Raw genomic sequence first — 113,803 nt, 5'->3', positions numbered from 1 at the left:
ACAGGCAACAGCCTCTTCTTACTGAGCCTCCAGTTCCATAACAAAAGGCAGCCAGGGCAGTCCCTTCCTCAGAGAAGCCCCCAGCTCATGATCTAGGGAACCTGGAAACCACCACTCCAAGCCTCTGTAAAACTAGTGGAGAAGGTAAAAAAAAAAAAAAAAAAAAAAAAAAAAAAAAGGTATTCTTCCCATGCTGCTTAGAACCTTCTTCTTTTACACTCATGGAATGCAGGGTCATGGTTAAGACTCAGCAGCTTTTCTCCTTCAGCTTGGCCTAGGGGATCACCAGTGGAAAATTAAGGGAGAGAAGAAAGCAGGCTGAGTGGAGAGGCAGAGCTAATGCTTAAGCACTCACCACGTACCAGGTACCATTCTAAACATTCCATCCATTGACTCTGAAACCTTCACAACAACCTTATAAGGCAGGTACTGCTATTAGCCTCATGTCACAGATGAGGGAATGGGAGCACAGAGAGGTTAGGCAACTTGCCTAAGATCAGACAGCTAGTAAGTGACAGAGCTGGGATTTAAACACCAGCAGTCTGGCTCCAGTCAGTGTTCTTAATTATTGTACTGGACTGCCTCTATTTTTTCTATATTTCACTTAAAGACAGCTGATTGCTCCCAGCAAAGACAGCAGTTTCACCTTCTATATATAATCCTACTCAGACACAAGACTCAGGAGTGGGCCCAGGAGGAAAAGGAAAATGGAAGGCTCTCGACCAAGAAAATTCACTCTCCAAAGAAGAGGGATGGGACATAAATCACAAGCCCAGAACATATGGGGGTAGTAGTGAATCAGAGAGAGGCTGTTTCCACTGTAGGCTTAGTGGAAATCTCACTTATAAAATGCAAAATAAAATGTTAGCCAGTTGCTGAGTGGAACAGGGCATGGAGTGAATGATCAAACGTGAAGAAAAAAAAAAAAAGTCCCTTCTCCCTCTTCCTTGCATGGAAATACAGGAGCTTGAAAGTCAAAAGACAAGTTATGGGCAGAAGACAAAATACAATGAGCTAATATGGGATATCTCTGGTCAGACAAGGTCTGTGGTTCCAAAGGCAAAGACTGCATATGAGTCAAAATAAATGCCCTTCCTTGTCTTTATCACTTAGACCTCAAGTGGCAAGCCAGGGCATGCTAGCAGGTCAAGGCCCAAATGGTAACATGTCGAGGCCCACTGCCTCTCGAACAAAGTTTCTACCTGGACCTGACTCTCGCATAGAAATGCTCCGGTAGCTTAGAAAAATTGGGAAGCTTTTGTTCTGTTTCATTTTACTGAGTAGTCAGACAGGCAAGTCAATCTTGCTTTCTTTAGGTAAAGTTTTACCGTAACCTCTTTTGCATGATGCTTCAGGAAATTCTAGCTACTAACTAGGAGGGGGAGGCAGCAGCAGAATCAGGCTTACAGCCAGACAAGGGGCTAGTCTCACCCCAACCCTCTACATGTGTTTGTTTTTCTCTCTTTGCCTACCACCTATCCCCATCCCCATCTCCCTGTCTCTCTGTCTCATACACACACACATACACACACACACACACACACACACACATACATACATACGTACAAACTATCAAGTCAGCAGCTGGTTAGGTAACATCCAAAGCATTCTGATTATCCTCCTTTGTAAACTAAATTTATTTCTTTGAGATATTTTAGAAGAAACAAATCATCCCTTTGCTAACAACACATATAACACCCTTACAGGAAGTAGCATGGCACAGTAGAAACAGACGTTGATTCAAATTCAAATCCCAACTCCGTTGTGTAATAGTGGACTCTACTTTCCTCATCTGTAAAAATGGGACTTTTCCTACTTCACAAGGTACTTGGAGAAATTAAGGAAATAATAATAATATATAATGTGCCTAGCACAAAGCTCCATATTCAAAAGACATGCAACATATATTAATGCCTTTTGCACAAGAGGTCAAGAATCACTTGTGCTCTACCTAGAAACCCAGGTTTCTTAACCCTAGGGCCTTATTTCTGAGATGGCTTGCTTAGCATCTGTATTCTTTCTTTCCTAAAACTAAATAATGGTAGTAGGCGTGAAGGAAAAAGGCCCTACCTCCTAGAGATATTGAAGGATCCAGAAAGAAACACAGCAGAGAACACCTTCCTTCCCCTGTGAATCCCCCTCTCCTTCTTAGTGGTAGGGGGCTACAAAATGAGAGGAGGAGTTCCCTTGGTACTTGAGAGAGAAATTGAGAAATGGTGCTGCTTCTAAGATGGATTCTCAGGTCTCTCCCTAGAGACCAAACACCAAAGTCAATAGATTGTAGCTCAGCAGAGGTATCAGGCAACAATGTGGGGAAAGGAAAATTTTCTTTGAATTAGTACACTGCATGGTTAGGGAAGGGCATTTGTCACTTTGGTTTTTCTCCTTCAAGCCACTGAACAGCAACAACAGTAAGTGAGGACATCAGAGAGAAAAGCATCTATAGAACTAACAAACGCAAACACTTGACAAGTGAGAAAGCTTTATTGGAGCACACATACATTTCAGGGGATGGAGAACAAAGCAGCAAGTTACAGCCCAGGATCCCAAATCATGCTTTCCGTTACAATATCAATCCATACCAAACAAACCTTTTAAAAACACCCTCCATTCAGTTCATCTCTACAGTAGAAACCACTGAAGCTGCCCTCCAGCTAGTGGCCTTATAGGACAATCAGCACATTCTACCAACAGGGATTTCTTCTCTGGTAGATCCCTTTCACAAACAACTTTGTGTAGATACACTTGCAAGGAAAAAAAGGTCAGTTTGGTACAGTGAGTTTCAGAAAATGAACCTCAGATCACCAGACCCTATTAAGAAAGGTCTCATCACATCACACCCATGTTACATCTAAGTCAAGTTTAGGAAACAATAGAAAAAAATAGAAACTGAAATCACTTCAAGAAGGAAGTCAGAATAACTGGGGGATTCTCTGAACACATTCTCTTAGAGCACTAACAGTGGCCAGGCTGGAGAAACACTGGGCCCGTTTGGACAGTACTTGGCTCTTCTGGTAATGTAGGCCATATTCTTTGTGGTACCACACCATGGACACAAATGCTAAGAAAGATGTAGTATATGAGAGTGAAAACGTTTTTTTTTTTTTTTTTTTTTTTTTTTTTTTTTTTTTTTTTTTTTTTAGAGAAAGGAGATGCTCTCCAACAGCTGTATCTATATAAAATGCAAAGATCCAGTATGAGCTGGGAAACATTTCACTCTCAACCACTCTGGTCCTCTGAGACCACCAAAAAGCCATCTAATTATTTTTCTAAATCAGCTCCATTATAAGGGTTCCCTAAAAGTCTAGTGAAGGTGTCTGGAGCTGGAAGAAACTTAGGAATTTTCTTAGCATTTCCAAGAAGACCATTAGACCCAAGCAATATGGAAATGGCTTAAGAACAAGAAGAGTTAAAAGCCAAGTTCCAGAAATTTATCAAGGTAAAAATGGAGTTAAAAATATAAACTGGAAAGGAAGGGGGCAGACCTACTCACCTCTCTCCCATCTTTTAGTAACCCAACCCTGCTTCCCAGAGCCTCAGCCTCAGACCAGGCATACCTGGAAACACAGACCTGTATGAATGCCAAAGGTAGCCAAGGCTTCCTGGAGAAGGAGGGAAAGGATGGCAAGACAGTAGAAAAAAACTTGTTTTAAAAGATTTTTAAGTTAATTAAACATCATAAAGATATAAGAATGGACTCTGGAAATATACTAGATTATGCACAAATAAAAACATTTTGAACAGACCCTTATTGTTGAGCCTGCTTTAAAAAGGGGAACAAGTCTGCATCACTCTAGCATAATGAGATTTGTAGAAATATGTTTACACACACACATACACACACACACACATATATATATGTATACATATATCTACACACACACACATACACATAATTATATATCTTTGCTCTTGGTTTCTTCACTTTCTCTCACTTGCCCTGGACAGGGCTGGACCTGCAGAGAAGATCAGGGGCTCATAAGCCCAGCTTCTGCTTGGCCATCGAGGAACGAAGCTGCAGAGTCCCTTCTGCCCAAGACCCTGGGTACTGTCGCATCTTCTGCCACAGGCTCACTTCTTCCCCAGTCGAGTCCATCCAGTCCACCACTTCCCCATTACTGATCCCTGAGGAGAAACACCAGAGGAGGTTGAACAGGGAACCCACTCCTTCAGCCCACCAGGAAAGATGGGTTATAGGGCAAGGGTAGCCATCCCATAAGAGACAGTATGTTACAAAGACAGGTTGATGGGTATGGTAGTCTGGGAACTGCTCCCTGTGGTCTCTGCAAAGCTATCTCTGTGCTCCTGAGTGCCTATCAGGAGAATTCAGGTTGATGAAATGAAGACTCCAAATAGCACACAGTAGCTTCAGACCTCTTATTCTGAGGCCATTACAGAGCTCTTGTGTCTGACACCTCATGCCAGAGGTATTTGCCCTTCTGTTATTGCCAACTTGACTGAAACTTTATTTTTAAAAAGGTGGAGGGTGGGAGGAAGAAGCAGCAGCTAAACACCATTTGTCTCTAGCTGTAGGCTACAGGCCAAAAGTTTGGATTGTGACCTCATTCTTATTGTCTTGTACATTCATTTTTTTCAACAAACATTTTTTGAGTGCCGACTGTGTACCAGGTACTCTTCTAGGCTTGGGAGATACAGTGGTGAACAAAGGGAAAACAAAAACAAAAACAAAAACGAAAACGTCCTGCCTTGCAGGCAGCTTACATTTGAAAAGAAAACAGAAAATAGGTAAGTCAAGAGTACCTCAGATAGTGAGATAAATGTCTTGAAGTAAATAAACAGGGTGATCTGTAGTGCCTAGATCAGGGCCTCCTTTAGATGGAGTGGTCTGAGGGACTCTCCAAGGAGACATTTGAGTCAGGCTCTGAAGGATGGGAAGGAGCCAGACAGAGGTTAACAATAATTGCAAAAGTTATGAAGTTGGAATGAGGTAGGTATATTTGGAGAGCAGAAAGAGTCATTGTGTTCGGAGCACAGTAAGCAAGCAGGAGAGTGATATAGGATGGATCATAAAGAACAAAGGGTCCAGAATCTATAGGGGCCTGTCAGAATGGCAAGAACTTTGGATTGTCTTCCAAGTACAGTAGTAAGCCACTGAAGGGTTTTAAGTGGGGGACTGATGTGAACTGGCTTACATTTGTAAAAACATCATTTTAGACACCATGTGTTAAGTGCTTTGTGTGACTTATTAATATACAAGTAGTATAAAGGCCGTAGGCATGCCGAGACTGCAGAGAGGAAAAAGAGGACTCAAGGAGTGCCTGGGTGATTCAGTTGGTTAACTGTCTGCCTTTGGCTCAGGTCATGATCCCGGGCATCTTGGGACCAAGTCCCTGCTTCTCCCTCTGCCTGTCTCTGCCTCTCTCTCTGTGTCTCTCATGAATAAATAAATAAAACCTTTTTTTTTAAAAAAAAAAAAAGAAAGCACCAAGATTTAGAGTTTGGGTAGAGACTGAGAAACCCGTAAAACAAGTATAGTATTAGTAGAAGCTATATGTATTTCAGGAAAAAGGGAGTAATTATACTAAATAGCATGAAAATTCTAGTAAAATGAAAATAAAACTTTGTCATGAGCAACTGCTCAGCAGAGTGGTGAGACAGAAGCCAGATCACAGTGGATTAAGATGTGAGGCAATAGAGACAATTCCTTTTAAGAAATTAGATTTTTTTGGTGGTAAGATGACGGCATTCTTGGTGATCAGGGTCACATTTATCTGTACGCATAACAGTGCATGAGCACAGCCTTCCCCTAGGTCTGCACATAGTAGGCACCCAGTAAATATTGACCAAATGTTAACTGAAAGAAAAGAAGACAACTCTTGCTATAGAGCAGCTTTGAAGGAAGGGGTATGGGCATATTAGGAGGAAATTGCACGAGACGTCTTTAAAATAGGACAGGAGAGAGGTTCTCACCAGTGCCAACACCCAGCCTGACCCCTCCCAGGAAGTCATTGCTGGCCAGGGGCTCCCGGTCCCACACAGTCAGTTCCAGGCACATGTGCTGTAGATCTTCCAGCCTCACACCATTGTAGACAAATGTATGGTTGTAGTGGGGATTCAGGGTCTTCTTCATCACAGGAGTTTTACGCTTACTGGCCTTGTTCCTCATGGGAAGGAGGTATCTGGCAGAGGGTGGGAAGTAATCAACAACCTACTCAAAGCTGGCAAATATCTATCTAAATTCCCCTTTCCCTGACCACAGGCCTAGCCCAGGAAGGTAAGTCATTATTCAGATCCTAGCACATACACTCCCTCCTTTGAATATGCTGAAGCAGAGTTCCCACTACCCCCACTGGATCATTCAGCTGATTCAATTCAATCCTTTAACCTGGAGAGAAAATTGATAGAGTGTTATCAGTAAGTTGTTATCTATACCCTCCCCCAAACGGGCTTTAAATATTTGATTCCCTTGATACTGGACAAGGTCATCTTTTGATGAAAACAATAGTAATAACTAGAAGCCTAGCCAAACATGATTTGCTAGAGAACTTAAGTTAGTAAGGTGATCTATAATTTGGGTGGCATTACTTAAATATTGGGAGAAACAAAGTCCTGAGTTCCTAAATCTGAACAGTCAGGGGACATGGATTTTTATTTAGGATTGACTAAAAGCGTAAGTCTATTTAACAAAGGAAAAGTCCAGCCTATCTGTCTACCACCCTCCTCTTTGGAAATCCACACTACAGCACAGTCCAGACTGAGCTCAAGACTGGTACAAAGGTGGTTGTGGAGATTTTGCTATTACCTATTTTCAGGAACAAAGTTGATTGCTGGAGGTGGTAGGATATACAAGGATAACATCCACAGAGAAAGGTTAATTTGGGTTCCTCGCTTAGCTTTCTTGTCCTGGAGCTGGTTAGTTTGTTGCTGATCCAGGGACTCACCCCTTGACAAAGCTGTCGGAAGTCCCTCCTGATTTGGCAGCCATCAGGTTCTTGGCTTCTTTGATCCACACCTGGAGCTCTCCCCCTTCCCCACCTTTACCTGTGAGGGATGTCAGGCATAGCAAGTGAGCCCCTACCCCTTCAGATTTCTCTTTTTGCTCTTTATCTACATGGCCTCTTCCATCCCTTGCTCCTGAAGGCAGCAAGCTCCATGAAAATCAGACCACACCTGGCTTCCACTCTCAGGACCTAACACAGTGACTGACTCAATAAGAACAACAAAAGCAATAAATGCTTTTAGAAAACTGGCTATATGTGCCAGATTCTACATTAAGCATTTAATTGTCAAAGCAACCATATAAGATATATACTATTATTCCTATTTTATAGATGAGAAAATGGAAGCTTAGAGAAGTAAAGTTGCCAGATATTTGTTGAATGATTTCTAAAAAGGGAACTCCCCTACTTGTGTTCTTGATCCCATGCCCACTTCACAGGACTCATCAGGCATCATCAATTTCAACTCCCACCTTCCATTTTTAATATTTCTTTCTCTCCTAGTCCTATCCCCTCAGTCTAAATATACACTAATCTCACCTCTTCTTTTTAAAATCCTTTAAAAAGGGGTTATCTGGGTGGATCAGTCCATTAAGCATCTGCCTTTGGCTCAGGTCCTAATCCCAGGGTCCTGGGATCCAGCAGCTTCAGGCTCCCTGCTCAGTGGGAAGTCTGCTTCCCCTTCTCCCTCTGCTCCTCACCCTCGCTTGTGCTCTCTTGCTCTCTCTCAAATAAATAAAATCTTTTTTTAAAAAAGAAAAAAATCCTTTAAAAAGAAAATCTCCCTTTACCCTTATCTCTTTCACCATCAGTTATTCTAAAAAAAAAAAAAAAAAAAAAGCCCACACTCACTACCTCTAATTCTTTGCTTCATTCACTCAGCCCAGTTTCTCCTGAAACCTGGCTTCTGCTTCCACTAATCCACTGAAAATACTACCTAACGCCAATGAGCCATGCCTTCTCAGTCCTCACCGGCCTGACATTCCAATAGGATTTCAGCACTACTGACTATCTCTGCTCTTTTATTCTTTGAGCTCTTTCCTAATAACCCTCTCGCTCACAAGCTTTTCATCCAGTCTTCATCCTTTAAAATATTGCTCTTCCCTACAGTGCACTATCACTACCTGTCTTCTCTAATCATCCTGCACACCCTTCCTGGGGGTCTTGTTCATCCCCGTAGCCAATAGATTAGACCTTATTACAGGTGTCTTTCTAAGAACTTTGGCTTCTCGTTGCACTAATGCCCTACCATTATGCTCAAAGCCCTTTACTGTCAGGAACCAGCCTTATCAACAATTCCAGCTCCATTCTCGTATACACAAACCATGACTCCAGCACCACTGAAATAAGGAGTTCGCTACCTCACACTTTACATACGACCCCACATTTACCATGCCTTTTTAATAAAGACCTTTGCTCATGCTACCTCTTCTAGAATGGCTCTTCTCACCCCATCCACTTCCTTTTCTAATAGGTAAAATATGCAGTCCGGTTTCATCCTTACTTCCTCTTTAAAACTCTCCCAAATGTAACCAGAGAGAATGTATCACTCCTGTGTCTGTGCTCTTTTAGCAGGTGACTGTCTTCCTTGCTAAACGAAGCTTCTCAAGGGAGGGCAAATGTGTCTTATTCATCTACACATCCATAGTCACTAGCGCCGTGCCTCCCGTGTTGGTTTACTCTTCCGCCACCTTCAAATCCCTATCCCTTATACTTCACGACCCCTTGCAACCACTTTTCTCATCCCCAATGTTTCTGCTCTATTCTGCCCTCTTAATAGATTGCCATTGCTGGACCAAGACTAAGCCAGTTTCATGGCCAAAAAAAGAGTGCCAACCCTAAGATATTCCTTTCTGGTTGAAAATAACGTGGAAAAGGGCTTCCTTAGCAAAGGAATCTTCCCTAGAAGATGATCCAGGGAGTATCTCAATCTGGCCTCTCCAATAGTGTTGGCCACCAGCTGCCCTATCTCACAGACACGCTTGAACGCTAAGGGCTACAACAGGCCCCTCCCCCCAAAACTCACTCTTTTTCTGGTCACCCCCAACAGGGAGTTTGGAGGCTGGGATGTATTTCAGTGAAACCACCAACTCGCCTTTGTGTGATGTCAAGCCAGTCGGGGACTCAGCACTGATCTGAAACACAGGGAAACCCGACAGGTCATGCTGGGCTTCTCAGGAGTTGTTGGGACCTCTCATAGAGGAGATCTGAAAATTAACCCCAAGAACAGCTTCATGATGTAAGAGAATCCTCCTTATGAATACAATCCTGGGACCTTTGGCCATGGCAGCCACCGGTTTCCAAGGCAGTTCCTTCAGAAGGAGCTACAGAAGAACCAGCTAAGTCTTCTGCTATGCCCACTATTTTGCTACTTTTGGGGATACAGTTACTAGATTCTAAATACCCACAAAGGTCTTCCAGCAAAGTTGCCACAGACTCACTGATACCATGACGAAGAATCTTACTACCAAAAAAAAGAATCTTACTACCAACATCGTTAGTAAAAGCCCAAAAGTATAAACAGCCTAAATGGTAGTGATCAATATAGAAAAGGTTAAATGAGTGATTTTAATGCCCGCATATGGTGATTGTATTATGGCATGCAATCATCAAAAAGAATGCATGCAGGGAATCCATACATGCTGACTCCAAAAGCTATCCAAGATGTACAGTTAAGTCAACAAAGCAAAATGAAGAAAAAGCATCCCATTTATATTGAAATATGTTAATTTGTACATGTGAATATGTATGTATATAAATACTGGTTATTATCATTATCACTTATATTGTATCTACTACATGCCAGGCACTGTTATAAGTACTTTATGTATGTCATTTTGTGTCATCCTCAAGATAATCCCTATAGGTACTATTATCTCTATTTTACAGATTATGGAACAGGGAGATTAAGTAACTTGCCCAGGGTCACACAGCAATTGGCAGAGGCAGGACTCAAATTCAGACAGATTGGTTCCAGAGTCCATGCTTTTAACCACTATACTACATGGCATAGAAAAACCCAGAAGGATACATATAACACTTGTTTATTCTACAGAGAGGACTAGATTGGGGAAAGGAAAAGGGGCTTTTACTTTTTCCTGTGTATATGTGTACAGTCTTTTTAAAGAGAATGGTATGTATTGCTTGTAGGATTTTTGAAGGTGAAGAGTATTTTTTTAAAGAGAGCTTGCAAAGATTTGAGGCCTAAGTGGAACTCTGTTACAAGGATTTGAACATGCCACAATTTCTAACTTTATATTTATTTGTGCTACTTTTGATTAATTGGCTGTCTCTACCACTAGAACCTACATGCCAGGAGGATAGGAATCACCCTAGTCTTGCTCAGCCTAGTATGCCTGATACTTAGCAAAGTACCTGACACATAGTAGGTACTCCACAAATATTTAAGGAATGAATGTAAGAGTGAATGCATGAATGTGCGGAATGAGCAGCAACTGGCCTATTATCTTTGGCTGTTGGGACCAGAATTGCTTCACTCTATTGGCTCTCTCGGCATGGTTCTGTTCTTTACACTTTTGTGTCCAGAACATGAGCTGGTGCAGATCAGACATATCCTATCACCTGCCTGTGGTCACTGGGGCTCCTCTCACCTAGGTCTTAGCATAGAGTATACTAATGCCAGGAAGGTATAATCCCCTTTGGTTTGGAAAAATGTACACATACCCAGAATGTGTACATACAGTTTACTGTGTGGGAATGATACAAAAAAAATAGGGAGGTGGATGCCAAGAAGAGAAAACTGGATGGGAGCAAATGGATGGCTAAGGGGGAAAAAAGGATAGATCAGAGGCAATAAATGTAGAATTTTTAAGTTAAAATAGATATGTGATGCCGGAGTGGACTTTTGGTTGTTTATGAATGTCTACAAACTTACTAATTTCCAGATTGTGAACTTCAGTAGACTCTTAAAATTGGAGTTTAGCCTTAGCTAGAAATTGGTGTATTTTTTCAGTGGCATATTTCCATTCTAGCTCAAAATAATTTTGAAGAGCAAATGTCTCCATTGTAATGCAGTTTTTTTTCTTCTGATGTAAGACACTTTTATTGGCAGTAGGACGTAATGGTTTATGGTGACATTTCCAATATAATTATATCAACTGTAGGCCCCTCAATGATTCCTGTGTCAAATGCTTAAGAAATTCTACATTTCTGGCTCAGTTGGTTAAACATCTACCTTCAGCTCAGGTCATGATCCCAGGGTCCTAGGATGGAGGCCTGCATCGGGGGGCAGGGGGTCCCTGCTCAGCAGGGAGTCTGCTTCTCCCTCTTCCTCTGCCCCTCCCCTAGCTCATGCTCAAACACACACTCTCTCTCTCAAAAAAAATAAATAAAATCTTTTTTAAAAAAGAAATTCTACATTTCTAATAATATGCTATAGTTTGGTGATAATTGCCTTCCTGTTTTTATTAGTATTTAAAGGGGCAGATTTAACATTCTTAATATTTTTTATGAAAGGCTGTAGCTATCAAAATATTGCATGACTGACTCAGCAATTCTACCACTAGAAATTTCTCCTACATTACCTCCACATAAGAAGGCCAAGATAAGTTACAGCATAGTTTTAACAGCAAAAAAAGCAAACAATTTATATATAGGCAAATGAGAGAATACTATACAGCAATAAAAATGAGATAGATATGTAAGTGATGGCAGAGAAAGATGCCCATGATAAACAATAAATTGTTAAATGAGAAAAATCAAGATACATGTACACTATGAGGTTCATATAAGCCTATTTGTATAAAATGGAAAAAATATAAATCCCTGCATGTATGCTGGGATTATCCATGCTGCTTAATATAAAATCTCTGCAAAGATATCCAAGTAGCCGATAACAGTGGTTATTTCTAGGGAATTGAATGTACTTTTCTCCTAATGTACTTATTTCTACATCATTGTAATTTTGAAACACATGCAAACAAATCCTCTTACTCTTAATTTTTTTAAAATAAGCAATACACATAGACATGGTAAAAAGTTCAAACGTTCTAAAAGGGCATATAGAAAAAAAACTAATTTGTTCTCTCACCTCGGTCTCTCTTCCCAGAGGCAGCCACTGCTACTGGTTTCTTGTCTATCTTTCCAAAGAGTCTATGCACCACGTACTATTTTTAGCATCAAAAATGCCAATGTAAAAAAAAATTTACCAAGGAACCTTGCCATTGAACAGTTCATATCATGATTCAATCCTAACTCTGTTTTAGCAATTTCATCTTAACTGGAATGACAGTAACCTACTGAATGTCCATTGGCACTTTGTGGACAATCCTGTGAAACAGGAATATTATTGTTACCTCCACTTTGTAGATGAATAAACTAAGACTCACAGAGGTTAAGTGATTCACCTAAGTTATTTTATAAAAGGGGTGACTTACCTAGCTGGCAATTAACAGAACAAGGATTCAAATCCAGATCTGCACTCAGATCCCAGGCACTATTATGCACACTGCTACAATCTCACCTGAGATGCCATCTCCAAAGTAAAATTTTCCCTGGCTTGTGTGACAAAAAGCACAACAATTAGAACACTGTGAATTATTTTACTTCCTACTTCTTTAGTGAAAAGATTAGCTTGGAAAAGGAGTGCATGTTAGGATACACCCAAAAAGTCAGCTCTAGAAGAGGAGCAAGTGACGATGTTAGGATAGGCCCAGACTCTGAAAGGATATGAGGCAAAGCTTGGCACATATATGAAAGACTTTTCAAAGGAAAACCATGGCTTCATCCTTTGCCTGGCCCTCAGAGAGATAACACACTTGACATGCTAGTGCATCTAAAGTTACTGTCAAACTCAGAAACCCCAGCAGAGTGCGCTAGAACTCTACAGATTACATTTAAAGATGTTCCAGCAAAAAAAAAAAAAAAAAAAAAAAAAAAGATGTTCCTGCAGACAGAGATCCAAACTGTGTATGTTGTCAAAGCAGACTACCTTTCCATGTAAAGGGAGGCAATGATCCAGTTTCTCATCAAGCTTCCAGGAATCCATCTGGACCTCTGCCTCTCCAAGGAAAGTGTTTCTGCCAAAACGACCATGATGCCAAACTGAGAACTGCAAAGTCCTCTGGGCCAGAAGAGATTCTGGGATCTCATACTGCGAAAAGAAACGCAGAAGCCCAAGATGATTAGTTTATGGTAATTCCTCAGAAAAGATTATTCCAAAATCTGAGCAACCATACCCAAAGTCCTGAATACCAAATCACTTTTGTCCCTAAGCACTTTGAGTTTCCTTAATCAAAGTCTTCACTTACCCCATTTCACAAAAACCTACCATATTCCATGGTAGGACCTGGAAAATTAATTTTTCCTTGACTAGGTGAAAGAACAATGGAGTATTCAGAAAGGACTGCCACAGAAACTCCTGATCCCAAAAGACTTTTCAAAATGAGATTTGTGGGGGCGGCTGGGTGGCTGAGTTGGTTAAGGGTCTGCCTTTGGCTCAGATCATGATGGAGCCCTGTCTTGGGCTTCCTGCTCCCTGCTTTTCCTTCTGTATCTCCTCTCTCTCTCTCTCTCTCTCTCTCTCAAATAAATAGAATATTTTAAAAAATAAAATAAAATGAGATTTTGTGGTTCCATGCATCTCCAATTTCACAACAATCCAAGAATGCCAGATCACTTTTGTTTTCTTCTCCAGGAGGTTAGTATATGAACAGATGCTCATGGTATATCTCATTGAAAACCATGTCAACCAGTCATGTGGCAGAGGAATAGCTGCAGCTTAGTGCACAAGACAGAACATGTTCTACTCTCAGGATCTAGATACTTACTCTGAGGGTCTCATCATACAGTGGATTGATGGTGTCCCGCTTGATGCTGGTTTTTCTTTTTCCTTGGCGGGACTTGTCAGGCAGAAGATAAGTCTTCACATATCTAGAACCCAAGGAAAGTACTGAGTCATTTGTTGTCTTTTCTCAAGTCCATTCTTCAGCTCTCTGCTCTCCATGTACATATGCCATGATGAAATGAAAATGCCACATCAAACCCTCTTAAACATGTCCTTATTGCATTTTCCCAGTCCTGGTCCCTTCCTTTCTTGTATCTCCCCTAACCACTCTCAATCACACCTCCCTGTCTGCCCAGGAGGTGATAACCTCGGCTCAAGAGCACCCACATAGACGTGAGGGTCTAAGCTCTCATCTCAGCATCAGTCAGGTTCCAGAAGAACTCACGGGTTAGAGCGCTTCTTGGCTTCATCAGCATAGGCCAGCTGGTGGCACTCCTTCACGTGGATGACCAAAGCCTGTGTTTGCTGCTCATACTTCAGGGTAAAGACAATCTTGCCAGTCACGAAGATGTTTCCAAAATCACCAGCTTCACTATAGATGCTCATCATGCTGCCAATTGTACTCTGAAGATAAAGCACCCATAAACATCTGGTAAAGGCATAGCTCCCCCTCTCATGTTGCTTAATCTTCCTCATAATAAAGCCACAGTCACCGAACAAAACAAAAGCTTCAGAAGCTCCTGCAATAAGCCAGCACTGCCAATAGTCTTGTACAAGACAGCCAGGAGCACACTCAGAATGTTTGAGCTTAATAATCAGTTCATGGCTCACCTATGCTCTTAGCTTCTCTTTCTCCCCTCTTTTTAGAGATTTCATTTTTAGTTTTTACCTGCCCCAGAAGGTAGACAAGGAGTACAGGTAAAATGAAACTATGTTTTTGGTATATGTTATATTTGCTAAAATGTGGGCTCGAGGGGTCAGTTACTAATTAAAACAAAGTGCCTTAATTATCTGTGGGTTTCTTTCTTTATTCAAATTTTAGTTAACATACATACAGTGCAATATTGGTTTCTGGAGTAGAAATCAATGATTCATCACTTACAGACAACACTCAGTTCTCATCACAAAAGGGCCCTCTTTAACACCCATCACCCATCTAGCCCATTCCCCACCCACCTCCATCAGCCCTCAGTTTGTTCTCTATCATTGAGTTTCTTACAGCTTGCTTCTCTCTCTCTCCTTTTTTTTTCTTTTTTCCCTTCCCATATGTTCATCTGTTAGTTTCTTAAATTCCACATATGAGTGAGATCATATGGTATTTGTCTTTCTCTGATTGATTTATTTCACTTAGCATAATACACTCTAGCTCCATCCACATCGTTGCAAATGGTGATATTTCATTTTCTGATGGCTGAGTAATATTACATGGTGTGTGTGTGTGTGTGTGTGTGTGTGTGTGTATACATGTGTGGGTTTCTTTTATCTGCCTTATCCCTATCAAGACCTACAGAAAAAAGTGATTATGTCAGAATTGGTGGGGGGGAATCCCACCAGAGGTAAAAAGACCTCTTTCTCTCAGGTAGTAATCAGTTCTGTATGCCTGCCACCCTATTTCCATGTGTGAGTGGGAACAAACTCCAATCACCCCAGTTCCTGACTCTCTGTCCCCTAAACACCAATCTTCATACTTCTGACAGAACTAGGCCCTGATTCTTAAATGCCCTTTTACCTTCATGATTCTGATTGACATTGCTGCTTTTCAATCATACCCTGATGCCAATTAACCCTGCCAGGGCCCCTTCTCATGACAATGCTCTTGAATGTGAGATCTGGAATGGACTCTGATGAAGAAATATTATCTTTCTCACTTCATGGCCTGTTAACTTTTTGGGGGAGAAGTTATGGTTTACTGTTCACAAAGCTGTAATAAGAACATCTGTAGCCCTAATATAAACAAAACAGGAAACAATAAATGTTGGCACGGATGCGGAGAAAGAGGACCCCTCGTCCACTATTGGTGGTAGTGCAAGCTGGTACAACCACTCTGGAAAACAGTATGGAGATTCCTCAAGAGGTTAAAAATAGAGCTACCCTCCAACCCAGCAATTGTACCTCAAGGTATTTACCCCAAAGATAAAAATGTAGTGATCCGAGGGTCACCTGTACCCCAATGTTTATAGCAGCAATGTCTATAATAGCCAAACTGAGGAAAGATCCAGGATGTCCATCACCAGATGAATGGATAAAGATGTAGTGTGTGTGTGTGTGTGTGTGTGTGTGTGTATGTATATGTGTATATATATATATATATATATATATACACATATACATACAATGGAAGTATCAGCCATCAGAAACAATGAATATCTGCCATTTACATTGATGTGGATGGAACTGGAGGGTATTATGTTGAGTGAAATAAGTCAATCAGAAAGACAATTACATGATTTCACTCATATGAGGAATATAAGTAACAGTGCAGTGGCTCATAGGAGAAGGGAAGGAAAACTGAATGGGAAGTCATCAGAGAGGGAGAAAAATGAGAGACTCTTAACCATAGAAAACTGAGGGTTGCTAGAGGGGTAGTGGGTGGGGTAATGTGGTAATTGGGTGATGGGCATGAAGGAGGGCATGTGATGTGATGAGCACTGGGTGTTATACGCAAGTGATGAATTAGTGAACTCTACATCTGAAACTAATGATGTACTATATGTTGGCTACTTGAATTTAATTTTTTAAAAAAGAATGTCTTTAGCCCTAGCTGTCTAATTATCTTACTACTTCCAGGGGAGAGGCTAAGGAAAGTCACCTAGCTGTCCACTAAGCAATCACTATCTAAATTGAGGATATGAACAGACAGATGTATCTCACTTACTTGGAAAGAGTGACTAGGATGCTTTCCCCAGGTCCTGACTCTGTTCTAGAGAGATATTCCTTCATTCCTGGTACCCCAACATGTCTACAGAACTAATAGAACTTACCATGGAGGAACCACTTCGCATGCTGCTTCTAGCTAGCTTCTGGCGATGCAGCTTCACCAGATGGTCAATGTCCTCTTCTTCCTCTTCCTCTTCCTAGAACAATAAATATAGATTGAGAGTTAATAAAGTAAGGAAAAGTTCAAAAACGGATAAGCTTGGGCAGCCTGGGTGGCTCGGCGGTTTGGCGCCGCCTTCAGCCCAGGATGTGATCCAGGAGACCCGGGATCGAGTCCCACGTCGGGCTCCCTACATGGAGCCTGCTTCTCCTTCTGCCTGTCGGTCTGTCTCTCTCTCTCTCTGCATGTGTGTGTCTCTAATAAATAAATAAAATCTTTTTAAAAAAATGATAAGCTTCCTTTAGCCGGGGGCATCACAATGCCGGATTTTAAGTGGGAGCCATAATTATCGCTAAACTCTGAGATGTCTTGTGCACATGCACACATGAATCCTTATTCTGTGTCTCCAATTTCAGGTTTCCAAACTATATTCCAACCATTTTTCTCCAATCTCAAAAGAATAAGATAAGAATATCTCTTTCCCATTCAACTGCCCCAACCCAACCATCCCTTTATATTTTAATCAAAATAAATATTCATTTAAGCTCTCCCAACTAGATATCAAGCATCATGTTAGAAGATAAAAGAGACAGCGAAGACACTCTTTTTCTTTAGGCAATTCAGCAACCAGATTTACTTTAGAAATTTGAAGGAATCAAGATTCATGTTGTCTTTTCCTAAAGAATTAAACAGGTTGATTAAGAGTATCAAGTACTAAGGTCAACCCTAGATTTATCGAATTTCATATAGTGACCAATACATTGGTACTTACCATATCTACACTGAGGCCTGGGACAGATTTGCTTCTGTCTCCCAAGGAGCTACTTTCATGTCCCACATCTTCTGGGCGAAGATCAATCACGGATTTAGTATATTCTAAATGGAAGACCAAAAACCCAAATCATAAGAGACCCATTCTTTTCCACACCAAAAACACATCCAGGGTATGCAGGACTTCAATCTCTAAGGCCATGACAGGAAACCTACCTGAAGGTCTGAGAATTTTTCTGGTGTTCTTCTTAAATATCATTTCACCCTCATCAACAGATACCACATTTTGACCCCCAGGTTGAGTTTCCTAGGAAGGAATAAGGGCAAGGAAATGGAAAAGGACTGTAGGGAAGGTGGAAGGATAGAGTAAGGAAAAATAGCCTTAAGAAGAATAAAGGTCAGATTTTTGCTAAACTATACAAAGTTAAAGGAAAGATTAATTTATTTTGTAAAGATTTTATTTACTTATTCGTGAGACACACACACACACAGAAGCAGAGACATAGGCAGAGGGAGAAGCAGGCTCCTTGCAGGGACTCGATCCCAGGACCCTGGGATCATGACATAAGCTGAAGGCAGATGCTCAACCACTGAAACATCCAGGCGTCCCAGCTGAGCAGTTTTAAAAGTATACTCAGATATTTATTGTAGGGGAGCCCGATGTGGGACTCAATCCCAGGACTCTGGGATCATGCCCTGAGCCAGAGGCAGACGTTCAACCACTGAGCCACCCAGGCATCCCAGGAAAGATTACTTTAATCTTAGGAATTTAATTTAATCCTAGGAAGTGGTACAAAACCTATTTTTTCAGGTGGTTCAAACAAAACCTTAAATGCTCCCAAGTGAATCTGCACTGAAATTTGTTTAGTTGAATTCTTTTTTTTTAAGATTTTATTTATTTATGGGCAGCCCGGGTGGCTCAGTGGTTTAGCACCGCCTTCAGCCCAGGGTATGATCCTGGAGACCTGGGATCGAGTCCCATGTCGGGCTCCCTGCATGGAGCCTGCTTCTCCCTCTGCCTGTGTTGTGTCTCTGCCTTTCTCTCTCTGTGTCTCTCATGAATAAATAAGGAAATAAATAAGGAAATATTTTTTTAAAGATTTTATTTATTTACTTGACAGAGATAGAGTGCAAGGGAGCACAAGCAGGGGAGTGAGTGGCAGAGGGAGAGGGAGAAGCAGGCTCCCCGCTGAGCAGGGAGCCCGATGTGGGACTCGATCCCAGGACCCTGGGATCACAACCTGAGCTCAAGGCAGATGATTAACAGACTGAGCCACCCAGATACCCTATTTAGATGAATTCTCAATGTAAACTGTTCCTGAGAAGGAAGAAAGAGAGAGAAGAGAAGAAAAATGAGAGAGAGAGAGAGAGAGAGAGAGAGAGATCCCAACTGACCAATAACTAAAGCTTACCTTTTCCAGTTGAGATGTGGGGGCAGACATCTTCTTCCATTCTGGAAAGAGCCCAGATTTATCCAGAGAGTCTCTCCTGGGGGTAGATATAGAAGTTATAACAAAATCACCTGCTCAACTTCCCCATCTATGGAAGCTCTATGGAATGAGATCCACTGGCTTGGGGTCACTGCAGTAACCAAATCCAGAAAGTAAACGTCACATCTGATTTACCTTTGAAGGAATGTAGACAATCATATAAGCAACTTTGCACAAACACACTTACTCCCCCACTCCTAAGGGACAGCAGGGGCAGTTGCTACTGGTCCAGGGAGACTCCTCTAAGATACAGCAGCCCATGGAAGTTAGCACACTCCAGAAGGCTGTGCTCGGAGCCAACAGCAGATGTACTACTGACAAACTTGTGGCAAGGTCAGAGAAAATACTTCATTTGACTTGCTGAGGACAGAAGGAAGACACACTGAAGGTATAGGAGCCCTGCATCTTGAACTTGACAACAAAATGTAGTCGGAGGTGCAGGCACTCGCAGGGATTTCACCTGGACAGGCTATCCGAGTCAGCTGTATAGCTGTCCAGACTCTCACTCTCGGCCTCCAGTGCACTCTTTCCACTTTTCAGCTTAGGCACATCAAATGGCACACTAGAATAAAAACCAAAGGCCAATATGTAAAGGAAGTAGGCTTTCCTGCTGGGAATCAGGCTTCCTCCCAACCCATTCACAATGGGAGCCTGAGTGGTCTTTCTACGATAAATATCTGAGTATACTTTTAAAACTGCTCGGCTGGGACACCTGGATGTCTCAGTGGTTGAGCGTCTGCCTTCAGCTTAGGTCATGATCCCAGGGTTCTTGGATCGAGTCCCTGCAAGGAGCCTGCTTCTCCCTCTGCCTATGTCTCTGCCTCTGTGTGTGTGTGTGTGTGTGTGTGTGTGTGTGTATTTCTCATGAATAAATAAATAAAATCTTTTTTTTAAAAAAAAAGGATCTCAATTAATTTCACTTGGCTGCCAGGACGACTCTCTCCTGGTCCTCTGACCTCACTGGGGTCCCCTTCTCAGGGTCTTCTGCTGGTCTTTCATCTCCTAAAGCTCTAATCTTTGGATTGTTTCCAGGCGTGTTCCTTAGACTGCTTCTCTTCACTATCTAGAATTATTCCTAAATGATCTCATCTTGTCTCATGGCTTTAAATATCCTCTATAAACCAATAACTCCTAAATTTATCTCTCACTCGAATGCCAGGCTTGTATTTCCAACAGCCTACTTGACATTTCTGCTTGGATGTCTCAAACACAGCAAGGGCAAAACTAAAGCCCTAATCCTCCCCCAAATCTGCTTTTCCCTCAATTTCATCAAATAGCTACTTCCTCCTTTCATTTCTCTGGTCAAAAATCTTAACAGTTTCCCTTGACTCCCCTTATTCTCTCACAATAGAAACCAAATCTGTTATCAAATACTCTTGGCTCTGTCTTCAATTATATCTAGAAACTGACTGGTTCTCACCCCCTCAACTGACGTTGCTTTGGTCCAAACCACCATCACCTAGCTACTGGTAACATTATGGTCACAATAGCCTCCTGAATGAACTACCTACTTCTACCCTATTCCCTACACAATCTAACCTCAATAGACAGTCAAAATGAGCTTTTAAAATATAAATCCAATATAGAATTACCAAATGACCCAGCAATTCCACTTTTAGATATATACCCAAGAGAACTGAAAACCTGTGTCCACACAAAAACTTGTACATGAATGTTCATACCAGCATTATTCACAATAGCCAACAGGTGGAAATAGTCTGTCCACCAATGGATGAATGGATAAACAAAATGTAGTATATCCATACAATGAAATATTACTGTCAAAAAATACAGTTCTGATACATACTACAACATGGGTGAACCTTGAAAACATTATGCTAAATGAAAGAAGCAAGACATATTTTATATGATTCCACTTATGTGAAGTATCCAGAGCAGGCAAATCTACAGAGACAGGAGGCAGATTAGGGACTAGAGGAAACAGAGAGAGAATGCTGAATGGGTGTGGGGTTTCTTTTTGAAGTCATGAAAATATTCTGATGTTAGACAGTGGCAATCGATGGTTACAGAACATTCTCAAAGTGCTAAAAGCCTCCGAATGTCATACCTTAAAATTGTTAAAACAATTAATTGTATGTCATGTGAGTTTCACCTCAATTTCAAAATAGAAAAAACATCATGTCACTTGGAGTGAGATTCCTTACAAGCGCCAACAAAGTCTTTTGTGATCTGCTTCTCATCCCTTCTCTGTCTTCATCTCCTACCACTCCCCCCTTGCTCGCTCAGTTCCAGATTACTCAAATGCACCAAATACAAACTCATCTTCCGCTTTCTTTGCCCATTATGCTTTTCCCCCAGATCCTCTCAAAAGTTTGCTCCCCTGTCTGCTTCATGTCTTTGCTCAGATATCACTGTATCATTGAGACTTTTCCCTGGCAATCCTAAGTAAAACAGCATGTGTACACACATGTCTTCCTGCCACTTCCTATCCCTTTAGACAGCTTTGTCTTCTCTATAGCACTTGTCAACATCTGATTTGATATGTTTACTTGATTATTGTCTGTGTCTCCCTGTCCCCAAATCTAAGCTCCACAGGCAAGGAACTTTATTGTATTTACCAGTGTATCCCAAGGCCTAAAACAGTGCCTGGCAAATAGTAGGCATTTGTAGACATTTGTTTTAAAATATGTCAATTAACATATGAACAAAGAACAAAGTAACCAGGAAAAAAAAAAGAACAAAGTAACCAGAATCTATAATGTCTTAGGCAGTAAAGAATAAACATTCCAAGTTATGACATCATGTTTGCAATAGTTTTATGAAAAAAGGCAGCAGGGGTTGAAATCCTAGGGCATGCAAGAGGTGAAACAGTGGTCATTTCCTGAGAGATAGCTCTATAGTTCAAAGCGCAGCAGGTAAGTTGATTTCATTTTTACTTTAGAATCATTCTTTTTCTCCCTTTGCTCCAAAGAATAAAGAATCCAAAGCAGAACCATTCCTCTAGAGAAGTAGTTTAACAATAACCCACGGAGTGTGTTTTCTGCTTGTATTTTTTCCTAATGATTAATACGTACTAATCCAAAGCTGATACAAATAACCCTAGGGCAAAAAGGCAATTATTGGCATCTGTGCAGTAAAAAATAGACTAAGAGATGAGAATCCTGGGCTCTAACTATCTGTATGATCTCAGGTAAATTATCTTGCTTTCTTTTCTGTAAAAATAAGAGGAATGAATTTGATTACCTCTGAGACTCCATAATTTTATGGCAAAGATAATTTATGGCCACTTAATCTGCTTCCATGTTTAGGATAAATAAGTCTTCTGGATCCAATGAGAAAAGAGGTCATAGACAGCCAGAAGCAGTAGGTCTCAGAAATTACATTCTGACCGATGATGTCAGATGTGTTAATCAGATTCAGAAAATAAAAGTTGTTTTTATCCTTATCCACCAAGGAAAAAGGGGGCCTAATCGCCTAGAACAGATGAGTCACCCACCCAATGCTGTGTGGATTAAATCATAGTACATACATACCATGAAACACCATACATATGGCAAAAAGAATGATAGACCCTTAGTGCAGACATGGAGAGGTGCCGATGTTTTATTTTTCTACAATTGTTCCTTTTATACCTTGAGTTATAACTGACATAAGTAACACATGGTTAAGTGTGTGATTTGATGAATTTTAACATGTACATACACTTGTGAAACCATCACCGCAATTAAGTTAGTGAATACTCCTATCACTCTCAACAGCTTCCACTCACTCCTTCATAATCCATTCATCCCTGCTTACCTCTGTTCCCAGACAGAAAGTGCTGATCTGCATCTGCCACTACTCTTTGGTTTGCATTTTCTAGAACTTTATATAAACAGAATCATACAGTATGCCCTCTCTTTTGTTTGGCTTCTTTCACTCAGCATGATTATTTTGAGATTCACCCATATTATTGCTCGTATCAATAATTCATTCCTTTCCATCACTGAGTAGTATTCCACTGTATAAACAAACCACAATTTATCCCTTTACCTGTTTATAGACATTTGAGCTGTTTCCAGGTTTTGGCTATTGCAAACAAAGCTGCTATGAACATCCATGTACAAGTCTTTGCACGGACACATGCTTTTGCTTCTCTTGAGTAAATACTGAGGAATGGAATGGGTGAAACACAAGGTAAAGGATATTTAACTAAACTCCTATTAGACTGGTTTTCAAAGAGGCTGCACTGCTGCACATTCCCACCATCAGTGTAGGAGAATTCCAGTTGCTCTACATCCTCACCAATAATTGGTATGGTTAGTTCTTAAATTTTAGCCATTCTAATGGTTATACAGTAGCATTTTATTATGATTTTTTCATATTTCCCTAATAACTAAAGGTGTTGAGAGCATCTTTTTATGTGCTTATTCAATACCTATATCTTGCCTTTGGCAAAGTGTCTGTTCAAATATTTTGCCAAGTTTCTACTGGATTATCTATACTATTGAGTTTTTAAAATTCTCTCTCTTTCAGTTTTTACCATTTACTATGTATGTAGTATGACAGTTTTTTTTAAAAGAAATTAAAAATGTAAGAATCCAATCCGTATTTGTACATTTAGATAGTCTGGTAGTCCATCACCAAAACTAGTAATGCCCATTAACAATAATAGTCTGGGGCAGAAGCAGTGAGGTTACTGGGGACTCATTTTACATATTTCTAATAGTGCTTTTCAACAATCATACAAAACGTGATTAAGTCATTTCCCTTTGGCTCAGGGAAATTTAGGGGAAAAACACAAGTAAAAAGCCAAAAAAAAAAAAGCACCAGCAGCTACCAAATAAGGAGTAAAGGCTCCTGTCATAAAGTTCAAAAAGTCATGGCTAAGAAGACAGAAGAATGATTTAGCTCAGCAAAATTCCATCCAATACAGAGATGTACAGATGAAGTGAGTGAGTAGGCAGTCCTGGAATAAGACAAGGAAAACAAAAGTTCTCAAGATTTGTAGTCCCAGGTATCAACAGATGCAGACAAGACTGCTGGGGTATGTCATCTCTCAGTGCACTGCTAGGAGTTAGATGATGTATCCAAAGCTGGACCATGTGAGCCTGGACATTTAAGAGAATTTCAGCAGGCCAAACCCCAAGACCCCCAAGTTGCCTTTTGCTTTCCCCTTAGGTTCCAATAAAAGAAGTATATAGAAAGCAATATTTTATGCTTGAAGTACAGTTGGGGGTATGGAAGAGATAAATTGTTTCAGGTTGAGGTGAGAAGGAGGTGTCAAGGAGAATTCACACACTATATCAGAGCAAATAAAAGATATAGGCAGAAGAACTTCCTAGCTTCAACATGAGTAAAATGAGAAGAAATGGTCTGGCAGATAAATCTATAAATTGCCATGGGGTGGAGAAATAGAAACAACTTGCAAGATGGTCAAAGAACTATTCTGGAGAAGAGTATAACCCTCAGAAAATAGATTGCTTGTGAGTGCTTTATACTATATAGAAACTCAATAAGAATATATATTTGATAAAGCATAAGAGTGCAAACAGGAAAGATGGAAAAACAACAAAATTGGGGTAAAAGGAAGATTGAGAACAAAGAATAAATTAAAACCTAATCAAGATAATTCACTTTTTTAGGTATTTATTTGAGAGATAGAGAGAAAAAAAGAGAGACAGAGAGAAAGAGAGAGAGAGAGAGAGAGAGAGAGAGAGAGAGGCACATGAGGTAGGGAAGAGCAGAGGGGGAAGAGCACTGAGCACAGAGCCCAATGCAGGGCTTGACCTCAGGACCCTGAGATCATGAGCCTGAGATCATGATCTGAGCTGAAATCGAGAGTCTGACATTTAACCGACTGAGCCACCCAGGTATCCCAAGATAATTCATTCTAAAAGTACATTAGATATAGCAAGAGGAAAGGGGAAAAGGGGAGGAAAGAAAATGGCTGAAAATCAAAGCATAGAGGAAAAGTTTGGGTTAATCACAGTTAATTGCTTTTACCTTTCTTTTCTCTTGCATTTGATACTAAAAGAAAAGGAGGATAAATAAATAAGAAATCCAACGTGCCTAGGGTGGGAAACTTAACTAATAAAACAGAAAAAAATCTCAGAGGATATGACATAGAAAAATTTTCCAGGGGCACCTGGGTGGTTCAGTGGTTGAGCGTCTGCCTTTGGCTCAAGTCATGATCCTGGAATCCTGGGATCGAGTCCCACCTCAGGCTCCTGCAGGGAGCCTGCTTCTCCATCTGCCTATGTCTCTGCCTCTCTCTCTGTGTGTGTCTCTCATGAATAAATAAATAAGATCCTTAAACAAAAGAAAAAGGCAATTTTAAAAAATGTCCTGATTTTATTGTCCTGCCCCTACATTGTTCAGAATCAGTAAAATTCTTGCTCTCATTTGATAGAAGCTGTCTTTGGTAAAAGGGATTCTTTAGACAGGTCACTAGGAGCATCTTGCCCTTCCTCTCAATAAGCATATTTTCTACTTAATAAAAAAAGCTTGTAGTTTAAAAGCATCTCCAGTTATAGCCAGGCAAAAACATGAAAGGAAGAGCTACTTACATGAATATATGAGATTTCATATCTCTTAATTGCTACACAAGTTTTACAGACTTGAAAAGGGCTAGTTTGACAGCCTCGGAGCAAAAGCCCTAGCTTATTAATAGTTGTAACCTTAACCTATTGAAAAACAATATGAGGCCAGAAAAGAGAGCAACTCAGGGGTTTCTCAGGAATGAGAGTAAGAGGTCGAGAGTGAAAAACATTGTGTAGCAGGTAAGGCAATTACCTCTGTCAAGGGGAGAGCAAAGTATCCCTTTTTTTCTTCTTATTCCCTCCCCCAAAGCTGGTAGAAATTGTCCTTACATCATCAATAAGAGAGGCTTGGTGATTAGAGCAGAAATATTCTCATCCAGCCCAACCACCACTTCCTCTTTCCAGAATTTCTTGGGGAAAATTATAATGATTGATTTGTATGCATAGGAGGTGGCCACTCTCAGATGACAATTAAGGAAGGTTTGAGAATGTACTAGAGAATGTCTGAACAGTAACAGGGACATTTCTAGCAGTAGCAGAAACAGAGAAGGCTGGCTGGTGTATGGATGAATGCCAGCCAGCAGAAGCCAAGGGGCCCAGCGCAAGGTTGAGCATCTATCTGCCATCAGCTCAGGGTGTGATCCCGGGATCAAGTCCCATAACGGGCTCCCTGCAGAAAGCCTGATTCTCCCTCTATCTATATTTCTGCCTCTCTCTGTGTCTCTCATGAATAAACAAAACCTTAAAAAAAAAGAAAAATATTCCAGCAATGAACAAAGAACTCATCAAGGGTACATATTAGGAGGATACAGAATGATCACCATTGAGACATGTGTGTACATACACACATACACACAGTAAGTTACCTACAAGGGAGAAAAACAGAAGGCTTGCTGACCTCAGACTTTATCACAGTCACACTCAATAGTAGAAGACAATGGAATAATGTCTACAAATTATAAGGGAAAAAAAGTGTGACTCAAGAATACAATATCCAGCCAAGATACCATTCAAGTATTAAGTCAGTAGGTAGGCATTCTTAACATGAAAGAGTAAAATAAATATTGCTTCTGCAAGCCCTTCTTGAAGGAACTTCTCAGTGATAAAATCCAAACAACCAAAAAAAAATGAAAGGAAAAATTCAGAAATACAGAGAAGCCATGGTACAAGGTTATAAGTATACTCCTCCCATCCAAGTACTAACCATTTGCTTCAACGTGGATGGAACTGGAGGGTATTATGCTGAGTGAAGTAAGTCAGTTGGAGAAGGACAAACATTATATGTTCTCATTCATTTGGGGAATATAAATAATAGTGAAAGGGAATATAAGGGAAGGGAGAAGAAATGTGTGGGAAATATCAGAAAGGGAGACAGAACGTAAAGACTGCTAACTCTGGGAAACGAACTAGGGGTGGTAGAAGGGGAGGAGGGCGGGGGGTGGGAGTGAATGGGTGACGGGCACTGGGGGTTATTCTGTATGTTAGTAAATTGAACACCAATAAAAATTTTTTTAAAAAAGTATACTCCTGTTAAATATGAACAAAAACTAAACAGATAAAACAGGCAGATGGTTTATGGTTGCAGAACAGAATGTAAATGTTAGAAGTGCTGTCAAAGTAAAAGTAATTTGAGTATAAAAAATGAGAGTAGGGTAAAGTATTTGGAGAAAGTATAAGAAAGCTAATCTCTTTTTAAAATTTTATTTATTTATTTGAGAGAGAGAGAGCATAAGCACGAGCAGGGGAGAGGAGGCAGAGAGAGAGGAGAAGCAGACTCCCTGCTGAGCAGGAGGCCCAATGGGGGCTTGATCCCAGGACCCTGAGATCATGATCTGGGCCGAAGGCAGCCACTTAACCGACTGAGCCACCCAGGTGCCCCTAATTTCCTTCTCTTTCATAGCAGAGAGTACAGTGATAATATTGAAACAGGTAGATTTTTTTAAAATGACTAAGTGACTGACCCAGCACTCCACTCTTAGGTATCTACCTAAAAGGAATGAAAATGTATGTCCATACAAAAACTCATAATGAAAGTTCATAGCTGCATTACTTATAATAACCAAATAGTAAAAACAATCCAAATGTCCATCAACAGATGAACGTATAAATTAAATGCGGTATATACATACAATAGAACATTCGAATATATAATCAAATATTGTTTGGCAATAAATAGAAATTAGGTCCTGATACATGCTATAACATGGATGAATCTTGAATACATTACATTAAGTGAGAAAAGACAGTCACAAAGGATCACATATTCTTTTATTCCATTTAAATGAGATGTCCAGAATAGGCAAATATATATAGAGAGAAAGTAGACCAGTGATTGCTTAGGGGTGGGAAAGGATAAGGAAGTTGGGAGTTTTAGCTAAAAGAGTATAGAGTTTCTTATTAAGGTGATGAAAAGTTCTAAAATCAGTTAAGGCGATGGTTGCACAATTCTGTGAACACTAAAAACCACTGCATTATACATTATAAATGGGTGAATTGTATGGTATGTGAATTCTATCTCAATAAAACTGTTACCTAAAAGACACTAGGAAAAAAATGACTACTCAATAGATTTTATGATTTTTTTTCTTAAACTTAGAGGGATGTTAAAGATTAGTATCTTTTATGGTAAAGAAACATTTATCTGAAGATGAGCAATTCTTCAATTTTATTTCTTCTGTTTTATTCTGTTAAAGTCAAGTAAAATTAAATAGCATGCTTTTAATGTATATATTATGATCCAATATTATACAGGTTTTTCAGTCTATCCACCCACCCATCCTTCTACCTACATATATAGACAAGTGATACCTTAAATAATTTTCACATATGAGTACTGTGGGTATTAGGAATTTGGGTGATTCGTTGCTTTCTTTATTGTTTCCTGTACAGGTTAAATTTTTAATCATGAGTATGTGTTATTTTTATTCATCTTTAAATTGGTCTTAAAAAGAAGAGAGTAAATATTCCAAAATGTTAATGTTAACATGTGAGTGGTAGCAATAGATTTTTCCCCTCTTTCTTTATTCTTTTCTATACTTTCCAAATTTTCCTGTCATAAACAGCTCTTCTTTGATAAATAGAACAAAGTTTAAAATAATAGAATTCAAAGGATGTGTAGCATCTCTGTAAATGATTGCTAGTTCTTACCTGGGCTCCTTCTGTTGCTCCTGAACGATCCTTCTTCCTGGCCAGATATCATCCATCTGTGACTGATGAAGAAGGGACTGTCCCACTGTCTCTCTTTTATTCACTTCGAGGTAAACAAAAGCATGGCAGAGTGGTGGTAATGAGAGGAGGGGGATGGAAACACATCCCACTTGCAGAAGGGATGGCAATATAATCTTTATATTCCCCACAGAGCCCATGAAGTAAAGACACCACTAGTAAGAATATATAATAGGATTCCAAGCCAAGGGATCTTTCACTGACGTCAAGTACCTCAAAAACAAAACAAAACAAAACCATTTCCAGACAGGGCCAGTACCTGCAGGTTTGCGGCGCAGGGACATCCTAATTATCTCACTGCCTGTGTGGTAAGCAAAGCGATTCACTTTCTGATCATAAAACCAATCTCCAGTTGCCTTCTTCAGCTCTCTGAGAAGGAATAAAGGAAAGTGACAAGTGAATTTTTTTTAAAATGGCTCTTGCCACTCAACTAACAAAGGCCGAGGAGGGAAATTCTCCCCACAGCCAGGGCCTCCTTGCCTCTCTCCACAGGTGATACTCACATCTCCTTGGTGCACACCTTACACCTCCAGGTACCACTGCTTTCCTGGATGCGGCAGTCCCGACACACCAGGTGATTACAACCCCGACAAGTGTTGGTCTTGGGAGTCAAACGGCCCAGGCTCTCCTGGCACCGGGCACAGGTCCGATCGCTATAGTATTGGCTGCCCCTCTTGGCCCCTTTCCTTTTGATCTCCAGTAGCTCATTCTTCAGTCGCCTGCCAATCCCCAAAGAGAAGCACAAGTGCGTTCACAGTCTGCATAGGTTGCATGGAGAGTTGTTGAGGGGTAGACAGTAAGACTTTGGTTTGGTAATTAAAATTTGGTTCTACAGAAGTAACAACTTCAGAGCCCAAGGGAGGAATTGTATACTGATACATAAGTTCTTCTGAAAGTCACATGGGAGGTATAAGGAAAGGTCCAGATAAAATTGGTCAAAGGTCTGGGCACCCATGCTTTTTCTGGAATGCTTACCTAATCCTTTTCTCATCTGCTTTCCGGAGCTCCTCATCTCGTTGTAGAACACTGAGGATCAAATCCCTCTCCATCTCAGACAGAAAAGAGAGGTCAAGTATCTCTGACATGATTTATTCTATATTTTTATTCTACTCTTCTTTCTTCAAATCAATCAGACCAGGAAAGCCACCACAGTTGCCTGAAATAAGATAAGGACTATTTTTCACACAGATAATTTACTCCAGAGTAGTCCCACAGCCCTAGAACCTCTTAGTAGGCTACTTTCCCCTTAAGCCAGGACAAAAAGACAATGTAGAAATATCTGACCTATTTACCATTCCTACTCCCACCTGAATCCTGCCCTTGAAAGTGAGGCAGCTCTGGATTTTCAAGAAGGATAACTTATTCATGACTCTGGAAAAAGGCTGAGTCTTTCAGCATGAGCACATTAGTCTGGAATAAGCACAGAACAGTTGAGTTGAACTCTCCCTACAGCAAGTGAATCCTAGATCATCCAATTTTCAATACTTTACATTTTCCCAAGTCCCAAATCTATTAAACCAAATAATCAGACAGCTGGTCTCTGTAGTAGAGAAGAAAACCACATGGGGACTTCTGCCAGTTGAAGCCCATTTTTCCTTTCCTGACCAGCTTCTGTGTTCTCAGGACTCAGATAGCTTTATGCTATACTCTAAAAGTTCCATCACCTACTCTATCTCCCAAAGTTCTTATTGCTACCACTACCTGAAGAATATCTTCACCCATTTCATGCGCATTTGTTAAGCACTCACTCTGACGTGCATTGTGCAAAGTGCTAGGGATACAGTGATGACTAAGACACAATTCCTGTCCTTAAGTTCACAGACTAGTAGGGGACACAGATACGCATAAATATAGTACAATGCACTAAGCGCTATCAGATGGATAATAAATTAAATGCTATGGGAACCTAAAGAAGGAAGCAACTAATTCTATCTTGCATAGAGAGAGAAGAGAATGACCTGTATACATGGAAGGTTTCACAGAAGAGGTGAATTTTTCCTTATAAAGCAGCATATTTTTGTTGGTGGGAGGAAATGGTAGGAAAGATAGGTTTGGGCTAAATTTTATAACTCTCATTCTTTTTTAAAAGTTTTATTTATTTACTTATTTGAGAGAGAGAGAAAGAATGAGCAGGGAGAGAGGCAGGAAAAGACACAGAGGGAGAGGGAGAGGGGAGAAGCAGACTCCCTGCTAAGCAGGGAGCCTCAATGTAGGGCATGATCCCAGGACTCTGAGCCAAAGGCAGAGGCTTAACTGACTGAGCCACCAGCCACCCCTATAACTTGCATTCTTGAAAATTAAGAATTTTTGCATTTATTACATAGACAATAGAAGTCCATCAAACATGTTTGTTGTTGCTTTGTTTTTGATGTTGGGAAATTAAATGATTAAATCCATTTTACTCTAGCTTTAGTACAAAAGAACTGATTCAAAAGACAAACTGAAGTGCAATCTGGAAGTACATAACACACTGTAAAATATGTGCATTCCTTACCCAAGCAATACCACTTCTAAGAATCTACCTATAGAAATATTCATACAAATGTGCATAGAACAATATATATACAAGAATGTTACTGTAACTTTGTAAGAACAAAACAAAGAAGTTCTTTAAAAAAAATACTTCCATATAATGGCATACCATGCAACCATTAAGAAATGTGGTAGATCTGTTTGAAAATGCATCTTGGAGTAGAAAAAATAAGTAGTTGCCAGACTATACTGAATGATTTGTTTGGTAAAGTATTTACCTATACATTTGTATATGCAGAGAAAAAAGTCTGGAACAAAAACCACGATCATTGGTTTCTCTTGCGGAGGATTGGGAGGGGCAACTTTCACTTTTTTTACTGTATATAGTTATGATTTTTTTACGTAAAGAAGTCTTACTTTTAAGTCCTAAAAAAGAAATTTCAGAGGAGACAGGGGATTATTGTAATAGTCCAGACAAAAGAAAATCTAGGTTTACCAAGTGCACCTCTACCCAACTTGGCAAATCATTTTATTTGTCACCCTTTAGTTTCTCATGTGCAAAATGATATATTTCACAAAGTTATCAAGAAAGTGAAATACTGTATGTTACAGGGCCAATCACAATGTTTGAAATCCATGTTTAACAATACACATACTTGCTGAATCTGCTACAGGGCAGGCGTAACCCAGGGCAGCAAGACAAAGAGCAGAGAATCAAGTTTGAGAAGCAGAAGTAACAGAATGGAGTGACTAAGAGGATGAAGAAGGCACAAAGATGCCTTACCTTACCTGTCTTGGTTTAACAACTGATAGATTAGTGATAATTCTAACAGTGAGAAGAGTTATAAGAGAAGAAACAGGTATGGAAGTAAAGCAAGAAGTTTCATTTTAGTCATATTGAGTTTGTGCTACATACAGGATATCCAGGTAATTAGGCTCAGAAAGTAGTTGGAGGCACAGGGCTGGTCCTCAGGAAGAGTGACTGTATCTGAAAGTACAGATTTGGTAGTCATGGCAGTCAAAGTGCTCAGGGTAGACAAAGCTGAAAGGAAATGATGATCATCTTTACCTTTTCTGCTCTCCCTTAAAACTAAACCATGAGCCCTTTTCCACTTTTTTTTTTCCAATTACCTACAGGACAATAAAGACTATAAACAACTCAGCATAGTTATAAGGTTCCATCAACAGTTTCTTGACTTGGCTATTTCCTGGTCTTTATTGAACTGTAAGACACTAAGTTTCCTTCATGGACCCTTTCTTAGATAATCTTGAAAAAGAATTCTTAGTTTTCAAACCAAGGAGAATATTACACTCTCTGAGAACAAGGGCTTTTTCAATATTCTTCTTTGTATCTGTCCCAGCACCTAACATGATATTGTGAAAAAGGTGTTGCACCTGCTGCCACTACTGCTGATCATCACCCCATCAGTTCCATTTATTGAGAATTGACAATAATGGCAGGCAATGCAGTACTTTATATATATTAATTTAATCCTCACCACAACCCTAAGAACGCAGCAGTATTATTATCCCTATTTTATAGATGAGGATCCAGAAAAGGTTAGGTTAACTTGCCCAGTAGTAAACAAAGTAAGTAAAGTTGCTGGGATTCAAGCCCAGGCAATCTGATTCTAGAGCTAGCACTCTACAGGCTCTGTCCAGGCAGGATCATGGCCAAAACTATTGTAAAATGTTTATCAGAGCAATCAAAAGCATTGTGCAAATGGATTCTCCTCTATGTGATTATGAATGGAGCACTGGCTAAAATATCAGCTGCTCATGAATAAAATAGGTATCTACCAATTGCCTAGCAGCTAAAGACCAAGGATGGCTGGCACAGGTACACTGGGAATGATAAGTGATAAAACAGGCACACTGACACAATAATGAGACCAAGTAATATTAAGACCGACAGATGTAAGAACATCATTGAGGAAATAAATACAGCACCATAAGAAAATGGAACTGCTAATGTTGTATATCTTCTCTTTGTTTTTCACTTATGGACCAGATCAACCAGAACTGCCTCCTCCTAAAATCTTAAATTCAGTAATCCCCATTTTTCTGACCATAGCTCATTCCCACTAGACCTGTTCTTCAACCACTTCAAGACCACAGTCTCTCTCGTGGGACGCCTGGGTGGCTCAGTGGTTGAGCATCTGCCTTCAGCTCAAGGCATGATCCCAGAGTCCCAGGATCGAGTCCCACATCGGGCTCCCCGCAGGGAGCCTGCTTCTCCCTCTGCCTGTGTCTCTGCCTCTCTCTGTGTATCTCTCATGAATAAATAAATAAAATCTTTAAAAAAGACCACAGTCTCTTAAGTCCATCTTTCATTTTCTCTTGGTCTCCTTGCCTCCTGCTGATCTGTTTTCCTTTCCAACCCAAACTGGACTCCAAATGACTCAATGTTTGAACCTATACCCAAGACCTACACAATTCTTGGTCTCCAACCTCAGTTCTTAGTTCAGGTTTTCACCTAGTTTTGCTTTACCTAGTTTTGCTTCAGGTTCTATTTTTAAGCCTTCATTAGTCTCATCTCATACTCCCACTTCCCTTTCCTCCAGTTCCTATCAGACATCCTTGTTTCACATTTGTAAAGAAAAAGGATTTAGAATCCACCACCTATGACATCCTCAGCCACCTGCCTCCTCTCCCCCATAACTTGCCAATATAACTCCTTTCAGAAAAGCCATCTCACCCCAACCCCACCTCTGACCATGGGTAGTTTCAAACCCTAACCCTGTCACCAGTCAGTTAGCTTGAGATACAATCTTGCATAATCAGTAGTGGGGAGAAGAAAACAGGATAAGAAAAAAAATTTTTGAAGCAAGGACAAAAAGGAAAGCATAGGAAGAAAATGAGACAAATAGCAAAAAGAAGATGGTAAAAACAAGCTCCAATGTTATTAGTGAACGTTAAAAAAAACATATATGAGCAAAACTCACCCATTAAAATGCAGAGGTTAACAGACTGGATAACATTTTTAAAAATCCAGCTAAGTGCCATTTTACAAGGGACACATCTAAAACATAAAGATGAGGAAAGATTGAAAATAAGATGGAAAAAGATATACCAGGTAAATGCCAACCCAAAGAAAGGTGATGTAGCTACATTAACATCTAAAAAATAAAACTTCAAGATAATAAAAGCATTATAACACATAAAGAAAATCAGTACATAGAGTAAATAAGCCTGTATGCCCTAATTTAACACTTCCAAATATATAAAGGAAGATTAAGTATACCAAAGAAGAATTAAAAATTCAACCATCAAAATGAAAGATTAACATACCTCTTTCAGTTATTGACAGAACAGGCAGATAAAAAATTAATAAATATATAGACAAGTTCAACAACAAAATAAGCTTGATTTAGTGGACATATATAGAAATCTATATCCAACTGGAAAATTACATTCTTTTCAAGTACAAATGGAACATCTACCTCAAAAATTATCATGTACTAAGTTATAATATAAGTCTCAGTAAATTTCAGAGAAACCATTCTCATACAGATCAGGGTCTCTGACTTCAATGGAATTAAATATGAGGTCAATAACAAAAGATCATTTCTAATCCCAAAACATTATGGAAATTTAAAGACATTTCTAAGTAACTCATAGGTCAAACAAAAATTAGAACTGTAGGGGATCCCTGGGTGGCTCAGTGGTTTAGCGCCTGTCTTTGGCCCAGGGCGCAATCCTGGAGTCTCGGGATCGAGTCCTGCGTGGGGCTCCCTGCGTGGAGCCTGCTTCTCCCTCTGCCTGTGTCTCTGCCTCTCCCTCTCTAGGTCTACCATGAATAACTAAATAAAATCTTTCAAAAAAATAGAACTGTACCAAATCTATCATTAATATCTTAATAGAAGAAAACCTGCTGGCTGTTTTACCACCACTGTCACTCCCATACTGTAGAATGTCTTCTAGAAATTCAAAAAGGAAAATGTGGAATAAAAGTAATACTTTTTATGCAAATAGTTTTATGGTAGGTGATACAACACATCTTGAAAAACATAACTTAGAAAAATAATGGATGCACAGGTAAAACCAGACAGGTTTGAAGTTAGGAAACCTGTGACCTTTCATATTCTCCCAACTGATGAATACTATGGTTTAGTGGAGAAACCAAACCCCAAAATTACTTGTTAACACTTTTCACTGAAATTCAGTCCCAGATGTGTTGTCAAAAGAGCAAGGATTATCTATTGAGAAACCAAACCCCAAAATTACTTGTTAACACTATTCACTGAAATTCAGTCCCAGATGTGTTGTCAAAAGAGCAAGGATTATCTATTGAGAAAACCACAGCTCAGGTAACATGAGTGTTCATGTCCAAACTCTGATGGACAATTTGTTCCATGTTAATTGTGGGGTGTCAAGACTCAGATTAAATATCTTAATATGGCACCCTTGTGGGACCTCATACCCATGGGAAGTTATTTTAGAAAGGATGGTTTGTTGACTTGGAAAATTATATACACTTACCACTCAAAATTCAGGATATTTTAACCCAAATACAAAAGCCAGGGGAAGCTGAAAATCTATCAAAATGGAAGGTTAACATACTCTCTCAATTACAGATCCAAGTAGATATAGCTAATTATACCCTAAACCTAGAGATTAGAAGATAATAATAATTAATAAGTGAACATTAATACTAACAGCTAGTTTTCAAGAAGTGGTGGCGAGACTGCTCTCGAGTTATTTTAAATTCTGAAGATGAGGTATAAAAACAAAAAACTGGGTCAACTGGTAGGAAGCATAGAATGAACATAATGGTGTAAGACAGACTTAGATTCAAATCTTAGCTTTGCTACTTATTAGGTATATGACCTTGGACAAGGGCCCAAAATATGAAAAGGATGATTAAAAATGTAGAAATCCTTATAAAAATAGTATTTACATTAAAAATAATTGTTTGTGCTCCCAAAGTTGAAACTGTGTTTACTTTGTTGGGCACCTTGGTACTTCTCTCTCTCCTAAATACATACTGCATGTTCAAACTAGAAACTTATACCATATGCAATCTCCTTGGGGGCAGGCACTGTATCTGGACTTCATATCCTCAGGAACTTACTTAGCACAGTGTCTGATACACAATATAAGTTCAATAAATGTTTACTGAATGTCTTCACCCAGAAATATATTTATGTGTTTAAACTTAACTCACAGAAATTGAAGAGCAGTAATAGAGCTGAGAGAAAAGTGGTTTTTGTTTTCCTGAAGCAGGATGGTGTCATGGTTAAGAGTACAGACTCTGGAGCCAGACTGCTTACATTTGAATTTCAACCTCACTATTCAATAGTTGTGTGACCCTGGGCAAGTTACTATACTTCTCACTGCTTCAATTTCCTCATTTGTAAAATGAAGATAATTACCTACCCTTTGGGGCTTGTTATAAAGATTAAATTAGTTTTTAAAATATGTAAAGTGCTTGAAGTAGTGTTCAAGAACATTGATAACAACAACAACAAAAAAGAATGTTGATAACAGAGGGATCCCTGGGTGGCTCAGTGGTTTAGCGCCTGCCTTTGGCCCAGGGCATGATCCTGGGACATCAGGATCGAGTCCCTCATCAGACTCCCTGCGTGGAGCCTGCTTCTCCCTCTGCCTGTGTTTCTGCCTCTCTCTCTCTCTCATGAATAAATAAATAAAATCTTTTAAAAAAAGAATGTTGATAACAGAGAATGTTGTCTGTTACTTTATTTTGTCAGGTTTATATGTGTACTCATGCTTTAAGACTGAACTGGGGGACATCTGGGTGGCTCAGTGGTTGAGCACCTGCCTTCAGCCCAGGGCATGATCCTGGGGTCCCAGGATTGAGCCCCACATCAGGCTCCCTGCATGGAGCCTGCTTCTCTCTCTGCCTATGTCTCTGCCTATGTCTCTGCCTCTCTCTCTCTCTCTCTCGACTAAATAAATAAAATCTTTAAAAAAAAGACTTAACTGGGACTTGAAAAATGGCATTTACTTTCTTTTAAAGAATATAGACAAATCGTGAGTTAAAGTGCATCTAGACACCATTTAAAGTTTCATTGTTCTTAGAAGTGAGAAACTATGCTGACAATATTCAAGTGACAGAATTTCAGAAAAACTGATCCATGTTCAAGGACAAAAAGACTGAACTGGTACTAATGTGTTCCTATAAACCTACAAGTAGTATTTATGTGATGGTCTTGCATATAAATTCTATTGGATTATTGGTTATGTCCCATCAAAGTGATATGTTAAGAGCATTTTGCTGTTTGGACCAAGGAAAATGGACAATTTTGGTAAAATTTATACTTAACTGAACATGAAAAAGTGAACCAGAGTCTTTCAAAGTATATTAGTTTAACCAAGAAGCTCCAAATTAAACTGCTGTTGTTACGCAAACGATACTATGTTTTATACAGGAACTGACTAGTGATGAGATTTACACTGCTATGTGTCAGATTCTGTATATTCTTGAATATAGATAATCAGAATTGATATAGCTATGACAAAAAATGTGATAGTGTCTATATTTTTGAAAGGTTAGAATGAAACTGGGCTACAAATTATAATTGGTAATGAAAATTTGGGATTTTTTTTATTTTTATTTTTATTTTTTTTTAGAATTTGGGATTTTTAAAAAGATTTTATTCACTCATGAGAGACACGGCGGAGTGGGGGGAGGGTGGCGGCAGAGACACAGGCAGAGGGAGAAGCAGGCTCCATGCAGGGAGCCTGACATGGGACTCAATCCCAGGTCTTCAGGATCAGGCCGTGGGCTGAAGGTGGTGCTAAACCACTGAGCCACCCAGGCTGCCCCCAAAATTTGGGATTTTTGAATGTCAGTGTACTTCTAATTCTAGCTAAGATGAAGTAACAAAAAAATGGATTTCCACCTTGCCTGAAGCAAGCCACTGCCCCAAATGGATAAAATATATGAAACAGTTGTGGCTTTCAAGACACTGAACATCAGGCAATGAAGATCTGAGATCCCTGAGAGATAATAATAGAGTGAGAACTCTGATTTTCCAGGCTCACTGTCTTGAGACAGTTTCCAGGCTATGGTGCAGGGAACAGGGATGTAAGCAGAACTTGGTAAATTCCTTGAGCTGAGGTGACAGAGCTGAGAGTCGGAAAACCCAGGTGGCTAAAGTTCATAGGACAGAGTACCTGAGAGAGTTGCACACAGATCATTGGGGAGCTGCCAAGGGTTTCCCTTGAGTATTCAGCAGAGCACTGGTCAGTGCATGGCATGCCTGTGATGAAAGTACCCTAGGCCAAGGACAGAACCAACTGAAAGGATTCAAAAGAACACTGTCACCCACATAGGGCCAGGAGTAGTGCCTGTTCTACCAGACAAATTGAAAAACTTTATGATTCACAGGGCATGAGACAAAGTACTCATAAGAGTCTTGGTTCCATAATGGGAATTAATTAGCCCCAGAATATGTATACTGCTCTTGTCCTGCCTAATGAATCTAAACAAAACAGCCTGAAAGGATCAATCTGTTTCCAAGTAATTCAAGTACATCCCAGAACAGATATCAAGCATATTTGTAGTAATATAAAAATATGCAGCACTCAGCAAAGTAAAATTCACAATATATGGTACCCAATAAAAAACTAACAGGCATGATTTACAATGAAATGGATGAAGCTAGAGGGTATTATGCTAAATTAAATAAGTCATATACGGAAAGGCAAATACCATATGATTTCATTTGTATGTGGAATCTTAAAAAATGAAACAAATAAATAAACAAAAAAAAGAAACTAAGAACAAACTAGTGGTTGGCAGAGTGCAGGGGGTGTGGAATAACAAGTAAATGGGTGAAGGGGCGTGGGAGGTACAGGTTTCCAGTTTTGGAATGAATAAGTCACAATGATGAAAGGTACAGCATAGGGAACACGGTCAATGACATTTTAATAGTGTTGTAAGGTAACAGATTGTACCTACACTTGAGGTGAATTCAACATAGCATAACTTATAGAGTTATCAAATCATTGTGGTGTAAACCTGAAATTAATATAACACTATGTGTCAATTATACTTCAATTTAAAAAATTAACAGGCATGCAAAAACGTAGGAAAATACAGTCCATGAAGAGGAGATAAATCATAATAAACTCACCAAGAATTGACAAAAAGGTTAGAATTAGCAAAAAAAAATCATTAGAACAGTCATTTTAACTGCATTCCAATTTTTAAAAGTTAAATAAAGACATGGAAGATCTTTTATAAATACCCAAATCAAACCTAGAGATAAAAACTACAACATCTGAGATGAAAAAATACGCAGAATGGGGTTAGCAGCAGATTATACTTTGTAGTAGAAAAAATTAATTCAAATCAAATATAATTAATTAATTAATTAAAATTATTATTAAATTATAATTAAATAATTAAATAAATTATAATTGATATGATTAAATATTATAATTAAATTAATTATTAAATAAATTATGATTATTAAAATTAAATATCAATTAAATTTTAATTAGTTAATTCAAATCAGATAAAAAGCTTCTGCACAGCAAAAGAAACAGTCAACAAAACTGAAAGACAACCTACAGAATGGGAGAAGATATTTGCAAATGACATATCAGATAAAGGGCTAGTATCCAGTATCTATAAGGAACTTATGAAACTCAACACCCAAGAAACAAACAATCCAATCATGAAATGGGCAAAAGACATGAACAGATATTTCACCAAAGAAGACATACACATGGGCAACAAGCACATGAGAAAATGCTCCACATCACTTGCCATCAGGGAAATACAAATCAAAACCACAATGAGATACCACCTCACACCAGTGAGAATGGGGAAAATTAACAAGACAGGAAACAACAACTGTTGGAGAGAATGTAGAGAAAGGGCAACCCCCTTGCACTGTTGGTGGGAATGTGAACTGGTACAGCCACTCTGGGAAACTGAGTGGAGGTTCCTCCAAGAGTTAAAAATAGAGCTATCCTGTGTCCCAGCAATTGCACTGCTGGGGATTTACCCCAAAGATACAGATGCAGTGAAAGGCGGAGATACCTGCACCGCAATGTTTATAGCAATGTCCACAATAGGCAAACTGTGGAAGGAGCCTCGGTATCCATTGAAAGATGAATGGATAAAGAAGATGTGGTCTATGTATACAATGGAATATTACTGAGCCATTAGAAATGATGAATGCCCACCATTTGCTTCGATGTGGATGGTATTGGAGGGTATTATGCTGAGTGAAGTAAGTCAATCGGAGAAGGACAATCATTATATGGTTTCATTCATATGGGAAATATAAAAAATAGTGAAAGGGATCATAGGGCACAGGAGAGAAAATGAGTGGGAAAAATCAGAAAGGGTTACAAAACATGAGAGACTACTAACTCTAGGAAATGAAAAAGGGGTAGTGGAAGGGGAGGTCAGCGGGGGGATGGGGTGACAGGGTGATGGGCACTGAAGGGGGCACTTGAGGGGATGAGCACTGGTGTTATACTATATGTTGGCAAATCAAACTCCAATAAAAAATATACAAAAAAAAATTTTTAATTAAATTAAAAATTCTCCCCTTTGAAAGATGCTGATAAAAAAAATAAAAGGACATTTACTAGAAGAAAACATCTGCAAATAGTATATCTAATAAGGACTTGTATCCAGAATATTAATATATAACGAAATCTCAAAACTATAATTTAAAAAAATTACAGAAAAAAATAAAAAAATAGAAAAATTACAGAACCCAAATTTTTAAATGGTTTAAATTTAAATGGGTTTAAGTGGATTATATTTTAATTTTTAAAAATTTTAATATATCACCAAATAAAACATATAAATAGCAAATCAACTCATGAAAATACGCTCAACATCATTAATCATTAAGTAAAATGCAAACTAATATCATGATGAGATACCACTACACAGTTACTGTAATGGCTAGATTAAAAAGTATACCAAATGTTGACCAGAATTTGAAGCAAGTAAAGCTCTCATGCACTGCAGTGGGAATATAAATGGTACAGCCACATTGGAAAAGATTTTAGTAATTTCTCAAAAAGTTAAACATATATCTCCCATATGACCCAGCCTTTCTATGTATAGGTATTTACCCAAGAAAAGCAAAAACATATGTCCATGCAAAGATTTGCATGTGAATGCTAATAACAGCATTAGTTATAATAGCCAAAAACTAGAAACAACACAAATGTTTATTAAGATGTGAATGGATTTTTTAGAAAGTGGTATATGGAATACTACTCAATAATAGAAAGGAATGAGCTACTACAATATGCAATACAGCTCAGTCTCAGAATAATAATGCTGACTGAAAAAAAAAGTTGAACAAAAAGGAATACCTATAAAACTCTAGAAAATGAAAATTAGGGATCCCTGGGTGGCGCAGCAGTTTAGCGCCTGCCTTTGGCCCAGGGCGCGATCCTGGAGACCCGGGATCGAATCCCATGTCAGGCTCCCGGTGCATGGAGCCTGCTTCTCCCTCTGCCTGTGTCTCTGCCTCTCTCTCTCTCTCTCTGTGCGACTATCATAAATAAAATTAAAAAAAAAAAAGAAAATGAAAATTAATGTATAGTGGTAGAAAACAGATCAGTAGCTGCTGGATAGGGGTTTTATAGTAGATAAGGATAGGAAGGAAAGATTATAAAATGGCACAAGGAAACTTGAAGGTAATGAATGTTTACTGTCTTGATTTTGGTGATAGTTTAAATATATATATATATATATCAGATGTCAAAATGTATCAAACTCTATACTTTTTAAAATGTAGTTTATCATATGTAAATTTTTATCATATGTAAATTATACCTCCATAAAGTTTGTTTTTTAAAGTTTTAAAATTAAATATAACCATATCTTGTAATCAGAGGTTTTACCACCCAAGAATACCTATAAAACACTAGGAAATTCTAAATGTATTCAAACAATAAAATGTTGCTTTATGTCAGAGGGGTTTTTTCTTCTAAGAGGTGTTTTATTATATCTATTTATATGCATCTTATTTTTATTGAAGTATAATTAACATATAGTGGTATACTAGCTTCAGGTGTACAATACGATTCAAGAGTTCTATACGTTATTCAGTGCTCATCAAGAGAAGTGTACTCTTAATCCCCTTTGTCTATTTCACTCATCCCCTCCCCACCCACTTCCTCTCTGGGAACCACCAGTTTGTTCCTGTATTTAAGAGTCTGGCTTTTTGCTTTTTTTTTTTTTTTTCATTTGTTTGGTTTCTTAAATTCCACAAGTGAAATTGTATATTTGTCTTTTTCTGACTGAATTATTGCCCGTAGCATTATACTCTTTAGGTCCACCCATGTCATTACAAATGGCAAGTTCTCATTCTTTTTTTACAGCTGAATAATATTCCTCTATCTATCATCTATCTATCTATCTATCTATCTATCTATCTATCTACCAATCTATCTATACACACACACACACACACACACAATCTCCATTTATCTATTGGTGGACACTTGAGTTGCTTCCATATCTTGGGTATTGTACATAATGCTGCAATAAACAGAGGTGCATATATCTTTTTCAATTAGTAGTTTCTTCTTCTTTGGGCAAATAACCAGCAGTGGAATTACTGGATCATACAGTAATTCTATTTTAAATTTTTTGAGGAACCTCCATACTCTTTTCCACAGAGGCTACACCAATTTGCATTCTTACCAACAGCACACAAGGGTTCCTTTTTCTCCACATCCTTGTCATTTTTTGTCTTTTTGGTTTTGGGGCATTTTTTCCCCAATGATTTTATTTACTTATTTATTTAAGCAACAGCACAAACAGGGGAGTAAGGGGCAGAAGTAGAGAGAGAAGCAGGCTCCCCGTTGAGCAAGGAGCCTGATGCAGAGTTCAATTCCAGGACCCTGAGACCATGATCTGAGCCAAAGGCAGACACTTAACTAACTGAACCATCCAGGCACCCCTGTCTTTTTTATTTTAGTTATTCTGACAGGTGTAAGGTGATATCTCATTGTGGTTTTTGAATTGCATTTCCATGATAATTAGTGATACTGTGAAGATCTTTTCATGTGTCTGTTGACGACTTGTATGTCTTTGGGAAAATATCTATTCAGCTCGCCTGCCCAGTTTTAATCACATTATTTGGGGGTTTTTTGGTGTTGGGCTATGTAAATTCTTTATATATTTTGGATATTAAACCCTTATCAGATATATCATTTACAAATCTCTTCTCTCATTCGGTAGGCTGCCTCTTCGATGGTTTCCTTCACTGTGCAGATGTTTTTTTTTTTAATAAAGATTAAATAATACACAATAAATTTAACTTTGTTTCCATTATTATTTAGTTTTGTAGCCTAAAATGTGTTTTATCTTGTACCTCTTCCATGAAGAATTTCGGTGAGTTTTGAATCAATTGTTTAAAATGTGAAAAGAGAGGGAGGGGCAAGATGGCGGAAGAGTAGGGTCCCCAAGTCACCTGTCCCCACCAAATTACCTAGAGAACCTTCAAATCATCCTGAAAATCTATGAATTCGGCCTGAGATTTAAAGAGAGACCAGCTGGAATGCTACAGTGAGAAGAGTTCACGCTTCTATCACGGTAGGAAGACGGAAAACAAAACAAAACAAAAAAAAAAGGCATCCAAGGGGGAGGGGCCCCACGAGGAGCCGGGCTAAGGCCGGGGCGAGTGTCCCCAGAATTCATTTGGGGAATATAAATAATAGTGAAAGGGAATATAAGGGAAGGGAGAAGAAATGTGTGGGAAATATCAGAAAGGGAGACAGAACGTAAAGACTGCTAACTCTGGGAAACGAACTGGGGGTGGTGGAAGGGGAAGAGGGCGGGGGGTGGGAGTGAATGGGTGACGGCACTGGGGGTTATTCTGTATGTTAGTAAATTGAACACCAATAAAAAATTTATTATTAAAAATAATAATAAATAAATAAATAAATAAATAAATAAATAAACAAACAAACAAACAAATGGAAAATGCAAAAAAAAAAAAAGGAAAGCACCGTCCAGGAGAAGCAGGAGCTTCACAAATCTTCCTGGAAGGAAACGCGCCTGCAGGGAGTTAGAGCAGGATCCCAAGAGGGGCGGGGAAGCCCTCAGGCTCCCGGAGACACTAACAGACACCTGGGCCCCGGGGAGAGTGGCCGAGCTCCCTAAGGGCTGCAGCGCGCACGCGCACGGCTGGACCCGGGAGCAGCTCAGAGGGGCTCGGGCGGCGGCTCCTCAGAGAGGGGGCTGCGCAGCCAGGAGTGCAATTCCAACAGCGCAGGCCCAGGACCACTGAGCACCGGGGACACAACCCAGAATCCGACCTCCTCCTGGGACAGGCATTGGCCAGGAGGGCACAGGACAGCAAGGACGCTCCTGCCCCGATATAAACAAATCAGAGGCCCCACCAACGGAGCATCCAGGCCCCTGCAGACGGAGAACTCTTTAGTTACTGCGGGAGCTGAATCAAGGGCTCCAGAGCTGGCCGCAGCCACTGGGGTTGTTCCTCCTGGGGCCTCAGGTGGTAAACAACCCCCACTGAGCCTCACAGTGCCCTCACAGGATAAACAGGATCAACATTACTCACTGAGCCCTGCACCAGGCAGGAGGCAGAGCAGCTCACCCAAGTGCTAACACCTGAAAATCAGCACAACAGACCCCTCCCCCAGAAGACCAGCTAGACGGAGAAGTTCCAGGGGAAGTCAAGGAACTTAAAGTATACAGAAGCAGAAGATACTCCCCCGTGTTTTTTTTAATAAATTAATTTTTATTGGTGTTCAATTTACCACAGAGTTACAAAATTTGGATTACAATTCAATGTCAGAAAGCCTATTCAGAAGCACTATTATACAGCTACTGGTGGCTCTAGAAAAAAGCATAAAGGACTCAAGAGACATCATGACTGCAGAATTTAGATATAATCAGGCAGAAATGAAAAATCAATTGAATGACATGCAATCCAAACTAGAAGTCCTAACGATGAGGGTTAACGAGGTGGAAGAACGAGTGAGTGACATAGAAGACAAGTTGATGGCAAAGAGGGAAACTGAGGAAAAAAGAGACAGACAATTAAAAGACCATGAACACAGATTAAGGGAAATAAGTGACAGCCTGAGGAAGAAAAACCTACGTTTAATTGGGGTTCCCGAGGGCGCCGAAAGGGCCAGAGGGCCAGAATATGTACTTGAACAAATCATAACTAAAAACTTTCCTAATCTGGGAAGGGAAACAGGCATTCAGATCCAGGAAATAGAGAGATCCCCCCCTAAAATCAATAAAAACTGTTCAACACCTCGACATTTAATAGTTAAGCTTGCAAATTCCAAAGATAAAGACAAGATCCTTAAAGCAGCAAGAGACAAGAAATCCCTGACTTTTATGGGGAGGATTACTAGGGTAACAGCAGGCCTCTCCACAGAGACCTGGCAGGCCAGAAAGGGCTGGAAGGATATTCAGGGTCCTAAATGAGAAGAACATGCAACCAAGAATACTCTATCCAGCAGGGCTCTCATTCAGAATAGAAGGAGAGATAAAGAGCTTCCAAAACAGGCAGGAACTGTAAAAATATGTTACCTCCAAACCAGCTCTGCAAGAAATTTTAAGGGGGACTCTTAAAATTCCACCTTAAGAAGAAGCTCAGTGGAACAATCCACAAAAACAAGGACTGAATAGATATCATGATGACACTAAACTCCTATCTTTCAATAGTAACTCTGAACGTGAACGGGCTTAAATGACCCCATCAAAAGTCGCAGGGTTTCAGACTGGATAAAAAAGCAGGACCCATCTATTTGCTGTCTAAAAGAGACTCATTTTAGACAGAAGGACACCTACAGCCTGAGAATAAAAGGTTGGAGAACCATTTACCATTCAAATGGTCCTCAAAAGAAAGCAGGGGTAGCCATCCTTATATGAGATAAACTAAAATTTACCACGAAGACTAGTGAGAGATGAAGAGGGACACTATCTCATACTTAAAGGATCTATCCAACAAGAGGACTTAACAATCCTCAATATACATGCCCCGAATGTGGGAGCTGCCAAATATATCAATCAATTAATAACCAAAGTTAAGACATACTTAGATAATAAAACTCTTATACTTGGTGACTTCAATCTAGCACTTTCTACACTCAATAGGTCTTCTAAACACAACATCTCCAAAGAAACGAGAGCTTTAAATGATACACTGGACCAGATGGATTTCACAGATATATACAGAACTTTACATCCAAACTCAACTGAATATACATTCTTCTCAAGTGCACATGGAACTTTCTCCAGAATAGACCACATATTGGGTCACAAATCGGGTCTGAACTGATACCAAAAGACTGGGATCGTCCCCTGCATATTCTCAGACCATAATGCCTTGAAATTAGAACTAAATCACAGCAAGAAGTTTGGAAGGACTTCAAACACGTGGAGCTTAAGGACCATCCTGCTAAAAGATGAAAGGGTCAACCAGGAAATTAAGGAAGAATTAAAAAGATTCATGGAAACTAATGAGAATGAGGATACGACCATTCAAAATCTTTGGGATGCAGCAAAAGCAGTCCTGAGGGGGAAATACATCGCAATACAAGCAGCCATCCAAAAACTGGAAAGAACTCAAATACAAAAGCTAAACTTACACCTAAAGGAGCTAGAGAAAAAACAGCAAATAGGTCCTACACCCAGCAGAAGAAGAGAGTTAATAAAGAATCGAGCAGAACTCAACGAAATTGAGACCAGAAGAACTGTGGAACAGATCAACAAAACCAGGAGTTGGTTCTTTGAAAGAATTAATAAGATAGATAAACCATTAGCCAGCCTTATTAAGAAGAAGAGAGAGAAGACTCAAATTAATAAAATCATAAATGAGAAAGGAGAGATCACTACCCACACCAAGGAAATACAAACAATTTTAAAAACATATTATGAACAGCTATACGCCAATAAATTAGGCAATCTAGACGAAATGGACATATTTCTGAAAAGCCACAAACTACCAAACTGGAACAGGAAGATATAGAAAACCTGAACAGGTCAATAACCAGGGAGGAAATTGAAGCAGTCATCAAAAACCTCCCAAGAAAAAAAAAAAAAAAAAAAAAAACTCCCAAGACACAAAAGTCCAGGGCCAGATGGCTTCCCTGGGGAATTCTATCAAACGTTTAAAGAAGAAATCATACCTATTCTACTAAAGCTGTTTGGAAAGATAGAAAGAGATGGAGTACTTCCAAATTTGGTCTATGAGGCCAGCATCACCTTAATTCCAAAACCAGACAAAGACCCCACCAAAAAGGAGAATTATAGACCAATATCCCTGATGAACATGGATGCAAAAATTCTCAACAAGATACTAGTCAATAGAATCCAACAGTAGATTAAGAAAATTATTCACCATGACCAAGTAGGATTTATTCCCGGGACGCAAGGCTGGTTCAACATTCGTAAAACAATCAATGTGATTCATCATATCAGCAAGAGAAAAACCAAGAACCATATGATCCCTTCATTAGATGCAGAGAAAGCATTTGACAAAATACAGCATCCATTCCTGATCAAAACTCTTCAGAGTGTAGGGATAGAGGGAACATTCCTCAACATCTTAAAAGCCATTTACGAAAAGCCCACAGCAAATATCATTCTCAATGGGGAAGCGCTGGGAGCCTTTCCCCTAAGATCAGGAACAAGACAGGGATGTCCACTCTCACCACTGCTGTTCAACATAGTACTGGAAGTCCTAGCCTCAGCAGTCAGACAACAAAAAGACATTAAAGGCATTCAAAGTGGCAAAGAAGAAGTCAAACTCTCCCTCTTCGCCGATGACATGATACTCTACATAGAAAACCCAAAAGTCTCCACCCCAAGAGCGCTAGAACTCATACGGCAATTTGGCAGTATGGCAGGATACAAAATCAATGCCCAGAAGTCAGTGGCATTTCTATACACTAACAATGAGACTGAAGAAAGAGAAATTAAGGAGTCAATCCCATTTACAATTGCACCCAAAAGCATAAGATACCTAGGAATAAACCTAACCAAAGAGGTAAAGGATCTATACCCTAAAAACTATAGAACACTTCTGAAAGAAATTGAGGAAGTCACAAAGAGATGGAAAAATATTCCATGCTCATGGATTGGCAGAATTAATATTGTGAAAATGTCAATGTTACCCAGGGCAATTTACATGTTTAATGCAATCCCTAAGAAAATACCATGGACTTTCTTCAGAGAGTTAGAACAAATCATTTTAAAATTTGTGTGGAATCAGAAAAGACCCCGAATAACCAAGGGAATTTTAAAAAAGAAAACCAGAGCTGGGGGCATCACAATGCCAGATTTCAGGTTGTACTACAAAGCTGTGGTCATCAAGACAGTGTGGTACTGGCAGAAAAACAGAGAGATCAATGGAACAGAATAGAGAATCCAGAAGTGGACCCTTAACTTTATGGTCAACTAATATTCGATAAAGGAGGAAAGACTATCCATTGGAAGAAAGTCTCTTCAATAAATGGTGCTGGGAAAATTGGACATCCACACGCAGAAAAATGAAACTAGACCACTCTCTTTCACCAAACACAAAGATAAACTCAAAATGGATGAAAGATCTAAATGTGAGACAAGATTCCATCAAAATCCTAGAGGAGAACACAGGCAACACCCTTTTTGAACTCGGCCACAGTAACTTCTTGCAAGATACATCCATGAAGGCAAGAGAAACAAAAGCAAAAATGAACTATTGGGACTTCATCAAGATAAGAAGCTTTTGCACAGCAAAGGATACAGTCAACAAAACTAAAAGACAACCTACAGAATGGGAGAAGATATTTGCAAATGACATATCAGATAAAGGGCTAGTTTCCAAGATCTATAAAGAACTTCTTAAACTCAACAGCAGAGACAAACAATCCAGTCATGAAATGGGCAAAAGACATGAACAGAAATCTCACAGAGGAAGACATAGACATGGCCAACATGCACATGAGAAAATGCTCTACATCACTTGCCATCAGGGAAATACAAATGAAAACCACAATGAGATACCACCTCACACCAGTGAGAATGGGGAAAATTAACAAGGCAGGAAACCACAAATGTTGGAGAGGATATGGAGAAAGGGGAACCCTCCTGCACTGTTGGTGGGAACGTGAACTGGTGCAGCCACTCTGGAAAACTGTGGGGAGGTTCCTCCAAGAGTTAAAAATAGAGCTACCCTGTGTCCCAGCAATTGCACTGCTGGGGATTTACCCCAAAGATACAGATGCAATGAAACGCCGGGACACCTGCACCCCGATGTTTATAGCAGCAATGGCCACAATAGCCAAAATGTGGAAGGAGCCTTGGTGTCCATCGAAAGATGAATGGATAAAGAAGATGTGGTTTATGTATACAATGGAATATTACTCAGCCATTAGAAGTGACAAATACCCACCATTTGCTTCAACGTGGATGGAACTGGAGGATATTATGCTGAGTGAAATAAGTCAATCGGAGAAGGACAAACATTATATGTTCTCATTCATTTGGGGAATATAAGTAATAGTGAAAGGGAATAGAAGGGAAGGGAGAAGTAATGTGTGGGAAATATCAGAAAGGGAGACAGAACATAAAGACTCCTAACTCTGGGAAACGAACTAGGGGTGGTGGAAGGGGAGGTGGGCGGGGGGTGGGGGTGAATGGGTGACGGGCACTGAGTGGGGCTCTTGACGGGATGAGCACTGGGTGTTATTCTGTATGTTGGCAAATTGAACACCAATAAAAAATAAATTTATTATTTAAAAAAAGTAAAATGTGAAAAGATAATGGTGGAATACTGGATGATATAAGAATTCTCTTTTTATTTTTTTAAAAAGATTTTATTTATTTGAGAGACGGGGGGTGGGGAAAGAATGCACAAGGCGGGGGAGGGGCCGCAGGAGGGTTGAAGCAGGCTCCCCGCTGAGCAGGGAGCCCAGTGACACTGGGGCTCAACCCATCCCAGGACCTGAGATCATGACCTGAACCAAAAGGAGATGCTTAACCAACTGAGCCACCCAGGAAACCCTATTTATAATTTTTTTGGGAACCTCCATAGTATTTCCCACAGTGGCTGCACTGAGAAACATATAAAATTGTTGAATCATTATATTGTACACCTGAAACTAATATAACAATGTATGTTAATTATACCTGAATTTAAAAATGTGAAAAGGCAGCATGCTCAAAGCCAAGAAGATGAAATAGCAACAAAATGTTTGCATAATTGTTTCCCAGAACTGAGTATCATTATTTAGTAAGTGCATCAACAATGGGCTTCTTTTATTTTTAGATTTATATGTTTTGTGAAGTATCTTTTTCCAGCTCTGAGTCACTTGAATCAAGTAAAAAAAATAAACAGAACTTAGAATCAGACCTTCAAATAGCTGTATCATAAACCAATATTTTGTTTAAACAAAGCACATTGAATGTCTGTGTTCTCATCAAAATGAGAGCAGAGGAAAAAAAATGAGAGCAAATGTTATTATACCATTTACAAATATTAAAATTAATTTTAAAGTGTTCATCTTATATCTTTATTTCTATTTTTATAGAAATGAATGTCTTATATAATATTAGTACAGTTAATACATTATTTATAAATAAATATACATGTATTAGGGGTGATCAAAATTTTTAGTGGTAAGGGAGAATGATCAAAAAAGTTAGGAAATGTGTTGCTTAAAGAAGGATGAAGGGAATCCTTTTTTACTAGCTAGTATATGTTATCGTGATTCTGCTTGCATATATTTATAATGTATGTTAATTAGGAAAGAATAAATCATTCTGATGATTGTAATGCAGTTGCTCTGATGCAAGTAGGGCAGCATAGTGAATAGGGATTTGTGATCCTATAAAGTACATTCCAAAGTGAACTCTATTAACTAATTGTAACCAAGACAGTAACAATTTCTGAGATAGATCAATCTTTTTTTATTATTTTTTGTAAATTTTTTAATTGGAGTTCAATTTGCCAACATATAGTATAACACATAGTGCTCATCCCATCAAGTGTGAGGTGGACCAATCTTAAGCACTGTCAAAATTCATACTTATTATATGTATGGGTTTCCAAAACACAGTGAAGCACAGGCCTTAAAAGGTGGCAAAATCCACCCCCCTTTGGGAAAAAAAAAACACTATTTGAAAATTTAAAGGTAACAGAGTGGATTTCAGAGCACAGAAATGTGAGACCAAAACTGATTATGTGGTAAGTCTGTACACTTCACAAAAAAAAGAAAAAAAGGAAAAGATTCCATGAAAAGAAAGCTCCCAGAAATGCAGGATTTCCCTAAACCTCCTGGTTTGGATCTAGCCACCTATGCATAAAGGCACCAACTGATAACATTTTTTGGTTGGTAACAGCTGAGTGAACATGCAACACTGCTTATAGTCCTTAATATGTTTCCACTGGATACTGCGTTGGTTATTTTATCAACTGTCCCTTTCAATTTTAGGGTGATGTCCCTGCAAGAAAATAACTCTAAATATTTTATTAAAATGTACCTGGTTTTAGATATCTAATAAGTCCATTCAAACAAATTTAAGGTAGATTCAAACTGCAAAACTGCTAAATCTGGTTTCTCAGTCTTTCGAAGTTTTCTTTGGATACAGACTTGTACTCCCCCCCCATCTGCCCTCCCTCCACCCCCACCCCCTGCCCCCGCCAAGCCTCTTCTGGTTCCTGGATTAAATCATGTTAATGTATCTGGCCCAAAGATTTTTCTGTGAGACTTCCCTCTGCTGTCCTGGTAGTTACCTTTGCATGTCTGTGTGGTTTCAGGCCTTCAAAATCCTACTTCATTCCTCTGACCTGAAGCTCTATATTCTGCACTGTTTACAGAATAGTCACTGGTTAGGAGGGCCAGCTACTTGCTAAGTGCTATGCTAACTGGCTAAGGATAAAATCATGCATAGCCCTGCCCAAAAGCAGTTCACAGTCTATTGAAAGAAATACTTAAATAGGGGTTCCCTGGGTGGCTCAGCGGTTTAGCGCCTGCCTTTGGCCCAGGGCACGGTCCTGGGGTCCAGGGATCGAGTCCCGCGTCAGGCTCCCTGCATGGAGCCTGCATCTCCCTCTACCTGTGTCTCTGCCTCTCTTTCTCTCTATGTCTATCATGAATAAATAAAAACAAAATCTAAAAAAAAAAAATACTTAAATAGATCCTCATAAAAGAACATGGTGATCAAAGAAATATATTCACAAAGTATTATGAGAATACCAAGGTGGGACACCTACTCCAGCTTGGGGAAAGGGAAAGGGAACTAGAAAAAGATACCAGCGATAGCACGTGAACTGGTTTTAAGTACTGTGTACCAGTTGGTTAATGAAATAGAGCACAGAGCATTAAAGCAACATGGTATGGGCAAGCAGTACAGCAATACTGGATAGTAAACAGTAAGGGAAGGTGTGGAAGAAACAGGGGGTGGGGATCCTATTATGCAAGAGGAAGAGTTTGATGTACTATGCTCAGAAACATGGATAATTAGCCTTTGACAACAGGAAGCATTTAAGAGTTTTAGGTAAGGCAAAAGCTTGTTAGACCACTCTGACAGTTATGTAGAATATAGGTTTGAGAAGGCTGTGATATAAATCCAGGGGGCAGATGATGAGAGCCCAAAGGAGAAGGCAGTGGTAGTAGAGATGGGAAGGGGCATATTGAAAGCATAACACTCAGGTAAAACCTGCATAACCCATGAATGTTCTGTAACACAGAACAGCCTCTTCTACTAGGACTTTGGGTTCTGGTGTGCTAGATTTCTAATTAAGAGCATTATTGCTTAGAATAGTGCCTCTAAGCACTAGATCTGTGGCCAGACTGCCTGACTCCCAATCAGAGCTTCACCACTTTTTTAGCTCTGTGACCTTGGTTAAGTTATTTGACCTCCCTGAATCTCAGTTTCCCCATTTGTAAAAGTAGTGATTAATAATAGGAGCTCTTGCCTAAGGCTGTGAGGATTCCAGTGTACATCATAAGTAAAGGACATAGCATAGTGCCCAGTCTAGAATAAGCAGCCAATTTGGTAGCTGTTTAATTTTAATTATTATTAATCATATGCTTTGAAAACGATACAAGCATATGGCTGTTTTGACATCTTACTATGATATTTGAGAAATCTGATCAGTAGTCTTTCCCAGATGGAAAGTCACCATAGCACTTTGCATGGAGGTAGGCTGACAGGCATAAATATTAAGCAAATGTTAGTAACTGGATATGATCAGTTTAAAATATATTTATTTACACACTGTTCCAGACAGGATTTAAAATGACTTAAAAGGATACATATAACAAAACAAAATAGCATAATTTTAAAAATAGGATCAAAAGAAGAAAAACAAGAGTGGTGATAAAGTAGACAATCAGAATCAAGGCTCCAAACCCAAAGGGCAACTGAGGCTTCCCAATGGTCCACTAGAGTCCAGACCCCCACAATTGCAGACAATGTGCCTAGGCCTCCCTACACTGGGGTCCATCCTCAAAAGTGTTTTGGTAGCCAAGTTGTTATTTTCCCCTAACAATGAGAAATTTATAACTACCTCTCAAGATCTGGGGTTTGCACTAGGTTCTTTGGCCCCTGACAATCGTTTTTCAATTTTTTTAAATTTTTTTTTATTTATTTATGATAGTCACAGAGAGAGAGAGAGAGAGAGGCAGAGACACAGGCAGAGGGAGAAGCAGGCTCCATGCACCGAGAGCCCGATGTGGGATTCGATCCCGGGTCTCCAGGATCGCACCCTGGGCCAAAGGCAGGCGCTAAACCGCTGCGCCACCCAGGGATCCCGACAATGGTTTTTCAAAACAGGTTCTACAAAAGTAGAGTTTGCATATACTGAGGCATTAGCAGTTTTAGATACCTTAAAGATATCCACCAATTGATGAAGACGAAGAAAGAGGAGGAGAAGAAAGCAACTTATATTTCTATAATGCTTACTGTGTACCAGGCACTTTTTCTAAGCACTTCATATAGATGAGGTAGTCCTCATGATCATATTGTGAGGCAGATACTATATTCTCATGTTTTACAAGTGAAGAAAGGGAGGCACACCCTGATCAAATAAATAACTTGCCCATGGTCATACATCCTGTAAGTGGCAATCTAGCCTTTGAACCCGGGCAGGCTGGTTCTAGAGTTTGAGCTCTTAACTGCTATGCTATTCAGTCTCTTCTTTTTTCTGATAATATTGCTAATACATGGTAATATTTGGAAAAGGGGCACCTTACCCTCAGTAACTGTAGTTTTTTAAAAAGTCCTCAGTAACAGTGAACATTTGAGAGGCCCTCAGTCAGGCTTACTATTTCAGCCCTCTGACCTCCCCTCATCCAGGATATCTGTTCTAAAGGACAGTAGGAGCATATGGGGGATGTAACTAAAATATAATCTCTTTTGTTAGTTCTGAGAATCATAGTTGGGGACAACTTCCTCCAGACTGAAACCACGTGGTTACCTTTCAATACCACCAAATTCTGTTCATAAATGGTTTGAAGAAATTCCCACTTAAACATAATACATACTTCTCTAAAGTAAGGCCCAGGGGGAAGCTGGGTGTCTTAATATATATATTTCTCCTGCAGAGTGGTTTTTTGGATAGAGAAATATGGTCTTATTTTCATGATTTCACACTTTTTTCATGCTCCTCCGCAACTCCAGACATCTTAAACCTACCATGAATCCTCGAAGAAAGATCTCCATAAACATGGGGCATAGAATAAGTCTATATAAAAGATCATAAAAACGAGACCATGTGTCCAAATACCACCCTTGGCAACAGGAGAAATGCATATATATGTCAAATACCATTTGGCTTTCCAGCTTGCAAGACCTATACTTAAAGCTACCTCTCACATAAGCCAGGAAGGTTCACAAGAGCCCCATGAGGTTGATGGGGTTTGGGATATGACCAGTTCATCCTCTTCTCTGCCAAAGTCCCTTTCCTTAACAGCCCAAAAGCTTAAAAAGATCAAAAATCCCCAACTGAAAAAATATATACTGTTTTAAAATCCAGCTCATTCATATGCATAAAACAATTTTTTAGGTCTGGTAAGAGCTGATACCTTGTCATTTTTCAAGAAGTCTCATGGCTGTGTGCAACACCACTATCTTTCCTTAGTCAACAAGCTTTTATAAACCATCACCCTTGCATAGGAGACCCTCTCCTACCAGGATCACAGATGGTGGGGATTTCTAAACTGAATTCTCACTAATCATCTAGTTCTTTCTTGCAGGCCATGTCACCTAAAAATCACCCACGCAGTTCCCTTAGATGAGATATCATGATGGTTTGTGACAAATCCAGCCCATGTTCACACCTAACTGTGATTTCATGCATTTGGTTTCTTTTTTGATTTTAGGAGAGCTGTGATCTAGCTATGGCTACAGAAACCTTAAACACAATCAAATGACCTATGATTGAACTTAAATTTTTCTGTATGTGTAGCAGATAATCTTAAGGTTTATTTAAAGCCTATAAGACATCAAATAAATGCTAATTTCTTTCAAATAAAATATCAGTAAATATATACATAATATATATATACATAGAAGAGTAGGTATAGATTGGAGAATACAAAATAAAGGTAAAAATATGAACGTACTACAAGCCTTCTTTCCCTTCTAAACTGCTTAACCATAATTACTTAACACATTACATCAAATCCCTAGAACAAGATTGGTACGTGCATTATCAACATCTGGTCTATAGCTAGAAGAAATATCCTGATATTAAAAACCCCTAAAGCATATAAAAATTAAAACTGCTAAAATGTTCAAATCACACATGTATATATTTGTTTTATCTTCAATTCTGACATACCAAATAAAAGTACCTTAAAAAGTTTTAAGGGGGGAGGTATAAATTTTCCTAATTCAGTTAATATAACTTACAATAAAGTAAGGCACTCGAAATGTCTAGCTGAACTCTCCTCACTCTGCATATGTAAATATTTGACCTTATCATTATTAGTTCTAAATATAACTCATAATCAGTAATCAGCATATGAATGAGGATGCCCTTTCACAAAAATGAATAATCTCCCCCACTAGATAATAAGCTGTATGAGATAAGGGACTTTGTTTTGTTCATCTCTGTACCTTCGATGCCCAGAGCACTGTCTGGCACATAATATGCATACAATAAATATTTGTTGATTAAATGAGCTGGCATCAAAAATATTAAATGTCATTCAGGCACACCTAAGAGCTTATCATCCAGGACTTCCCTTTTGATATCGCTAATTCAAATACCCTTCTGCTTCTTCACTTCTGTTCCTAGACAGTTTGAATTCTATCGTTTCAACTTCACTCTGTCAAGATTTTCAATAACTCCTTTTAATTGTATATATCTTATAAAAAAACATAACCCTAGAAAAGCCCAATTGTGTTTTATGCCTGCACCGGGGCTGCTGAGATCTGCTGGGAAAAAAATCACAGTCTGGTAGGTTATCAATATGAATTCTCAGTCACCAAGCTCACCTCAACACTGCCTGACACTCCAACTATGCTTTCCTGCTCACCACAATAACTATTTTAAACCTTCCTCAAACACTGCAGATCTCCAACCCAAACCTTGCCCCACTTCAACCACTGCTCGAAAGGATGACCTTTCCTGTTACACAACAGAAAAACATAAATGCCCTCAGACAAGTTCCTGCCACCAAATCTGTAAACCTATTTTCCTCTATATTCACTTTTTGTTCTTCCCACCTGTAATGTACTTCCTCTTATTTAAGGGTAAACCCTCTACTTCATTCTGGTTCCTCTCCCATCCAGCAGAAAAACTTTGCCCTGTAAGGGCAAAGAATTTGCTCCATTCATTATCCCTTCCTTCCCATCAGCTTTTAAAAATGATTTAAAAGCCTTAAAAAAAAATTTAGTCCCTGCTAAATTAAAAAAAAAAAAAGCCCATCCCTAGATCTCAACCTTTCCCATACTACACTCTCTCTGTTATTCAGAGTCATATTTCTCCAAGGAATTCTCTATATTCATTATCTATACCTCCTCGTATCCTCAATCATTTCTCAACCTACCAAAGTCTAGCATTCCACCCCAATCACCCCCTGAAATTGCTCTAAGGTCAAGAGGAACCTCCTAAATCCAGTGGATGGCAATCAGGCTTTACCTTCCTAGACCACTCTGGATCTTGAGCACCACATACCATTTTTCATGGAGTCATTCCATTTTGAAAAACTATCCTACTGATATTCTAGTACAGACACAAATATATATCATAGGGATGCTTGGTGTTCGAATAAGAAAAAAAAAGGTATACAATAACACAAACATATCAATAAGAAAGTGATTATGTAAATTATGGTACGTACATATAATGGAATACTAGGTCACTGGTTTTCTTCTGTTTTTTTTTTAATTTTACTTAGTTAACATAGTGTAATATTGGTTTCTGGAATAGAATTCAGTGATTCATCACTTACATACAACCCCAGTGCTCATCATATCAAGTGCCCTCTTTAACACTGATCACCCATCTAGCCCATCACCTACTCACCTCCCTCCCCCAGCCCTCAATTTGTTCTCTATCTTTAAAAACTCTTAAAATCTTTTTTAAAAGGTGGGGGAGGGGCACCTGGGTGGCTCAGTGGGTTAAGCATCTGTCTTCAGCTCAGGTCACGATCCCTAGGTATTGGAATAGAGTCCCACGTTGGGTGGGCTCCCTCCCTCTCCTTCCTTATGCCTCTCCCTCCAATCCCCTGCTCCTGTGCTCACACTCCCTCTCTCAAATAAATAAAATCTTTTTAAAAAAAGAATCTCTTATGGCTTGTTTCCTTCTCTCCTTTTTAACTTTTCCCCTTTCCCATATGTTCACCTGTTTTCTTTTTTTTTTTTTTAAAGATTTTATTTATTTATTCATGAGAGAGACACACACAGAGAGAGAGAGAGGCAGAGACACAGGCAGAGGGAGAAGCAGGCTCCATGCAGGGAGCCCGACGTGGGACTCGATCCCAGGTCTCCAGGATCACGCCCTGGGCTGAAGGCGGCGCTAAACCGCTGAGCCACCAGAGCTGCCCTGTTCACCTGTTTTCTTTCTTAAATTCCATATAGGAGTGAAATTATATGGTATTTGTCTTTCTCTGACTTATTTCTCTTAGCATTATAATATACTCTAGCTCCACCCACATTGTTGCAAATGGCAAGATTTCATTTTTGATGGCTGAGTAATATTCCATTGTGTGTGTGTGTGTGTGTGTGTGTGTGTGTGTCCTTACCCATCTTTATCGACTCATCAGTTAATGGACATTTGGGCTCTCCCTATAGTTTGGCTATTGTTGACAGTGCTTCTATAAACATCAGGATACATGTACAACTTTGAATCTGTATTTTTGTATTCTTTGGATAAATACCTAGTAGGCCAATTGCTGGATCGTAGGGTAGCTCTATTTTTAACTTTTTGAGGACCCTTCATACTGTTTTCTAGAGTGGCCGCACGACTTTGCATTCCCACCAACAGTACAGGAGGGTTCCCCTTTATCCACATCCTCACCAACACCTCTTGTTTCTTGTGTAATTTTAGCCATTCTCACAGGTGTGAGGTAGTAGCTCATCATGGTTTTAATTTGTGTTTCCCTGATCATTAGTGATGTTGAGCATCTTTTCATGTGTCTGTAAACCATCTGGATATCTTCTTTGGAAAAGGATTTATTCATGTCTTCTGCCCATTCCTTAGCTGGATTATTTGTTCCTTGGGTATTGAGTTTGGTAAGTTCTTTATAGATTTTGGATCCTAACTCTTTATCACATATGTCATTTGAAAATATCTTCTCCCATTCTGAGGGCTACTTACTAGTTTTGTTGATTGTTGACTTCACAGAAACTTTTTTTTATCTTGATGAAGTCCCAATAGTTCATTTTTGCTTTTGTTTCCCTTGCCTCCAGGGACATGTCTAATAAGAAGTTGCTATGGCTGAGGTCAAAGAGGTTGCTGCCTGTGTTCTCCTCTAGGATTCTGATTTCCTATCTCACATTTAGATCTTTTGTCCAGCTTGAAATTGTGTATGGTATAAGAAAGTGGTCCAGTTTTATTCTTCTGCAAGTTGCCGTCCCATTTTCCCAACACCATGTGTTGAAGAGACTGTCTTTTTTCCATTGGGTATTCTTTCCTGCTTTGTCAAAGCTTAGTTGACCATATTGTTGTGGGTCCATTTCTGGGTTCTTTATTCTGTTCCATTGATCTATGTGTCTGTTTTTTTGCCAGTACCATACTATCTTGATGACTATGGCTTTGTAAAATAGCTTGAAATCCATTATCATGATGCTTCCAGTTTCTTTTTTCTTTTTCAGAATTGCTTTGGCTATTCAGGGTCTTCTGTGGTTCCATACAAATTTTAGGAGTATTCATTCTAGCTCTGTGAAAAATACTGTCAGTATTTTGATAGGAATGCATTGAATGAGTAGATTACTTTGGGTAGTAGAGACATTTTAACAATGTTTGCTCTTCTACTCCATGAGCATGGAATGCTCTTCCATTTCTTTGTGTCATTTTCAATTTCTTTCATAAGTGTTCTATTGTTTTCAGAGTACAGATCTTTCACGTCTTTAGTCAGGTTTATTCCTAGGTATCTTATAGGTTTTGGTGCAATTGCAAACGGGATTGATTCCTTGATTTCTGTTTCTGCTGCTTCATTATTGGTGTATAGAAATGCAACAGATTTCTGCACATTAATTTTATATACTGCAACTTCTCTGAATTCATGTATTCCAAAAAATTTTTTGTAGAGTCTTTCAGGGTTTCTGCATAGAGTATCATGTTGTCTGAAAATAGTGAAAGTTACATTTCTTCCTTGCCAATTTGGATACTTTTTACTTCTTTTTGTTGTCTGATCGCTGAGGCTAAAGCTTCCAGTACTGTGTCAAATAGTAATGGTGAGAGTGGACATCCTTGTCTTCTTCCTGACAGTAGGGGAAGGCTCTCAGTTTTTCCCCATTGAGATGGGCGATATTAGATGTGGGCCTTTCATTATGGCCTTTATGATACTGAGGTATGTTCCATCTATCCCTACTTTGTTGAGGGTTTTTTAATCAAGAAAGGATGCTGCGTTTTATCAAATGTTTTTCTGCATCTATTGAGAGGGTCATACGATTCTCATCCTTTTATTATTGTGGCATATCACATTGATTGACTTGCAAATACTGAACCACCTCTGCAGTCCAGGAATAAATCCCACCTGATCATGGTAAGTAATTCTTTTAATGTACTGTTGAATTCAATTTGCTAGTATTTTGTTGAGAATTTTTGCATCCATGTTCATCAGGGATGTTGGCCTGCAATTCTCCTTTTTAGTGGGGTCTTTGTCTAGTTTTGGAATCAAGGTAATGCTGGCTTCATAGAATGAGTTTGGAAGTTTTCCTTCCATTTCCATTTTTGGAACAATGTGAGAAGAACAGCTATTAACTCTTCTTTAAATGCCTGGTAGAGGGGGATCCCTGGGTGGCTCAGTGGTTTGGCACCTGCCTTCAGCCCAGAGCGTGATCCTGGAGACCCGGGATCGAGTCCCACATTGGGTTCCCTGCACGGAGCCTGCTTCTCCCTCTGTCTGTGTCTCTGCCTCTCTCTCTCTCTCTGTGTCTCCCATGAATAAATAAATAAAATCTTTGAAAAAAATAAATGCCTGATAGAATTTCTCTGGGAATCCATCTAATCCAGGACTTCTGTGTGTTGGGAGATTTTTTATTACTGATTTAATTTCTTTGCTGGTTATGGGTCTCTTCAAATTTTCTATTTCTTCCCATTTCAGCTTTGGTAGTTTGGTGGTTTCTAGGAATTCGTCCATTTCTTCCAGGTTTCCCAGTTCATTGGCATATATATTTTATAATTTTCTCTCATAATTGTTTACATTTCTCTGGTGTTGGTTGTGATCTCTCCTCTTTCATTCGTGGTTTTATTTATTTGCAACCTTTCTCGTTTCTTTTTGATGTATCAATTTTGTTAATTCTTTTGAAGAACCAGCTCTTAGTTCGTTAATACATTCTATTAGGGTTTTTTTTTGTTTCCATATAATTTATTTTTGCTCTGATCTTTATTATTTCCCTTCTTCTGCTGGCTTTAGGCTTTATTTGCTGTTTCTTTCCTAGCTCCTTTAGGTTTAAGGTTAGTTTGTGTATTTGAGATTTTTCTTGCTTCTTGAGGTAGGCTTGTATTGGTATATACTTTCCTCTTGGGACTGCCTTTGCTGTATTCCAAAGGCTTTGAGCTATCGTGTTTTCATTTTCATTTCCTTCCATGTATTTTTAAATTACCTCTTTAACTTCCTGGTTAACCCATTCATTCTTTAGTAGCATGTTCTTTAATTCCCATGTATTTGATGTCTTCCCAAATTTTTTCTTGTGGTTGACTTCAAGTTTCATAGTGTTGCGGTCTGAAAATATACATAGCATGATCTTGATTTTTTTGTACTTGTTGAGAAATTATTTGTAACCCAGTATTTGATCTCTTCTGGAGAATGTTCCGTGTACACTCAAAAAGAATGTATAATCTGCTGCTATAGGATGAAATGTTCTGAAAATATCGATTAAGTGCATTTGGTCCAGTGTGTCATTCAAAGCCATTGTTTCCTTGATTTTTTTCCTTAGATGATCTGTCCATTGATGTAAATACATTGTTAAAAACCTCTATTATTATTATATTATTATCAATGAGTTTCTTTGTTATTAATTGATTTATATATTTTGGATGCTTCCATGTTGGAGGCATAAATATTTACAATTGTTAGATCTTCTTGATGGATAGATCCTTTAACTATAATACCCTTCTTCATCTTTTATTATGGTCTTTGTTTTAATATCTAGCTTGTCTGATATAAGTATGGCTACTCTTTCTTTTGATGTCCATTAGCATGATAAATGGTTCTCCATCCCATCACTTTCAATATGCAGATGTCTTTAGGTCTATAATGAGTCTCTTGGAGGCAGCATATAAATGGATCTTGTTTCTTGCCCATTCTGATCCCCTATCTATGTCTTTTGAATGGAACATTTCATCCATTCACATTCAGAGTGATTACTGAAAGATATAATTTTAGTGCCATCGTGTTACCTGTAAAGTTGATATTTCTAGTAATGTTCTCTGGTCATTTGTAGTCTTTGGTGCTTTTGGTGTTTTTTTTCTCCACTCAAAGAATCCCCCCTAAAATTCCTTTCAGGGCTGGTTTAGTGATCACTAACTCCTTCAGTTTTTGTTTGTTCAGGAAACTCTATTTCTCCTTCTATTCTGAATAACACCCTTGGTGGATAAAGAATTCTTTCCTGCATATTTTTCCCATTCAGCATGTTGAATATTTCCTGCCACTCTTTCCTGGACTGGTAAGTTTCTGTGGATAGATCTGCTATGAACTGTTCTGTTTTCCCTTGTAGGTTAAGGACTTTTTTTTTCCTTGCTGCTTTTAGGAATCCTTCCTTGTGTATTTTGTGAATATAACTATGATATGCCTTGGCAATGGTTGGCTTTTGTTGAATTTAATGGGAGTTCTCTGTACTTCCTGGATTTTTATGTCTGTTTCCTTCCCCAGATTAGGCAAGCTTTTAGATATAATTTGTTTGAATAAACCTTCAGCCCCTTTTCCTCTCTCATCTTCTGAGACTCCTGTGATACAAATGTTATATGTTTTAATAAGTCACTGAGTTCCCTAAGTCTACTTGCATGATGCATTACCTTTCTTTCCCTCTTCTTTTCAGATTCATTATTTTCCATAAGTTTATCTTCTATATCACTGATTTTCTCCTCTGCTTCATTCTTCCTAGTTTTTATGGCCTCAACTTGGGATTGCATCTCAGTTATAGCATTTTTAATTTTGGCCTGACTAGATTTTAGTTCTTTTATTTCTGCAGCAAGGGATTCTCTAGTGTCTTTTATGCTTTTTTCACACCCAGCTAGTACCCTTATAACCATTGTTTTAAATTCTAGTTCAGATATCTTACTTATATCTATACTGGTTTAATCCTTGGCCATGAGTTCTACTTCCCATTTCTCTTTTGGGGTGAATTTCTCTGTCTAATCATTTTGTCCAGAAAAGAAATTAAGAAAGAAAAACACAAAACAAAATAAAAAAGAAGGAAAAGAAAAGAAAGCAAAACAAACTAGATCCTGGGTGTGTTTTGGTCTGCCTCTTAAAAGAACCTAGATCCCGGCCCCACAAACTGGACCAATCTCCGTAAAGGGCTGGAGCGCACAGCTGGCAGGGCATTTGGGAGAAGCCAGTTGGTTAGGCAGACTGACTCCAGACGGAGATGGCTGTGCCCTGCTGCCTTCAGGAGCCGTGTGCCCCAGGAGCACGATTCCAGCAGCACAGGGCCCCAGATCCCAGGTCCCCAAGCGGACAAAGCCCATGATCCTGCACTCCCCCTGGGACAGGTGGAAGTGAGGAGGGCATAGGACAGTGAGAACTCTCCTGCCACTGGGCACCCTGCAAGCTGTGCAGATCAGTGCACCTGCACCAGCCCTGGGAGCATCTAAGCCAGTGCAGATTGGGAGACTGCATTAGTTACTAGTGGGAGCTGACTCCAGAGCTGGAAATCTGGCTGCCAACATTGTTCTTTTTCCTCCTTGTTTCACCCTTTGCCACCAGGGAATAGGGGCCTCACAGGATAAACAGTTCTCACTGAGCCTGGCAACCCACAGGGAGCCGGACATCTATGCCCAGGCACAGACACCTGAGAATCAGCAGAGCAGACCCCTCCCCCAGAAGACTAGCTGGAAGAAAAAAGAAAGAACAAATTTATTGACTAAGCAGTACTGGAAATCTCCAGGACTGAGGGAAAATATTATGTAGAACTAGAGGGTCCTTTTTTGTTTCTTTTCCCATTATGTTTCCATTATGACTTGCTTTTATATCAGACTAAAAATTTCCAATATCTTTTCGGTTTCCCACCTTAACTACAATATTTTACCAGCTCTCCATTTTTAAGTGTTTTCCTTTTTTGACTTTCATATTTCTACAGTTACATGTCTTCACTATATTTCTCACTTCTGGACTCCCTTCAACGTATTCATTTTAATTTTGGCAGATATAAGAGATAGGGGTTTTTCTTTTTTCTTTTTTCTGCCTTGTTTTGCTTTACAATGGTGGAAGTTAGTACCTTCAAAAACACGACCAACATACACCCAGAACCAAGTGAAATACCATGTTGGTTCATTCTGTGAGATTATATTCTCTCTTCCTTCCCATTCTGCCCCCCCTTTATCTTGTTTATGTTTTGGTGGTCAATGTTGGGGTTTTCTACAAGTATTGCTGGTTTATATTAATTTGAGACTGAGCATCGTCTAACATACAGAACTTGATAAACTCAGAACCAAGAGGATCACCCTCTAAGACCCTCAGGTACACTACATTCTCTCTCCACTACCACTTCCTCACCACCACCATCCCCTCCTTTTTTTTCATTTCCCTCTTTTCTTTAATTTTTTTTCTTTTTCTTTTTTCTTCATGGTTTATGGTTTTTTGCTTTTTATTTTTACTAATTTGTTTTAAAATTTGTTTTTTACTTTAGGGGTCCTTTTGTTTTATTTTGTTCTGTTCTTTTTTCCCATTATTTTCTGTTCTCTGATCTCTTCAGAATCATCTAGGGCATATTTTACTTAGGTCATAGTTGATATTTTTGACTCATCCCACTCATACAGCCACTCTGCACTGAACAAAATGACTAGAAGGAAGAATTCACCACAAAAGAAAGAACCAGAAAAAGTACTCTCTGCCAAGAAGTTACAGAATCTGGATTTAAATATGATGTCAGAAATTCAACCCAGAGGTACAATTATAAAGCTACTGGTGGTTCTGGAAAAAAACTATAAGCGGACTCTAGAGACATTGTTATTGCAGAATTGAAATCTACTAAAGCCGAAATTAAAAATAGATTAATTGAGATGCTATCCAAACTGGATGTTCTAACTGCTAGGGTTAATGAAATGGAAGAGAGAGTGACTGACACAGAAGACAAATTGATGGTAAGGAAGGAAGCTGAGGAAAAAAGAGGAAAACAATTAAGACCCCAAGAAGAAAGGCTTGGGGAAATAAATGATAGCTTGAAAAGGAAGAATATACGTCTAACTGGGATTCCAGAAAACCCAAGAGACAGAGAGAAGGAAGCACAAAGTATATTTGAACAAATCATAGCTGAGAACTTCCAAAATCTGGAGAAGGGAACAGGCCTTCAGATCCAAGAGGACCCCCACCCCCCCAAAAAAGTAATAAAAAACTGTTCAATACCTTGATATTTAATAGTGAAACTTGCAAATTCCAAAGACAAAAAGAAAATTCTTAAAGCAGCAAGAGACAAGAGATTCTTAATTTATATGGGGAGAAATATCAGATTAACAGCAGACCTCTCTACAGAGACCTGGCAGGCCAGAAAGGGCTGGCAGGATATATTCAGGGTCCTAAATGAGAAGAACATGTAGCCAAGAATACTTTATCCTGCAAGGCTCTCATTCAGAATAGAAGGAGAGATAAAGAGCTTCCAAGATAGGCAGAAACTGAAAGAATCTGTGACCACCAAACCAGCTCTGCAAGAAATATTAAAGAGGACCCTGTAAAAGAAAGAGGACGCCCAAAGAAATAATCCACAAAAACAGGGACTGAATAGGTATTACGATGACACTAAATTCATATGTTTCAATAGTTACTCTGAACATAAAAGGGCTAAGTGATCCCATCAAAAGATGCAGGGTTTCATACTGGATAAAAAAGCAAGACCCATCTATTTGCTATCTTCAAGAGACTCATTTTAGACCTAAGGTTATCTACAGCCTGAAAATGAAAGGTTGGAGAACAATTTACCATTCAAATGGTCCTCAAAAGAAAGCTGAGGTAGCAATCCTCATATCAGATAAGTTAGAGTTTATTCCAAAGCCTGTAGTAAGAGATGAAGAGGGACAGTATATCATACATACAGGGTCTATCCAACAAGAAGACCAAACACTCATGAATATTTAAGCCTCTAATGTGGGAGCTCCCAAGTATATCAATTAATCACCAAAGTGAAGACATACTTAGATAAAAATACACTCATAGTAGTAGACTTCAACATGGCACTTCTGCAAATGACAGATCTTCTAAGCACAACATCACCAAAGAAACAAGGACCTTAAATGATACCCTGGACCAGATGGATTTCACAGATATATACAGAACTTTCCATCCAAACGCAACTGAATACACATTCTTCTCAAGTGCACATGGAACTTTCTCCAGGATAAACCATATACTGGGTCACAAATCAGCTCAACTGATACCAAAAGATTGGGATTGTCCCCTGCATATTTTCAGACCACAATGCTTTGAAACTAGAACTCAATCACAGGAAGAAATTTGGAAGAAACTCAAACACATGGAAGTGAAAGAGCATCATTTAAAAGATAAATAGGTCAATCAGAATTTTAGAGATGAATTACAAAGATTCATGGACACTAATGAAAAGGAAGATACCCTCGTACAAAATCTTTGGTATACGGCAAAAGCAGTCCTAAGAGTGAAATACATCGCAATACAAGCATCCCTCAAAAAATCGGGAAAAACTCAAACACACAAGCTAACCTCACACCTAAAGGAACTGAAGAAAGAAGAGCAAAGAAAACCTGCACCAAGCAGAAGAAGAGACATAATAAAGATTCGAGCAGATTTCAATGAAATAGAGACCAGAAGAACTGTAGAATAGATCAACAAAACCAGAAGTTGGTTCTTTGAAAGAATTAATAAGATAGATAAACCCCAAGCCAGCCTTATTAAAAAGAAAAAAGACTCACATTAATAATATCATGAATAAAAGAAGAGATACCACAACAAATACCAAGGAAATACAAACAATTTTTAAAAAGTATTATGAGCAGCTACACACCAATAAATTAGGCAATCTAGAAGAAATGGATGCATTTCTGGAAAACTACAAATTACCAAAACTGTAACAGGAAGAAATAGAAAACCTGAACAGGCCAATAACCAGGGAAGAAATTGAAGCAGTCATCAAAAACCTCCCAAGACACAAAAGTCCAGGGCCAGATGGCTTCCTAGGGGTATTCTAGCACATGTTTAAAGAAGAAATAATACCTATTCTACTAAAGCTGTTCTGAAGGATAGAAAGGGATGGAATATTTCCAACTCATTTTATGAGGCCAGAATTACCTCTATTCCAAAACCAAAGACCCCACCAAAAAGGAGAATTATAGACCAATATCTCTGATGAACATGGATGCAAACATTCTTAACAAATACTAGCCAATAGGATCCAACAATACATTAAGATTATTCACCATGACCAAGTGGAATTTATCCCCGGGATGCAAGGCTGGTTCAACACTCGTAACACAATCAACCTGATAGATCACATCAACAAGAGAAAAAACAAGAACCACATGATCCTCTCAATAGATGCAGAGAAAGCATTTGACAAAATACAGCATCCATTCCTGATCAAAACTTTTCAAAGTGTACGGATAGAGGGAACATTCCTCAGCATCTTAAAAGCCATCTACAAAAAGCCCACAACAAATATCATTCTCAATGGGGAAAAACTGAGAGCCTCTCCCCTAAGATCAGGAACACGACAGGGATGTCCACTCTCATCACTGCTATTCAACATAGTACTAGAAGTCCTAGCCTCAGCAATCAGACAACAAAAAGAACTAAAAGGCATTCAAATGGGCAAAGAAGTCAAACTCTCCCTCTTCACAGATGACAAGATACTGTACATAGAAAACCCAAAGACTCCAACCCAAGATTGCTAGAACTCATACAGCAATCCCGCAGTGTGGCAGGATACAAAATCAATGCCCAGAAATCAGTGGCATTTCTATACACTAACAATGAGACAGAAGAAAGAGAAATTAGGGAGTCAATCCCATTTATAATTGCACCCAAAACCATAAGATACATAGGAATAAACCTAACCAAAGACATAAAAGATCTATACCCTAAAAACTACAGAACTCTTCTGAAAGAAATTGAGGAAGACACAAAGAGATGGAAAAACATTCCATGCTCATGGATTGGAAGAATTAATATTGTGAAAATGTCAATGCTACCCCAGGCAATTTACACATATAATGCAATCCCTATCAAAATACCATGGACTTTCTTCCCAGAGTTGAAACAAATTATCTTAAGATTTGTGTGGAATCAGACTGACCCCGGGGCAGCTGGGGAGCATGTCAACTCTGGCCCGGAGGAGGCTCATGCGGGATTTAAGCGATTCCAAGAGGACCCACCTGTGGGTGTCAGTGGCATGCCATCTGTAAACAACATTATGCAGTGGAATGCAATTATATTTGGACCCAAGGGGACACCCTTTGAAGATGGTACTTTTAAACTAGTAATAGAATTTTCTGAAGAGTATCCAAATAAACCACTAACTGTTGGGTTTTTATCCAAAATGTTTCATCCAAATGATATCCTTCAGAACTGATGGAGTCCAGCATATGATATACCTTCTATCTAACATCAATTCAGTCTCTGCTGGATGAACCAAATCCAAACAGTCCAGCCAATAGCCAGGCAGCACAGCTTTATCAGGAAAACAAACGAGAATATGAGAAAAGAGTTTTAACCATTGTTGAACAAAGCTGGAATGATTCATAATAGACAAATTGTCTGTTAATTTTTTTCATCATTGTTGTGTATAATTAACCTTTCAGTAGAAAGGCTAACAAATTTTAAGTGCCATAAGTTTTAAGGATTCTGCAGAAAAAAAAAAAGTCCTTCAGTTTAGAAGCTACAAAAGCTTGTATATCTTGATTATTGTACTTTTTATTGCATGGTGTGAACTAAGTTATTGCTTACATAAATTTGTAATATATCCTGTTTGTATTTTTTTCCAAGTGTATAATGTTGGTGCAGAGTTTTCATGACAGAATGATACACATTTTGTAAATCTGAACTTTTTTCAAATAAAAAAAAAGATTTCTGTGGAATCAGAAAAAAACCCGAATAGCCAGGGGAATATTGAAAAAGAAAATCAGAGGCAGGGGCATCACAATACCAAATTTCAAGTTGTACTACAAAGCTGTGGTCATCAAGACAGTGTGGTACTGGCACAAAAACAGACACATAGATCAATGGAACAGAATAGAGAATCAAGAAGTGGACCCTCAACTTTATGGGCAACTAATATTCGACAAAGGAGGAAAGACTCTCCACTGGAAAAAAGACAGTCTCTTCAATAAATGGTGCTGGGAAAATTGGACATCCACATGCAGAAGAATGAAACTAGACCACTCTCTTTCACCATACACAAAGATAAACTCAAAATGGATGAAAGATCTAAATGTGACACAAGATTCCATCAAAATCCTAGAGGAGAACACAGGCAACACCCTTTTCGAACTTGGCCACAGTAACTTCTTGCAAGATACATCCATGAAGGCAAGAGAAACAAAAGCAAAAATGAACTATTGGGACTTCACCAAGATAAGTATCTAAGATCTATAAGGAACTTATGAAACTCAACACCCAAGAAACAAACAATCCAATCATGAAATGGGCAAAAGACATGAATATATATTTCACCAAAGAAGACATACACATGGCCAATGAGCACATGAGAAAATGCTCTGCATCACTTGCCATCAGGGAAATACAAATCAAAACCACAATGAGATACTCCCTCACACCAGTGAGAATGGGGAAAATTAACAAGACAGGAAACAACAACTGTTGGAGAGGATGTGGAGAAAGGGCAACCCCCTTGCACTGTTGGTCGGAATTTGAACTGGTGCAGCCACTCTGGGAAACTGTGTGGAGGTTCCTCCAAGAGTTAAAAATAGAGCTACCCTGTGACCCAGCAATTGCACTACTGGGGATTTAGCCCAAAGATACAGATACAGTGAAAAGCTGAGACATCTGCACCCCAATGTTTATAGCAACAATGTCCACAATAGCCAAACTGTGGAAGGAGCCTCGGTGTCCATCAAAAGTTGAATGGATAAAGAAGATGTGGTCTATGTATACAATGGAATATTACTGAGCCATTAAAAATGATGAATACCCACCATTTGCTTCGATGTGGATGGTATTAGAGGGTATTATGCTGAGTGAAGTAAGTCAATCGGAGAAGGACAATCATTATATGGTTTCATTCATATGGGGAATATAAAAAATAGTGAAAGGGATTATAGGGGAACAGAGAGAAAATATGTGGGAAATATCAGAGAGGGCGTCAGAATATGAGAGACTCCTAACTCTGGGAAACGAACAAGGGGTAGTGGAAAGGGAGGTGGGCGGGGGGTTGGGGTGACTGGGTGATGGGCACTGAGGGGGCACTTGACGGGATGAGCACTGGGTGTTAATAGTATATGTTGGCAAATCAAACTCCAATAAAAAGTATACAAAAAAAATAAACTTGGATATTAATTTGGGGAGAATTGACCAAAAAAGAGAGAGAGAGAGAGAGAGAACTTAGGTCCCAAAATAAAAAATAATAAAAGAAAAGTAAACAAAAATATACATATAAATATATAAATTTAAAAGTTGTAAATTAATAATTAAAGGTTTTTTAAAGGAATTTTAAAAATAGGAATAAAATGAAATTAAATAATAATAAAATAAAGAATAAAAGCAAAAAGGAAACTAGATCCTGTTTTCCCCTTACAGTTAAAGCTTTGCAGTAGCCTATGGTCAGTAAACTTGGTACAAGCAAGTTGATCACGCTGGTCTTCTGGGGGAGGGGCCTGTTTTACTGATGATCAGGTGGAATTGCCCTAGCGGAAATGCAACTCCTGGGCACAGTGGTGTGCGCCTTCGTGTAAGCAGCTCCAGCCTCCACGAGGTGGCAGTCTTTTGCTCCCTGAAAGCTTTTAGTGCTGATTGATGGGATGAATATGTCAGTGCCCAGCTCTCTAGCCCTGGAGGTGAAAGTCTGCATCCCCCATCTTCAGTGAAACCTCACAGAAGAGCAATCAATCACTCTTGTGTCCCCTGTTTTTGTCAGAACCCTGCATTCACCCTGCCTGTGTCTGAGCTTTTTTTATCTTAGGCCTGTGACTGAGTTTCAAAACTCCAAATTTTAGGGACTTCCGTGGCTTGGACCCACACTGTTTCTGTGAGGGAGGGTCTCATCATGCTTTTGCCATTTGCCAGCATATCACAGGAAAGCAGTTGCAGGACTGAGGTTCACAGTTCACAGTTTATGGCAAAACAGAGCAGACAGCTGACACCAAGACTCAGCCAGTATCCCTGTTCCTATGCCTGGGAATAGTGCTGCACTTAAGCACCACTCATTCTTCTTGGAATCCAGGGGATAGATTCCAAGACATCAGACAATGGTGTCACACCTGGGATTCTACCCCAGCTTGTCACCTGAGCACCTGTAAGCCAGGAACATCCCCAACCACAGCAAACTTCTAAAAGTTCAGATTTTGTGCTCTGCTGTGTATGATACTTTACAGTATCCTCCATAAGGAGGCTTCCTCCCTACTGCTGTAGACACAGCAGTATCTCCCCCAATTCAATTCTCCACACCTCCTGCTTTCCAAAAGGTAGTCACTTTTCTACTTGTAGACTTGCAGTTTTTGTCCTCTCAGACCTCTGATTGATTTCTTGGGCATTCAGAATGATTTGATAACTATCTAGCTGTGTTTGAGGGACAAGACAGGCTTAGGGTCCCCCTAATCCTCTGCCATCTTAACTCCTCCTTTTACACATACATTTGAAGACATCTATGCCACTGTTAAAAAGAAAGAGATAGTTCTATTTTTACTGACATTGAAGGCTTGCCACAAATATTAAGTAAAAATCCATTAGATAAAAAAATCCATTGCAAAACATATACATTATGATTCCATTTGTATTTTTAACATGCTGGATGGATGATGGATGGATAGATGGATGGATGGGAGGAAGGAAATATTTTATATAGGCATAGAAAATGTCTGGAAAGAGACACAAATTTAATATTGTTACCTCTGGGGAATGAGATGTGGAAAGGAGAACAGAAGATATATATCATTTTTGTTGGGTCAAGTAACAAAAATGTAGTCAGATCCCTAGTCACACGAAAGTTTCCAAAGTAGTTAAGAAATAAGTTCAAAAGAGATCAAAAGGGAATGGCCAGAGACTGAGTAAAATACATTTTAGAGTTTCCTGAGCTAAGGTAGGAGAGAGAGAAAAGGGTGGTTTTCAAATATGGAAAAGAGGTCTACTAAAAACAAGGAGAGGTAAGTATCTAACAGAAAATGAGCATGAACAGGTACTTCTTGAAGGCAGAAGATCAAATGGCCAATAGATGTAAGAAAGAAAAAGTTTCACTTACTGGTAATGAAAATATTTTCATATGTGTCTATCAATTCAGTAAAATTTTTAACAGACAGTATTCAATTTTAAAAAGGGAAGATGTAAGAGGTACTTTAATACTTTGCTGGCAGATGTAAATTGGTAAAAACTGTTAGAGAAAGCAATGTGACAATGTGATTTCTAAAAAATTAAACTTCAAAGAACTTATCACAATTGTGATGAGATCACTACTTACGTGATGCTGTTTAACACATACCTCTCCTGCTGAAGTAAGTTCCATGGGAAAAAAAAGAGGCCATGGTCTTCTTCTCCACTGTATCTCGAGTACCTCACCTAGAAACTGGCACATTGTAAGCCCCCAGTAAATCAACCCATGGTTTCTGATAAGTTGCAAACCACAGTTTAAGGACACTGATACTAAATCTATTCTGATGCCTGAATTAATAGAGCTACAAACAACAAATAGTACAAGATGACGTGAAAATCTTCCATCTCTTAAGAATTACCCAAGTTCGGGGCACCTGGGTAGTTCAGTGGTTGGGCTCTGCCTTTGGTTCAGGTCATGATCCCAGGGTCCTGGGATCGAATCCCACAAGAGGCTCCCTGCAGGAAGTCTGCTTCTCCCTCTGCCTATGCTTCTGCCTCTCTCTGTGGCTCTCTCATGAACAAATAATTAAAAAAAAAACAAAAAGAATTACCCAAGTTCAAAGTAGAATTATTCACAGATATGCCAGCCACAGGGTTCCACCATTTCAACTATTATGCCGTCACTGTCCAGTCTCCTGCCCTCTTATATTTCTGTCATAGCTACCCCCAAAAATCCCCAAACTAACTCATCTACACTCTGTTTCTATACCTGGACTGATGAGTGCTCCTGAAGAGAATGGATACAGGATTCTGTGACAGGGTGGAGACAAATTCAAGATATCCAAGCTTTTCTTGGCTCACTATGATATGGTGATATGCTAGGCCTCTAAAAAGCTCCTCTTTTCATCCTTCTCAAATGCTATCCCAATCCCTCATTGATCGCATCAGATGGGACCTTCTTCAAAATCTTGTGCTCCCACAATTTCATCAATCCTGTCCCTTTCCCTCCTCTCAATGGAAGAGCTACCTTCCTTTCTCTAAGGCCAGTCTTTTCCACTCTTTCACTCTGGAGCCCCCACCCTTCTGCTTCCTTAGCAACTATGTATCATCAAGTTCTATGCCATCTACATGTGAATGGGCTCGTTTCCTATATTCAAAACTAAACATTATTAACAAGATTATCTTCTGTCTAAGATTATCTTCTATCTGTCTATAAGGAATACTCTCTCCTTCCCATTGTAGCCAAGCCTCTTCAAAGTATATACCATATTCGTCATCAGTCCTTCTTGAAAGTGCTTACTCCCCAATCCTCTACAATCTGCCTTCTCTCCTCCTGCTGCACTGATGTCAATCCGTCACTGACCTCCTAATTGCCAAATCTAATGAACATGTTTTTTACAATGTTTTATAGTGTCTGTTATCTGATTACAAGAGGGGTACACATCATGAACAAAGTTATGCCATATGACAAGAGAGAAAAACTTGCACCGTGTAACAGGCAATGAATAAATTGTCCCTAACAAACATAGTGATCTTACAAGCAAATTAAATATATAACCCAAAAGAAAAATGTAAAAAGGGTATAAAGGAGCAAGTCTCAGGAAAAATGCAAATAGCTAACACACATGAAAAAAAACACTCAGCCTTCCTAGTAATAAGAGAAATGTAAGTTACATCAGTCAGATATTATTTTTCACCTATCAAACTTGTAAAAATTAAAAAGACTGTCCATCCTCAGCAAGGGCATACAGAAAAGCACTCTCTGTGGTTAGAATGTAAACCTTCCTGGATGTCACTCTGGCAAAACCTATTCACATCTTTTAATGTAAATATCCCTTGTCCCAATAATTCCTATTAGAAAGCTATCCTGCAGAAATATTTGTGCAGGTATATCTATATCTACATCCATTTTGAGCACTCCACGAAGATGTTTATTGCAGCCTTGTGTTGCGTGGACTAGGGTAATAGGCAAAGGAGATAGAGATATATGGCAGAATAGATGGCACAGTTGGAAGATCAGGGCAACAGGAATTGCTGATTAATTGGATGTGCGGAGGTGAGAGAAGGGGAGGCATCAAGGGTGACCCTAGATTCTTGGCTAGAGCAGCTGAATGGATGATGGTGCCATTTTGCTGAGATACGGAGGGCTGAGGGAAAGGGCTAGGGATCCAAGAAGAGTCAGGAGTCCCATTTTGGCCATGCCACATTTAATATCTATTTGACATCCAAGTAGAGATGTCATATAGGCCATTGGATATATGAGGATGCAGCTTAAAAGTAAGGCTTGAGGGACTCCTGAGTGGCTCAGTGGTTAAGCACATCTGCCTTTGGCCCAGGTCGTGATCTTAGAGTCCTGGGATCTAGTCCCCCATCAGGCTCCCTGCATGGAGCCTGCTTCTCCCTCTGCCTATGTCTTTGCCTCTCTCTGTCTCTCATGAATAAATAAATTTTTAAAAAAAGAAGAAAGAAGAAAGGCTTGAGTCAGACATCTAAGTGTGGGAATGATGAGTATATAGATAGACAGCATTTAAAGCCATGGGGCTGGATGAGTGCTTTCAGGAAGATTCTGGGTGTTTTGCTTTGTTTTGTTTTGTTTAAAAAAATTTTTTAGGGATACCTGGTTGGCTGAGCGTTTGAGCAGCTGCCTTCGGCTCAGGTTGTGACCCCAGGGTCCTGGGATCAAGTCCTGTATCAGGCTCCCCGCGGGGAGCCTGCTTCTTCCTCTGCCTATGTCTTTGCCTCTCTCTATGTCTCTTAGGAATAAATAAATAAAATCTTTAATTTTAAAAAAAATATTTTATTTATTTATCATTTGAGAGACAGAGCACAAGGCAGCAGGAGGGACATAGGGAGATGAAAAAGTAGACTCCCCTCCAAACTGGAGCCCAATGCAGGACTCGATCCCAGGACCTGAGCCAAAGGCAAAAGCTTAACCGACTCAGCCACCCAGGCGCCCCCTGGAAGATTCTGGATGGAAAAAAGTACATGGAAAAAAGTACATGGACAAAAAAAAGTACGTCACTCCAATATTCAGAGGTTGAGGAGATACATTTAGTAGATGAGGTTAAGCAGAAGTTTTTAATACAGACTTTAGTTTTAAGAAGTTAATACACATTAAATGGTGGGAAATCACATATGTACCACCACATCAAAGGACCCAACTCCTTCCAATCCTGTCTTTTAAGGAATTCTAGGGGTTTCTTTCTTTGTGAATATTTCAAAACACATTTTTTTAAAGATTTTATTTATTTACTTATTTATTTGACAGAGAGAGAGAAGAGAGAGTACAAGCAGGCGGAGCGGCAGGGAGAGGGAGAAACAGGCTCCCCACTGAGCAGGGAGTCCAATGCAGGGTTCAGTCCCAGGACCCTGGGATCATGACCAGAGCTGAAGGCAGATGCTTCACTGACTGAGCCACCCAGGAACCCTCAAACCACATTTAAAGACAATCATACTTTTATTCTTTTTTGTTACATCGTGGTTTCCTCACACTGTATAATTCTCCCAGAACAAAACTAAACTAGTCAAGTACCACACGCATAGCACTCAGTAATAGCTTTTCCATAAAGCTTATAATCCAATAACCACCTCATGCCTGAAAAGCTAAGGGAAATGCAAGGACAGAAGCCAAACTCATGCCGCCTTTTATTCTTTCGGGGTGGTCACTTCCCTGTTACACAGTAACTTTCCCCAGCTGCTCGCTGAGCTCACCAAATGTCTGAAAGGCCTCAAGACATCTGACAATCCACATCCTCTCCTCTCAGTGCTAGTCTCCCTTCCAACCAACAAAAAGCACAGACTCTTTACATGCTTACTTTAGAAGTTTCCATTCAGAGACTCATGCCTTCAAAAAAGAGAGAAGTACTTCCAATTAGGTCAAAGTTGTCATCAGGAATGCAGCCTCAAAGCAAAACTTAGCAGAAGGAAAGCCGTGTGGGACCTGAGCTTTGGGGCAAACTTACAGGGGTAAGGTGACAGACGAGGGGCTGTTTAAGGTCCGGGAGAAACCAAGAACCATATGATCCTCTCATTAGATGCAGAGAAAGCATTTGACAAAATACAGCATCCATTCCTGATCAAAACTCTTCAGAGTGTAGGGATAGAGGGAACATTCCTGAACATCTTAAAAGCCATCTATGAAAAGCCCACAGCAAATATCATTCTCAATGGGGAAGCATTGGGAGCCTTTCCCCTAAGATCAGGAACAAGACAGGGATGTCCCCTCTCACCACTGCTATTCAACATAGTACTGGAAGTCCTAGCCTGAGCAATCAGACAACAAAAAGACATTAAAGGCACTCAAATTGGCAAAGAAGAAGTCAAACTCTCCCTCTTCGCCGATGACATGATACTCTACATAGAAAACCCAAAAGCCTCCACCCCAAGATTGCTAGAACTCATACAGCAATTTGGTAGCGTGGCAGGATACAAAATCAATGCCCAGAAATCAATGGCATTTCTATACACTAACAATGAGACTGAAGAAAGAGAAATTAAGGAGTCAATCCCATTTAAATTGCACCCAAAAGCATAGGATACCTAGGAATAAACCTAACCAAAGAGGTAAAGGATCTATACCCTAAAAACTAGAGAACACTTCTGAAAGACATTGAGGAAGACACAAAGAGATGGAAAAATATTCCATGCTCATGGAGTGGCAGAATTAATATTGTGAAAATGTCAGTGTTACCCAGGGCAATTTACACGTTTAATGCAATCCCTATCAAAATACCATGGACTTTCTTCAGAGAGTTAGAACAAATCATTTTTAGATTTGTGTGGAATCAGAAAAGACCCCGAACAGCCAGGGGAATTTTAAAAAAGAAAACCAGAGCGGGGGGCATCACAATGCCAGATTTCAGGTTGTACTACAAAGCTGTGGTCATCAAGACAGTGTGGTACTGGCACAAAAACAGACACAGAGATCAATGGAACAGAATAGAGAACCCAGAAGTGGACCCTGAACTTTATGGTCAACTAATATTCGATAAAGGAGGAAAGACTATCCATTGGAAGAAAGACAGTCTCTTCAATAAATGGTGCTGGGAAAATTGGACATCCACATGCAGAAGAATGAAACTAGACCACCCTCTTGCACCATACACAAAGATAAACTCAAAATGGATGAAAGATCTAAATGTGAGACAAGATTCCATCAAAATCCTAGAGAAGAACACAGGCAACACCCTTTTTGAACTCGGCCACAGTAACTTCTTGCAAGATACATCCATGAAGGCAAGAGAAACAAAAGCAAAAATGAACTATTGGGACTTCATCAAGATAAGAAGCTTTTGCACAGCAAAGGATACAGTCAACAAAACTAAAAGACAACCTACACCATGAGAGAAGATATTTACAAATGACGTATCAGATAAAGGGCTAGTTTCCAAGATCTATAAAGAACTTATTAAATTCAACACCAAAGAAACAAACAATCCAATTATGAAATGGGCAAAAGACATGAACAGAAATCTCACAGAGGAAGACATAGACATGGCCAACATCCACATGAGAAAATGCTCTGCATCACTTGCCATCAGGGAAATACAAATCAAAACCACAATGAGATACCACCTCACACCAGTGAGAATGGGGAAAATTAACAAGGCAGGAAACCACAAATGTTGGAGAGGATGCGGAGAAAAGGGAATCCTCTTACACTGTTGGTGGGAATGTGAACTGGTGCAGCCACTCTGGAAAACTGTGTGGAGGTTCCTCAAAGAGTTACAAATAGACCTGCCCTATGACCCAGCAATTGCACTGCTGGGGATTTACCCCAAAGATACAGATGCAATGAAACGCCGGGACACCTGCACCCCGATGTTTATAGCAGCAATGTCCACAATAGCCAAACTGTGGAAGGAGCCTCGGTGGATAAAGAAGATGAATGGATAAAGAAGATGTGGTTTATGTATACAATGGAATATTACTCAGCCATTAGAAATGACAAATACCCACCATTTGCTTCAACGTGGATGGAACTGGAGGGTATTATGCTGAGTGAAGTAAGTCAATCAGAGAAGGACAAACATTATATGTTCTCATTCATTTGGGGAATATAAATAATAGTGAAAGGGAATATAAGGGAAGGGAGAAGAAATGTGTGGGAAATATCAGAAAGGGAGACAGAACATAAAGACTCCTAACTCTGGGAAATGAACTAGGGGTAGTGGAAGGGGAGGAGTGCGGGGGGTGGGGGTGAATGGGTAACGGGCACTGGAGGGGGCACTTGACAGGATGAGCACTGGGTGTTATTCTGTATGTTGGTAAATTGAACACCAATAAAAAATAAATTTATTAAAAAAAATAAAATAAGCTCCGGGAGAGCACAAAAGACCGCCAATTCCTAGAATGGCAATGTCATTCATTAATTCATTTAACAAATATGAGTTAAGCACCTATGATGTGCCAGGCTCTGTTATGGGTGCTGGGGTCTACCAGTAAATAAAACAGAAATCCCTGCCCACAGGGAGCTTACATTCTGGAGGGAGGAGGGACAAGAAAAAAGAAAGAAAAATGAAAAAATGTATTATATTCAAGTAATAAGGTAGGGAAGGGTCATATAGAATGTTCAGGGATGGGGTTTTAAGTTTCAATAGCGTGGTTTGGGAAGGCCTCACTGAAGTTTGTATTTAAGTACAAACTCCGGAAGGTCAGGTCGGATTTCAAGTGCCTCAGGAAGTTGTTTTGTTGTGTGCTCCAGTTCCACCATCATCAAAGCTTGGGCCTTAAAGGCCTGGTATCCCCAGCCTAGCACCAATCCTTGTTCATCTCTTGTACTTAAGAGAAAGAGCTCCAAAGAGCCAGACCTTGCCCTTAAAGAGGTTAATGACCTTCCAGGTGGAAAAACAACAAAGAAGGATGTGAAGGGCTTTCCTGAGGTATAAACAAAGTGATTTAGGACAGGGTAACTGGTAATCCAGTTCCAGGGAAAGTAACTGTATGTCCAGTAAGGCTGTCCCAAAGGAGAGGACCTTAGAGCTAGATCTTGAGAGATGAATAGGAGCTCACAGCAGGAGAGTAGGTATGGGTGGCAAGTTAGCTTTTCAGGAAAAAGAAGCCATTTGAGCAAAGGTCCAGAGATGGAATTAGTGAGGCTATTTTTTCTTCGGTATGGTCCCTGCCTCCAGTACTCTGTCCACCGCAGGATAAAACAAGCACACACTCACCCTCAGGCTCTCTGGGCTGACTGTTGGGAAATCCTTATCACTTACCACACCCTCATTTCTTCCCTAGCCAGCAGGAAAGGCAGAAGTTGAGTCAGGCGCACATCCCTAGAATCCAGAGGGTAGTAACCCTCTCCTCACTTCAGGACAATCCCTACTGAGCTAAGAGCCCCAGAGGCTTCATTCAGCCAGGTACATTCAGGGCTGTGTCCTTATAGTAATAAAGTGGCAAGTGGTCCCCTGTTAGAAGTGAAATGGTGAAGGAGGGTCAGATTATCAGTGAGAGAAGTGGGTCAAAGTCTCCACAGCACATCTGAAATGGAGTCAGGGACCAAAACTCAGGTTTCAGCTTGGAAGGGCAAGTTTCAATCATTGAGTCCTTACTTGTGAGCTATTTAGTGTTCCTAAAATCTCAGACAGCAGAAGCGGTGGGGACAGGGGATAGGAACACAAGCTCTGCAGCCACATGGCCCAGTTTGGTGATTTGGGGCAAGGCAGCTAAATCTCTGATTTTCCTTTCCATCATAACATGGTTATAACTGTAGTGTCTGCCGCACAGAGTTACTATGAGGATAATATGAGATAAGTGTGTAAAGAACTTATCAGAGTACATGGCTCAATAGAGCCTAACAACCATTATTAGTAGCATTAAGGGGGAAGAGCTCCAAGAGCATCAAGCAGAATGCCACATTGACTCACTGACCAATTATCGCAGAATAGGCCTCCAAGGTCCATTTCACCACTCTGACCTAAAGTGAGGCACCTAAAATTATGTTAGCAGAAATGTTCATCCCCTGCCAGAAGTCTCATAAGCCAAGTTGGTGGTCTTTTTCTACTTGGATTCTAGCAGGTGCTAAAAACAAACAAACATGTAAAAAAACAAAACAGATTTAAAAAAAAAAAACCTAGAACTGCAACAAAAAAACTTCATCAGGGCCTCAATTCCTTGCATTGTTCTCTCCACAGCCCAGTGGGGTAAACACATTAGGTCATTAACACCTTAATATTAATGGGTTTATGAGGAGTGGGAGTAGGGAGCTGAAAGAACAGAAAAGAAGCCAGTTAAAAATAAGAGGTCCAGGAGGCAGTGACGATTAATTTCTGTCACAACTGTACAAGATCTAGGGTCAACCCTGCCAAAATCAATATTCTGGAATGCTAGGTCCTCTGGTCCTAAAGGAGCAGGGTACTTAGTGGGGGAAGAAAATATTGGTTAATGAAAAACAGATCACCTGTTCCTTCACCAGAATTCTAACCAAATGATTTCACGGCCAAAAAACCCCTAACTATCTCATTCAACTTTGGGGGCTGGAGGAACAGGTTTCCTGGCCCTCTACAAACCATCACAGGGGATAAGAGCATTCTGTGCCCCTTCTGAGGGCCCTGGGGACCCTCTTCCAGGAGCAAACCTCCAACGCCTGCTCCAAAGGCGGCAAGATAAAGCAGTTCAACTCCAGAGCACACAGCTGGGTCCCCTGCCCCAAGCTCAGGGGGAGCCCACTGAGGCGAGACTCCCAGCCAAGCCGCCTCCAGCCTTTACCTTTGGCGGACCTACAGAGGCCAGAGAAGCTGACGCCGCGAGGTCCGAGGTCCGGAAGCGGGGCGAGACCGAGACCCGGCGCGATGGCCAAGCGCTGAGAGAGGAACCACCGAAAAGGTGACTCGACGTCTCCGAGGGTGCAGTTCCCGCTGGGAGCTCGGCCCCACCCGCCCCCAGGGCCGGCTCGGGAGGGGCTCCAGCCGGGGCTGGCGGGAAAAGCCGAGCCACTCTGCTTGAGGCGAGACCCGGAGGAGGCAGAGCCCCGAGGGGTACAGCCTCCGTTAGCGACCGGTGGGCCAGGGAAGGGGCCAGAAGAGGCCCGAGGGAACGCAAACTGGCGGGGAGGGGCCGCCCCAAGCAGACAGGAGTCAAAGCGTGGGGGGTGCGGTCCAGGGAGGCAGACAAGGGAGACGGGACAGGCGGTCAGCCAGGGAGAAGGAAAGATTGGGAGATCACAGACGGGGGGCGGGGGCAGGGAAGGGCGCAGATCCCTGAGATAAGGGTGGGGGGGGCGCTTAGGCAGAGAAAAGCAGGGAGGGGCCCGGGAGGAGCCCGGGACCCAGGGCGAAGGGGCGGCCCCCGGCCGCAGAAGTACCTGTCACCTGCAACAGGTGCCACGAGAGGGTGAGACGTCCCAGCGTCCCAGTGCCGGACTCAACGGAGGGTCTCCGGCTCCTGGAAGACTGCAGTCCTGCTCCGCGGCCGGCCCTACTCACCCTCCCGGTAGGCGGAAAAAGCTGCAACTTTCCCTGGAGCGGGGAGGAGCTGGACTCTTAAAGGGGCCGCACAGCTCTCTGGGCCCTTTAGTAGGGGGCTGCGCCACCCAAAGTGTACTCTGAGAGCCAAAGACTTTTAAGTCACTAGAGGGATACCCTCCTGGGTTAGGAAAAGAAGCTTAAGGGCCGAGGATTGGGGTCTAAGACTGGACGTGGCCCCCTTTTCACTTCCATCTGTGGCCACTCAGATGATAAATCTCCTGCCTCTTCCGCTTAGCTGAGCCAAAAGTTGTCAAACTGTCGTGTCCTTATAAGAAGATGAAGACTCTAGACCATATGATTTGGGAAGATAAAATACGATACCATTCGGATCCTTTAACTTTCAGGCCAATAACAGCGGCAAATAAAAGCGTCTGTCTAAAATAGGAATGTTTGAGACAAAGGACCTAAACTAAAATTCATACATACACAGAGACACAAATGTTTAAAACATTCAACTCACTAGTAATCAAATAAGAGCAGATTAGAACAATACTGAGACTCTTTGGCAAAGTATTTGTTTGTTTTTATCACATTTAATGAGAAAGTAGCTACCAAAAACAAAGTTCTTTCATAATTGCTGGTGGGAGAGTGTGTTGATTAAAAACCCTTTTAGAAGGCATGTGGGCAATATACGTCATTAGACTTTAGAATATTTATATCTACCCAGTAATTGTAGATTCCTGTCCCCCCCCCCACTTGCCTTCTCATCAGCCATTAACCATGCTCAATTAAACATCCCAAGTCTACCATCTTAAAAAAAAAAAGTCCTCCCTACAAACTAGATACTTCTCCAGCTCCTCTTTATGGGCAAATTTATTGAAAATGTACTTTGCAGGTACATTTGCAATCTCTATTCTCTTCTTCTCACCTACCAATTTGGCATCCTTCTCCAACACTCTACTGAAATTGAGCTCAACAAAATACCCAACCAATGAATGACCCCCATGTCAATAAATCTATGTAAATAAATAAAAAAATAAAGTGGAGGGATGCCTGGGTAGGCTCAGTGGTTGAGTGTCTGCCTTTGACTCAGGTGGTGATCCCGGGATCCTGGGATCAAGTCCCACATCCAGCTCCCCGCAGGGAGCCTCCTTCTCCCTCTGCTTATGTCTCTGCCACTCGTTCTGTGTCTCTCATGAATAAAAAAATAAAATCTTCTAAAAATAAATGCATGAATAAATAAATGGGATATTTTTAATTATTATCTTGCTTGACATCTTCCCTACATTTAGCACTATTAACTATTTCCTCCTACTTGAAAGTCTTCCTGTGACATTTGTAATTCCATAGCCTTGCTTTTCCTCCTACCCTTTTGCCCTCTCCTCTGAAGCATTTTGTAGATTCTACTTCTGCTATCTAACCTCTGATAGTCAGACATGCTCAGAGCTAGGCTGCATATATTGTCTCGCTAAATGATCTCTTTCACTCACTTGGCTTTAATTACCATCTATATGACCACAGCTATGATTTTATAGCTCTATCCAGAACTCTTCACTGAACTCTGTGTTCTTGACATCTCCATTTGGATGTCTTGCAGACATCTCAAATTCAACACATCCAAAGCTGAACACCCCATATTTTCTCTTAAATTTGCTCTTCCTCCAGTGTTTCCTATCTCAGTAAATGATAACATGCCACCCAAGGCAGAAACTTGACACCTAGCATAGTACCTGGCACATATTAGGCCTTCACTAATATTTATATAATGCATGAATGAATGTGTCCTAAGGAAAACAGATATACACAAATTTTTTGTACAACTATGCTAATCCTAGTATTACTTAGAATAATAAAATACTAAGAAAAAACCTAATGGTTCAATGCTTAAGTAAATTTTAATAGAGTCATACAATGGAATATCACATAGCCAATAAAACTGACATTTACGCATAGGTTATGACAGGAAAATGCTTATGCTCTAATATTGATAGAAAGTAGGATACAACATTTAATATAAAATATGATCACAACAGTTAATGAAAATGGGTCGATTTGCCTGGGAAAAAGATTAGAACAAAATCTGCAAAATACTAGTAGTGGCTGTCTCTATGTGATGGAAATAAATGAATTTTTGGTTGTCCTCCTACTTCTCTGTATTTTTCAACTTTGTTATAATGAGAACCGTATGGCTTTGACAATATAAGTAATTGTTTTTGAAAAAGCTTGGGAAAAAATAATTTTAAAAATTTTATTTATTTATTTGAGCAGACACCCTGCTGAGCACGGAGCCTGACATGGACTCGACGTCACTACCCATGAGATTAAGGCCTGAGCGGAAACCAAGAGACAGATACTTAACTGAGCCATACAGACTCCCCCCCAAAAAATCATTTTAATTCTAACAGACAAAACAGTAAAATTTAGCTCCCAGGTTCTACCCAAAATTTGCTTCCATATTTTAGCCCTCCAGTATCCCATGCACTGCCTGAAGTGTGAAGAAAAGCCACTTCAAAAAGGAAATCCTTTTGTTAGCTTTGCTGACTCAGCCCTCAGGACCTGTGCTCAGCCCTAGGCTTTGCATATGCTCTATCTCCCTAACCTGGCCTGTGGGAATTTAGACCACGCACTTTTCTGCTCCTTTTTTTGCAGATGATGCTTGCAGAAGCTGGAAACACCCTCAGCCAGGAGGGACTCCAGAAAACATTTTAGTCCAATCCCCTTATCCCCAGCAAAATTTCCAGATATTTTGGGGTTTTTTTTGTGCAGTTTCTCACTCTTTAACATCCACCTCATTAAACAGGATGTGAGAATCTGACTCTTTTACCCTATGACAGTCTCCGTGCACCAACTGCAAATACACAGAGAAAGACACACATAAACAATGAACCAAAACAAAGTTAGGCAATGGCCTATTCCCACAGACTCTGTGCTGTCCATTTCTGTTTGATCCTCCTTGCTTGCCACCAGGATTCTGTGCTCAAATTCTTATAACCAAATATCATGAGGGGTCCAGTATAAGCAAACCCATGTTGTAACATGTATCAGAATTTCTTTTTGGAGCACCTGGGTGGCTCAGTGGTTGAGGGGTCCTGGGATTGAGTCCCGCATCAGGCTCCCCAGAAGGAGCCTGCTTATCCCTCTGCTTATGTCTCTGACTTTCTCTCTGTCTCTCATGAATAAATAAATAAAATCTTTTAAAAAAAGAATTTCTTTTTAAGGCTCAATAATACTCCATTGTATAAATATACCACATTTTGTTTATCAGTCAGTTGATGGGCATTTGAATTATTTCCATCTTTCAGCTATTGTGAATGCTGCCATGAACATTGGTGTACAAGTATCTGAGTCTCTGCTTTCAATTCTTTTGGCATATACCTAGAAGTGGAATTGCTATATTATGTGGTAACTCTATATTTAGCTTTCCAAGGAATTGCCAAATTGTTTTCAACAGCAATGCACAAGGATTCCTGTTTTCCCATATCCTCACAAAAATGTGGTATTTTCTGGGGAGTTTTGTTTGTGGTTTTTTTATATAATAGCCATCCCTAATGAGTCCGAAGTGATATCTCATTTTGGTTTTGATTTACATTTTTCCCAATGGCTTGTGATGTTATTCATCATTTCTTGTGCTTATTGTTCAACTTATATATTTTCTTTAGAGACATATCCAAGTTCTTTGCCCATTTTTGAATTCCATTTGTTGTTGTTGTTGAGTTGTGGGAATTCATTACATATTCTGGGTATTAATCCTTTATCAGATATATGCTTTGCAAATATTTTCCCCCATTCAGTGAACTGTCTTTTCATTCTCTTGATAATATCTTTTGATGTGCAAAATTCTTTAAGTTTAATGAAGTTCAATTTATTTATGTTGTTGTCTGTGCTTTGATGTCATATCCAAAAAAATCATTGCCAAATCCAAAGTCTATATGTTTTCTTCTAATAGTTTTATAGTTTTAAGTCTATGATTAGGTCTTTGATCCATTTTGAATTAGTTTTTGTGTATGTTGTAATTAAGGTCCAACTTCATTCTTTTGTATATGGATATCCAGTTTCCAGTTATCTTTTTTTTTCAGTCTTTGAAAAGACTGTCCTTTTCCCATTTTCTTGTTATTTTTGTAAAAATTTATTTATTTATTTTACAGAGAGAGAGAGAGGACATGCAAGAGCAGGGGGAGGGGCAGAGGGAGAGAGAGAAAGAATCCTCAAGCAGAATCTGCACTGAGCCCGGAGCCCAAATGGGGCTCAATCGCAGGACCCGGAGGTCATAACCTAAGCTGAAATCAAGAGATGGCCACTTAAAGAACTGAGCCACCCAAGTGCCCCTTTCCATTATCTTGTTATTTTATTTTTTTTTTTATTTTTTTTATTTTTTTTTATGTTTTTTTTTTTTAATTGGTGTTCAATTTACTAACATACAGAATAATACCCAGTGCCCGTCACCCATTCACTCCCACCCCCCGCCCTCCTCCCCTTCTTCCACCCCTAGTTCGTTTCCCAGAGTTAGCAGTCTTTACGTTCTGTCTCCCTTTCTGATATTTCCCACACATTTCTTCTCCCTTCCCTTATTTTCCCTTTCACTATTATTTATATTCCCCAAATGAATGAGAACATGAAGTAAGTCAGTCGGAGAAGGACAAACATTATATCTTGTTATTTTAAATGATGAACATCAAAGTGCATTTTCATAGTTTCGAAAAAATAATGAACAATACTAAAATTGACTATATTTTTAGACTGCATAACATGAAATTTCAGTAAATACATGATTATCACAAAATTTAGACATTGCAGGACAATGGAAACAGGGACTTATGGAATATTATTCTATGTATACTATGTAAAGTCCTGTCCTATAGTGAATGATTGGATTCAATGAGTTGTTTGATTTTGTCACATTGAGGGAGTTCTGGCTAGTGCAAACTAGTAAGATGGAGATTTTCCTCAGCCCCAGGTGATAGGATGCATCAATATTGAGCAATTACTCTTTTATAAAAGTGTTAAATATTTCAAAAATACATAAATGTATAGAGAATAATATAATAAGGATATGCCCACTACCTAGCTTAAGAAATAAGGCATTACCACTGCAATTGAAGCCCTTTGTATACACCTCCATCCTGAGGTTTTCACTATTTCACTACTCACCAGATTCGATCTTGATCTTTTTCCATGCATATCTTTATACATTTACTACATGTGTCTATCCCCAAACTATATGTAGTACTTTATATAAACAGTTTCACTCTGTATGTACCTTCTGCAATTTGCCGTCTTCACTCAACATTATGCTTAGGAGATTTATCCCTGTTTATATATACAGCTTTAATTCATTCATTTTCACTGCTGTAGAGAATCTCAGAGTTAAAGATAATGTAATTTATATTTCTGTTCTCTTATTGATCAGGTACTTTTCAATTACCAAAATCTTAATTCTGGATGTCAGGAGGCTTCCCTCCCCGCCCCCCACTTCATTTACTGTTGGGAAATAGTTTACTTCTGTAAAAAAAAAAATCAGGTTTCCTGACAAAGCAAATTTAGTACACTAATGATCTATAGTGAGTGTATGGTGTAAAAAGTAGATTCAGTCTTTTATTCAGTCAAGATTAGGATCTCTCCACCTCCATACAATTGACACTTTGGACTGGATGATGTTTTTTTGTGGGGAGCTATCCTGTGCATTCTGGGATGTTTAACAGCATCTCTGGCCTCTACCCACTAGATGCCAGCAGTGTTAACCAAAAATGCCTCTAGATATTGCCCAATGTCCTTAGTTGAGAATCACTGGCCAAGATGTACTGAGTACCCATTGTATGTGAAGCACTTTAGTAGGTGCTATGGGAAAAAAAGAAGAAAATGAATAAACACTGAAAACAAGTCCCTTCATTCAAAGAAATGTACTGAGCATCCACTATGTACAAAGTATACTGTGCTAGGCCATAGGATTTTGGTGGCCCTTTCCTCAAGGAGTTCATAGTATATTGCGTGAGGTGGAAGGAAGCAGAAAAACCATAAAATTATAATACAGTGTGGAAAATACAAAGCTGAGGAGATGCACAGGACATGTAGAAGCACATAGGAAGGCTACTTATATCCTTGTGGGGAGTGGTTAGTGAAGAGTCTTTGGAAAAAGTAATACCTTCTCTGAATCTTAAAGAATAAGTAGGGCCAACCTAGACTAAAAAGGCATTGCAGGCAGAAGAATAGCATAAGCAAAAACTAAAAGGCTAGAAACACCAGGTCTATGCAAAGGAAGTAAGTACAATAAAGTTGGTGTTGCTGAAGCATAAAGTGTAAAGAAAAAATGACAAGAGATGAGGCTAGAAAGATGGTGTATTAGTTTTCTAGGCCTGCTATAACCAAATAGCACAAAATTAGTGGCTTAAAAAACAGAAAGTTCAAGTGTCACAGTTCAGGAGCCTAGAAGTCTGAGATCATAGTGCAGAGAGAATTCTTTCTGAGGGCTGTAAAAATCTGTTCCATGCCTCTCTCCTAGATTCTGGTGGTCTCTTGACAATCTTTGGCCTTTCTTGGTTTACATAAGCATTACCCTGATCTCTGCCCTCATCTTCACATGGCATTCTCCCTGTGTGTGTGTCCCTGTGCCCATATTTCCCCCTTTTTATAAAGATAACAGTCATATTTCATTGGGGCCCAACCAAATGACTTCATCTTAACTAATTACATATGCAATGATCTTATTTCCAAATTAGAGTACATTCTAAGGTACCGGGATTTAGAGCTTCAACATTTGAATTGGGGAGGGGGGACACAATTTAAAACACAATAGATGGGTAGAGAATAAAACTTCAGAAGCCTTATGAGTCATGTTAAGAAATCGGGACTTCATTCAGTGGCTAATTGCAACCATTAAAGGAGCTCTAGCGTTCTCTATTCTCATTAATGACATCACTCAAATCATTCTTCATTCTTTGTTTATGGCTATATAATAGTCCACCAAATACTCCATATTTTGCTTATTCAGTCATCAGTCAATGGACATTTGGATTATTGCCCCATTTTGGCTCTTATAAATAATGCTGATATAAACATTCATCTATGAGATTTTTTTTATTTATTCATGAAAGACAGAGAGAGAGAGAGAGAGAGAGAGAGGCAGAGACACAGGCAGAGGGAGAAGCAGGCTCCACGCAGGAAGCCCCATGCAGGACTCGATCCCAGAACTCCAGGATCATGCCCCGGGCTGAAGGCAGGCGCCAAACCACTGAGCCACCCAGGGTCCCTATGAGATTTTTTTGAACACATGTTTTCAAGTCTCTGGTCTGTATACCCAGGAGTAGAATAGCTGAGTCATATGGTAACTCTATATTTAACCTTTGAGGTATCACCAAATTGCTTTCCAAAGTGGCTGCACCATTTTATATTCCCACCAACAATGCATGAAGTTTCCAATTTCTCCACATCCCCAGTGACATCTGTTAGTACTAATTTATTTTATTATAGACATCCCAATGGGTGTGAAGTAGTATCTTATTGTAGTTTTGATTTGCATTTCCATAGTAAGTAATGATGTTAACCATCTTTCCATGTATTTGCTAGCCATTAATATATCTTCTCTGAAGAAATGTCTATTCATATCCTTTGTCCATTTTTTAATTGGGTTATTTATCTTTTTTAAAGATTTTATTTATTTGAGAGAGAGACAGAGATAGTGACAGAGATAGCAAGGGAGAGCATGAGCAGGGAGGTGAGGGAGAAGTAGATGCCCTGCTAAACAGGGAGCCCTATGCGAGGCTCTATCCCAGGACCCCGGGATCATGACCTGAGCTAAAGGCAGACACTTTATTGACTGAGCCACCCAGGTGCCCCTATCTTTTCATTACTGAGTTATAAGAGATTTTTATACATTCCACTTATACTTTTGAAAAGAGAGAAGGTGGGTAGGAGGAAAGTAGAACATTTTCAGAAGAGGAAGTAGCATGGAGTTAGAAGCAGATGTTCACAGTAGGTTTTGTTGTTTGATTCAAGAGGAGAATCCAGATCAAGGGGAAATGTACTAAATTGTATTGAGGCTGGGTCCTTTGTGTTTATGGACAAAACTAAGTAAGTCCAGGACTGGTTTGTTCTTTGGAGGTTGATAATGCAGTGCTAAAGACTTTAAGACCTATTCAAAGTGGTTTTTCATTTTAATAAAAGCATTTCTGGGGAAAATAAAACCATTACTTACCAGGGTATGAAAGCAAAACTATAGGGGCTCCTTATTACAAAATGTACTGACTGTATTTTAGTTTTATTTTCCTAAATCCCATGATGTGGACACAAGACATTCTAGCAATGTTTGACACTGTTGCCCAATCCTTCCTTGTTAAATTTTCCTCTCCTATGACTTCTGGAACATCACAGCCTCCTGAATCTCCTCTCTGCTTATCTTTCTTAATCATCACAAACCCCACTTGCTCTGTCCACATCTTAACATTTAAGGCTTAAATGTCACATTAATTTATTCAGAAGGTGTACAAGAGCACTCACATTTACTAGTGCCTCTTATATGCACTGTTTTAGTAGCTGGAAATGCAGCAGTAAACAAAAAGGTCTTGTGCACATGGAGCTTACATTCTAAGTCAAAGAAAAATAAGCAATAGCACTAACAGCAAACACACATAGCACGTATTATTATTCTAAATACTGTTTTAAGGTATGAATCTAAGATACACACACACACACACACACACACATTTAGTCCTCACAAAAATCCCATGATGTGGACACTATTATTACTCCCATTTTACACATAAAGAGACTGAGGCACAGAGAGGTCAAATGATTAATCAAGATTTGAAGTCAGACAGTATAGCTCCAGAGTCCATGCTCTTAAGTAACAATCTGTATCACCTCTCAGTGATAAATATATCAAATAGAGCTTGCTAAGAAGTAGCCAAACTGATGTTTCAACTATAATTCTTCACCATTCAACTCCAGTTTACACAGAATTCTAGAGATGAATTGAGGAAGGAAAAGAGGATTTTTTTTGGAAGAAATTCATGAAAGTAAAAAGCACTATGGCTCCTCTCCTCAAGCCAAGTAAACATGTCCTAATTAAACCTTTCAAGGGGGAGACTGGCATCTTACTTCCAGCCTGAAGGCTTACCGTGCTACAGAAATTTGTAGGCCTGCCGGTGTTGCCACTGAAGCAGAAGGAGTTCATGAGAGAACCTCACTCATGTCCTGTGGTATCTGGAGAAGATAGAAACTTATGCATGACTTTTATCTGAAGAAGTCTAAAGACAGAAGCCTGGTTGAAGTTGTTCACAGTGGCAGGGAAAAGAAAAGTATCTAGACTTCCAAGGGACCATGTCTTCTATGGGCCAGATAGTTTCTTCTTAGTATAGCTGGCAACTCTAGCAGAAGAATGATGATCTCATGAGAAGAAAGCTGTGTGGGAAAACAGAGGATCCATTGTTCCCATCATGAAATGGTTTGGGTAGATGTCCCCACTAGGAGGATGTGGAGTGAAGGGGTCTCTAAAGAAACCACAAAAGCATAGCACAATAAAAGCCAGTATTTGGACATCAACCTCACAAAGGGTATTGATAGCCAGATTATACCAGCTTCAGTGAATTAAGCCTCTCACTTTCCCTTTAAGACTCCTTCTCCCTACCCACCCCACTCCTCAACCCCAGAGGAGTCAGAAGCAGCAGAGCAAGTAGGGGAGGAGGTGCAGAAAGGAGCATGAAAGAACATTTTTCCACTAGAGATCTGTGGGATCTCCAATTGAGCTGTGCTGGAGGTTGGAGGCTGGAGAAGAAGCTTTAAATTGAATGTGAGATGGAAATTTTTAGTCTGAATGGTTGAACTTTTTAATGCCTATGAGTTAAACTACTGTAAATATCTGGGAATAACCGAGAAGTAAATGGGTTACATATATAACAAAAGATACCGATGTATCATTTAAAAAACAACAACAACAAAACACAGTGTAAAGAAATAGAGAGTGATAGGGTGATATTTTATACACTCAAGGAGAGACTCTTAGAGGAGGTGACACGAATAAAGAAGCAAACCACAGGAATATCCTTGCCCCCATCCCTTTTCACACATTCTCCTTAGATGATTTCATTCATTCCCATGGCTTCAATTTCCCCTGATGACTCTCGATCTTATAAATTTCCCTTAAGTTTTATCCTGATCTTTAGACTCATATATTTAATGCCTGCCAAATATCCCCACCTCAATGATCACAACCACCTCAAATTTAACTTTTCCAAATGTAAACTTCATCCTCTTTCCAAACTTCTGGCACCAATGTTTTCTATCCCAGTGAATAGCAGCACTACAGTCTACCTAGCAGCACAAGCCAGAAACTGTCCTCATATATAATTAGTCCCCAGATCCTGTTATTCTCACCACTTAAATAAGTCTTGATTTCATGCCACTGCCACTACTCAGGTCATAATCACTTGGACTACAATAGCCTCCTAACTAGTCACCCTGCTCCTGATCTATTTTTCACACTGCTTCCAAAGTAATGTTCCCTAAATCCAAATTGGATCATGGAGAAACTCAGTGACTCCTGAGAGTTCTCAGAAGTGAGTCTTTTACATGGCTTTGGAGGACTTTAAAGATCTGCTTCTTATCTAATCTATCTTAATAAGCCTTCTCTTCCACCACTCCTTGTTCTTGAGTGCTCTTCTCCTAATCTAAATGATCTGCATTTCCCTCCAAATCCCAAATTCTTTTACATGTCTCCCATTCTCCCTTCATCTTATCCATGCTAATACTTATTCTTCAGCTCAAATGTAATCTCTCCTGGAAAGCCTTCCCTGTACTCTCTAGGATGGGTGCCGCTCCTCTAACACTCACTCCAGTTTTCCCATTGTTCCAGTGGATGCTTCTCCTACTAAAATGTGAGCTCCTCAAAAGCAGGACCTATGTCTTACTAATCTTTGTATCCATAAGGCCTGGCATATGAACTAGGTTCTCTTTCTAAATCCAGACTGTTCCTCTACCTGAACTCTCATCTCCCTCAATCTTCCTTGTCCTTTGAATTTCCAATCGTTCCTAAAGATTGCATTAGTCTTCCTCTATAGGACACTTGTATGCCAAACAGCTAGCTGATCTGTTTCTAAGACTGGTAACAATGTTAAACCCCTTCCCAGGGGACACTTGTCAAGGCCTGGAGACATTTTTGGTTGTTGCAACTCAGGGAAGGATGCTACTCGCATCTAGTGAGTAGAGGCCAGGGATGCTGCTAAACACCCTGTAGTGCACAGGACAGTCTCTCACAACAAAGAAGTATCCAGCTGAAAACATCAATAGTGCTAAGGCTAAGAAAACCCTGCCTGAGGGCAAGTAAAGCCCCTCAACTATGATGTGCTTTTTAGCTTTGTTTCTCTTGTGCTGAATTACAGAGCTGCCTATGAAATTCATTCCTGTCTTCTGGGGCCTAAGATAATAAGGAGGAGGAAAAAGAAGTCATAACGATAAAGTTCTTGTTGGCTGGGGTTTCACTTGGTCTTGCTGGATGAGCAAAAGTACATTTGAATGTATGCTAAAACCCATATTTGGAAAAATGCTGACTTACAGGGAGATGGACCATTCTACAAATGGCTCAAAGGGCTTTAAATAAATTCAGAGAACTGTTTAGAACCACTGCTTTTGACTCAAGCTAAAACACACAAGACAAGCTTCTGTACAAGTGGAAAAGGAAAGAGAAACAAGTATTTGTTGAGCTATTTTTATAAAGTGCTTTATATGCATTATCTCTTTTAATCCTCACAATAGCACTAAAAATTAGGCAGTTTTATTATCTCCATTCTACAGATGAGGAAGCTGTGGCTCAGTAGAAATTAGGTAACATTAATTTTAAGTGAAAAAATAAGTCTTTAAATACGATATCCTTCTATCATACCATAGTAGGATGATTCAGTGTTCAAGGCACATACAAATCAAGTTCTTAAGGCAGAAGATATCATCTAATACTTTCCACATTTTGTTTGCTTCTGTTAAACTTTAAAAGGAAAAAAAAAATTGGCATCTACTCTAAAATCAGTTAACTCTTTGTTTGGTTCTTTATACTTGAGTAGGCCCCATCTTTTCCTGGTACATTTCTATTTGGAGGCACTATAGTCCAATAAGGCATGATTCCCATTCCTGACCTGGGAATCAAAAAATAGAAACTCATAAAAGTAGTCATGTGTACTTGAAACCATGACTATGGCATTTATCTCACTATTCCTTGGTTTCTCATCTGCAAAATGATAAAGTTTGATTATGATAAAATAGGCCATGATGGACGTAATATACTCCACGTATAGGCCTTTCTTTTTTCTTTTTACAATATTTTATTTATTTATTGAGAGAGAGAGAATGAGTGGTGGTGAGGGGCAAAAAGGGAGGGAGGGAAAGAGAGAGAGAGAGAGAGAGAGAGAGAGAGAGAGAAAAGCAAGCTTTCTGCTCAGCAGGAAGCCTGACCTGGGGCTCAATCCCAAGACCCTGAGATCATGACCTGAGCCAAAGGCAGATGCTTAACCAATTGAGCCATCCAGGTGCCCCCACATATAGGCCTTTCTAATGTGTAACTTCAGGGTCCCTTCTCAGGCCCAAACCCACTCTCTGGCCAAAGGCCTCTGGGATTCAGTCTGCCTTTCCCTCTTTCCAAAAGTGCTGCTATCTCTTCTATCTCCTCGGGGTTCTCAATATTCTCCTTCCCCAATTCGGTAGAGTGGGAAACAATCTCAGTTCTCCAGAAAACAATCACAAGAGTTCTTTTTATGCAGTCTTTTATATCATTACTAAACGAATCCTTCCCTTACAGGGAGTGACTATTAGATGGGCCAGAATCAAAAGAAAGCAAGAATTGTACAACTTTTTTCTTGTTATTAAGAACACCACTGAAGACTGCTCTAGCACCATATGTAATTCTCCATGGGAATAGTGGTCATTATAATAGAATTCTGTCTGCCTTATAATGCCTCAATTACTCAATTGTCAACTGTTGCCTCAGTGCAAAGAACAATTTTGCTGATATATAGTCTAAGCATTTCATACCACGACCTGCATTACTGGCTTTTCCCCCACTCTGTTTATACCTTATGTTAATATCACAAGCTTCATCTTCAAGGATCTTGAGGTCACATCTCCATCTAACTTGCTGTTGCCATTCCTTTTTGATAATGCGTATCAAAATTTCCTTCTTCAGACTTACCCAAGGGACTATCTGCAAATCTCTTCCCCTGGGTTTAGTTCCTGCTTTCTTCTCCTAAAATTCTCTTCGTTGTTCTTCTTGCACTCCTGCTTGACAATCCTGAGACTCTTCCTAAAATGTATCCAAAGGTCTGTGAGAGCTTCTTATCTTGATGAACCTCGGTGTCCATCGAAAGATGAATGGATAAAGAAGATGTGGTTTATGTATACAATGGAATATTACTCAGCCATTAGAAATGACAAATACCCACCATTTGCTTCAACGTGGATGGAACTGGAGGGTATTATGCTGAGTGAAGTAAGACAGTCGGAGAAGGACAAACATTAGATGTTCTCATTCATTTGGGGAATATAAATAATAGTGAAAGGGAATATAAGGGAAGGGGGAAGAAATGTGTGGGAAATATCAGAAAGGGAGACAGAACGTAAAGACTGCTAACTCTGGGAAACGAACTAGGGGTGTTGGAAGGGGAGGAGGGCGGGGGGTGGGAGTGAATGGGTGACGGGCACTGGGGGTTATTCTGTATGTTAGTAAATTGAACACCAATAAAAAAAAATTTATCTTTGAAAAAAAAAAACAAAAAAAAACAAAAAAAAAAAAAAAGGTCTGTGAGAATGAAGCTTGACAAAAATAGATTTCAGTTAGATGTGCAAGCAGTTACTAGGAAGCTTCAGCAAATCTGTTGAATCCTGGCACTAATTTTGAGCAAACAAATTTACTGAGAGTCCACCCTTCCCAGATACCTTTCTATTTGAAGCTCAGTAAACTTACAACTAGATCACCTCAACATTAACTGAAAAGGTGCAACAAGATTTCCAAAAGAAACATATGTATTTGACTAGCAGAGTTAAAGTGAAAGTAGTCTTTTTTTAAATAGGAAGATTGGTTCTTGCTGTACTTTGAATCCTACAGTTGGCCAATGACAGATTTTTCACATAATATCTCTTCCTTTATGTCTTTAAAAAAGCAGCTTTATAGGGTCCTTAGGGGGCTCAGTTGGTTAAGCCTCTGCCTTCTGCCAAGGTCATGGTCCCAGGATCCTGAGATCTAGCCCTGCATAGGGCTCCCTGCTCGGCAGAGATCCTGCTTCTCCCTCTCCCTCTGCCCCTCCTCCCTGCCTTTGTTTCTCTCTCTCTCTCTCTCTCTCTCTCTCTCTCTCTCCCTCAAATAAATAAATCTTGTTTTTTTTTTTAAAAAAAAAAACCACTCATAACAGGATCTATTTAGAGTGAAACTAGGGGCTTGAAGAATAATAGAACAAGAAAGAAAGCACAAGCAAGAAGGATGATATCTAAATTCCATCCTTCTGTTGCTACTGCTAACTCTCCCAAAGAGGAAACTAGTAGAAAGCTGATACTTCAGTTGTTCTGAAGTAGTGAGACAAAAGTCAGAAGGGATATTCCCCAGGAAGAAAAGTTGTACATTGGCACCAATCAGCTAACTGAGAGTAACTCCACTGTGTGTACATTTCTGCCTGTGCAGATACCCCCTCTTTGGGGTCTATTTTATAGACCCAGCCTAATTTATAAACTTGATGACAAAAGGGTTGATTATCTGAGGTCAGCATAACACTGGGCAGTGGAAAAGCAAATACAAGGGATAGGTACAAGATGTTCTACACATACATAATAGTGTAATTTCTTTTGAGGAGACACAAGAATCAAATAGCAGGGATTTTTGGCTCTTTAGATTCTGCGGGAAAACAAAATGACCTTGGCATATAGAAAATAAGCTCCAGTTCTGAAGATTGAAGTTATTATGGGCTATGAGATTAGATTCTGCCCTGTGGGAACACATTTGTGTTCCGCAGTTAATTTGGTATTAACCTTTTCGGGGCTGCTGAAGAATTAATTGGTTCTTAACCTCTCTCTCTGGGCTGGCTGCTCTAGAGGTTTCCATGTATTCCAAAGGAGCTTTGTACAGAGCAGCCAGCTGTGCAACTGGCTTATTTACCTATGCTTCTGGCTTAGATTCCTCTGAGTGTGAGAACTGGAAAAGGCAGCCCCTCCCAGAGAGCACACAAGCCCAGCCCAGCACAGCAGGACTAGGTGTGGGTGGGGTCAATCCAGTGCATCAAATATGACAGTCCAGAAAGGGGCTGAATTATGAAACCACCTAAGATCTACTTCCTCCTCCATTGTGTTTCTCTCTTCTTCAGTCGCCGCTGTTTGTACAAACTATCACAGATGGGAGAAGTTGTGAAAATTCTAAAAACCCAAGAATTCAAGCTAGCACTGCTTCAGGAATTGTGGATGTTTTAGGAGGTGTACAACTTAGTTTAAAAGGTATTTTTTCAAAATGTTATCAGTGGTTATTTCTGTAGAGTGAGATCACTGGAGATTTTTATTTTCTCTTTGTAGTTTCCTAAATTTTCTGTCAGGACCATGTATTACTTGTATAGATTTTTTAAACTTCTTTTTTAAAACAGTAAACCTCCTAGGTGAGTCATTTTTATTTCCCTGGTGCTCTATCTCCAAGCACTGTAGAACAGCCCAGAAAGTGTACAGAAAAACACCCTATTGGGGAGTTTTCCACTTCCAGCATTATAGTTATTTAAGATCATGGAGATAAAGCAAAAGATGAAGATACAAACAGACTTTATCAGCAGGGTGCTGACAACAGAATAATTCACTCCAGATGATATTGATTAATAGTTTGTGAAATGACTAATTACAGTGAGTGGCCAGAGTCATAGGAAGAAACAATGGGTAGTGAAGTATGAGTGAGAAACCATGACCATCCCTACAGCCAAGGGGTCAGAGGAAGTAATAGAGTTACCAGAGCCCAGTGAGGGCCATAACAATGGAAGAGGAGCCCATAGGGTACTCCAGTTAAACAGAGACACAGCAGGGAGGGGGCAAGATGGTGGAAGGGTAGGGTCCCCAAGTCACCTGTCCCTACCAACTTACCTAGATAAATTTCAAATCATCCTGAAAACCTATGAATTTGGTCTGAGATTTAAAGAGACAACAGCTAGAATGTTATACTGAGAAGAGTGTGCACTTCTATCAAGTACAACTTGTCTTTGGCTACTCTGCACTGAGCAAAATGACTAGAAGGAAAAACTCACCACAAAAGAAAGAATCAGAAATAGTCCTCACTTCCACAGAGTTAATAAATTTGGATTACAGTTCAATGTCAGAAAGCCAATTTAGAAGCACAATTATAAAGCTACTGGTGGCTCTGGAAACAAGCATAAAGGATTCAAGAGACTTCATGACTGCAGAATTTAGAGCTAATCAGGCGTAAATTAAGTCAGTTAAATGAGATGCAATCCAAACTGGAGGTCCTAACGATGAGGGTTAATGAGGTAGAAGAATGAGAATGAAATAGAAGACAAGTTGATGGTAAGGAGGGAAACTGAGGAAAAAATAGAAAAACAATTAAAAAATCATGAGGATAGGTTAAGGGAAATAAATGACAGCCTCAGGAGGAAAAATCTACGTTTAATTGGGGTTCCCAAGGGCGCTGAAAGGGACAGAGGTCCAGAAAGTGTATTTGAACAAATCATAGCTGAGAACTTCCCTAACTTGGGAAGGGAAACAGTATTCAGATCCAGGAGATAAAGGGATGCCCCGCCCCCCCAAAAAAATCAATAAAAACCACTCAACACCTCAGCATTTAATACTGAAACTTGCAAACTCCAAAGATAAAGAGAAGATCCTTAAAGCAGCAAGAGACAAGAAATCCCTAACCTTTATGGGGAGAAGCATTAGGATAACAGCAGACCTCTGCACAGAGACCTGGCAGGCCAGAAAGGGCTGGCAGGATATACTCAACGTCCTAAATGACAAGAAATTGCAGTCAAGAATACTTTATCCAGCAAGGCTCTCATTCAGAATAGAAAGAGAGATAAAGAGCTTCCAAGATAGGCAGAAACTGAAAGAATATGTGACCTCTAAACCAGCTCTGCAAGAAATATTAAGGGGGACCCTGTAAAAGAAAGAGGAAATCCAAGGAAACAATCCACAAAAACAGGGACTGAATAGGTAACATGATGACACTAAATTCACATCTTTCAATAGTAACTCTGAATGTAAATGGGCCTAATGACCCCATCAAAAGGCACAGGGTATCAGACTGGATAAAAAAGCAAGACCCATCTATTAGCTGTCTAAAAGAGACTCATTTTAGACAGAAGGACACCTACAGCCTGAAAATAAAAGGTTGGAGAACCATTTACCATTCGAATGGTCCTCAAAAGAAAGCAGGGGTAGTAGCCATCCTTATATCAGATAAATTAAAGTTTATCCCAAAGATTGTAGTAAGAGATGAAGAGGGACACTATATCCTATTTAAAGGATCTATCCAACAAGAGGAACTAACAATCATGAATGCTTATGCCCAGAATGGGGGAGCGGCCAAGTATATCAATCAATTAATAACAAAAGTTAAGACATACTTAGATAATAATACACTTACACTTGCTGACTTGAATGTAGCTCTTTCTATACTCGATAGGTCTTCTAAGCACAACATCTCCAAAGAAACGAGAGCTTTAAATGATACACTGGACCAGATGGATTTCACAGATATCTACAGAACTCTACATCCAAACTCAACTGAATACACATTCTTCTCAAGTGCACATGGAACTTTCTCCAGAATAGACCACATACTGGGTCACAAATCAGGTCTTAACTGATACCAAACGATTGGAATCGTCCCCTGCATATTTTCAGACCATAATGCTTTGAAACTAGAACTAAATCTCAAGAAGTTTGGAAGGATTTCAAACACATGGAGGTTAAGGACTATCCTGCTAAAAGATGAAAGGGTCAACCAGGAAATTAGGGAAGAATCAAAAAGATTCATGGAAACTAATGAGAATGGAGATACAACCGTTCAAAATCTTTGGGACACAGCAAAAGCAGTCCTGAGGGGGAAATACATCGCAATACAAGCATCCATCGAAAAACTGGAAAGAACTCAAATACAAAAGCTAACCTTGCACCTAAAGGAGCTGGAGAAAAAACAGCAAAGAGATCCTACAACCAGCAGCAGCAGAAGAAGAGAATTAATAAAGATTTGAGCAGAACTCAATGAAATAGAGACCAGAAGAACTGTGGAACAGATTAACAAAACCAGGAGTTGGTTCTCTGAAAGAACTAATAAGATAGATAAACCATTAGCCAGCCTTATTAAAAAGAAGAGAGAAAAGGCTCAAATCAATAAAATCATGAATGAGAAAGGAGAGATCACCACCAATACCAAGGAAATACAAAGGATTTTAAAAACTTATTATAAGCAGCTATATGCCAATAAATTGGGCAATCTAGAAGAAATGGATGCATTTTTTGAAAACCACAAACTACCAAAATTGGAACAGGAAGAAATAGAAAACCTGAACAGGCCGATAACCAGGGAGGAAATTGAAGCAGTCATCACAAACCTCCCAAGACAGAAAAGTTCAGGGCCAGATGGCTTCCCAGGGAAATTCTAGCAAATGTTTAAAGAAGAAACCATACCTATTCTACTAAAGCTGTTCAGAAAGATAGAAAGAGATGGAATACTTCCAAACTCATTCTATGAGTCCAGCATCACCTTCATTCCAAAACCAGACAAAGACCCCACCAAAAAGGAGAATTATAGACCGATATCCCTGATGAACACGGATGCAAAAATTCTCAACAAGATACAAGCCAATAGGATCCAACAATACATTAAGAGGATTATCCACCATGACCAAGTGGGATTTATCCCCGGGATGCAAGTCTGGGTCAACACTCATAAAGAAATCAATGTGATTGATCATATCAACAAGAGAAAAAAACAAGAACCATATGATCCTCTCAACAGATGCAGAGAAAGCATTTGACAAAATACAGCACTCATTCCTGATCAAAACTCTTCAGAGTGAAAAAAAAAAACCTCTTCAGAGTGTAGGGATAGAGGGAACATTCCTCAGCATCTTAAAAGCCATCTACGAAAAGCCCACAGCAAATATCATTCTCAATGGGGAAGCGCTGGGAGCCTTTCCCCTAAGATCAGGAACAAGACAGAGATGTCCACTCTCACCACTGCTATTCAACATAGTACTAGAAGTCCTAGCCTCAGCAATCAGACAACAAAAAGACATTAAAGGCATTCAAATTGGCAAAGAAGAAGTCCAACTCTCCCTCTTCGCAGATGACATGATACTCTACCTAGAAAACTCAAAAGCCTCCACTCCAAGTTTGCTAGAATTCATACAGCAGTTCAACAGTGTGGCAGGATACAAAATCAATGCCCAGAAGTCAGTGGCATTCCTATACACTAACAATGAGACTGAAGAAAGAGAAATTAAGGAGTCAATCCCATTTATAATTGCACCCAAAAGCATAAGATACCTAGGAATAAACCTAACCAAAGAGGTAAAAGATCTATACCCTAAAAACTACAGAAATCTTCTGAAAGAAATTGAAGACACAAAGAAATGGAAAAATATTCCATGCTTTCGATTGGAAGAATTAATATTGTGAAAATGTCAATGTTACCCAGGGCACTTTACACATTTAATGCAATCCCTATCAAAATACCATGGACTTTCTTCAGAGAGTTGGAACAAATCATCTTAAGATTTGTGTGGAAGCAGAAAAGACCCTGAATAGCCAGGGGAATATTGAAAAAGAAAACCATAGCTGGAGGCATCCCAATGCCAGATTTCAGGTTGTACTACAAAGCTGTGGTCATCAAGACAGTGTGGTACTGGCACAAAAACAGACACATAGATCAATGGAACTAAATAGAGAATCCAGAAGTGGACCCTGAACTTTATGTTCAACTAATATTCAACAAAACAGGAAAGAGTATTCACTGGAAAAAAGACAGTCTCTTCAATAAATGGTGCTGGGAAAATTGGACATCCACAAGCAAAAGAATGAAACTAGACCGTTCTCTTACACTATACACAAAGATAAACTCAAAATGGATGAAAGATCTAAATATGAGACAAGATTCTATCAAAATCCTAGAGGAGAACATGGGCAACACCCTTTTTGAGCTTGGCCACAGCAACTTCTTGCAAGATACATCCATGAAGTCAAGGGAAACAAAAGCAAAAATGGGACTATTGGGACTTCATCAAGATCCAAACCTTCTGCACAGCAAAAGAAACAATCAACAAAACTAAAGACAGCCTACAGAACAGGAGAAGATATTTGCAAATGACATATGAGATAAAAGGCTAGTATCCAAGATCTATAAAGAACTTATTAATCTCTACACCAAAGAAACAAACAATCCGATTATGAAATGGGAAAACGACATGAACAGAAATTTCACAGAGGAAGTCATAGACGTGGCCAACGAGCACATGAGAAAATGCTCCGCATCACTGGCCATCAGGGAAATACAAATCAAAACCACAATGAGATACCACCTCACACCAGTGAGAATGGGGAAAATTAACAAGGCAGGAAACAACAAATATTGGAGAGGATGTGGAAAAAGGGGAACCCTCTTGCACTGTTGGTGGGAATGTGAACTGGTGCAGCCACTCTGGAAAACTGTGTGGAGGTTCCTCAAAGAGTTAAAAATAGATCTGCCCTATGACCCAGCAATTGCACTGCTGGGGATTCACCCTAAAGATACAGATGCAGTGAAACGCCGGGACACCTGCACCCCGATGTTTATAGCAGCAATGTCCACAATAGCCAAAGTGTGGAAGGAGCCTCGGTCGGTGTCCATCGAAAGATGAATGGATAAAGAAGATGTGGTCTATGTATACGATGGAATATTACTCAGCCGTTAGAAACGACAAATATCCACCATTTGCTTTGACGTGGAGGGACCTGGAGGGTATTATGCTGAGTGAAATAAGTCAATCAGGAGAAGACAAACATTATATGGTCTCATTCATTTGGGGAATATAAAAATTATTGAAAGGGAATAAAGGGAAAGGAGAGAAAATGACTGAAAATATTAGTGAGGGTGACGAAACATGAGAGACACCTAACTCTGGGAAATGAACAAGGGGTAGTGGAAGGGGAGGTGGGCAAGGGTTTGGGGTGACTGGGTGATGGGCACTGAGGGGGGCACTTGGCAAGATGAGCACTGGGTGTTATGCTGTTTGTTGGCACATTGAACTCCAATAATAATAAAAAAAAATAAAACAGAGACACAGCTACTGCCAGAGATACTGAGCCAGAGGAGGTAGGGAGTGAGGGAGTATACCCTGAACCCCTCTCTTTCTACTATCTAATCTTTTACCATTTCTACCCCTTTACCAAACCCAACTAAAAGCCAACATGCAAAAGATCCAAGAATATACAATCTGTAGGGGTAAAACTTTTAGGTCACAGTTGAGGCTAGCAATGGTAGAAACTGGATGGGAACAGGAACGAAGAATAATGAGCAAGGTCTACCCTTCTTATCAATCAGAAGTGATTCCTGTCCTTTGTGCAAAGAAAGAACTCTCATTTCCACCACAGAGGAGACACAAACTCTGTGACACTATATCATCATGAGGTGGTGCTGATTCAATTATATTCCTATCTGGAACCTAAATTATAACATTAGCCATCACCAGTATTCTTCATCAAGGAAGCCAAGAAAAGGAAGGGAGAAAAGGAGACAACTGATTAACATAAAATATTCATAGCCTTTACAGTCCTTTCAATAAATAACTGGGGATTAGTTGTCAGACAGGATAGTATTTAGCTTTCTCTAGATCCACATTCTTATGTGCTCCAAGTCCATAAGGACAGTTAGATCCCAACACAGCGCAAATTAGAGAGCCTATACCCCAAAAGACTCATAAGACCTCACCAACTTGTATTGGCAGGAGCACAGAGAGCATGTATTTTTGAGTTTTAAGGATGCTGACCAAGAGGGAAAGAATATAAGACTTAATAGGGTGAAATTCATTGATGTACTCACCCAGAATTCAAAATTTTAAATGTTGGCTCAAGCACTAAGGTGGGTGGTAATGGTCTGTTAAGTTGCCTAATCAAAGCCTGGACTCAGAGATAGCCTGCTGTCATTGAAGTCAAAATGCCTGAACTTCTCTGACATCGTTTAGAAAGTGTCCAAAGATTCAGGGAAATGGATATAATGGAATGGATACACCCCGACCATACTTCCTGGGAAGATACGTAACAGTACTCCACTCACCACAGCATTTTAAAAATGCATTGATGCCCTTTCTCTTCCCTCCCATTCCTGAGAAATTCCCTCTGAAAGCCATTAGCTAGGGGCAGAGCAAGGGAGGCATCTGAAGGTCAGGGCAGTTAGATTCTGAATGAGGTAAGGAAGGCATCGCATAAGGTTATGGAGCCCAACTAGGATATGGAGGGCATCTACGCAGATATGGAGGGCATCACACATGGAGGCAGTCTAGCATGGAGTGTCAAAGCCAAAACAGGGAGAGGAAAGGGTTCATGTTAGAATTAGGAGAGTGTCCACACTAGAGGTCGGTCCAGCATAGGAAGTCACTGCCAAGGCAGGGTTAGAAGGACATCCCCAAGGAGGGGTGGCCTGGCATGGACTATCAGAGTCCAAGAACAGTGAGGAAAGCATCCACATGGACTGAAGGGAGGTGCCTGGTATTGGAAATGAAGGCCCCTTGCAGAGAGGGTGGCCTGGTGACAGTATTAAAGCCCAAGTAGAATGAGAAATGTATCAATGGGACAAGTGGTCTGGTATGGGATATCCCAACCTAAGTGGTGTCAGGAGGGTATCCACACTGGAGCACAGCTCAGCATACAAAGTCAGAGCTGGACAGGATGAGGAAGGCATACACACAGAGATGCAATTTGGCACGTAGTATCAGAACCCACGTGGAGTAAGAAAGATGTCCATGATGGCAGGCTAACCTCCTGAACAAGGTGAAGAGTGTATCTGTGAGGGTAAGGTGGCAAACTAAAGCAAAGTGTCAGAGCCTGAGCAGGGCAAGGAAGGCACACATGCAGGGGGAAGGTCTGGCATGAGGTATCATATCCAAGAAGAGTGAGAAGAGTATCCATGAAAGGAAGAGACTTCCTGGTGTGCAATGGGAGAGTCCATGGACGATGAAGAAGATTTCTATACAGGTAAGGAACCAGCCTAGAGAGGAGTGTTTGAACTAAACAGAGTGATGATGATGTCTCCAGAAGAGGTTGCCTGATGTGGGTTATCAAAGCCAAAGCAGTGTAAAAAAAAATCCATGTCGGTAGAGAGACAGCCAGGCATTGAGGGGTCAGAACCTGACCAGGGAAGGGTGTGAAAAGCATTCCTGCAGAGGGGTGGCCTGGCATGTAATGTCAAAATCTATGTGGAATTCATGTACTCCACTGTGTGCAGGAAGGGTGGGGTAGGCAGTGTCCAACATCAGACACTTAGTGGGATGGAATGGGTATGCCCACAAAAAAAAAAAAAAAAAAAAAAAAAAAAGCCTGGTACAAGGCATTAGCAGCCAAGAGGGATGAAGAGGGCATCCATGCAGAGAGGTAGCCTGACATCAGGTGTTGAAGCCAGAGTGGGGTTAGGAGGGTATCTCCATAGGATAAGAGGTAGTGGAAGAAATGTAGATTAATTACATACAGGTGGCCTAATGAAATTATTAAGGATAAATGAAGCCAAGTTTCACTTTGTCAGAGAACAGAGTTACCAATATAGTAAGGGGAAAAAACTAGAATGAGACTTGTGGTACTGGGTTGGAATTGGAGGTATGGATGAGAACTTAATGGTTTTCTATTTAAAATAAGTATAGGGGCATCTGGCTGGATTAGTTGGTACAGCATGCTGTTCTTGATCTTGAGATTGTGAATTAGAGCCTCATATTGGGTGTAGAAATTACTTAAAAATGAAATCTTAAAAAAATAAAAATAAAAGGTGCCTGGGTGGCTCAGTCGGTTGAGAATCTGACTTGATTTCAGCTCAGGTCGTGATCTCAGAGTCGTGAGATCAAGCCCTGCATCAGGCTCCACACTCAGCATAAAGTCTGCTTAAGAGTCCCTTCCTCTTCCTCTGCCCTTCCCCATGCTCACATACTGTCTCTCTCTAAAATAAATAAGTAAATCTTTTAAAAAATAATTAAAACAGAAATAAGTGTAGGTGTAAATGTATGTATGTGTATATATACACATTTAGATATATAGACAGCTAGAGATAAATACACACACACACCCTCTACATATACTTTCTAGTTCTGTCTGCTGAGAGGACAATGAGAGCAGAGTTCTGTCTGCTGAGAGCAATGATCACACATAGTACCCAGATCTTATTTTCTAAATACCATTTTCTGCTAAAAGAAATCAGAGCACCTTGAATAAGTGGCTTATTACAGGGCTGGACCAGGAAAATGATTTTTAAAAAAAGCCCAGGACTTTTTGTGCCAGAAAGTAAGGAAGCAAGAAAGTGCTCAGAGTCTGATGGGGGCATGTCAAAAGGACAAATAAGCCACCCTGAAGGGGCTCCCCACTGGCCAAATCAGTAACAATTTGGGCATCAAATTAATGATAGTAAAAAATTATTGGGTAAGATAGGAAACATGAGTTCATACTGATATAAATAAGTAAATAAATTTTTACAGAGTTTCTAAGTATTTCCTCACAAAATACTTAACAATTACAAAAGATAAAAGGAGGAACTTTACAATGGAGGAGCCTGGAAGATACTACCTTAATTGAGTGATCAAAGCAAACATCATTACTGAGTAATCGAACAAGTATAAATCAGTCACCACCAGACAGGATGTGTAAAAAGAATACAGCATCGCTTCTGTGATACCCCTACTAAAAATGGGGTATCAGTCAGGGTTCAATGAGAGAAACAGAACCACATAGGATTTGTTATGGGAATTTGAACTTATACAATTGTGAGAACTGGTTAAACAATTGCATGCAAGGCTATCGTCTTTGTTCTGATGCTACAGCTTGCAGTCCACAGGTCAAGTAGTTGAAAAGGTAAAACAGGTGTAAAGTGGAGGAGAACAAGGACAAAGCTAGAAGCCACAAGCATGAGTGGCAGTTCTTAGTGATACAAGTATCCTGCAGAAGCTGGGTTCACTGTCATGAAGCTAAATATACATCTGGCCTGGAGAAGCTGAAGGAAGATATGCAGAAAGGTGGAGCCATCTCAGGTCCAACTGGTGCCCTACACCAACAAGTTAAGCCAACAGAAAAGCAACAATGTATGTAAACTACAAAATGGCTGCTGCTTCACTTCCACCCTCAAATCTCCCACAGGAATCTATTTTATGGTCCATCTCAACAAGAAACATACAAAAGAGGGAATTTTGGAAAATGCAGTTCCCCACAACCAGCTGACACATTACAAAGCCACCAGATACACATAACAGGAATCTAAGCAAATAAGGAAATATCAGAATAGTCCAAATTGGGGAACAGTCAACAAAATAACTATTATTTTCAAAAGTTTCAAAATCATGAAAGTTAAGGACAGAATGAACCATTCCAGACTAAAAGGACATTGCAATTTAATGCAATGTAGAATTTTGTCCTGAATCCCTTTGCTTTTTTTAAAAAAGATTTTATTCATTTATTCATGAGAGACACAGAGAGGCAGAGACATAGATAGGCAGAAGGAGAAGCAGGCTCCTTGAGGGGAGCTTGATGCGGGACTCCATCCCAGGACCCCAGGATCACACCCTGAGCCAAAGGCAGACGCTCAACCACTGAGCCACCCAGGCATCCTGAATCCCTTTGCTTTGAAGGACAATTGACATAATTTGAATTAAGTCTGAGAAATAAATGGTAATAATGTACCAGTGATAATCTCCTGATACTGATGTTTGTCTTGTGATTGTTTAGCAGAATGTCCTTATTCATCAGAAATGCATGCTTAAGTATATTAGGAAATATACACTTCAGTTTTCTGAGATGGAAAGGCAGCAGGCTGACAACTTACTCTCTAAAGACCCCAGGGGAAAAAAGTTACCTGTATTGCCACTTTTCTATAAGTTTTCTCTACACTTGTGATTGTTTCAAAATAAAAAGATTCATAAAAAATATGCATTACTAAGGGGAGTACCTACATTTTTGTCATACTCTGTAGTGGCCATACTCTGAAGGCCAGAAGTGATGATGCGGGATACTGCAATGGTATTGGGTTCCCTGATCTCAAATGGGACTTAATGGGATCCTGTAGTGATAAAAATCAGGTGGTAGCCTAGCCACAAAATAAGAACCATTAACACAATAACTTATGGACAGAAAGGTAATCTGAGTGTTTTGACCCATAAGGACCTGCAGCAATAATTAATTGATTATAGGGTTTCTAGAAATTAAATATAGTATATGGTTACCTTACAAAAGTGCCATTTGACATATATAGAGAAAAAATATATAGGTCTTCTGGGCAGGAACCTAGCTTTCTTTGGTCACCATAGAGGAAATCCATGGCTCAGTTCCTAAGGGTAAGCCAGTTTACAGACACAGAGCCCCCTGATGAAGGAAAGATCTTCAATGCAGCCACAGATATGTACTATGAATCTGCCCCCAAAGGTCTTATGGCAATTTATTGGGGTAATTGCACTGGGGAAAAAGAAATAGACAGACCTTCTATGGATTCTTAGATACTGGCTCTGAAAGTACGCTTATCCCCCAAACAACTGAAATAACCACTATTAACAACTGATAATAGGGAATGTACAGAGTTTAGATGGTAGATGAGGTCTTGACTTGAAATATGTCTTCTTTTGGGACTTTAGGACACATCCTGCAGTTATATCCCAAGACTCAGAATATATAGTGGGAATAGATATACTTATTAACTGGCAGAATTCACAGGTGGATTCTCTGATCCATGGAGTGAGAATTATTTCTGGGAGGAAAATCCAAGTGGAAATCCTTGGAACAGCCCCCACCCCTACCATGATAGTTAAACCAGAAACTTTACTGTGTCCCTGGGGGAACTGCAGAAATCAATGCCATGTCAAAAATTAAGAGATACTATAAAGGCATTGTCTACCAAATCCTCATTTAACTCAACTGCTTGGCCACTGTAAGCCAGATGGTTTGTGGAAAATTAGAGTAAATTATCACAAATTTAGTCAAGTGATACCATTTGCAACTGGAGTTCCATATGTAACATCTATATTGATGTGCAGAAAATGCATTCTTTTTCATTTCCATTAATAAGCAAAATCAGAAACAGTTTACATTTACAGGGCAGAGACAACAGGGTAACAATGTACCTTTACTTTGCCCCAGGTCTATGTCAACTCTTCTGCTCACTGTCATAGTCCAGAAATTACTTGTCTTGATATCCCAATGTAATGGTCCATTATATTGATGATTTTATACTACATGAACCCAGGGAGTAGGAAATAACAAATAAATGTCTTAGCAAGACATATGTACTCTAGAGGATACGGGATAAACCTTGGAGAAGTTCAAGCATCTGCCACACATTGGTGAAGTGTCTAGTGGTATGGGGTATGTCTGTATATTCCTTATAAAATAGGATATAACCCCCTGCACTTGTACCATCTACTATGAAGAAGAGAGACAATACTCAGTGAGCCTCTTTGAATTTTGAAGTTAATCTTTACTATATTTGATTATGCTGCTCTGACCCATTTACCAGGAGCCTTGTAAGGCTTCACTTTTTAATGAAGATCAGAGCAAGAAACAGCTTGGCAGCATGTTCTGATTGCAGTGGAAGTTAATCCACCCCTTGCATCTTATTGGGCCCCAGCAGACCCGATACTATCCTAAACTTCATGTCTATATAAGGCAGACAAGCAACATGAAACCTCTGGAAAGCACCAATAAGAATCACTGTGAAGATCACTATGGTTATGAGTAAGGCCATGCCCTCCTCGATTGCCAACTGCTCTATATTTGAAAAATAGCTATTGCTTTACTCTTGGGCCCTGATGGAGACTGAATACCTGACCATAAGACACAAAGTGACTATATAAATAACCCTTGTCTTCATGAACTAATCCACCAAACCATAAAATTTCTCACACAATGTAGTATTTTCTTAAAGATAAAAGTGAAAGAATTTCATATCTAGAACAACATATGGGGATCACTATAGATCCACTCCAGGAGCAAATATAATTGATGAAAATAATTTTGAGAGCCAACCATTTAAAGTCTCTGGAAATTGTCATAGGGTAAACAGCAAATGCAGAAACATTTCTTTAAGAAAATCTGCTAAAACTAAATAGGAAAACAAGAATCTGTGGCAGTTCAGCCAAGACACATTCTCTTCCTCCCCAGCCCCAGATGAATTTAATGAGAGCTCCCCTCCAGGAGGATGTGGCCAAAAAGGTCTCTCTCATCCCTGACTCCAAATCAAGGGTTACCATATTTCATTGAGAGAAACAAGCCAGTTCTTTTCATCCCATTCCACTCCAAGTTAAAAAAGCTAAGTTCCTGGTGAATATGGCCAAGAAGTTGGGGCACTCTGCCTTTACCCATATCCTTCACAGTGCAGAGGTTCTACACAAGGCATGGCTGGCCAGAATACTGGGGCCCCAAATGCCTCTACTCCACTTCATTCTAAAAGTAAAGGTTCCATGTCAGGAGAAGAGAAATGAGAAGACCAGAGGTTTCTGTACCTATACAGTCCCCAGAGAATAGCTCAGAGATTTTTTCCTATGGGAAGAGGAAGCCCATAATAACAGAGAGCTCCAAAGTTCTCCTCCTAGGAACTGACTTAATTTGAAACAGTATGTGGGGAAATTCAAGACTAAGGGTGGTCTTGGAAACGATGGATATTTTGGTAGTAAGCAATTAAGAAGAGACTGATAAATCCATGAAAGCAACAAGGTAACTATAGGCCAACAAATTTACTGGAAAGAACTAGGGAAATGGAACCCTAAGACTAACCCTCCAGGGATCATAATAAACTTCAAACATTTGCCTCAAAAACTATCTCTACAGAAGAGCCCAAATGTAATTGGATCAAATTTTAGAGCAATTTAAGCCCCAGGGCATTGTTTGAAACAATAGAGCAGTCAGGCAGGCATTAGTGGAGTCCAATGACTGAGTGTGATACCAACAGAAGTAGACATCTTAACAGAAGGAACAGGAAGAGAGACATTCAAAGACAATGTTGCTGAAACACATGTTCAAGTCTGCACTGTCTGAGAAACAACATCAAAGGCTTCACATTCCATAGAAAATACACTTTATTAAAATTGTCTAGTCAAGATACTAAACAAATAAGCAAACAACAACCAAGACAAGCTAGAGGTATGGGAAGGGAAATCAAAATCCAGACTTGCTGCCATATATTACCTAAAATGTCTTGTTTTCAACCAAAAATTATGAGACATACAAAACAAACAAACAGGAAAGAGTGACTCATATACAAGAAAAAAAGCAGGCAATAGAAAATGCCTGAAAGAGTTACCAAGATGTTGGATTTAACAGAAAACAACTTCTCAGTAGCCATTATAAATATGTTCAAATAGTTAAAAGGAAATAATGCTTAAAAAAATAAAGGAAGGTTTAATGACAATATCACATCAAATAGAGAATATCACTAAAGAGATAAAATTATTTTAAGAAAGAACCAAATAGAAATTCTTAAGTTGAAAGTATAATAACATAAATGAAAAATTTGCTAGAGAGATTCAATGGTAGATTTTTATTGGAAGAAGAAAGAATCAGCAGACTTGAAGACTGCCTAATAACAATTACATAATTGCTATTATATATAATAATAGAAAAAGAACAGAGCAAAATAAACTGAACTTCAGAGAAATGTGTGGCTCCATTAAGCACACCAACATACACATAATGGAGTATTGGAAGGAGATGAGAGAGAGAGAGAGCAGTAGAAATATTTCAAAGAAATAATGGCTGAAAACGTCCCAAATTTGCTAAAAATGTAATTCGATATACCAAAGAATCTGAGACCTCAAACAATATACGTGCAAAATACATCAAAATCCATCATGGTTAAAATGCCAAAAGTAAAAGAAAAAACGAAAATCTTGAAAGTACCAAGAGAAAACCAATTCATTACATACAAGGAAATCTCATATGAAACAATGAAGGAGGGATCCCTGGGTGGCTCAGCGGTTTAGCACCTGCCTTAAGCCCAGGGTGCAATCCTGGAGTCCCATCGAGTCCCACATCGGGCTCCCTGCATGGAGCCTGCTTCTCCCTCTGCCTGTGTCTCTGCCTCTCTCTCTCTCTCTCTCTCTGTGTATGTGTGTGTGTGTGTGTGTGATGAATGAAAGAATGAATGAATAAATAAATAAATAAATAAATAAATAATAAATCTATCTTAAAAAAAAAAAAAACCATTAAGCCCAGACAGCTGTGGAATGAGATATTCAAACTGTTGAATGAAAAGAACCTGTCAACTTAGAATCATATATCTTAAAAACTATCTTTCAAATGATGGTAAATAGTCCAAGATAATGAAAAACTGAGAAAATTCATTCCTAATACATGTACCTTATAAGAAATATTTAAGGAAGATCATCAAGCAGAAAGCCACTGACCTGAGACAGTACCTTAAAACTACTCAGAGGGGAGGAGAGGCAAGATGGTGGAAGAGTAGGGTCCCCAAGTCACCTGTCCCCACCAAATTACCTAGATAACCTTCAAATCATCCTGAAAATCTACGAATTCAGCCTGAGATTTAAAGAGAGAACAGCTGGAATGCTACAGTGAGAAGAGTTCACGCTTCTATCAAGGTAAGAAGATGGGGGGGGGGGAGAATTAAAGAAACAAAAGGCATCCAAGGGGGAGGGGCCCCGCGAGGAGCCGGGCTAAGGCCGGGGCGAGTGTCCCCAGGACAGGAGAGCTCCCTGCGGGAGAAGCAGGAGATTCACCAACCTTCCCGGGCGGAAAGGCGCTCGCAGGGAGTTGGAGCAGGACCCCAGGAGGACGGGGATGTCCTCAGGCTCCCAGGGACACCAACAGAGCACCTGTGCCTCAGGGAGAGCGCCACACCCCGCGGCCGAGCTCCCTAAAGGGATGCAGCGCGTGCACGCATTGACCCGGGAGCAGCTCGGAGGGGTTCGGGAGGCGGCTCCAGAGAGGCAGCTGCGCGGCCCGGGAGCGCGAATCCAACAGCGCAGGCCTCGGAGCACAGGGCGCCGGGACACAGCCCAGGATCGGGCCTCCCCCCGGGACAGGCAGAGGCCGGTAGGGCACAGGACAGCAAGGACGCTCCTGCCCCAGCTGAGCAGATAAGCGGCCCCGCCCCGGAGCCTCCAGGCCCTGCAGACAGAGAGCTCAGGAGTTACTGCGGGGGCGGAATCCAGGGCTCCAGAGCTGACCACCGCCACTGGGGTTGTTTCTCCTGGGGCCTCAGGGGGAAAACAACCCCCACTGAGCCCTGCACCAGGCAGGGGGCTGAGCAGCTCCCCCAAGTGCTAACACCTGAAAATGAGCACAACAGGCCCCTCCCCCAGAAGACCAGCCAGACGGACAAATTCCAGGGGAAGTTAAGGGACTTAAAGTACACAGAAAGAGAAGATACTCCCTCGTGGTGTTTTGTTTTGTTTTGTTTTGTTTTTTGCTTTTTGATTTCTGTTTGCTTCCCCCACCCTTTTTTCCCCTTTCTTTCATTTTGTTTCTCTTTTTTCTTCCTTTTTTCTTTTTTCTTTCCTTCTTTCTCTCCTCTCTTTTTCTCCTTTTCCCAATACAACTTGATTTTGGCCACTCTTCACTGAGCAAAATGACTAGAAGGAAAACCTCACCTCAAAAGAAAGAATCAGAAACAGTCCTCTCTCCCACAGAGTTACAAAATCTGGATTACAATTAAATGTCAGAAAGCCAATTCAGAAGCACTATTATACAGCTACTGGTGGCTCTAGAAAAAAGCATAAAGGACTCAAGAGACTTCATGACTGCAGAATTTAGAGCTAATCAGGCAGAAATTAAAAATCA

At 39.8% G+C, this 113,803-nt stretch overlaps 1 protein-coding gene and 1 pseudogene across 8 annotated transcripts; one reads left to right on the top strand and one right to left on the bottom strand.

Annotated features, from left to right (window-relative positions):
• Positions 1 to 2,465: 2,465 nt before the first annotated feature.
• SYTL4 (synaptotagmin like 4) lies at positions 2,466 to 82,130 on the bottom strand. Of its 8 annotated transcripts, none has more exons than XM_072817411.1 (19): positions 81,748 to 81,908; positions 81,153 to 81,246; positions 34,127 to 34,203; positions 29,685 to 29,865; positions 29,213 to 29,428; positions 28,969 to 29,078; positions 28,632 to 28,734; positions 19,463 to 19,564; positions 18,925 to 19,000; positions 17,729 to 17,819; positions 17,514 to 17,617; positions 16,686 to 16,778; positions 14,150 to 14,328; positions 13,748 to 13,850; positions 12,910 to 13,071; positions 8,986 to 9,094; positions 6,903 to 7,002; positions 5,932 to 6,140; positions 2,466 to 4,125 (listed from the first exon to the last, which is right to left on the bottom strand). In XM_072817411.1, the coding sequence occupies exons 4-19, from the start codon at positions 29,792 to 29,794 to the stop codon at positions 3,977 to 3,979; spliced, it is 2,016 nt and encodes a 671-aa protein (XP_072673512.1). In that variant the 5' UTR covers positions 29,795 to 29,865; positions 34,127 to 34,203; positions 81,153 to 81,246; positions 81,748 to 81,908; the 3' UTR covers positions 2,466 to 3,976. The 8 variants fall into 8 exon arrangements, 7 of the variants coding, with proteins under 7 accessions (XP_072673512.1, XP_072673513.1, XP_072673510.1 ...); XM_072817412.1 differs by lacking the exon at positions 34,127 to 34,203 and adding an exon at positions 30,017 to 30,119; XR_012026566.1 differs by lacking the exon at positions 34,127 to 34,203 and having other exon boundaries at positions 6,764 to 7,002; positions 81,748 to 82,130.
• On the top strand, positions 68,282 to 69,016 carry LOC140627465 (ubiquitin-conjugating enzyme E2 B pseudogene; annotated as a pseudogene).
• Positions 82,131 to 113,803: the final 31,673 nt, after the last annotated feature.

The sequence above is a fragment of the Canis lupus genome, chromosome X, assembly GCF_048164855.1.
Source record: "Canis lupus baileyi chromosome X, mCanLup2.hap1, whole genome shotgun sequence".
NCBI classification, from domain to species: domain Eukaryota; kingdom Metazoa; phylum Chordata; class Mammalia; order Carnivora; family Canidae; genus Canis; species Canis lupus.
The sequence above is the reverse complement of the archived record's forward strand: the minus strand, read 5'-3'. Positions and strand labels throughout refer to the sequence as shown.

Coding starts and splice junctions, on each gene's coding strand:
- SYTL4 (XM_072817409.1), bottom strand. CDS start 29,794: ATGTCAGAGATACTTGACCTCTCTTTTCTGTCTGAGATGGAGAGGGAT. Junction 9,095..12,909: donor GCCTCCCTTTACATGGAAAG/GTAGTCTGCTTT, acceptor CCTGTGTTTCAG/ATCAGTGCTGAGTCCCCGAC. Junction 4,126..5,931: donor CAGGCTGGGTGTTGGCACTG/GTGAGAACCTCT, acceptor GTTTCTCCTCAG/GGATCAGTAATGGGGAAGTG.